The sequence below is a fragment of the Gallinula chloropus genome (genome assembly GCF_964237585.1).
Source record: "Gallinula chloropus genome assembly, chromosome: 1".
NCBI lineage: Eukaryota > Metazoa > Chordata > Aves > Gruiformes > Rallidae > Gallinula > Gallinula chloropus.
Genome location: NC_140085.1, coordinates 143,156,942 through 143,278,959, shown reverse-complemented (window position 1 = coordinate 143,278,959; position 122,018 = coordinate 143,156,942). Strand labels below are relative to the sequence as shown.

Here is a 122,018-nt window from a genome sequence, read left to right as displayed (position 1 = left end):
GCTGTAAATGTGCTAGTCCTTAGGATGAAAACCAATAAAGAACTGACAAGAATAACAAGCGGTGGTTTATTTTTTATGCATCTGTAGTAAATGAAAATAAACTTTTCCAGGTTCCTCAACTGGATCTGCTTCATCTGTTGGAGAATCTATTAAGCTAAATTGTGTACAGAGGTACTTTACACAGGTGAGTCAGGAAGTAGTTACTTGTTAGTAGTAGTTAAAGTGTTTGTCTCACACACTATACATTCAGCAGCAGCACTTAAACGAAGAAGCCATATGAGATTTGTTTTCTCTTAATTTTATATACTTTCTCCATCAATCAGAGCTATTAGAGCAATTGCCATTTGTTTGAGGGTGACGTAAAGTGGTGGGTTGACCCTGACTGGAGGCCAGACACCCACCAAAGCCACTCTATTACTCCCCTTTTCAGCTGGACAGGGGAGAAAATACCTATTGAGAGGCTTAGGAGTCGAGCTAAGGACAGGGAGAGATCATTCTGCAATCAGCGTCACGGGCAGAACAGACTCAGCACAGAATAAAGGAAAGAAACTCTAATTTATTGCACTGCCCTGCACACCCAGTGACACCAGAGTCGGGTAATGAGCAGTAGGACCAGATCTTAAAGCACCTCCCCCCACCTCTCCCTTCTTAGCAGACTTCAGTCATGATTTTGCTCCCTTCTTCCTCCCCATTGTGGCACAGAGAGGGGCAGGGAATGGGGGTTTTGGTCAGTTCCTCATAAGTTGTTTTCCTTCTTGTCCAGGCAGGGGAGCATTCATCACACCCTTCCCCTGCTGCACCGTGGGGTCCCACCCACGGCAGACAGTCCTCCATGAACACCTCCATGAGTCATTTCCCACGGGGCTTCAGCTCTTCACCAGCTGCCCTGGTGTGGGTCATTTCTATGGGGTGCAGTCATAAATCACAGAATGGCTCTCAGTCTCTTAGGCCCAAACTGTTCCAGCCTGGTCTCCCACGGAGTCACAAGCCTCCTCTCCCCCCAGCAAATCTGCTCTGGCGTGGGTCTCTGCTCTCTCTCTCTCTCTCCATGGGCTGCAAGTGCTGGTAGAAACTTGCTCCAACATGGGTCACAGTGTCTTCTGTATGTCTCCACCTGCTCCAGTGTGGGGCCTTTCCACAGGCTGCAGTTGGGGTCTCGGCCTTTTCCATGGGCTGTGGGGGGACACCCACTCCACCATGGGTTTGTCCATGGGCTGCAGGGGGATCTTTCTGGCACCTGGGGCGCCTCCTCCTCCTCCTCTTCCCTGACCTTGGTGTCTGCACAGTTCCTTACATCTTCACACTCCCTTCTCTGGTGACAAAAAGTGGCTGATTGTGGTTTTTTTTTCTCCTAAATGTGATTCCCAGAGGCGCTGTGACTGTCGCTGATGGGCTCAGCCTTGGTCAGCAACAACTCCGGCCTTGAACCGGCTGGTGTTTGCTCTGTGGGGCCTGCAGAGAGCTTCTGGCTGCCTCTTGCAGAAGCCACCCCTGCAGCTGCCCTTCACCACCAGAACCCCGCCACGCAAAGCTACAACATGTACTCATCTCCATAAAGATTGATCCAGTCAAAACCCAAGGCCCTGAATCCAGGTTGCCTGTGGAACAGTGGCAAAGGTATATGAGTGTCTGTGGATTATAGATGATGCTATGGGCAGCTGCTGAGAACAGCAGTGACAGCATGCTTTGAGGGGAAAATGGCTCCTCATCAGAAGGAATTGTAGGTAATTTTGGTGGCTGGTAAATTTTTAAAGTGTTTTTCAGTTTATGAGTTCCTAAACATCCACCCAGAAATTCCCTATAATCTATTTATTGTTACTGACTGCACGTGGGGTTTTTTTTGCAGTAGCTCTCCTTTCAGGCTATGACTGGGAAAGCTTAGCTCAACAGCAAACTCTTCTTCTCACATGGTTTTAAACGTCAGCAAATTTCCCACTCCTGATTCATTAATTATCTGCCCATTGCAACTGAGTTGCTTTGGTAGTATGACGGTGACATGTGGAGCTGCATCCTACTTTATTCAGTAGTGTCCAACCGGATTGTTTGATAACATGAAAATGCAGCTTAGAAGAAAGTAATTAAGTTGTATAGTTATTTGCCGGTCTGGTCCTATAATATCTGATAGTTTCTGTATTTCACACAGACTTCAGCATCAAGTACTTCTTGGGGTTTGTGGTGGCTAGTGTATTTGTGCACATGCTGTAAGTATTCTGAATGTAAAGTTCTGCAATCTGGATTTTACAAGTTTTTCAGCATAAGGAACATAGTCTACATCTAATATGTAATTTATTGTCAAGTTTGGTCCTTGCAGTCAAAATACCTGAGGCAATGCACTGTTTATTACTTATGTGCATCACTTTATGCCTAACCCCAAATCACTATGGTTGCTAACTGTTCCTAAGTTGGCGGAGAGCCTTTTCAGTGTCTCCAACAGTAACAGCAGCTGTAGCCCCTGACTAGATCACTCAGCCTGGAGTCAGTCACTGCTCATCAGGCTCTCTGAACGTTTAATTATTCATAAAGTTGAAAAATTGTAAGAGATTATGATGGCCAAGTGAAAGGTGTCACCTGGATCATGAGCGGATTATGCTGTGGCTGAAATTGGTCATGTGGGGTGGGAATGGTTTTGTTCTCTTAGTGCTCCCACTGGGGTCGTTAGAAACCTTTCCTCCAGAAACTACCCAGGGATTCCTGGCAAAAACCTCCATGAGGGAGTTTGGATGTACATCCCAATTGGATGGCTGGGGAAAAAGGGGAGAGTTTTAGAAAATACTCAGTCTCATTTAAACTTAAAGCTGTAATGGTAAGGGATATAGAGCTCCACAGGACCTCCAGATTAGCCCTGATTTGGGCAAGCACGATGTGTGCTTAATTGCTTCAGTCTGCTGCTTCACACAAGCTCATAAAGCTTTTCCAACACGCACATCAAAGCACCAGTAAAGGTCTTACTGCTGTTTAGGCTCTGCGTGAGCTGTCCTTGTGTACCAGCATGCTGCAGAGGAGCGTTCCCCAACCCGTTTGATTTCAGCCGAGCCGGGAGGGATGCAGTTTATCCACGTAGCCACCGATGCGTGCCTAACGACTAACAAGAGCAGGAGTGACTAACGGCAACAAAACCATTAACGGAGAGCAAAGGCGCGCAGGCCCGCACCTTGGCGGCCGGTGCGGCAGGCAGGCCTCTCCCTATCGCCCACTTCCCAAAGCCAGGAATGCCCCTGGCGCTGCTCGCCACAGGAAACCCTCGCGGGAGCAGGCACCCTCCGGAGCTTCGGGACCACCGCGGCGCCTGAGGCCCGGAGAGCCGTTGCCCGCCGCCTCCTGTTTCAGGTACGCCAAGCCCGCCTCGCGAGCAGCCGCGCGCTTCCCGCCCAACCGCCACCCGGCCAGTCGGAGCGGGGCTGGGCGGGAAGGGAGCACGGCCCTACCCCCGCCTCAGCGGCAGCGAGCCCCGCCGGCCGGCGGCCTCACGGGAACGCGCTCCCGACATCCCCGGGGCAGACCCCGGTGCCGGCCGCTCGTACGTCCCAGCCCCAGGAGGCTGAAGCCGGGCGGGTGAGGCAGTCCCCTCAGGTGGGGCTGGCGGCGGGGGCGACCCAGCGAGCCAGCCGGCGGGACGAACTGAGCGGTGGCCGTTGGTAGAGCCGGCGCAGGGGAGGGAGGCCGCTGTGAAAGGCCCGTTGATCCCTTCGGTGGGGTGTTGCACTGCACCCTCCTACACCTGTTACTCCAAATTATCGTTCTGTTATAAGTGAGGACTGCTTCTCTCCCCAGTCTGCAGCATCTCTTTTAGGGACATGCAAGTAATGTAGCGTTCTTAGATCCAACAGGGTTGAGGAGCCTGTTGCTGTATTTGTTAGATCCTGCGCTCAGATGAGACTTACTAAAAACTGTGGTCAGGTAACTGCCTGTCTTTTAGATTCCTGTTGACTTGGCATGTTGGTGACACTTGCAATTTCCACGTTGAAATAGAGGCAAGTTGATCTTTAGAGTTCAGAAGCTATTGTAGCAATAAAACACATTTATATGAAGGGGAAAAAAACCCACCTAAATAACTATTTGACTATAATTTGCTTAAATTGTAGCTATGTCTTGAAATATTGCTGTTTGCAAATGGCACAGATTTGAGAAGAACTTAAAAGCAAGATTGAATAATTTACCCTTGTAGGTAAAGTCCTTTATTAAATTGTCGTTGATTGATGTTGGCATTGAGCAGATGATGGGTCTCACATCCAACACTAAAATCCTGCAGACCACCTGCTATTATAGCACTGCCCTGTGAACAGGTCTGTAAAAATGCCCTTCATGTTCCAGGTTCGTAACAAACGTATAACAACCATGAGGCAATCTGGCCTAGATGTATGACAGACAGCTGTTAGGCATTTAGTAGCATTTGTAAGGTATGATAGGGTGCAGTCATTCTGATTTTTCTCTCTATAAATTCTTCCTGACCTCAGAATTTTCTAATTCAGGGTTACTCCTGCCCTTCTCTGTTCTAATCTTCAGATTTTGTTGCATGTTCTTCACATTGTGTTATGATTACATTTCCCATACACTTGGCAGGACTTTCAGTTACAGTGCATCAAGCTACATTTTCAATCAATTTTAGTTTAAATTGTAAGAGAGAGTGAGTAGGGCTGTGGCGGTATCCACAGCTTCACGGTCTGTAGTCGAACAGCTGAAGATGAGCATCCTTGACTGTTCTCTGTTCCTTGCCAGATTTATAGTACTTCCACAAAACTTGTATATCTTCCAAAAAAAGTGGACTACGTGGACTTCCAAAAATAAAAGTGGACTCCCTATGTGGGAGTAGTCCCTAGAAGTAGGTAACTCTGCAACACCACGGTGAGGCACGGCTCATGCCAGGAGCTAGAATAAAGCTTATTGAGAAGTACCAGCTTATTATTGAGTTGCAATATGGCAGTGCTGCTAAAAATTCATCATCTGCCTGGTTTTGCTCAGTCCCCTATGAGGGTTCATCAGCTCAGCAGTACTTGAGGAATCCTCCTTCACCTGCTGGGTCGGGCAGCGGGCACTGCGGCGCTGGCGGGAGAGGAGCGTGCCTGTGCTGCAGCGTAAGGCAGCACCGTGCAGCTGACTGCCAGACGCTCCTCAGGGCACCAGTTGAATTTCCCAAGTCGCAGTGGGAAGTGGCATTCCCCTAGTTGCCTTCTTCCTTGGCAGCAGCATCAGGGGCTACCTGCAGAGCTGATCACAACTTTTGCCTCCAGGAGCTGATGTAAATGGAACACATGAGGGATGTTTTTTCTCCCCGTGTCAGGATAGTGCGATTCAGCTCCAGGTGTTTGTGCCTCTGCACTTGAGAACACTTGTCTTAAGACACCTCTGAAAGTGAGAACTGTCAGGTGTTACAAAGGGGGAAGATACATCACAAGAGAATCACAGAAGGGAAGATTTGTTTGTCCTGCCACCTTCTCTCGTGAGCAGAAAAGGAAAATGGCCCATGTTTGTTTTTACTCTGGGTGTCTAAATGGGTTCTGTACTGTAAGGTGGGCTGACTCAGCACACAAAATCCACGCTTCATCCTCAGCTGTGTGCGCTGGTTCTGTGGTGTTCTACATATTGCAGATTCTGGCTCTGCTGCTGCCAGAAAGCTTTGCAAGAGCCGCTTTGACTAAAGCTACAAAGGACTCTTGCCACCCATAGCTTGCCTAGCTTGTAGGCATCTTTGCAGCCTACCGTGGTGTTAGCTGAGGCTTTCTACATTGGGAATTGCAAATGAAAACTTGGGCTTCCTTCTCCGACCCCTGTGCTGGGAGAAGAGACTGGGCACTGTGCCTCACTCACAGCCTTGCCCCAGCTGCACTTGGTACACGCTGTTAAGTGACGCTGTACCCTCTGCTCTCCATCACTTTGTAGCCCTGAGGAACCCAGTCACCAGGGTGTGCTGTTCTTCCCCTCCAGATCCTGTTGCAGCTCCACAGCACAAGCTGGTTTCACCGGCTGCTGAAAACTGAGCTCTTCCTTTTCTTCTCTGTGCCTCTCTCCCTGTCCCCCCAAGTCGTCTTCTTCAGAAGACAACTCCAAAATCACCAGACAGCTTTTTCAATGCATGAGTTGTTACCTAGAGTATCCCTTTCCAGTAAAAGTGCTGCTGGTTTAGGCTGTGGGAACTGGGTGGGGATTTTACAGAGTGGCAAGATGGGAAGTGATTGCTCATCTCGCAGGGAGGACTGTCACTAAGAGAGGCAGGCCGAGTGCCATGAGGCATTTCCAGGTGCAAACTGCTTCCTGGAGTGAACTTGACCCGGGTTAGCTACCCATCTTTCACAGTTTGAGGTGAATGCCAGAAGCAGCCTCTTGTTTGCAATTCCAAATGTTCCCCAGTATGGGGTGCTCCCAGTTAGGCTTGTGTTTCATGAGCAGTGTTCTGCTGGTGTTTTGTTTGCCCTGGGGATGCTCATACTGGTAGGACTCTCCAGGAACCAGAGAAATGCTTGTTTTCTGGGTCCTTCTTGGGCAGACATAGGAGTAGTTCTAGGGGTACTGAGAATTACTTAAACAGGCAAATAATAGGTAAGATTGGCCAACCAGCTGGATTTGAGGCTTGCCAAGCTGAATTGGGAACCTCAAAATACCTGTACTTTGTGATAGGAAAAGCCATCCCAGTGTCATGTCCTGTATTTGACAGTGGCTTCTATCTTTTAGCAGTGAAAGGACAGAACACAAACAGCATGGGATTTCCAAGTGTATTTGCACATTTTTTTTACAACTTGCATTTTCAGGAGTGTTTATGTCAGAAGTGTGAGCTCTGACTCAATGTGTATAGTGCCATTATGGTGCTTTCCATTGTGTCACATCATCTCTACTTCCCCTTCTTTGGGTATTCATTTCTTTATTTCTTTTTTGGGCTCTCATCCTGTGAGTCCTCAGAGAATGAGGTTTATGCAGGCTGTGCACAGAGTACCTGAATTAGTCTATGATATGAGCTTGCTTTCATGGTGGAGGTGGTTAACTAGAAATTTGATGATTTGTCAACAAATGGTTCCTGTTTTGGGGTGGGGTGGGTTTTTTTGCATTTTACTGATACATTCCTGCCTGCTGTCAGACTATGGATCTAGAAAGACAGTAATCACAGAATCATAGAATGGTTTGAGTTGGAAGGGGCCTCAAAGCCCATCTAGTTCCACCTCCCTGCCGTGGACACCCTCCACTAGCCCAGGTTGCCCAAAGCCCCATCCAACCTGGCCTTGAACACTGCCAGGGAGGGGGGCAGCCTGGGCCAGGGCCTCACCGGCCTCATAATAAAGAAATCTGATTGTTCTTGTTTCTGTGTTGTGAATCAAGATTGATGGTTACTTAAAGAATACAGAACTGTTGAACCATATTACTAAAAAAGCAGGCAGCTTTTCCAAGGAAGTGAAACATTTGAGCTCATAGTAGTTTCAAAAGACTGAGCAAAGAGGAACCAGCTGCTTTTCTGGTCCCACCACTGACTCCATTGACCTGATGGAAGATTCCGTGGCAGCCCAAAGTCTGTGCTTGCAAAAACAGAGAAGGACCCTGTGGGGTCATGCAGAGGTCACCCCTGCGTGTGCCCCAGTGGCAGTGCTTTGGTGTCTCACAGGTGCTGGGCACCCTGTTAGTGCTGTCGGGTGGTTGTTGGAGAGCTGGGAGTTGGGGATAAAACTGAGTGGAAAAGTGGTGCTTGGAGTTGTTGAAGGTGCTGCGAGTTTGGGAGGATTTTGCTTTAAAACATTTGCTTATTGATTAATGTTCATTGATGAATCATGATGTATAGGTGACCTGTGATCTTCATGGGCTAGGCACGAGGCTTTTTTGGGTCTCAGCACACTATGTGCACAACCACATGTGGTGTAATAACATTGCCATTTTTATAAAATGATCGAAAATCATAATATTTGGGTTTATTTCCCATTATCTTGCTCTGTTTTGATTGGGTAATAAATTAGATGCATTTTATTCCACGTTGAGTCTGTTTTGCCCCTGACTTTAATTGCAGAATGATCTTTTCCTGTGCTTATCTCGACCCATGGGCCTTCTCTCCCCATCCAGCTGAGGAGGAGGAGTGATAGAGCAACTTTGATGGGCATCTGGCCTCCAGCCAGGGCTAACCCACCACAGGTGAGCAGATACAGAAGGAAAGATACTAAAAGGGGGAAGTCATTCATTTGTTGATAGTTTGATGAAAGAAATATTAACATAAATAGAGGAAATAAATAGTTTAATTGCATTAGGGCTGTCTGGCATGTGATGCTAATGCATGAAGAGAAGTAAAAGCCTGATGTGACTAACAAGGTCCCCTGATTTCTGGACTTTCACTGTCAAACTGCAAGTATTTCCAGTCCCTCTGGGGTTAGGATTTTCAGCAAATTCCTGAGGGAGAATGACGGTTGTATAGGCTGGTGGTAAGGAATTCATTTTCCCAGTGTGCCACTCGTTAAAGTAAGGTGCTCCGACTCTAACTGACATTTCTTCAAGGTGTCAGGAAAACATAAAGGTAGTTTGAAGCTGGCTGTGACGGCCTGAATGCTGCTGGTTGCCACAGAGGGGTGCTGTTCATCAGGATTTAGCCTTCACTGTGCGCAGAGAGAGAGAGAGGGGAAATGGCATTACTCAAATTTATTGAGTTAGGGGAAGTGTTTTCCAGTTTGCTGATTTAATCAGAAATCCTGAAAGCCTACCAGGATTTTTTTTTCCTGTGAGTTAATATTGCTGTACAGGTCAGTTTGGGGACTTTTCACAAGGAGGCTCCACTTAAAAAACAAAGCCTGCAGTTAAATACTGTCCATCTTCTGAAGCTCTCTGGTGCCAACCTGCTGACTACAGCAATATTCATTTCTTATTGTCTCATCACTAGATCATATGGATTTCTGCATGCAATTGATCAATGCAAGGGCACTAACTCAGCACACAGGGGGTTCAGTCTCATTCCATGTGCCTGGAGCCATGGGTTCAACTCACAGCTGGTGCCCAGGTCCCACACTTGAACATCTGCATAGCAGTGAGACGTGCTGTGTGCTGCTTGTTGCAGCATGGATGTTGCTTTCTGTTTGAGCTGTGAGGAGTCACCCATTTGGAGCATTTCTTTAGACTGCTGAGTTCAGCTGCACCCCCTCTTTTGTCCCTCACACGTACATGAAATCTGAATTTACCACTAACTTTGCAAATGCAGCTGAACTGTTTTATCCCTGAACTGTTTCATTCCTTGTGCCTTTTTGGTTTTCTCCTGCAGTATTTCAAAGCATTAAGATATTCCAGTCTGCCATAGCCTTTGCATAGTTTGAGGCATTAAGGCATCATTATTGATGTTTTCTTTAGGGCTGTTGCTCTTTAGCCCCACCTCTTCCTTAAACCTGGAGGATGAGTCTTCAGCCACAGAACAGGATTTGACAGGCAGGCAGGAATAGCAGACAGACCTGCATGAGAAGGTCGTGGGAATAAACACATGGATTGCTGGAGATGTAAAGGAATATTCCTTAAAACTGCTGTTGTCTGAAAAAAAAAATTCTACAGCCCAACAGGACTTTCCCTGCAATCCATAAGCTGAGTCATGCCCACTTCATGTAGAATGCTGCATAGTTTTTAGGGGGTTTCTTCATTCCCTGTTGCCAAACTTGTCAGTGTTGACAGAATTTTGCTCATAATTAACTGATAAGGAGAGGCTACATCAGGAGGATGGGCAGGGTAAAGCTGAAGGGACTAACAGAAAGTTGGCTTCCAGAAAGCCAACAACAACCAGTGAAGGAGCATTTTATTCTCTTGGAGGATTCCAGCTTCTGTGTATTTCCCTCTGGACAGGCAGTGACCCATCCTCCCTGGTTCTCTTACCTTCTACATTGCCACAACCCAGGTTAACAGCCGCTCTCCAGCGAGTGTTGTCTGCCCTGAAATTAACTCCAGACTGGGCCAGGGAGTGATCCTGGGTGAGGCAGAAGCTGCTTCAGGTGCTCCTTTCCCAGTACACTCGCTTCCCAGCAAGTTCCATGTAACTAAGCCAAAACACTGCAAGTGACTTCATCCAGCTGTGGGCTTATACAAAAAAATGTTCAGGAAACTTTCCAGAATAGCTAATTAATTTTTTCCCCTTGGGAATATTTTGTTATCCACAGAATTATTAAATAGACAGCCTGATCCTCTTTTCCAGAGGTATGTCTCCAACCCCACCCCTCATTGCATTCCCCTCCTGCTTGCCCACACCCTCCCCAGCCAGTACCTTCTGTCTCTTGCAGGATGCTGGAATCCAGATCCCGTCTTGTTTAGTTTGCACTTGTTTTTCACAGTGCAATTGCAAGAGAGCCTGGATAGGACTCCAGGACAGTCTGTTTACTTCACCTCACCTCCTGTAAGTGCTCACTGGCACAAATCCCACGTGAATCCTGTTATCACAGTGACAGCCCCTCCCAGTCACTTCCCACTGCCACTCAAGGACTCCTTGAGTGGTTTCTTGTAAAACTTGAGACACTGAGTGTGCCACTTTAAGATCCTGTATTTTCTGGTGTTACAATGCTGACTCAAACATTTGCTTCACAAGGGGCAGATAGAGACTGATGTCAGGGCTCAGATACAGGAACTTTTCTGCAGGACTGCTAATTGGTGATCCTAGCTTGCCAAAACACCTCAAGGGGATTTCCTTAGGAGGTGGCCATAAAATCTTCCCTGATGCTTCCTTCTACTTTCTGCACTTCTCTTGGTACAAGGTAATCTGCTGTTTAAGGTCAACTGATGTTTTTGGATCCGAGCAGCTACCTTTATAAAGTCCTGCCATATAATTTTTTTGCTCAGAACAGTCCTCATGTCCCAGCAAGTAACCATGATATTAGGGTTTTCATTGCTTCTTAATACTCTTAAGATTTTTATTAGTTCCCCAGAGTTTAGGTTAGTGCTTCATAATATTTCTCTGGTTCCTGCAGATGCTGTGTGGCTTTGCTTTCTGGCTGGTTGATTTCTTCTTTAATATACGTGACCAAAAAAAGGGAAAAAAAACCCCCAACAAACCATGCTCTGTTTGCTGTTGGATTACACAGTATCTATGTAGCAAACTAGTAGTAGTGAGCATGGTTAGCAGTTGCACTGAGGGCTGATGAAGAGCTGCTGATCCTGATCCAGTCACCCTGATGAATGCTTTAGTGTTTATGTGACTAAAGCACCATTTGAACATGAAGCCCATCCTTGGCTGGTGTTAGGTGAAAACAGGCACCGAGCAAAACACTGAGATTTACAGCAGAACCTGTTTAAAATGAGATGACCGGAGGCTCTACCAGTTGCCGCCACCATACAGGAGCAGCTGGGCTGTTTCCAGTCCCCGCGTGCGGCTCTTCTGACAGACTGACTCACCGTGAGCTGAACCCGTCAGCGCTTCGCGAGGCTCGAACGCTGAAGCTGAGAACTTGCTCATAATTACAGGTTGGGGAAACAGAGAAGGCACAGTCAAAGCTATATTTAGCACAAAACATCACTCTAGGTGAAACAGTTCCAGTGAAAGAGAGCTTCCTACCCTACCAGGGCCAAAGACTTACCTCTCACTGGGTCATGGTCAGCTAGAGTGCAGTGGACACAGTTCAGTACTGCTTGACCACGATGCTTTCCCCAGGTTGGCATTTCTCTCACAGGGCAGTGGCCAAGCTGCATGACATATCACTGCTGGCAGAGCCGTAGCTGTGGCTGGGCTCAGACCTGTTCACTGATAGGTTGGTTCATCCCAAGTGTCTGGTGCTGTGACATAAACACTAACTGTCCTTTCACTGGAATTTTATAACCTGTTCTGATACTTTAACACCACCTCTGATGCCTTTCAAGAGCTTTTAGAAGTACAGCTCATGCCAATTAAACTGATTTCATGTGTTGGGGCCATACTTACCTACTTGAGGCTTTTTCATGTTCATAACAGGCCAGAAACTTTTCAGGCTTATTTTTAAAGCCTATTTGTTAGAGTTGGCAGAATAGAATTGCCCTTTAGGAGCACCAAAATAATGACAGAAATTAATACTAATTGTTTCTCTTCCTTGCTGGGAACTTTGTATTCCTAGTAGCTTCCAGGTCTGGAAGAGGAAAACTGACTCATGGTAGTCTGGCTCTGATGTTACTCTGAAGAAATGTTTTAAGTTATCAGAAGAACTGTGAGCTCCCTGATTTCCAGGAGAGCCCAGCTTCCAAGTGCTTTAAGCTGTTTTTTCCTCTGGTCTTTTTACTCAAAGGTGGAACTTCCCTCAAAGTCTGAGCTTGTCTCATTCATTCTGCCTTTGAAAACAGAGTCCACCTTTGCTTTTGTCCTTACTTCTCCCCAAGTTCCTTTATCATGAGAGGTCACTCCTGTTAATCTGTGATGAAGCTGGAGGGTAGACACAAAACCTGTGTTGTACCATACACAGAGCTTTCTTTAGAAATACCTGACATGTGCCCAGACTTTCTTTCACCTACATGCTGTCAATTACAGTTCAGGCTTCATTTGAAGGCAGCTCTTTTGCTTTCTTTAACTAGGCAGAGGACATTTTCATTATAAATATGGGGAGAAGGACATGTTTTTTCCTCTCTTAGGAAACTGAAAACTGTGTATCAAAGATATTACTAGGTTGTTTCACCCCTGGAACTTAAGTAATATTTAATTGGTGCTGAAAAGCAAGAACTGAGAGTATTGTACAGGCTGCAGAGGTTATTTGCATTCACACAAAGGAACGGCTCACATTTTGGGGGAAGAAAAGTCTAAATTACTTGGCTGTTGCCTTGTCTGGTTCAAAGGGAAATGTTTGAAAAGCAGAAATTTTTTCCTGTCCTCGCAGCTGCTTAGAGCATTGAGGACTATTAGTGTCTCAGAATGGTTTCTGCTTCTGTCCTCCATGGAATCAGCTCCAATATAAACACCTGCTGGAAAAACAAGGTTGCACATTACCTTAAGCAGCTCCTCTCACCTTGAAGTTACTGCTGGCTTTCTTCCCCAGTTCCATGTTCAGAGAGGCAGGCCCTGGCTTGTCAGGAGCTTAACTACTTATTCTTTATTTTGCATGCAGTAAGAGAGAGACTTGTTTGCCCAGTTACTCAGAGGGAAACTGCACACAAATCCAAGTTGAACATTTCCTGACCTTGCATGATTCGAGAAATACCCAAACATTAAGAACAAAGGAGTTCCACCAGGTTCCTCTTTCAGAGATCTGTATCTTCCAGCTTCTGATGGTGGCAGCAGGAAGAAGACAGCCATCTGACAGTGGTAAGGATTTTGGTTACTACATAATGTGAGCTGGAAAAGTGGTCACTCGGTCCCAGTTATTTATTTAACCCTCATAGTTCGCTGCATACAGATATTCCTGGTAGCATCAAGGTTGCAACTAAAATAGAGTTCCTACTCCCTTAAAGGATGGGTTCTAGTAAGAACCTGCTGCTGCAAGTTTGAGGTAGTGCCCCTGAGTCATAGGAAAATGCATGTTTCTAATGTCTGTTAATGCTTTCTTGCAATGGGCTTGTTTTCACCTGGCTTTAGCTCAGGTGAATACACACAGTCACTGGGGTTTGCCTTAATGTTAATGAAGGGAAAGGGGCACTTTAAAGGGAGAGAGAAATCATATCTAAAAATAGCCTTAAGCTCTTGTTCAGCCCTATGCAAGAAGGGTGTTACAGAGGTATGGGCGTAGCGTAACCATCAGTAGCTGCTGCTCTGCCTGAGACTTGGAAACTTACACAGTGTGGGCATTTTTCCCAGCATTTTGCTACACAGCAGATTTTTGAGCGGGTGGCACTGTGTAACCCTGAAAAACTCTCAACTGCTACAGAAACCCACGCTGCTGAGAAGCCAGGTTTCATCTGCAGGGAAGCTTCTGTTAGTACAGGCCCTGTGCTCAGCACCTACCTTTTGGCCTGAAGGCTCCCACTGCCAAGTGGGGTCGGAGGCACCGGGAGAACAGACTTAGAGCAGGCAGATCTTGAAAAAAGCAGTATTTATTTTAAAGTACAACCCAAAGTTGTATCTGTTAAGAAATGCACAGGATATCTTGTTTCTTCCACAAGTCTTGGCTGTGTGCATTTCAGTTCAACTTAAAAATGCATTCAGGTTTACAAATGTACAAACAGCACGGAAAGGTTATTTGTCTCCACAGAATGCTCTTACATTCAGCCGTTTTGCTCTTAAGGTTTTGTGTTGGTTTTGTGTTGTTTGTTTGGTTTTTACATTCTTAGAACCTGTGTTAACAAAGACAGCCTTATTTTAAAAAAATACTCTGCATTTTAGCACAAAGTGCCTCTTGATTTTAAATTAGAACTTGAAGGGTAATACTGGAAAAAATTTAAAAACCCAAACCAGTACTTTTCATAAAAGTATTGCATGCCAGGGCCATTTGATAGTTCAAATTGTTTCTTAAATAAAGATGGCAGATGGTAAAATATGAAACCAGTGGAATTGTTCAGATTTACAGGCTTCCGCTGCAGTTGGGATTGGTGACCACACCCAGACTTTTTCAAGCTTATCTGCAATCTCACACTACCACATTGCAGGACAGACCTCAGAAAGGAGCGAGTGATGAGAGCATGGGGAGGGGGGAGGGGGGGAGAGGGGGGCAAAGGAAAAAAGAAAGAGCAGGGCGGGGGAAGCAATGACCAGCAACAGCCTGAAAATGGTGTTTCAAAAATTTGCATTTAGAATTGTATCATGACCTGGATAAGAGTTTATTTTCTTTCACTTCAGTTTTCATGAGGATAGTGTGAATTAGACCAGGGATCTGAACTTCTTCTTCCAATTGTTGGGCTCCAAATTCTCCAAGGATTGTAGGTCTGTCCCATGTCTTCAGCAGGATTGGCAACGGCGGCGGCAGCGGGCGGAGGAGGAGCGGCGGCGGAGTTCTCACTACCCATGAGATCAATGCCCGACAGCGCGTTTGTTGGAGTGGTGAAGGGAAGGCCACTGTTGAGATTACTTGACCAAATGGAACTGCTGAATGGAGTGGTAGACCACAGGCCGCTTGAGTTGCCAAGGATCGACTGCAGTAAAGACAGAGCCAGGTAAGCAGCAGTTCAGCAACTTCTGTTTTCACCCTGCTTACAGCCCCCCTGCAAGGAAAGTGTCTAAGCAGCAGCAAGCCTGCTGTGGAACCTCCCCTGTCTTCACTGCAACAGGGAGTTTTGAACCCCCTTAACTAGAGCTTGCCCAGAGGAACCACACCATGAACAGGCACCAAACACATCTGGGAACTGAAGGGGCTGCAGAGTGCAACTACATTACACGCCTTTAAGCTGTTTTCATTTGAGCTTATACACTCCCCATACCATTACTAACTTAAGCACCACTAATAGTCAAGCTTTAACACACAAGGGCCAGAAAGCTCAAGCTTAATTAAACTAGTTAGAATGAGGTAGATAAACATGGCTTAAGTCTCAAAAAACCCAACAAAAGTCAAGTTGTAATGGGTGGTAACAGCAAAGTCTGCTCCTTGATCCTTTTTTTTTTAGGGGGGGGAGGGAGGGATGGGAGTAGGGGTGCAGCTTTTTGCCAACTTCTCTCCTTGTATTCAAACATCGCTGTTACAGAACTGTACATTTTGGATGAACCTACCTGTGTTCAGCCCCACTGTATCTCCCCATATTCCCTGTACATACTTTTTTCCCCCCCATCCAAAAGTTCTCCAAGATGAAGGGAGAGGAGATTAGAGAACTGGCCATTTGTCACTGAGTTCCAGTAAGTCTGTCCTGGCTCAAGACATCTGGAAGTCGCTGACAAATGGTCACGGTGCAGATGCAGGTGTGCTGCAAGACATGTCACAAATGCATTTGGGATGCACAGGACAGGTACAGCAAGCCTAGAGAACACATGCAGAAATGAACAAGGCCCAGGTTTTGCCAACTGCTTTATTAAAGCCCAAACAGTAGCAAGCCACAAGCAGAGGAATCTAACCCATGGTGTGGTGGAAAGTGATACCCGGAAGCAGCCCAAGATGGAGATGAGAGAGGTTAGCGTAACGTCCATGCTAATATTAGCACAGAACCTGCTACGTGTGGGCTTAGCGCCCTACATACCTCAGCGCCAAAAGACTTAATGTACATATGCTGTAAATTCAATTTGCAAATATACAGTAAACTTGATACATCCAAAAGGCAGTGGACTTGTTGAGTATGTGCTGTAAGGTACAAACATCCTTATGTTTGGATTTACTGGGTGGAGAGAGGACATCCCTTCCCAAGATCTCTGCCCTCAGATAATGCACACTAAAGGTTACCCAGTGTCAGTGTGCTCTGCATCTGAAGATTAAAATTAAAATCCCTTTATTAAAGTAAACAAGGTAGACTCTGAAAGTGGCTTTGTGCCAGGATTTTATTTCCTCCCCTGGAATGAAGATATGCTCAGTCTAATCACACCTGAAATTGGCTGGACGCCAGCACATCACCAAAGGAATCTGATACTGAGGGTTGGACAGGAGTTTTGAGCATACTCAGGGGTTAACCAGGCCAACATCGTTAGGACTCTCCAATGTCACTGAGAAGTTGAGCCAAACTACGGTCAGAGTTTATTACTCTTACATAACTAAATGTTTATATTTAAGCTATATGAGCATAAGACTACAATGCTCACTCTGCTGCTTAGACACCAACCCTAACACACTACACGTCCACCCTATTTCCTGCTGTGGGCAAAAGCCAGGAACTATTCCTGCGTGTCCCCAAAGTGTTTGGGACAGCTGGTAGAAAGGCAGTTGCTTATAAAGGAGAAGCAACCAGGAAAGGAGCGGCAGAGCAGAGTGCCTTCGGTGAGCCTGCTACTCCCTTTCCAGGCTGGTGGAAGGAGGTACAGTGGCTGGCACACAGAGCTACAAGCAGGGAAATGGTGAAAGAGGAATGGGGGGGCTGTGGTTAGAAAGAAACTTGGGAAGAAGTACCAGCAACGCAGCAAGACCTGAGGGGAGATGGGGCCCAGAAGTCAAACGCTGTTTAGCACAGAAGCAGAGTTATGTGTAAAATGGGAAAGCAAGAGGAGTAAGGAAGGAGGATGATCAAAATCAACTCCCCAGAAACCTTCCTAGAAAAGAGGTAACACAGGAGCCACTGTATGAGCACTGTGTGCAAGATGGGCTTTGGCTCTTGTGCCAGAATGAAGAAAGGGACAGGGCCCTGGCCTGGTCCCTGCTCTCTTACCCAGCACCTAGAGCCAGGAGGTTCAGTGACAGAACAGCCAAGCTTTCCTGTCCTTGCTCACCATGAGCACTTGAAAAAAAATCACTCTCATTAAAGAGCCTTTGAACATTTCCATCTCTCTGCTGCTTCTTGTTTATTAAATTATCTTCTCCTTGAGTAAGCTCCTAAAGTGCTTCCCCACTCATGCCCCAAATCAAACTACTTAAAGGGAGAGACTGACAATTCCTCTATACCATTTGTCTGGCTTCCATCTCAGTGCTTCCTGAAGCACACCTCCAACTATTTCTCAGCAGCAGCCAGGAAACATGTTGGAGTTAGGAGCTAGAGAGATTGTTCTGGTTGTCCTCAGTGCCTCCTTCTATCACATGCTGAGGAACCTGCCCTCCATGTGCCCAGAAGCAAAAATCTCTCCTCGTGTAGCTGTGGTGAGGTTGCAGCTGTGGCTGTAACCGCATGACAAGGGCAGGATCAGTGCGTGTGTGTCTATAAGAAGCTGCGTGACCTTCTTCAGCTTCCCCTGCCCCCCGCCTTCCCCCGCTCCATCTGAACCGCTACCAGGTGAAGTAAACACTGCCTCTTACTCACTACAAAAGCATTTTCAGAAGACAAGATGAAGAACGATTTCAGCTGGCACTGAAGACAGCTGTTGTGGCGTAAGTTTTATTCTGACAGATTGAGAAGCACCAGGATGAGAGACCAGTGCTGCCCGTGTAAAAGTTGTTTTATCTTCTTTGGCTATAGTCAAGATCTCCAAAGTTAGCAGCATAAGGCTTCACCTTATGCTCCACTGCTTTTCCTAAGCTGAAAACAACATAATTTTACATCTTACAGATAAAGGTTTTTTACAAGTCAGTGCAACGCTGGATTCAGGAAGCAGAATCAAGGTCTGAAAATTATCATATGGCTACTCTGCAATCGTCCATCAAACTGGAAGTGACAGAGGCAGCGTCCAGCCGTGGCACAGGAGCACAACGGCTCCATCTACAATCCTGAGGCACGTGGGAATGGAGCACACGTGTCAGGCAGCAAGATGCTCTCAGGAGAAGTATTTTTATGTGAAACAATTCACACAGATTCATCATCCATGTGTGAGGGGACTAATCACACTGTTCAACCGCCATGTCAGCTCTACAGAACGATGAGTACATAAACTCCCCTTTCCCTTTATTCTTCAGCTGATTCTTTTCCCCCCAATTTAAAAATCCTCGAAATAAAACTGGATGTGAGCTACAGAGCAAGTTGGTAACAGTAATAAAACGCTGCATTTGGACTGAATACTTACTGCCGTTGTGTGAGTGGGGGAACTCGAGCTCGTTGGCCAGGAGGGTACAGAATCTGTAGCTGAAGGATCCCAGATGGATGACGGAACATTATTGAATTCGCTCCAGTTTCTCTGCACATCCTGCCCGTACGCAGACCGAGCTAAACCAAGTTTGCTAAAAACTTCTAAAAATAAAATGAAACAACAAGGAGTTCATTACTCTTCCTCTTTGAAAAAGAGCTGCAGCAGACTAATACTTTTCACAGTTTTTTCCCCCACAGTTTCCTAACGTCCTGCTGCAGTGCAAGGACTGAGATTAGAAAGGTCACACAGAATGCAGAACTCACCTCACTGCCCTACGTCAGATGGTGACTACACAGGTCAAATCCTGATTGTATCAGGGAACAGAGTTACATGCTCACTGTGTATCACTCCCTATCAGGCGATGGGATTTGGCTGGTTCCTGGTATTATTTACCCGACAGCAGCCAGCCAGGGAGCCAGGCAGAAGCACAGCAATACCCAGAGTCCCAGCAGTTCCTCCTAAGGTAACTGCAAGAAGAGTACACAGCTGGGCTGAAGGAGCCTCTCTCCTAATTGCCGCAGTCCCAGCGTGCCCTCAGGAAGCCAGCCACTCCCAGGCGGGATGCGGCACCCGCTGTGCCTCGCCCAGCCCCCATCTCTGATAGAGAAGGAAAGGGCAGCACCAGTGCTTGTGGTTTGCCTGCTCCCCAGCACAGAACTGCTGTCCTGCAGAGCCACTGGTGCCCAGTGTTGCTGCTGCTGAAAGCACCCCACAGCAGCAGCTGCTATTGTTCAGTAGACACCATTTCTTCAGCAGACAGCATTTTCCCAGGTGACCCACTGCCCGTTTTGCAAACGCCACATACAAATTGCTTTGCTTATCATCGTCTGCAGACACCCCAGAAACCTGTCGTGCGTCCCCAAGCGCGGTGTACTCATCTAGAGTAAGTACACAGAGCATCCACGCCCTGCAACACAGCCCGCCTGCACCAAGGCCCGTCTCAACAGTCACCTAGGGAAAGTGTACCTAGATGTTTAAACACAGGGATCAACGGCTGGGTTTAGTGTGCATCAGTTCACCATGCAGCTCTGCAAACACTATGGGAGAAGAGAGGAAGCAACACAAGGGATGGACTAATGCCTGACTTCGAGCACGATCATTTTATGCAGGTGTTCAGTGCTCAGGAAGCCAGCCACAGGCCCAGGGGCTCCCTTTTGAGCCAGTAAAGCTTTGGGGGATGAACAGGAGGAAAACTAAGGGGAAAAAAAAAAAAAAAAAAAGAAATTTTTCTCTTTTTCTGAAACTGAGAAATTTCAAAACTAAGTATCTCCAGCCCAACAGACATTCTAAAGAGTTTCCATCAACTCTCTCTAGGCTAAGACACTGAATACACCAGCAAGGTTTTAATGCACTTTTGCCCGTAGCCATCCTTTCTGGGGGAAGGGACAGGAACACTCTCTGTACTTAGACCAGTGGGATGGAGACAGAGCCTTTCTTCACCTGTATTTGAATGCAGAAAATACTTGAAACCAAAAACTCACCTCCAGTTAGGTTAAAAGAATGTCCAAATGCCGAGAAGGAGTTGAGAGGTGTGAAGTCGGGACTGCTGGGATTGCTGATAGGACTCCACAAACCCGAACTAAACATTATGGAGAAATGGGAAAGCAACACACAGCTCATCAACACAGTGCTGCTGGCAACAGTAACTTACTGATCTATATACTAATGTATAGGTACAAATGCCTGTGTGTGTCATCCAACCCAAACCAGTGTAAGGGACCTCAAAGCTCACCTAGTCCGACCCCCTGCCATGGGCAGGGACACCCTCCACCAGACCAGGCTGCCCAGAGCCCCAACCAGGTCGGGGCAGGGTGGGGGCAGCCACAGCTTCTCTGGGCAGCCTGAGCCAGGGCCTCACTGCCCTCACAGGGAAGAATCTTCTCCTGATGTCTGCTCTAAATCTCCCCTCCTTCAGTTTAAAGCCATCACCCCTTGTCCTGTCACTGCAGTCCCTGGTGAACAGCCCCTCTCCAGCATTCCTGTATACTGGCAGGCTGCAATAAGGCCTCCCCAAAGCCTTCTCCAGGTTGAACAAGCCCAACTCTCTCAGTGTGTGTATATATATATATGTATATGTATATTTTCAATGGTTATGGAGAGTTTGGGAACCAATTTTCGTTTTAACCAAAGATTCCATGAAATACCACTTTCCTACCTGACAGCAACTCTTCTGATCAGTTTTTCAGAAAACTCATAGGGTCTAAACCATAAAACACTTTTTGACAAGCAGAAGGGATAAACACTCACACCCCAGCCTGTGGGTAAGCTTCTTGAAACTACGTATGAATTAACTGGAACCAGAGATAAACATTTATAAACCAAAGCGCCACCCACAACCCTTGCTCACAGAGGCGACTCCTCTGCGTACGGAACCCTGAGTTCAAGCCTGTTTCCTATTCCAGAAAGGTTACCAGACGCTCGCTGCTCTTCACAGCTGAGGCAGACTCACACTGCCAAAATATGTCAGAAGAGACACGTGCCTTGGGGAACGTGACTGAGCACAGCTCTACTCTGCCCCTACTCATTACACCAAGTCCAGTTTTAGTTCCAGTTGCAGTGTTAAAACAGGGAGTGAATGATATTGCTGTGCAGCAAGATATTCTGCCTGTAAACGGTTCCAGGTGACCTTGGTTTGTGCTCCCCAGTAGTGAAAGAGCCAGAGCCAAGCTGATTTCTCACTGTTTGGATGCTCAGGAAACATGAGATTGTTGAATTACTGAGAACGAGGCAGGGGATGTCCCCACTGCACCCACAACATCCTTCCCTCTACTTCTGAGTCACTAAATTTTAAGTACTAATTTTTTTTTGCACAGTGAGAGATGTCATGCTCAGACTTTGCAGAAGAGTTTTGGGGGGGGGGAGGGGCGGGGGGAGAATAAAAGAAAAAAGAACGGGAATGAATTCTGTCACTGCTGTCAAAATGCTATTAGCAGTTTACAATCCCCTTTCTAGGGGCCTGGGTATTTGCCTAGAGAACATAACAATTACCTGTCAGAACCATCACTGTCAACAACTGTGTGGGAAATGCTGATATTGCTGGAAACATCCGTCTTGCTTGGAGAAACCTTTGGTAAACCACTGCCACCTGAAGAATACATAATTGCAACATGAGTAAAAGAAGAAATTAAGAAAAAAAAACCCCAACAGAACATTCAGGAAATACTTAGGAATATTTACAACTATGAACTGCTTCTAGTACCTGGGCTCTTGTCGTAACCTGCAGCTACAGCAGCAAAAGTGGGGTTACCGTTCCGGCCTGGAAGGGAAGCTGCCTTTGCCAGCTTATGCTTGGTACCATTAGGCTGCTTGCTCTTCATTTCACTTCAGGGAAAGGAAAAAAGAAAGGGGGGGGGGAAGGGAGGAGAGCAAGATTTTAGACTTCAGCACTTTGATAAAGAAGCAGCAAATTAAGCTAGCAGTCATGCAAATGTTGTCAACAGCTCAACAGTTCATGTAACTGTGTATTTTTCCAACCTCCCAAGTTGTAAGAACCCCCGGAAAAGTATAAATAGTGGTTAAGATCTGCAGAGTGCGAGCTGCAGAAAGGCAGTTTCCATGGGAAGAGGAAATGGCTCTGAAAAGGGAGATGCAACGTACGAGGCGCACGGGCCCCACCAGCGCTCTGTGCTTGGGAAATCAGTAGGAGGTGCGGATTTGGACTCACTTGCTGCAGCTGCTGTTCACAATGCTGCTGTAAGTGCCTCCTCGTGGCCCAAAAGCTAATGCCGAGGGAGGAGGAGGAGGAGATGGAGAGGCAGGTGTTGGTGAGTGCTGTCGCTGTTTCAGGAAAGCATCTGCGTTCAGGGTTTGTAGAGAGAGTTTATAAAGGTTGTCCGTAGCTGTAAAGAGAAACACAAAACACTGTCCTGTAGCATTTACTTTAAAACAAAGGCTTTTCAAGCTTCTGCTGTCCTTTCTGTTCAAATTACTTGAAGTCTGAAAGAAGGCTCCGGTGAGACCTTACTGCAGCCTGCCAGTACCTGAAGGGGCCTACAGGGAAGCTGGAGAGGGGCTGCTTATCAGGGAGTGCAGTGACAGGACAAGGGGTGATGGCTCCAAGCTGAAGGAGGGGAGATTTAGAGCAGACATCAGGAAGAAATTCTTCCCTGTGAGGGTGGTGAGGCCCTGGCCCAGGCTGCCCAGAAAAGCTGTGGCTGCCACTCCCTGGCAGTGTTCAAGGCCGGGTTGGATGGGGCTCTGGGCAGCCTGGTCTGGTGGAGGGTGCCCCTGCCAGTGGCAGTGGGAGGAACTAGATGGGCTTTGAGGTCCCTTTCAACCCAAACCAGTCTGTGGTTCTGTGTTTATGACAAAGGCTGTTCCCAGTGATGGAAGAAACAGCTCCTGCTCTATACCGACCTGACGCTATTCAGGTTTTCTACCTATTTTCAGAGACTGTACTGCAATAAAAGCTCCAAGATAAACTGATTTGTACAGAAGAATGAACCTCCTAAGAGAGTGCTGTGGGGAGGGGGGTGGCTTTATGTTTGCATGCAGCCAAGAGGAAGGTGATTTGGTTCCCACACAAGGGACTTACGACACAACCAAAAATCTTTTAACGGTGCCCCACGCTAACCACCGCATTAAGGCGTTTTCAGTGTTCCCTCTCAAGGACAAATCATGTAATTAGTTTCAACTTTGACTGCAGCAGACTTGACCAAGCAAAAACCCCATCTGCTGCAGCAAATACATTTTGTTTTCACATGGCAATTCTCATTTCCTCAATTTCCTCAGCAGCTTCTGAATCCTGTTCCTCACTGAAGAGCCGCGGAATGGCCCACGTTCTGCCCACACCGTTTTCCAACCTGCCAGTTCTTACCAGATGCTATCAGTATGAGGCCTACAGCACAAACCACCAGCACAACTGAGCAGTGGAAAAAAGAAAGACAGGAAGATCTATAAACAGCCCGAGCCTACCCACGGGTATTCGCTGCAGAAGAGTAATTCTGTCATCCTCTAGCGAGTACTTACAGCTGCCGGCTTTGTGAAGAGGCACACAGTCCCACTCTGGTGGTGGAGAATCCTTTTCCCCTTCTGAGCTGCTGGTGTTTCCCAGCTCCTGTCCAGACCCACTGGGGAGAAACTTTGCTAAAACCAACGGCCTGCTCTCCAGTAACTTGCTGCCTGGACCTATTCAAAAGACAAGCAAGTTTGCTGATCAGCAACTGGACAGCTTTCTTCTCACACCAGACTGAGTGAAGCACTCAAGAGGGGTTACACACAACCAAATAAAACTCCCAAGGTGTTTACAGAAAATAGCCTCATGTTACCTCTCATTTTGGGGAGGTTTCTCGATTTCGGGCCATTTGTCAAAAGATGCTGTGTAGGTATCTTGGATGGAAAGGTTTTGCGCTGCTTGTTTTCCAGTGGGGGAGCATAAGACAATTCCAAGGAGCTAAATGAAAGAGAGATCCATTTATTTTTAAGCTCTCTGAAGTGCTGAAGATATACACACACACACACACACGCAAATGCACACTATGTATGGGCCATATGGTCTTACAAAAGACTCGTCTCCTGTGGCTTTCTCATGTCAAACTCATGTTCATCTTCAAAGCAACTCTGCCCCGGCAGCCCTGGCTCATTTGCTACCTGCACTGCCGCACTCATTTATTAGGCCTCACTCACCTTCCAGGAGCAGCTCTCATCCCAGAGCTCAAGGATTACAAACCCTTTGGTTATACAGAGGCAAACAAGACGTGGCAACTGCCATTCTGCTACTCTGCCCCCACACTTGTTAGATCACGTTCCAGATAAGCTGTTGCCTTGAATGTGCGTGATCATCTTTTGATCGATGACATAAAACGATTGAAACCCACCAAATTTCTTTGGCTAGGTACTGTTCTTTTTACTCCAGCTGATTATGTGTCTCAGTCTTTCTAAAGGGAGGAATTATTTTACCCATTTCTTGCAGAAGAATTCCAAAGCAGCTCTCATTGTGGCATCTGAATACTGCCACATGTCATGAACTTGTGATTTAGATGATAAAGGAAGCAGATACTGGCAAGAATAAATGCAACTGGGAGGAGGCTTTGCCAAGCAACGTTTTCAGAAATATTATGGAGAAACTTAATTTACACTGCCTACTAATCCCAGCTGGTCAAGTATTAATTACAGCAACAGGGAAGACACAGGCCAATACACCATGCCTCAATTTGGTAAATGACTTCTGTGCCACCTGGGTATCAATCTGGTTTCAGCATAACATTTGAGAACAAAACAGAGTCAGACTCAGGGGCTCTGTTTTTCCCTTTCTATCATCACTGAGAACCACCTGCAGTACGGGGAAGGGACTGGAAGCAGCAGCAGCCTCCTTTCGTAACACAACCGAGACTCCAGGCTTGCTCCAGGATACCAAAAAGAAAATTGCCTGGTTGGAATGTCACCAGGGGCAACTGAAGACACTTATGTTAAGGCTGGCTTGCTGTGCTGCCACCCAAAGCTCCTGTCATTGAACCATGAACCCTATTTTGTGTACGTGATGCCTGTTACAAAAAGCTTCACACTGTTTAGCCCCATTTTCTTCTCTGGATTTAGTTCTTTATTTCCACACTGTGTTCCCATTAGAAAATTTACTATTTGCAAGCTTCAGATACTCCCTGCAATGAGGAAGGAAAAGGAAGCTGCCTAAAGGTATCTGCTGCTGGCACTGAGCAGGCTGGCAGCCACAATCAGTCAAATACAGAGATTTTTATCAATCCACCCTCCCTTCAAGCCTGGTGCCCCCTCTTACTAAAAAGCCCACGTTATGCCTACCTGGTTTTGCCATCTACAGGGATTTCTTTCTTGATGCTTGTTAGGAGTTTCTTCGTTTTCTGTTTTGCTTGCACTGCTTCACTTTCAGGTTTTTCTGGTGTAACTTTTCCCTTTTGTTTTTCAGGTTCCTACAAAAGACATTGTCACAACACGGTAACAGACATGAAAAGCCAAGTCCCTCCTGCATCACAACATACAGAGTTATTATAAACAGGGCTGAGGAAAGGATGTTATTTGAAAACACACGTTTTTGCAGCACGTAAGATATCCTTCTACTACTTAGTGAGTACCTACTAAATATGGTATCTATTCTTTTCCTATTTGTAAAAGCAGAAATTGAAATATCTAACAAATTAAGGTGCCTCAGCCAGATCAGATGTTGGCAAGCACACGGCTCCTCAGGCCACGGCATCCGCGTCTACTGAAAAAGATGCCAGTTCTGTACTGAGACCTACACCGCATCTGTCGTACGCAGTCCAGGATGTCAACAGACTCTTCCACAAACCAAAGAGTGGGAGCAACTCCAGCATTTTAATTTTTTTTTTCAAATCCCACTTCTGAGATGTTCTGAATACAAGCCCACTGTCAAATAGCCACCCTGAAGAATCAAAAGGGACTTTTCAAATGGAAGCTTATTAAACTGTAACTGTTAAAAATATATTACATGGATTTCTTTTTTCCTCCAGCTAAAACATTCCAAAGCTCAAATTTAAGACACATCAAGATTGAGGCTTGGTTTCTTTCTCTTTGTGATTACCTCTGCTTTGCTGGGTTGCCCAGCACATGCTCTAGGACCAAATCTTTAAGACAACCTGCCCTCTACATAAATTGTTACAGCATGTAAACCAAATGAGTAAAATAAAGGTGCAAGTCACCACCAGTGACCTGACACCCCCTGTAAGTGAGGAAACACTTGTGGTCAGTGCACACCTTGTTTATCAATTAGTGCCCACGCTTTGGCATTCTATCTGCAGGCAGCCCAGGCCAGGAGCGTGTGGAGGGACAGTTGCCATGGTGCTGCTGAACACTGGTGGCTTATTCAAACCACAGTCACTTGGGCACCTTCAGTCCTGCGACTACATGATTCAAGCATGTTCTTACTCAGGGGAGCAGATTTTAGAGAGGAGAAGCAAAGGCAAGGATTGTGGAAAATGGCTTTTAAATAAGATTCTTCCTTTGTTAGGGATTAGAATATATAGAACTTATGGGCAGGGGGAAGAGACTGTATTCCTGCTCCCACAGGTGACCCGCCAGATACAGAAAAGCCTCCTTTTACGAGCAGCGCCCTACCTCTTTGAGAAGTGGTTCTGTGTCTGGGTTGGAGGTTTCGGTGGTGGTTGAAGAACTGTCATCATCTGCCAAGGAATCTTTTAGTTCATCTTCCTGTTGCTTTCCTTTCCCTCTTCTGTCCTTTTCTTCCCGCTTCTTCTGTGGCTTAGCCTTGCGCTGAAGTGTTTTCCCTTTCCCTAGGGAGATAAGGGCACTTCAGATTCTCAGCAGCAGGACTGGGAGATGGGCTAGTTCACCTCATTTTGGAGGCCAACCCCCACGATTAAACCTCTGAAATTTTTCATCTGTTAGGACACACCAACCATTTACAGCCACACTGCACACAAGTGACAGCACCAAACCTGAAGAACCCTGATCTCCATGTGCCACTGTCTCCACCTCCGAGCCCCACCACCACTGCCTCTCTGTAGACGTGGGCACCCGGCTACCTATAATTCTGCTTGCTCCGCTCCTGGCATTCCTTTTAAACACCTTAGAATCCAATTTGACAGTCTGACCATGTTTAAACTTGAACTTCAGTAATTGGTACAAGCTTTACCGTCCAAAAAATTGAAGAACAGACATGATCAGCATGGTTGCCAGTTGAAAAAGCCCCACACAACGCGCAGTAAGGCTACAGCAGATGAGAAAAATCACTTACAGTATTTGTCTAGCAAAGACGTAAAAACCCCCAACCCCCAAAACCTGAAATCTCACCCCCAACTACAATTTCTCCCCTTGACACATGTTACTCTTCCAGAGTGTGCTATTCTAGGAGGTATGACTAAGCTGACTGTAAAATAGTTTGGCTTGACACACAAAGTGTTACTGCATCTCAAAGTAGGGAAAACGACGCGTTGAACACTCCAGGAGATGCTTAATCCACTTTCTTGAAGGAACCCACAGATAAACAAGCAAACAAAAAACCCCCAAATACAGCAAGCTACTCCAACAGCTGTTTTTCCTGCAATGTCTGCAGGCAAACTGAGAGGCAGCGCACTAAGTTCAAAACACAGAGGTTTAAGAACCTTGAAAATTGAGCCAGAGGTCCTGGCTTCCAAAATGGGCAGGATTTGGCTCCTGGGGAGTAAAACAGTTACTGGAAAAAAGCATCAATACAGAGAAACTGGTGTGTGGGGTCGTCAGTACCTTACCTTTACCGCCTCTTATTCTCCTACGCTCACAATATCCTTACGCCTTTCATCAGATGCCACATGGGCCTTTCCCAGCGAGACCCTCCTTGGGAGCTGCCCTTCAGCCTACGAGTTCCCATGCATGAGCCACACAGCACCTGCCTACTGCTGCCAGGACGGACTTACTAGTTCCCTCAAGTAACGACTCAATTGACCTGTGCTGAGCAAGTGGATTCAGCATCTTCTGGGATTTGTATCAGCTCAAGTTGGAATTGAGTCTGGAAGTACAATGCCAGCTGTCCTATTTCAAGTGGCAGAATGTCCCACAGGAAAGTGCACCAAAACATATAGTTGCCTTCAGTATTTTGGTGAGTACCAGGTACATATCAAAGGACAGCGCCTTCAAACCTGGTTTTTTTCATGCTTAATATCCATGTTTTCTGTATCAGGAACTAAAATATTGGCAATAAAATATTCTTTTGGATGCAAATGCAAATAGAAGCATAAATAAAGTAGCTCTTGGAAATTTTCTAGTGGTCAGCTTCTCCCTTATCGGGTGCTTTTGCTCTTAAGATGTGTGCCAAATGCAGTCCACACTCAGATTTGCTAAACAATTTAATGTTCAGCATCAGCAAACCCATTTCAGATGTTATCGTGACATGAAAATATAACATGAACCAGCTGCTTAACAAAAATCTGATCTAGCCTCTGTGGCAGCCTGCTGGTGCCCCAGCGTTAGGAAACTGAAACAGAAGACTGTAAAGAGGGGAATCCTGCCCAGTTTTAGTTCAGAAGCTGCTGCTTCTGCAAATGTTTGTGATGGGCTTGAGCTCTTTATCTGAAGACAAATATCAGCATGTGTTCATAGATCCAGACAGACAGCGGAACTTCCCCTCTGGCTTTATGGTTCTAAAGAGGGCAAATGGAAACAGGCAAGTTCTGTCTGAGTTAATAAGTTGCACTGAGTTTTTGTGAGGCGAGTTACAGCTTACAGGTAAGTTTGGTGGGTTGTTTCTTTTTTTAAATAAGGCTTCTCCAAAAGAAGCCTTCCTGCATAAATCTGATTTGTTGATCTAAGATGACAAAGAGGTCAAGAGAACTGTCTGGATTGCGGAATGCAACATTCATAATACGCTCTGCAATACAGAGTGTGGTGGTTTACTGAGTATTTCAGCATGTCAGGGCGCAAATGATGCAGAGCCTCTGAAGCAGGGGAAAAACGTGAATTTATCTGAATGAATTTCTCATTGGGAGAAAGTCACCGAACATGAAAGTGATGCCAGAAAGTGGAAGCCTTTTAAGTGGTTAAGAACTAAGTATTTTATCACTGTTTAACCAGCTTTTGAAATTGATAGACAAATCGATGGGAACAGCCGTCTCGAGAAGACGCCTTTCTGTGCAGTTGAAAAGCTGCAATCAAAGGTCTGTCAACACTTGGAGCAGCTGTTGGGTAAGTGAAGCTCCCAGCACACAGCCTGCCAGAAGCTGCTGGAGGTACACAACTGTCACCATCGGCACACCACATTATTTGGATCAGAAACAAGCTTTTCAAACCTCTGCATGGCAGCTGAGTCGTGCAGCAGGACCAGAGTGCAGGAGCTGGTTTCCTGTTAGGTTGAACTACAGATGGAAGAGGGGCTCCAGAAGCGCTCCGTCCCTGGACTGGATCAGCCCGCCATGAAGCCTCTCAGGCAGACCTTACTGGGACGTTACACCCCCACCACCAGCCACTTTGCTTTCTAGTGCTCCAATACTGTGCTATTTGCTGGGGCAGATGCTGCCTATGAAACCTGCCTTGAGCCACGTCCTTTGCTGGAGTACCATTCAGCCTTTGTGAAACAATACCTGAAAAGCTGGTTGTAATTCTCTTGAGATGAATTACCTCAGTCTAAACCAAAATAGCCCAGAAATAAAGCAGCACATTCAGCAGGATCCCCAAACCTCTCATCACTTCAGAGTCTCCCCTTTGAAAGTCCAGATGCATCATCACATCCACTCTGAGCTAATTAAGAGCTGTCTGCTCGCTACTCCCCAACCTCTTCGGTGGTATGTGGTCATGCAGATGCTTCAGGGTTTGTGTGCCTTCCCACCATTCATTTTCTCAACTTTCTCTCTCAGGAGCGACACAGCAGTAGTGCTGTTTCTGTACAACAGCATTGCTTGAAAAAAGTGGAAACTCACTTAGGAACAAGCACCTTAAGGTTAAATTTATAACCACATAACTCTGGGACACAAGTGAAGTGGCTACCACAAAAGCATGGTAACGAGTTCTACTCCAACAAAGTGTTGATGAGAAAGGAAGATAGCTCATGTATAATTTTAGCTGTCTGAATCTATCTAATGTATGAAATCCAATAAATTATTTTAAGCATTAGGCAATCAAAAAGATGCATGAATGATTCAAACTCAACTCCAACCACACACAATGATGACTGCAACTTATAAACACAAGTGCTGTATTATTAGTTTGCTGACCACCTGACATCAAGGATTTTCTACAAGTGCAAGCCTGGGCATGAAGAATTCCACCCCCTAACAACACCACAGGGAGTTACAGATCTCTTCTTCCTCTTGCTCTCCTCCCTTTCTCCCCATCTCCGTTCCTGTAACGCACTCAACTTTCTTTTCCCTTTCCCTTTCCTCAACACCCAGCCCCAAGTAAAAATGATGGAGGTGGGAGGGATGGATGCCAACCCAAAGGCAGGGGAGTAGCAACCAAAAGCACCTTTCTTCTTCAGAGGGTCAGAAATCTATAAATAGTTACACTTGCTTTTATCACAATGTTCCAAAACATTTGCAGGCTGAATCTCAATCCAGCACTGCATGGAGAACTTCCCTGCCATGAAATGAAAGGAGGTGTTGGAGGCAGGGGCGCATACTGCAGGGCAGGGAACAGCTGAGAAGCTATCGCTTTCCACGCTATGTAAACACGACCTTTACAGTTGATTAAATCTTGTTCTCTGGCTTCTGCCTAATGAATCATCTGGTTAAAAAAAGCAGAATCGTATTACCTTTGTTTTTTGCTAGTGGAGATGGGGGCTGCTCTGTAAACACATCTGGGGAAGGGGATTCTGGGTGGTCAAAGTCTTTCTCCATAGTTTCTATGAGCCCAGTGAGATCTGAATCCTCTGAGCTGTGCCTTCTGCTGCCGGCACACTCGGCATGAGGCGGGCTGAGAAGTGGGAGCTGTGGCAAAGCACTTTCAGTCTGTTGCTCTTGCTGCTGGGGCCCGGGAGCTGGGGGTTGCTGGGGGGGCTGCTCTGCCAAAGCTGATGCTTGCTGCTGCGTGGGCTGCTGGTTCTGCCTCGTCCCCTTGGCTCTTTTGGTGCTGGCAGCATGAGTCTGAGCGGTGGCACCTGAATCCAAGGCAAAGGGGCCTGCTCTGTTCACCGACTGCAGGGAAGCCGCCTGTGCTGAAGTCCTATTAGTTATGCTGGAGCTGCTTTTGGATTTGATGTTTTCAACGTCAGGTGCGTTTCTGTTGCTGTGAAGGTGCGCGGCTGCGCTGCACTGCTTGTGACTCCCTGCAGCGGATCGCGAGGACGAACCGCCTCCTCCGTAGATCCCTCTGGATGAACTGTGATTAGAATCTGATCCAAGCGTGTTCAAGCTGGAAGAACAACGAGCCTTTAAATACACCCTACAAACACACTCTACTCCACATGAAAAAAAGAATCGCTATGCCCAAAAGAATCCTTGAACCACACTGTTCTTGGCACAGAACCAACAAAACTGCCCAAAACTTGTTTGGCCAGTCAGCAGCCTTTACCTTATCCTGTTCCCTTGCTTGCTGTATGGGTGAACAAAACCACCACAAAGTGACAGTCAATATATATGTTGGAGGGAACACTGAAAGGGGAAGAACTTGTTTGTAACTGAGGACACCACAGGTAGGAACTTGTGGTCTGCAGTTTTTCTGCAGTCCATACCTTTTGGGTTTTAGAACATTAACAGGAAACTTGACAGGATTTAGATGTGGTTGGGTTTCTTTCTTTCTTCCCCTCTCCCCACTCAACCCCAAAAAGATGGATGTTCCTCACAATCATCTGTTTATACAAGAAACTGTGAGGGTCTTTATTAATTTACCAGAAGAGCAGCACTACCTTCTTACTGCCTTTATATGTAAAGAAAAAAAATAGAAAAGGAAGAGGGAGAACATCCCACAGGAAACCCAAACACTTACTTCCCGTCAGATGAAATTCCAACTATTCTCCTGAGATCAAGTGGCCTTCCCATATCAAAGGGAGGGTTTGAGGCTTCAAAGGACAAGCGTCTCCTAAATGGCTCCCAAATTCCTTGAGCTTCTAGATAGGCTGTTCCAATTACCAAAAGAAAGAGCACACTGCAGAGAAGAGAGAGAGTGATCTAAGTATTTCTGAGTTTTGAGCGCTGTGAGGTTAATGAATCTCATCACACCAGGCAAGATGTTTGTATCTTGTACTAAAAAGCTGAAAAATGCATCCAAGGCACAACTTTGATAGGAAGAGAAAACACACCAGAGTCTAGCGTGACACACACGTCGCTAGCACTGAGAATGGAAGTTAGACGTAAGCCTGACACTCCGTTGCAGAGAGTATTAACCCAAAAGAAAAATGAGGAGATTTGACATCACAACAGCACCCAAGCAGCCAGCAGCTCTTGGGTACAGCTCTGTTCTACAGGTCAAGGCACATGCTGCCACTTAGGGAAGTGCCACTTCATCATTTCAAGGAGTTTTACAACCAACTGCATCTGCTGCGACACGGTGTTGAGGAGCTCTCTGCTTACATAACGCGCCGCAGTGAGCTGCACTGTTGAATGAAGCAATGAAACCACTGCAGAGACCTTCATCCTGCTATCGATGTCATCTGCTCATAGGTGGGAGTTTCGGGGGGAGGAGAAGCAGTGGTGATGACTAAAGCTTGCCTTGCCTACCACCCTGGAAAGTTTACAAGCAAAGAACTCTAATAGCAACTTCAGTTACTGTTCTGCCCTGTGCTGACTGGCAGTTTTCCTAAGCCCGATACAGGAAAACCAGCCTCAGTTCACACAGAAGGATGAGATAGTTCTTGCTTAATTTTAGCTAAAGGAACCTAAGCCTAGCTACCACCTTTTAAGTTTTAACTATCACCCAAAATAGAAGGAACTCTGAAGCCCATCTCAGCTGTTCAGAGCAGGTTATCAGTGGGGTTTTCCCTGCCACCAGGATTAAAAAGAATTCCAGATGCCAACCTGACAGCAGAAGGTAGGAAAGAATTGTTGTGCCATATACTGACAGGAAACAGAAAATTTAAAGACATTTTTAAAGGAATTTTTCAGATGAGCTCATACAAACTGTTACTCAAAAGAGCCTGTTTTGGGTGCCACACCATCAGAACTGGAATGACCCTTGGGATTAAAGAAAAAGGCGTAATCTCTTTCACTCACTAATGGCAATCCATGGTGCTATTTGAAAGTTTCACAGGCCTGATCCTGACAAGAGCATCCCATCTCTACCAACCACCGTGGTGCTACACAAGATTGGGTTGCAGCACACAGGGTTCTGGTGGGCTGAGTGGATGGGTAGACTTCCCCCTCAACCCCACAGTGCTGCCCTCATGGTCCCAGTGCTGGGGTCAGCAAAGGGTGTGCAGGGGAAGCTGCAGCAAAAGGCCACCTCGAGGGCTTCTCCTCTGCCGCTCTCTGGGTAAGGACTCGGCTCCCTTTACGTAAGCCAACTTTGGTGTTTTGATAAACAAACCCCAGCTCTGAACCAAAAAACAGAACATAAATTGCTTCATGGTCTTTTTAACTGCACTTGCTGGCTTTGGCATGGTGGTGGTGGGACCAGTAGGTTGCGTTTTTTGCTTTAAAAAAATAATGGTAAGAGAACAGAAAAGAAAAATATAGCTAGCACAGAGTGTTTGTGTCATTCAATTTACAAAAATTAGCGTGAGGAACACCACAGTGGGGACTAGCACAGTCTACACACCAAAGAATGATCTTGGCACATCCCTCTTGCCCCTCATGGGTTTCTCCTGCAGCACACATATGCTTCATTGGCAAGTCCACCATTAAAGGGACTGGCTCCTTTGTTCAAAACTTGGAGCCACAAGTATGGCAACAATCCAAACCAAAAGTAATTTAGGGAAGGCAACAAATAAACACCACCCTATCAAATTAAAAATATGATCTAGACAAACTCCTAGCTGTTGTCGTTCAAACTGTTCTTCATTCCTAGCAATTAAGGACAGCTTTACAACAACTTAATGGCAACTAGCAAACCCCTTTGTGATGGCATCTTTAAAGTCAGAGGCTGGCTGTGCACAGGATCCTTGGAATATTGTGACATGGTTACATTAGGACTCTTCTCTAGCTTGCTGTTGAGAAAGGTGTTTTGTGCTTGTAGGAAAAAGATGTAATGAGGGAAAGGATTATTACTCTGCATTATTTTGTAAAGGCTAGTTAACAATACAGCACATGCAAAATTAGCCAAGCAAACTGCACTTGGGAGCTGCCAAACATCGTTCACTCTGTCAATAAACTCAAGAGAAACTAATCTGATACATTTCTAGCAAATATTCATAAGAAAACCACTGAAGTATTTACTCCGCTCCTCCCTAAGCAATGCAGTGTTAGGAAACAAAGTTTCCTAAACAATAGAACTTTTCCTGTTACTTAGGAAAACGCAGTTTCCTAAGTGTTACTTAGGAATGTGTTGAAGAGCTGAAAAAGAAAATTCAGCGGGCTGTTAACTTTATCTTCTCTACTTCTTCCCCCAATCCCTGGCAGGAATGACAGCCTAACCCAACATTTATGTAACACAGTACAGCACCATGGAAGAGCCAGTATCTTCATATGAAAAAACCCACAGAAACATGATGTATCTGTGGCAACGCTTCGGATCTGCAGAGCACAGGAAGACCACTTTTTCCTGACAGGCACCTACCTACAGCAGCAACCCACCTCACACAAAGATGTATCAGCTTAATGCTAATGGCAAAGGAAAACAGCAGTTGCTGTTACTGGTAAGTAACAACTTAACGCTGAGGCGTTTCTGGGTTGGGGTGTTCCCTGGATAGAGGCAGTGGTGGCAAGTGTCCCACATCCAAGCTATGGCCAGGGACACACTGTTCGTAACCCCAGATTTCGAATTAAGGCAGGCAGAGGTTAGGCTAGGAAAACGCAATGGAATTTTCAACTTGTACTCCAACCAGCTGTAGCTAAACTCACCTCAGTTTGCTGAGAAAAAGGTGCATTAATATGCTACTACGTAACCCCCGAGTGCACAGCGCTGCAAACAGAGCCCTTCAGGTTCTCAGAAATCCCATTATTAGCATCACCAGCTGTCTGTCACATACAAGTGGCAGCAAAGTTAAATTCATCCGAAGCATCTGCTAAGCTTGTTACAGCCATTGTCCCCTGTGTCTCTGAAGCACAAATCTCCAGAAAGATACTTAAATTCTCTATGGGAAATCATGGTTAAGCAGTACTTTAACACCTAATTTGATTACAGTTTGTCTGTGTTTATCAAAACCCCACACATTTACCAGGGTTAACAGGAGTATGAATCGCAGTTAAGGAAACAGGGCCAGGCAAGAAGTCTTATGACTTCATCCCCAGCTTGAGCAGAAGGTCAGTGCTCCTCAGCCTTGAACTGTCTCTCAATACATAGGAGGGTTTCTTCATTTGTTATCCTTTTCCACCTGTCCCTATTTCATTTTACACCAGTTACAGCATGTGCTGGATCCATCCATCCCTCTCTAGCCTGTATTCCAGCAGCTCACACACATACACTGACCGGTAAGTACCAACACGTGCACACTACCTCATTATTCCTGAGATGATTATGTACAGCCCCAGTTCCCAGTTGGGCCTGGGCAGGGCTTCTGCACACGTTGCTAACATGTGATATGGAAGGGATGCATTCAAGATAAATATGAATTCAGAGCCTCCCGCTGTGATGAGCTTTAATTCACGTATGACTCTGGAAGCAGTGAAATCAGGTGTAAACCTGAAAACAAAGTAAAGCACGTTAGAACTTTTTGCATGAACTGCACGACAACTTTGAGGTAATTTATATTATTCATACATTAAAAAGTCAGTCAAACAAACCACAAACTCCAATTCCTGTCATGACTGGCACCCCAATCAAACATTTATAACAAGTAGCCCTAGTAATTTAACTAAAAAATACTTACAGGTATCTTTCAAATACCCCCAGATGTGTGTGATGAGTCCATAAACACCTATGCTTAACACATCTGATACACCATATGTAGATACAGTCTAATAAATGAAATTATGTTTTGATCAATCTGTTAAAGGAAAGTTATGAATGCAATAAAACCCCCTAACTGCCGCTCTAAGTGCTGGAACCGACCACTGGGGAGCCACAGTGGTTTTAAACACTTCACCTCCAAGTCACAACCACAATCCGTTTCATAAACCTTACACTGCTGTGTTCCCATCTTGTCCCAAACTAAAATTGTTGCAGAAATACTGTGGAAGCTTCACTGCCTGCAATATCCCATATGTCCTCTTGCAGAACAGAAGCATCTTCTGAACTTCTGCAATACCATATTCTGAACAGTAAAGTTTCAATCCAAGCAGTGGAAAAAAGATCTAGTTTTGGTGCAGGTATCTCTTACAACAGCCACAGACAAATTAAACAATCATCCTTACAGCAACAGACAAAATCTTCAAGACTGAAATGCTGTGCATTATGATGATAATCCATCGACTAAAGGCTCTTTTCTACACACTGCAATGCACCAAACCCTTATGTAAATCTAGATCTTGTGCAAAACCCAAGTGAAGGAAATGTATTAAAAAACACACACAGACTAACATCCTCCAACTCAGTAAGTTACTTTTGCTGGGTAGTAACAAAAGTAATACTAGAGTTAATCACAAAAACTTGAAGTTATTTAAAAATCAAACTGTGTTTGCAAAAAGAGAGTAAAAGTTCATTTTTTGTGCTGTATTAAAATAAACCCACGAACCCAAAACACTCAAAGCTTACATAAAATAACTCAAAATTTAACCAGATGTAACTGTTTTTCTCCAAAAAACAGTTAGGTATATGGAATTCTTAATGTAAGGCTCCCTTCAGCCATAAGAAAAACCACTTACAATATGACAATGTCTTTAGAGGCATTGGCACCTAGTGCAAACTCATGACAGTTAACTACTTTAAATCCATATCCTTCACATGTATAGCCACTGATTTCCATAGTTTTCACATTAATCTGCAGCTGTCCGGTATTTTCCACTTTAAATGTTCTTCTCAGCGTGAAATTCGGTTCTTTATATTTCATTTCTAGAAACAAACAACAGAAAGTAATCAGTGTTGTGCCAAACAGATATCCTTAGCTTTGTTCACGTTGCCCAGCAGAAAGGAGTTCTGTTGGTAATCCAGGAGGAAGGGGGACTAACTAGACCCATGGAAATCTTTAGGTAATCTGCAGGAACAGGTCTCTGCACCAGATTGTCACCACTGTCAAGGGAGGGCACCTGTACAACTCCAGAGCCCTCTTAACTCATAAGGGAAAAAACCCAACCAGACCCCAAACCTCCGACAGCATGCCTGCCTCTCAAAAAATAATCACTTATGCTGTAAAGGTCTTTGACATACTGCATAATACTGTGGTATTCTGTGAAAAGTCACAGCATAAAAAGAACTACAGCTTTTTCTTTTTGATGTCTTTAAAATAAAATCCTCGGCTCAGCTACACATCTTATTTGCAAAAATAAAAATCCCTAAAGCACAACATGTAAGAGGTAACCACTAAGCTTTCTTGAAGTATTCTTACTCATCCCTTGCTAATATCAGGAAATAATTAAGACAGCACCTTAAAATATTTCTGGAAATTTGCAAAGTAATAAAAGCAGATTTTAATACAAGATAAAACTAAGACCTCTTTTACCAGTTCCTTCAGTAATGCAGGGACTCTTAGCTCTGCTCTTAGAAGCGAGCCCGGGACACAGAGCAGAAAGCTTCTCACCCCAGAACAGAATCTGGCTGGGGTGTAATTTCCATTGAGGAACACACCCCACCTTCTTCCGTGTTGGCTATGTGCACGTTGGTTCTGAAGGTGTGAGGGGGAAAAACCAAACCAACCCCAAACAAACAGAACATCACACCTGTGATGCACTCAATTAAATTCAGGAATTTGAGATTGTCCTAGTACATTTACTAGGATCTTCACCTCCTCTGCCCTGAATTTTAATGGATGAAGAGCTTTTGTTTCATCCTTCCTAACACTCACATCAAAATGAAAAAGGTAAAATGTTTCATTTTCTGACTGAATGAAGAAGGAATTTTAATGTATATAAAGGGAACTAAATTTCTGGGGCACTAGAACAAGGGGAAAAAATATTTCCACAAGTTATACATGTAAAATGTTGATTTCTTTTCTGTCCATGATAGTAGCTTGCAAAGTACTCACTTTCTGAGCAGTCTTTTAATAATGCTTCTGTGATTTTAAAGCGTAAAGAACTTCCTGGCCCAGGAGATTTGCCGGCAACTTTCAAGCTCTCCGTCGTTCCTTGTCCTTGTACTATTATGCCGTCCATTACAGTCAAATTATTTCTGTGCACAAAAAAAAAGGGGAAACATTCATACCAGGATTATGCAGTCTATTGCTCCTGCAAACTTCTCTCCAGACCATGAAGTTACATCCTAAAGCAGGACAGAAATATAAGCAGTTCCACAAACAATTCCCCACAATAGGGTAGTAAACAGCGGGGTGGGGGGTGTCTCAAACACCGTGTTTGCAAGACAAAACCCTAAGAAATCACAAGGTAGCCTTCAAATCACAACCCCAGTGAGGTACTGGTAAAAGTTTGTGTTCTGTCCTCAGATGAACGTGTCACACCTGGTACAAAAGTGAAACACTTGCTCAAAAAGAGCTCCTCCTACTAAAGATTGAACTCCTGCTGCAGCTTGATATTGCAGATGGCATCTGTAACTAGAGTCCCCACTTGCAAGACAGAGTAGTGTGTATTTAGGAACTCGGGCCTCAAAGTATCACAGCAGATTCTACTGTATACAGAGTGCAGTTTAACTACTGCCAAACATATCACCATAACATTTAAATTAAATGTTTCTCCAGACACATAATGATTCTACAATTATTCTTGTAAAAGCAAGAGTTGCTTTTTGACAGCCCATCACAAGTATCACCTTACACAGGAAAGAAACAGTAATCAGAAAAACTCACACTCCTTTCAAAAACATTTGTCATACCTGATAACAACTAATGATGAAACAGTTTTGTTAAAAACTGGGGTGAACTTCACCTTGACAGACTTCCTCTCACCAGGCTTTAATATCAGGCTTAAAACTGAATGACGAGCCAGGCCCTTTGTAAGTCCTACAGTGCTCTGTAGCGGCTGGACCTTAAGAGAGTGGGGAGACAAAGCCATGCTTTCAAAGAGAGGAAACTTTTACAGATATTTGATAGAAATTACATTATTTTAGCTAGAAAATTGGTCTTGTCATAAAGAAGTGTGCTACCTGATGACATATACTGGATTTTTTAACCAGATTGTCCAAAAGCACAAGAATTTCCCAACTTACTAGCACACCACCTGCATTTATTAAAAAGCAGAACACCGCTGCAAGCCAGAACTGAGCTAAACTACCCATGTGGATTCATAAAGCTCCAGAAGAAAGAGTTCACAAGTTTTTTTAATGTATATTTTAAACACCACATCAGCATTAAGCCACTATGTAACATTTTTCTACCCTCAAAATGTTCCACTTCAAACATTTTCATAATCTTGTTTTTCCCAAGTAAAGGAAAAAAGGGGGAAAAGCAAACTTAAAAATAAAAGAACTACTGAAAAAAAGTATATTTTGCTAAGTTTGCCTTTCAGGGCTGTGCAAGCATCAGATGGAGGGGAAAAGGTGTATGTAGTGGACAAGAAAAGAAAGTGCTAAGGGTGTGGCATATTATATATCAAAAAAATCACACTCTTAAAGTTGTCCACAAAACTCAAATCCTTTCAAATAAAGAACAAAGCAATGGGAAACTCAATTCTTTATAAATTTAGAACTAACAACCACTACACCAAAGCAAACAATCCTGTATCAGTAACAGAATGAATAAATGCATTTTCCTGTAACTTCTGCAATCCTATTCTAATGTAAACATAGAGAAAAAGCGACATTTTAACTGTTACATTTGAAGAAATGCCACTTCTCCTACTTCCCTGAAAATATCCAACAGAAGTGTCACTTTCTTCACACACCCCAATACCTAAATCTGAAGACACGTACAACTGAACTCATAGTAAGATGTTAGAATACCTCAATACCTTAATGAACGTATTGAAATACTTACGCAATTTCTGAAGACCTGGAACTCTAGAGTCCTCAGGTTGAAATTTGTTGGCTTACTCAAATTAAACCTGAAACAGAGATGCTTTATTTGCTTTCTCCTCCACATCAGGGAAGACAATGACATGCCCGGATCTTAAGGATTAGTGCAAATCAAGACCTGGTGGTAGGACTTGAGCAGCACGCAGCTGAAAGGACCACGCAATTTTTCTGATTCCCCCACTCACACTTCACATTAAGGAAGACACACAAGCAAGAGTTTAGCTTAGCAAGACACACAGATGTGCACTCAATGGCAATCAGCCTGGATTCAGTTCCAGGCCGGGCTAGGGATTCAAATCCCACAAGCAGCCAAACCCGTAACTACCCACAGAGCTGCCAAAAGCTGCACGGGTTCTTTGCAGAACGGTGAGAAGGGCCCAACTGCTCTAGAACAACACTTACCGTTCCAACAGTTTGTCAACAAAGGTGGATGGGTTGGAATAAAGGGCTACAGGGATGAACTGAACGTACACAGGAACGTCAGCTGGATTTTCTAAGAAAATTTCTTCTTCCTATTCAGAAACACAGTATGAGTAACGTTCACGTTGGGGTTAATGTAATTAGAAGCAGCTATTAAAAAACACAGTCCCTGCACCATGATACTATCAGCAGAACAACTTACTGCTGAGCTGTTTGTGTTGGTGAGAGGGAAGCTTAGGTGGCGGGGTGAACTAAGTATGGAAGGCCAGGCCATTTCTGCTGAAATTTTCAACCGGACATCCTTCTGAAGATCTGTATCTACTTCGAATACAGCATTCAGCCTAGAAAAGAAAAGTCAGGGGCCTCACTTTACAGGATTAAAATCAGAAAGACCTGGAAAAATCAGAGTGCTTAAAAGCACAGTTTGAGAAACAGCATAATACATTGTATTTATATACAATTGAAGAAAAACATTGAGCTCTGCCCATATATACCACTATGAAAAAGCGCAATACAAACCCCCCAAACATGCCATATGAGACTCTAAAGATGTTCTTTATTTAAGTATCGTTGCCAACATCCATCCGTTCCAAGTTCTGTTATGGCTCAACTAAAGGTGAGCAGAAAGCATGGCAGGACTTCTGCTCTGCATCACAAATCTGTCAGTATTTGCATTTCTCTTAAATCACTGCCCCCTGGACAGAGGCACACAAATTTATCCTTCACTAGGAAGTGCCTAGCTCTTCTGATTGCAAATCATCAAATATATTTTGGTGTGGTTTTCCTACCAATCTAAATCTATTATATTCTTAAATTCTTTTTCTGCAAAGTTATAAACAGCAGAAAGGAAGAACGTTGGTCCTGCTACATTCTGTTTCCAATACAATGCCCAGACAGCCCCTATCCAGAAAACGTATTGTGCCCACACATGTGCAACGTGCAGTGTGTCTGTACGTGTGCTCTAGCTGCAGCGACACATGGAGCATGTGTCCGGGCATCACACTCCTGCCTCACAAATCTAAAGCAAATCTGAACAAGTCACACTGGGCGTCAGTGACTGTTTCCATCAGTGAATTACATTCTTTGCTATTGCCCAACTTCTGCAACAGATTTGCTTCCTCTTCTCTGACAAGCTCTCCACCAGGAGCTGAAACACGACTAACAGCACCACAGCAAAACAGACGAAACGCCTGACTTCAAACCTAGAGAAGTGTTTTGGAGGGACTCACAATGCCCAAGTCTGAACCCCTGTGGATTCAGAAGGAGCAGTTTCTCCTTTGCTGAATGCTACCTCAGATAGCTGGTTAATTTTAATGCTCTTTAAAAGCATCACATATTCTAGATTATGCTAGATTATGCATTATATTAAATAACATTATGGCACTGTATACTGTATCAACAACTGCTACTTTTTCAGAAGTAGTTTTTTTAAAGGATTTTCCTTTACTGTCCTCTTACTGTAGGTGGTAGGAAATGCTTCAAAGCTATCAGAGTGCCTAAACAGAGGATTCTGTTCAAATCAAATTTGTTTAGGAGTTATTACTGTGTCAGCATTAGAACAAAAAAGTCATAAAGGAGGTATGCTTTTGTTTCACTATTCAGCTGCACAGAGTCAGTGGATTCTCTGCAAACTTGCACCCCTTTTTTGACAGGGCCGTCTTGATGGCTGGCAGCACGAGAGACATGCTTGCTGTTAACGCTAACATATGTTTCTTGGGGATGAAGTCACTTGATGTATGAGAAGGCAGATGTTTAAAAGGTATATAGCAGCCTATAGAGTCTGACTCTTTCTAAAAATTAAATAGCAATCACAAATCACCTATTTAGCAAATCTCAAGGAGAAGCCCCCAAGCAGTTTAATAAATTCACTGAAATGCAATAATCTCAGAATAGCAGCAATAGAAAACCTTATGGAATATCAGAGGCACACTGAGGGCACTACTTCAAAACAGATTAAAGCAGGGATGCTGCACAAACAGTATAATCAGTTCCAGGAAATTTTTGCAGAGTAGAGGCTGCCTTGCTGCTGCCATCTTCTTGAGAACTGCAGCACACTCCAGTGAACAGTAGCTTACAGTGTCGTGTTTGACTTAAGGACATGATTGCTGGTTTTTAACTTTTACAAAAGTTCTTTTTAAAGGTTTTGAAGAAGGCCAAGTACCTCCTTGGCCCCCTCTCAAATAGCACTGCAATAGTAAGAAACCATGTATTTTATAAGAGCACACATAACAGAATTATCTAGTGACTTAAGGGCCTAGAAAGTAGCGGGAATAGAATACTTACCTATGGCTTGAGTTCTCTTTGATTTCTGTCCATTCTTTGAATAAATTCTCGTGCAAATCCCAGTCAGAATCCCATGCATCTTCCTGCATCGCTACGCTGTGCTGGACTTTAGATTCCGCTTTAAGAAATAATGCGGTTATCAAACTTTTATGTAAAATCACTGCTTAAGGAGAAAGTTTTTTGGGTTTTTTAAAAAGATTTTCATCAGAAAGTTGAACATTACTTACATTTGGATAGAAAAGGCAGTCCTACATAACAACGATCTCCACACTGCAAACCAGGATCAAAATAAATATTTGCAATCTGCAAGACAGAAGAGTAGATCAGTTGAGAAGCTGCACAATACGTATAACCAAAGGGAAAAGGAGGTTTCTGATGACCACAGAAACTTAACATATGGCATGTGTAAGAGAGAACTTATAAATGTATAGAAATAAGGCACAAACAAACCTTTGATTTTTTCCCTGGCTCTAAATCTTCTTTGTTACTTCTTAGCCTCTTGTAATAAAACCTTACATCTTCTGACAGGGAACGTATGTGTTGTATTTTCACTTTCTGAGAAAAGGAGTTCATAATGTTCAGGCTCTGGTGAACTACTTTCCCCTAAAGAAAGGAAAGGATGAAAGAAGTCTGCAGGATATGCATTTTCCCTAGCACATGTATTTATTTATGCAGGCTGGAAAAGACCACAACAGAGCTAACTTTGAGATTTTAAACTATGCTATCTTAAAACAAAGCAGCCACTTGTAAAACTTCAAGGTAAGTTTCTGTGAACTGACATTCTCCCCTCCATCTGCTCCCACAGTTCATCCCTCTTTCAAAAAATAAATACACTTTAAGTGTCTTGAAGAGCTAGGACAACAGCTCTGCTCAACCAAATCATGTTAAATGCACTAGAGGAGGAAAGGCAAGGGAAACAAGCTTCTTGTACGAGATGTAGTAGTTGCTACTAATTAGAAATAAACTGTAAGGTAAAGCAGAGTGAAGCTGCAGGTTACAAAAACTACCGGTGACAGAGAGCATTTAACAAAAAAAAATACAATCCTCCTTCCCATTTCCAATGAAATTAAGACAGTAGGCACTAAAATTACATTTACAAAGAAAAGAATGGAAGTTTTTTCCCCACACTTTCAGAGCTGGCCTCCTCTTCTGCACCAAACATTACGCTATCTTTTAAGCACGGAACTGTGTGTCATGATCAGAACCATTGCAGTGCTCAAGCTCTCTCCTGCCCTCACTCATAAATCAATGATTCCATAGGTGGTTTTCACCTTATCTACAAACCCAACCATGACAAGTAAGAATAAGAATATATAAAAAACAAAACAAAAAGCACAACTCAGGACCAATGTCAAGATTTCAGATTTATATAAAATATATGAAGCCAAGGGAATTTCACTACCTAAGACTAGAGCTTTTAACGTTCCCCTTCAATCAACACTTTCAGCTTTTTAAAAAGTTCTCAAGGTAAGGACTAAAACAGAGAGGTGGGAGAGCTGCACTTCTGCAGGCTCAAAATTTGACCGTGGCCTTAGGAAACAGTGACTGTGATGGTTTAACCCCAGGCAGCAAGTAAGCACCGCAGAGTCCCTCCCCTGCAACAGGATGGGGAAACAGAATTAGCAGGTTAGAAGTGAGAAATCTTGTGAGCTGAGGTAAGAACAGTTTTGTTACTGAAATACAACAACAATAATGATAATAATAATTATAAGGAAAAGAAAAAATTATAATTAAAAGGCAAATAACAAAGAGAGGCAAATAAAACCCAAGGAAGACAAGTAATGCAAATGAAAACACTTGCTCACCACTAACTGAACGTTGCCAAGTCAGTCCTCAAGCAGAAGCACACATCCCCCACCCCAGCAACCTTCGCCCAGCTTTATATGCTGAGCATGACGACATGGAATATCCCCTTGGCCAGTCTGGGCCAGCTGTCCCGGCTGTGTCCCCTCCCAACTCCTTGTGCACCCCCAGCCTACTCACTGGTGGGGTGAGGTGAGAAGCAGAGGCCTTGGCTCTGAGTAAGCGCTGCTCAGCAGAACAAAACCGTTCCTGTGCTATCAACACAAATGTGTTTGCAGCCCAAAAATCAAGACACAGCACTATAATAACTACTGTGAAAAAAAGTGAACTCTACCTGCCAAAACCTGCACAGCCTCAATAGTAGCAACTACAGAGGTGAAGAAACTACAAGAATAAATCTCTAAACAGTATAGTCCTGTTAAACTGAGTCTGTGGAATCCTGTGAGTAGCAAACTGCCACCAGTTGGGTATGATAAGAGATTCGTTAAACTCTGTAGAACAAATGAACAGTGCAAGACCCTTATGCAGCACTTAAACATGAAACAACAGACAGGGAAGAAGGCTCTACACAGCAGTAATAAGAAAAACAGAACAGTGCTATTCAGAACAGGTCCTCAAAGATGAGCTTTGATCAGGGAGGAGTCAAGACGTGGCACCGTGAGCTACAAAAGGACATTATGAAGCAGAAGTCAACCCAGCTAACATCTGTTTAAATCAAAACACTGGTCTTTACACAGCTTGTCTGCACTGTTAGGGTTCTGCTGACAAATTTAATCACAATATCAGAAATCTGACTTAGGTGTGAATACACTAAAATTATAAACAGCCAGCCAGCACTGGGAACCAGGCAGCTGCAGGAGAATTACATCCTAGATATGAACTGAAAAGCAAGTGTTACTAAAATTGTAGCACTTAGTTATTCCTGGATGTTATAGCTGTCAAATTTCTGTACCAAGCACTAAAACAAGAAGAACTGATGCTATTTTAGGCTTATTTTCTTAAGGAATGGAGGCATTACAGAACAACTAGATGAAAGAGTACCGTGAATGCAATGATGAACAGTTTAGCTTAAAATAAAACCAAGGAAAGCAAAAAGGAAAGCCAGCTGTTAATGTTCTCAAATAGCGAAAGAGCCAAGTGACCAACTAACAGAAATAGTAAGTGAAGCTGACTGCTCTGAAGGTCTTGGGGCTTGAACACAGAAACTAGCGTAGAATCTTGTCAAAAGGTGGTAATTGTATCTGAATCTATACTCCCAAACAAAATGCAGGGGCCCAAAGGTCACCTGAAAAACATAATTCTGTGAAAACTTTACTAGAAAAAAGCATGAAGCCAATAAAAATCACAGCAGTCTGGGAATGAGAAAGATAGATGACGGCAAGGAAGCTATGCCTTCGAGGCTGAGAAACACAGGTGCTACCAGAAGTAGTGCCTGTTAAAAAGTGCCAAGAAAGTGAATAAAATAAAAAATAAAATAAATAAAATAAAAATCAAGCTGACCAAGACCGTGGGCATATACTGATACATCACGCAGCTCTTTAGCCATTCCTATTAGAACAAAATAAAGGAAGATTTAAAAACAAACAAACAAACTTGTTTATGGCCCACAACAGAATAAAATATGTTAATATGGCATTCAAAAGAAAGAATGATCTTGGCAGGAATTGGGATATTCAAATTAGGATACAGAATATAGAACTGCTCTATCTTTGGTAATATAAAGGAAACGGACCATTAAGTTACTTCATGGTCCATATAACAATAAGGTCACACAGTCAAACAGGAAACACAGATCCTGAAGATAAAAACTAACAAGTGATCTGTGCAACCGTAAGTAGGACTGTTTGACCTCAAGAGTGGCAAGAGACTTCAGAACAACTGGTGAAGTAGATCACCAGTGAAGGGAGACAGAATGGGTAATGGGGCAAATGTAGCAATGATTCACTGAAGTCCTGCTGAGTGACTTACCCTTCCTCAGATGAGACCGATTGCATTATAACTTCAAAAAACGACCATTTATCTACTCAACATGTGGTAAACCATTTGATAAAGCGCCAGTGAAAAATTACTATTTAAAAATACACAAATTGTAATATAAGTAGGAGATACTAAGGAGATATTGGATGAGAAGTCCAATTGAGACTATGCAGGACAGGAAAGGAAACAAAACCTATTTCCACCAACACAGACGGAATCAGTTTTATCCTTCAAGAAAACCACCACCTCCTTCTCCTTTTGCTCCTTTCCTTTCCTTCTCTCTCCCCATCCCTCTTTTCAACCTCTCTCCCTACGGTTTTCCATCATGGTGCATTCCCCACTCATCTGAAAGTCACATGAAGTTCAGACTTCAATGAAATACCAGTTGCAAAGCCAGTATGCCCCGACTGCCCACACTTCTATGGTTATACTGAATGCCAAACAAGAATAAAGCATTATCTGGTCAACAGCTTGAGCAAAGAAGCTGTTTCCATCACTCACTGAATAAACGCTGCGGGAGCAAGGATGACAACAGCTCTCACATACTTTTGCAGGGAGCTGTAGGCCCACACAGCTTTCTTGCTTTCAGGTACTCCACCATATACACCCAAGAAAATCATGGAAACAATACAGTAAGGTTTCCACTGAGAGGAAGGACTTCTTATATCAAAATGTCAGTTTGTTACCTGACTTTATCATCTTTGGCATTTGAAAACTGCATTTATAGAATTTCATCTCGCTCATCTTCCTCTTGGTGCTAACACACATGAATTGGTAATAACCAACTGGCCACAGCTACATTAGAGTGAAGCTGCAAAGAATCAGGTTTGGGATCATATCAGGATCCCAAGATCCCATTCAAGTGGGCAGTAGAGGAGATGTAGGGATAACCCATGCTTGGGATGTATGGGGAAAATACTCCACCAAAACAGCAACAAACTGAATTGTACCAGTTCAGCAGCACAATCTCTCCAGCAATTTGACACACAACAGTTCAAGAGAATGGCTTCTCTTGAAAAGAACTGATAAATAAGAAAATACAGCAAAAAAATATTTAATGTTGTGACCCAACTCACTTACTGGAAAAGAAGGTGGAAGAAAAACATGTTTTGGGGAGCAGGTCAGCGAACCTACAGCAATCACTGCCTTCACTGGTATAGTTAAAATCTAGAAGGTAAAAAAAAAAGAAGAAAAGTTTATGAAAAAATACTGACATTTCAGCCTTTAAATGTCTCTTCCACTTCTAAACTTCACAGAATAACAAAACCATTAAATCCTAATATTAACATACTCTAGGTTTATATATACATTGAAAAGGTGAAGACATGAATTAAGATTTCCAAGCATCATCATATTCGGATCACACATTCCCTGTTGTCAGGAAGCACACATTTCCTCACTCATACTTAGCACCATTCCATGCAGAACACAATAGCAGAATTAAAATATAAGCAGAAAATAGGAATTTCCTAACATATTAAAAAAACCTCAGATAACCAGCAGAGATTAGGAATTTCCTATTTTCTGCTGTTTCATCACTACCACACAATAAGCTATAAAATCTCCTGATTTCATAAGCTCAGCACGCCACTTTTTCCCCATATTTTTAATATATCACATATTTAAACCAGATTCCATTATGTAATAGAATCTCTCTCTTCTGCAAAATAATTTATTAACAGGAAAGGCATATGAAGTTGAGAATTAACTGGTTGTTATTCTCTCCCTTACTAATTGCAGTGTCAGAACTCTGCTTCGTGTACTGTTGGCAAACTGCAGTTTTCCCAAAACTTTTACACTGAGTTTTGGCAGAAAAACCTCTGAAATTACAGTTCCATTTCAGTAACTGATAACGTACCAAAGAGCACGCTGTCAGCATGTACCATGCCAAAAGATCCATGCACTGACACTCTGAGGATGAGTCAAGTCATTGAAGAGCCCATACCTCAAAGCATTTGGTCAGATCTAAATAGGTATTTTTGAAAGCCAGATGAAAATCATAAATTATGTCATTCTCCATTCCTTCAGAGAAGACACAGCCTAAGTAGCACTGCTGTCATTGGATGTAGGGTTACCTTGCAGAGACAACCCAACCTCCAAAGGTCCCTTCCAGCCTCAGCTTCTCCCCAATATTACAATCTGTTAACTCTTAAAGCTTCATGCTTAAATACCATCTCATTTGTGCAACACCCAGGAACAGACAATAAATATACCTCGTAATCTGTTGTGATTTGTACAGCTCCATCATGAATTCCTTCAAGTTCTTTCGCTATGAGTTTTACTCTAAATACAGCATAATAGCCTGAGGCTAGTATCACCTGTGAATGGTAGAAAGAGCATCACCCACTGTATTCCGTTAAATGGAAAGCAACTTCACTGAAAAACATACCCAACATCCTCTTATTTCTTTAAACTGAATCAAAGGCCATTTGAAACAACTGTCAGTGGTAAGACAGTTAAGTTTCTAACACAGAAATTATCTGTTCCTTGAGGTGATAAATTCCACTCTTACCAGATGAATGATAAAGCATTATCTGAGGGCATGGAGGTCACTGAGCTTCCCCTTTCAAAGTCTAATCAATCTGTACATAACACTGCTGCTTAATACAGGCTGCAAGAATTCTACATGCTTTATCGTATTGCAATTCAGTCAAAAATTAAACTCTTATTTTCCCCCCCTCCCCAAAGGAAACTGCAAGAAGTCACATAGATTGGTCTCTTTTTCCCCCCTCCTAAATCTAGCTTTAAGCAATGAAGCCAAAGGATTACTTACTGAAGACTGATCGGATGCACTAGCATTCTGTAGCTCATGCTGGTTTGCAATTATGGTTGTTCTGTTTCCCTTTTCAGTTGTTAGAAGTTCTATGGCCAAACCATCCCCTATAATATGCCAACTTTTTACAGCCAGCTTCAAAAGAACAAAAGGTACTGTTTTCAGTAACAACAGTGACGTAAATTTTTTATAAGGCAAACTAAAAATAAATGCACCCTTACCTCTATTGGATTGCTGTTGATGACTGCAAATAAAATGCTGGTAGCTTCTGTTGCACTCAATATGCCAAAATCTATAAATCGTTCCTCAGTTTTTGGAGGCAGTACAAAGTACTGGAAGGATTGATAAAGGTATTGTAGTGTAAGTTAAATATAAAATGTGCTCAAACTCTAAGCTCATTAACAGATAGATTAACAAGTCTAACACAATCTCAAAATTCTATACATTTTCTACGTAAAACTGAAGAGAACAAAAAGAATTTTTCATAGGTAACTGAAGCTGTTTAAGGAAACAACTCATAAAATAGCTTTGAAATTACAAAAGCCATCATCTTGTAGGAATAGAAGAAAAAATGAAAAACAATCCTATGAAGTCTGCCTTTAATTAGACTAAAGTAACTTAAAAAAAAGAAAAATACTTACATCTAAAAATCCTGTGTATGCTCGTACAGGTAGATGAAATTTAGAAGCATTGGTGATAAGCAAAATATTATTATCTACATGAACAGATGATGTGGAAGGCATAAAACGAAGTGTAAAAATGTATCTGGATTCATTAGGTGGAATTAAGACTGGTTTACTGAAGTTCTGGACCTAGATCAGTGAACAATGAAGATCAGTGTTACAATTCAACAGCACTGAAACGTTTACTATGAGGTAAAATGTTCACTGAAATGGGACTTACTTTAAACATTGGTTTTGCTTCTTCTGGCAATACAACATCATGTATAAGGACTGCAAAATTGAATGTGTTTGTTAAATAGATCAGTCTTTCCACAGAATCAGCAGCACTGTCACGGATGTGAAAGAGTGTGGCAGCATGATCAAATCCTAAATACCTATTGAGGGAAAACACCACAAGAAAAATACAGACTTTACTCAAACATAAATTGTTTTTCTTACACAAAAGACTAGAATTCATGCAATGAAACAGTAAAAAGGTACATAACCTGCTGTATGCTGAAACTATATTACCAGCACTACAGGGTTATTAAGTAATTCTAATGAGATAAGAAAATAGGTGAATCGCCACATTAGGAGGAATAAAAGGAAGTGCTGAAGCATTTAAGGCAGTTTGAAAATCATGCATATTCTTTAATAACTAAATCAGGCATCTGCAGCACAAAAATGCTCATAGGTAAGGTTTAGTTTCTTTGTTTTCAATACACTCTATCAGTTCTTCTGATTAAGTAGCACCTCATTTCAACAATAATTCAAACTCAAATCAGCCATGCTTTGTGAATAAATTAAAAAAGGAACCACTGTCAGTTCTTCCAAATTTTTGATTAAAACCAAAACTATTTTCTCTACCCTTACTTCATATAGTGATAGAACAGCAAATGAAAAACCAGAAAAATTTCCAGTGCTATGTTTCTAAGATGTCTCATCTGCAGCCTTCTAGTGTTCTGAAACAGAACTCACAAAGCTCACTTTGAACCCAAGCCTTGAAACCCGCTTATGCATTATTAAGATGACCTCATCTACTCATGTAAAAACAGACAAAAATCAAACAAGTAATTGTAGTTCCAAATGATTCAGACTCCACATTCAGAAAACTTGGGTATCAGCTCTTTATATCCCCTCTTCCCATTAAAAGGCTGAAATCCCTGCTACATCAGCTAATTTACAGCATTTAGGTTTTGAACTATATTCAATTACTGTAAGCTTACCCATCCAACACTTCTGCTTGATAAGGTATTTCAAGTTTGGAGTAGCTCTTCTCTTTTGCTTTAACAGTTATTTTCCCAGTAGACTGTGATGGTTTTTTTGCTTTTGAGGCTGAACACACAATAATACAAGAAGTTTGTTAAAGCAGACAAAAAAAAAAGCAAACAAACAAAAAAAAATGAAAAAAATAATACAAAAATCCATCAGGTTAGACTAGCATGAGTAGAAAAATAAAAACACAGATCTAGCCCAAAAATGAAACATCATGGAAAAGGAAAACTCAATAAGCAACTGACATGGAATAAGTCTTGGAAGTAAACGATCTGAGTTCTGAATTCCTCCCTCTTAAGCCTGACAAATTAGTTGACCTGCCTGAGTTAGCAGACTTATCTATGACAAGAGAAAGCCTGGTTGTTTCTGCCAAATAAGTAACTTGGACGTATCCAGAGGACTGAATATTTCATAGGGGTATGGAATACACTTATCCATCCAGTAACAGAACAGAAACTTGAGATGGCTGGGCTTCTCACTCAGAACTACCAGTCCAGCAGGACTTTGGGCCAGGAATGCAGCAACATTTTAACAGTGAAGAAATCTAAGACATCAACTTTCCAGAAATAGAATGAGGAACCATGTAAGAACCCAGACTTCACAAGCACGGAGAATGGTGCTCACAGGTGTGCTCCAAGATGGCAGAACAAGCAATGGTAGCCTGCTAGCAATATCGGCAGTCGAAGGATTCCAATACTAGTTAGGAGAAATGAACAGCCCCTGAAGCCCCTACATGTATTAAGTCAGATGAAATAGGCAGTATCTAGAGCTGGCTGCTTCACTGAGAAGATTTCACCAAGTCAGTCCCTTAAGCCAAACTTGACTGGGCACTTCTCTGCAACTACCATTCCTTCCAAGATCCACCTACGATATGTTAGTCAGTAGGTACTCATATAACAATTCCCTTCATCTTCAAAATCTGAACATATTACCGCTTCAGATTGACAGAACTCAGCTATTTCGTAATTTATTTATAGGCTAAAACATACTTCACTCATCTTACAAATTCTAAGCTATTAAACATCTAAAGTGCTAATCAATAAATATGAAACTTCTCCTCACTATCCATTCAACTTCTAAAATTATGTCTCTGAAATGAAAGACATTCCTCCTATACATTTCTATTCTTATCAAATCCTGGCAGAAAAACTTACAGCACCAACTAGTACTTTAAAGCAGGAATACCTGAATAGGTCAACAGCATTCTAAACATTCATTAAAATATCCATTAAAAAAAAACGGTGCTGTCTTTCTTCAAAATGTCAGCATAGTATTTACAGTCACACTGTGTAGAGGAAAATAACCCAACACTTTTTCATAATGATATAAATGAAAGTCAGCATCAGCATACATAAAGCATCTTTGTAGGAAAGGTACCAATAAAAGGTTTTGTCCACTTTTACCTCCCTTCTTCTTTAATATGAATTCAAGGCAGCAAAATAAAATAAGCCAACTTTCACAGTGAGGTTCTCAAGAGCCAAACAGAGTTTTGATTCTTTTTTTAAGCTTTGGAAGGATCAATGAGCAAACCCAAATACTCTCCTCTAATACACATTACTGCGAGGAAACGTCCTGGTTTGTTAGGATTTCTCAAAACTAAGACAATCCCCCCAGAAATAACTGAAGTTAAAAGAAATGTAAGCCTTTTACAGGTAGGAAAATTCCATTTCCTTCTATAAAATTACCAGTAACATTTTGTTAAGAGAGGGCAACTGGTTCATGAAGTTTCCACGAGTTTCAAGCAGCACTTGACAAGTTCCAAGAAGAGAGGAGCAGTACTTACCATCAAAGCTAATACTTGCAACTTTGGTATATTTACTTTCAGAGGCTTTTAACGTAACTGGCTTGAAATGTACTGTTATAGCTTCGTTCTGTGGTGTGGGTCTCACACTCTGCAAACAATCAAAACATGAAGCACCTGTAAATTTATCATTATTAACACACTGTGTGGCATTCACGTACCCTTCACAGTGATATAACTGCAACTAGTTTTGGCTGAGGACTTAGAGGACTGTCTTTCCTGTAACAAAGCAGCATTGTAAGAGGCTTTAGAATTTTTTTCAGGTCCTGCAAGTGACTCAGGATGCAGGAAAGTTGGCAACAGAGCTCTCCTTGGGAATGTCAGATGAAGTGACAGTATGGCCAGGAACATGTCAATACAATAGAAAACAGACTGTATGTAAATTAATATTTAATTTTTATTCTTAATGCTGCAGGGTTACAATAGCCAGACTATTTGTTTCTAGTGCAGTCATTAACAAAGCTGTTAACTGATCTGTGCAATTACTGATGACGATACAGACATCCACCTTGTCTCTGATCCCATGCTAAGTCCCCAGAGCTGCCACAGGAAAAAAACTAACTGTACAGAGAAGGGTTTTGTAAATCTGAGATGACACTCATCCTATACCAACATTTTACAAGATCACATTTTACATCTTAGGATCACTGTTTTAAACTAAATGGAAAAAGTGAATTGAGCGTTAATGGAATAGCAAATGTGTCATCTATGAGCCAGAGCTGATTTGTAGAGATACTCATTGCTATGCCACAGGATTATGGATTCCATGTCAACATCTGAAGCCTTTGTAAAGATTGCTAGCAAACTCTTTATCGAGATTCTATGCAGAGAAACTGGGCATGGAGCATTTAAATATTCTTTTCCTTGTTTTGCTTAAAATTAGGATGGCTGCCATGATTCCTCCTCCCCAGCTGTCCTCTCCTGCTGTAAGAACAGCTCAGCTGCTCATGCAGCAGCTGTTAAGCTACTGCAAATTACAGGATGCTGTATTAAGGAAACTGAAATGAGTGCTGGTTTACCTTATGCTGAGCTGCAGAGGTTTAGCACCTGCCTCAGACGCAGCTGAGCCACTCTTGGTCAGAGAGGAGCAAGGCAGACAGTTAGCCATACAAACCAGTTACAGGTCTTCTGAGCTAAGCTGTCCTTCATTGTAAACTGAAGCCATAAAATCATGCATACATGACTAAGTTCTGCTGACCACGTGATCCTTAGAGGAAACAAACAGCACTGCTCCTGCAGCTAATGAATAAACTCTGTTAACACTCATCTAGAAGTTCTGTATGTTGGATTTATAGTACTGACCTTTGTCAACCATCTGCACACACATAGTGCAGGTATTTTCCATTTCTCTTCATGAGTCAATTCATAATTACATTTTTCTTCTAATTAAATCCACACTACAAAACCTGAGACCTTGAGGTGCCTTTTAAAAAAAAAACCATCCTGAAGCAGACAAAACCAGGCTGTGATCAAATTCACAGCTTTTGCATGTTAGGAAGGATAACCATTTCTAGTAGCTCTTTCACGCAAAAAGCTAGTTTTTAATTACTGAAGTTTGAAATTATGCTGATTTCGTTTGGTAAATGAAATTTGAAATACTCAAAAGGACAGGCTGTTGCCAGAAAAAATGGCAGGTTTCAGAGATGCATCTCTAAACCACAAGTGTAACAAACCTAGATGTATTTGCTCAATGTCTGTAACTAGTGAATTTAGTTAAGGAAAGAATTTGGCACTGTTTTGTTGAAAATTTCTTAACTATTTTAGGCACGTTTGTTTGTTGTTTGATTGCATGCTACAAAAGCAAATACAGAATTAATATAACTAAAGGAAAACAAACATCCTTAAGAATCCTTTGAACTTCACTTTTTTCAAATTGTAACCTCTTTCAAATAAAGCCCAAGCATAACTTGTCACAAAATGTGCCTTAAGCATCATCAGGTCACGTCAATACATGCAAAACAAGTTCCATCAAGAATCTAATACCACCAAATTTCCTCAGAAAACCTCCTAATGGCTACTTCTGTGGGGAAGAACAACTTGAGAGACATGCTTCAGTTACACATGGCTCTGCCACAGCACGCCCCAGCCAAGATTGTTGACCCTGCTGTATGAAGATGCATTCCATCTTTAGCATAAGAGAGAAAATGAGGACCTTAAATCTTCTAGAGGACACAGAGTTGGGGAGAAAGCTTTGTGCTGTTTTACCAGTTATTGGGAAAGACTTCCAAGGTTTAAGGACTCTCACACTACACCTATTCTAATAAACTAAAGAGGAGGCACACACAAGTATACGTTGAAACACTGGCACATGTTTATCCAGACTGCTTACCTGTCAGCAGGCTCCTGAACATAGTTTTACCTCGCCCGCCTGGCATATCGCTGTAAGGCTGAGCAAGCTTGAGACTTTTGCTTACAGACACAGACACCCCAATGCAAGAGGGAAGCCCGGTGGCTACAGGCCACAGACTAAGGCTGGTTCCACTAGTGTCAGAATCACCTTTTGTACTGTTTTACTACAGACACAATTATTTTGCCAGTAGCAACTTGGCCTTCAGTTTAAACAGGGACACACCTGACTTCACTTTCACCATAAAGCACCGTCCAGAGCAGCCATGGAATGAACTGCTAATTGATTTTAATCCTTTACTGTAACATTCATCCTTTACTGTAACATTCATTCAATGTAACAAGCATTGTAGGGCTGGAGCACCTGCCCTACAAAGAGAGGCTGAGGGAACTGGGCTTGTTCAGCCTGGAGAAGAGAAGGCTGCGGGGGGACCTCATTGCAGCCTGCCAGTACCTGAAGGGAGCTTATAGGCAGGAGGGGATTCGACTTTTTTAAAAGAGCAGATAATGGCAGGACAAGGGGGAATGGACTAAAGCTAAAGGAGGGAAGGTTTAGATTAGATATTAGGGGGAAGTTTTTTACAGAAAGAGTGGTGAGGTGCTGGAACAGGCTGCCCAGAGAGGTAGTGGATTCCCCGTCCCTGGAGGTGTTCAAGGCCAGGTTGGATGGGGCCCTGGGCAGCCTTGTGTAGATCCAGGCCTGGAGGTTGGTGGCCCTGCCTGTGGCAGGGGGGTTGGAGCTCTATGATCCTTGGGGTCCCTTCCAACCCAGACCATTCTATGATTCCCTTGATAACAGGTGTGTGTGCTCAAATGTGCAGACTGAAAACGTAGCACAGGTGTAAACTAGTTCTCACTGCTTGATTTAGAGTAGATTTTTTTTTTCTCTGAAGTATGTGAATTGTGACAGAAGTAAGTAAATACTTTCTAATACACAGACTCTTATTTTCAAAGCTCAGCTTCAATATATGGCTGTGCTGATGTTCCTGGTTCTTCATGCATCAAACGTGATCGGGTGCTCACATTTCAAAGTGTGCCTTTGCTTTTACCAGCCAAATGGGCTTCAACTGCATTAAGGACACACAGGATTTTCTTTCTAGAGAAGGGATAAGAGAAAGTGTCTAATGATCTACACTAAGTTGTTGACAGCGTGGCTTAATCATTGCTGCGTAACAGTTCAGCTAGTCAGGAAATAAACATGATTCTCCCTAATAATGGAGAAACCCCTACAAATTGTAACTAAGGATGTTTTTATAAAAAGTTTTAGAACTCAAAAGAGAAAGTCAAGTGACTTGCCCTTATTTTCCTCAACCAATTTGTTGGACAACAGCATGACTAAGTACTTAAAGGCAGAACAGCTACAACTCTGGCAGCAGTATTAGCGGTCTCTCATACACAGATGACCTGAAGATATTTAGCTCCTCCAGCGCCCAGCTTAAACGTATGCTAAATATAGCCTTGGCCTTTTCTTCTGACATTAAGATGAAATTTGTCGCAGAGCTCTGTCTCACTGCTTTTAAACCCTACCTCTAAATGGTCAGAAATCTGTTTCCCAAGCTTTCTTAGAAGTAAGCTATTCACCAGGTTCCTTCCAAAAAATTTTTACTCTCACCGCTTTGAAATGCCTTGATTGGCTCAGCAGCAGCAGTTCACACAGTGCTTCAAATGCTAGAAAGGTTACAGCTTCACAACAAAGCTGTGCCTTAATGAGAAGAACAGCTGGTTTGGCATGCCACATGTAACACTGAAAAATACATCACATCTAGGCCTATGTGGTAACTTTATCATGGCAAAAGTGAGTCCTAAAACCTCTAAGACCACCAAATTTACTGCTTTGATACACTGTAAAAGAATAATTCATCTGGAAAAGTTGTGTCATGACATGTATAATGGTCATCAGATGACAGCCTTCCAGTGTCAGTCCAAAGACCATAACTTTAAAAAAATGAGTGGTTTTTTTATATGGAGAATATGAATTAGGCACTACTTTGTCAGATATTAGGAGTGATACTGATGGTTTCAATATATGCTTTTTTGTAGTGTACTCAGGAAGGGTATTACACAAAAATCAACCATCTAAAAAAACTTCACAAAAACCTGCCTGATTTAAAGTTTTGTTAGACCTCTACTACTTTTGTTAGACCTCTACTACTAAAAATACTATTCCCTACAGTTACAGCTATGAGCTTTAAAAACACAGAAATGCTCTCCAAGAGCTCAGTAAGAAACCTTTGCCAATCCTTCTGTCATTCTTCTGGCTCCTCTGGTTTCTTTTCAACACTTCAACACTTTTTGAAGTGCAGTGGGACAAGGTATAGCTAGCTATACAACTAAATCTGGAAAACAAGGAAGACAGGAAGGGGAAAAGGACGAAGTGAGAAAAATAGTGGGCCACGAGAAAAGTTAACAGAGGAAAAAGGTATGAATGAATAAAGGCAGACTGCCAGACTAGAGCCAAAATTCTGCAATAAAAAATAGAATGTAGAAAACCCAAACCCTACAATCCTGAAGCTGGCTGCACTTTACATGCAGCTGTAGCGATCTCACTGGAAAAGGCTTTAGAGTGTTTGTGGAGCTTTTTTTTTCTTATTTCACGCTGCAAAGCGGATAACCTCAAGGAAACAAGAGTCATTTTACAGCCTGCTCTTGAAAGCTACTCTTTGCTCATCTTCTAAGATTATGGTGGGGAACCACTTTAGACACCCTCACAGACTGTCTGATGAGGACAAAGAACCCCACAGACTCTGCATTAATCTCTCATTCACTGAACAGGAGTTACTGTTCTCCAATATAAAAGCTTCCAGAGGCTCAGATATTGGAGGCACATCCTATAAATGCCAAAACAGCCGTTCAAAGAAGGCTATGAAGCAAATGAATTTTAGCACACATACAGATTATTTGTCTTCCTGTTAAGTCATCTTTTCAGTCACATATCACCCAGCTTCTAATTCTGAACACTACACAGGCATCCCGTGAACGATCGAGTTTTGTGAGAGAAAGAAAATCCAAGTAGAAAGTTTCAAATTGAAAGGAAATAAAACTTACTGTAATTGGCACATCTTTTGTTCCTGAATTTAACAAATGCAGATTTAAAATTTTTGGCAGATCTGTTAAAGAAGAAAAAACACATCTGGCTATTAGGCTATTTTAACATAAGAACCTTATACAAAGTCATCTACACTAGCTGATTTCTCAATATAAATCCACTGTTCAGCGTTAAAAAGCTAGACTAACAAGTCAGTACAGCGAGTCAATGTAGCTAGCCCCACGAACCTGGCACACTTATAAACTGCATTTTTGTGTATTAGTTGGGGTTAGGTGCTTTAGGTAATCAGATGTGTTTCTAACACATTAAGAAACGAACAGGCTAAAGCCACCACAATTAACGATTTTGCCAGGTGCAACAATATTCAGCAGAAACTAATCTTATTTTAAAATCTTTCCACATTAAGACAGTTGCAAGGAAATGTACTTCAGAAGCTGCCTGTTTTTAGTTGAGAGATATACTGGTTTTCCTCAAAAACAAGTCCCTTTTACAGTTTCAAAAGATACTTTCAGTTTTGCTAGTTTTCACTTTTTTTTCCCCCACTAAACAGTACTAATTTAAAATGTAAAATGTTAGCTCCAAAAGTATGACACTTCAAACACAAAGATCTCACGATAAGTAACAAATCTGATCATGTTTGCACACTTTCACTACTCCCTGTGAAAACTACTAAAACTTATACAGATGTAAAGCAATCTTTCAAAACAAGTTCACAAATTAAGGAAACTGACAACAGTTTTCAGACAAAGCCACACACAACTAGTAAGTGCATTAGTGTAAGACTGTGCCAACTATTGTTTGTTTGTACACCCCTCGAGTGTACTTGCAGGTGAATACAGCATGTACTGCTGTAACATGCTGTTATCCTGCTTTTGAAACTAGAGCTTTAAATAGCATCATTCCACAAGCAACCTGAAATAGTACAGAGATAACTGGGCTTTCCCCTCCCCACCCTACTCTTGATAATACTTTGCGACCCAAAGTATTGTTTACCTTGTGTTCGTAGTGTACCAAAATCTAGCATTTCTGTTGATGAATAGATTCCTGGTGCTTAAAGGGAAAAACAAAACAAAACACAAAAGTTACAGTTTTCTTCTTGCACTAGAGGTTAATCAAGCTGAATAATATTAGAATACCCCAGAACAACAAACCACTTTTCTACCAACCTGTTGTAACTTCTACTTCTACAGGGAGAATGATAAATTCTGTGTTGTCTGAGGCATTTGTTTTTATTCTAATGAAGGCTGTATGATTATCTGCTTCTCTTGAAGAAAAGCTGGCTCTCATCACTCCTTTTGTTTCATAGGGAGGTATTTCCTGATAAACAATCAAAGCACATCTTTGAGACTACAGTAATTACAAAAAAGCTGCCACACAAAAAAATTACAATAGAAGAATTGAGTATAATTGTAGTAAGATAAAAAGCTGCAATCACAGGCTGATTGTTACTAAAATGACTATTAAATTTAGTAAGGACAGTTGGAGTCATTTAAAATGACACTGATTAGAAACAGGTATATGCAAGAAGACTTTCATGTCCTATTCCATTAAGTTGTATGTATTTAAATTGTGGTAATAATACAGTAAACTGACAGTATCTACCAATAAACAAAATCCATTCATAAAAATGTTACTGAGTATAGTAACAGCAAACAGAATTTTTGCATATTCTAATTTTTTTTTTCTCCAAAGCAGACAGTTTCAGTGTGAAACACAAATGAAATAGTGCAGAACTGCAAGTAGCCAGAAGTTTGTGGAGCTGCAGATATATTAGTCACCAAGCAATTTACAGCAAAAAGTCAAAATGTGTATTAGTTTCCGTACCAAGCCTGTTCCACCAGTTCTCATCTGCATTAAGGGTTTGAAAGACAATTCTTTCTATATTTGCTGGACACAGCTGTAGCACAAGACTTCCTTCAGAACCATAGCTGAAATACTAATATTGCATATTCATTCTCATCGTGTTACAGAAGAGCTGTGGAACTGGACTACTATTTTTTTTTTTTAAATTGAAGCTTTAAAAAAAAGTGATTTGAAATTCGAAGTATCTTCCACTTTAAATGCAAAGAAATATGGCAGAAAGTAAGAATTTTTGATGAGTAGTCCTTGCATCAATTGATGTTGTTTCATTTGACAGCTTCTTTCTTTGCTATTTCAGCAAAGGAAACTGGACAGGATGCAATGCATACAGCAGTTGATTGTCTTATACATATCTTCTGTGCTTTCTGTAGTACAAACTCGTACCAATCCACTCTGGAGGTCAGTTTTCAACCCTAATATAATGCAGTCATTCATTACTATTTCAAAGGATGTGATTTGATTCTTCCATATATGTAACAGGGGATCCAAGGTTCATCAGATCTCTGAAGTAACTCTGAACAGTGACTACAAAAATCCTCCTGCGTATGCAGACTGCTTCATCCAATCAAACATTTGGCATCAAAACAATTTTAGAGAATGATGTACATCCATATGTCAAAGTGTCGTCATCGTATTTTAAATTATTTTTTTACCCTGCAGCCCACCTGGAACAGCATCCAAGAAAAACACTGAACTGTTGGGGAGAGTCTAGAGGAGGCCACAAAGATGATCTGAGGGCTGGAGCACCTCTCCTGTGAAGACAGGCTGAGAGACTTGCACTGGTTCAGCTTGGAGAAGAGAAGGCTCAGGGGAGACCTTATAGTGGCCTGCCAGTACCTGAAGGGGCCTACAGGGAAGCTAGAGAGGGGCTGTTTATCAGGCAGTGCAGTGACAGGACAAGGGGTGATGGCTTTAAACTGAAGGAGGGAAGATTTAGATTAGATATCAGGAAGAAATTCCTCCCTGTGAGGGTGGCGAGGCCCTGGCCCAGGATGCCCAGAGAAGCTGTGGCTGCCCCCTCCCTGGCAGTGTTCAAGGCCAGGTTGGATGGGGCTCTGGGCAGCCTGGTCTGGTGGAGGGTGTCCCTGCCCATAGCAGGGGGGTGGGACTAGATGGGCTTTGAGGTCGCTTCCAACTGAAACCCATCTCTGATTCTGTGATTCTATATTCTATGAGTTACTTTAAAACTACATGAGATAGTAAAAACTACATTAAAGAACACAACAAAACTGATTTAATGGGCCAGACAGTGAGTCCATCCAACCCACTACACCGTCCTTCCGCAGCAGATAGGAAGAGTAAAGAGTAAGTGCAGAGCACACTTGCAGGAATGCTTTCCAGAACAGTTTCCAGCCACTCTCGACTCATGATCTAGGGATTTATTGCAGCTAGACACACTGCTGTTTTATTTAGTAGCCCTTAATAGATTCTTCTTCCTGGAGTTCCTTCAGCTGCTTTTTCAACACGTGTGCATTTAAAGTGATCCACAGGACTTTCTCAATTAAAAAAAAAATAAAAATAATTATAAAAATTGCTGTATATTTTCCCTGTGGGTTAGATCAAACTACTGACCATCAGAATAACTACGTTGTCCTGAATGCTGAGATGGGTGTAATTTATTCTACTAGGAATCATCTTATTCCTCTCATTCAAAAAAAAAGCACTGCTCAATACAGATGGCTTCCTTTCATTAGCCCTTTCCACCAATTCCTATTTACCATACAATTAACAGACCCTGTAATTTCATTTTTATGAGATATTTTCAATGATCACATGACAAGAAATAGTTTGTATAAAACCACAAAACCTAAAATCATATCAAAACAAAACCTCCCCAGACAAATATAACAAATGCTGCAAGGATGACTACTCACCCATAGCTTCCTTGTACCTCCTTGCTGACCTGTTGGAAGCTCTAAATGCAGATCACCTCCACTGGAATACATTTCTACCACCTGAGGAGCACAACAGGAAAATGTTAGTACTTCAGAAGAACCCTGTTTAAGTTACCAGGTACTATAATGTAACAGCATGGGTTAAGCAACTATTTGACCACTGGAGTATCTTATAAATTCACTTTTAATGATGATGTAGCCATTTGATAATGCTACACTTTTTGTGGATCACTTACAGACTCAGATCATGTTTAATCAGTGGACTATTTGTTTAATTGTGCCGACATCAATCCTACCTTAACATAGGAATGCTTGCCAATATTACTTACTAGGGTACACTGTAAAGACACCTTAAGCTGTGCAAAACAAGCACAAGGAAAGAGGTGTGCCTGGATTAAAAGCACCAGATTTATTTTATTTTTTTTTTGCTTTGGTATTTTTCTTAATTACCAGTGAAGTTTAATTCTTTCTTTTGCAGCAAATATGAAAATTTTAAATAGAAACTTTACAGTAATGCCTCACTTTATCAAATTAAAAGATCTACAGGCCTAATGGTAACAACTAACTTGCATTTAAACAGAAAAACATTTGTATAATATGAAACATTCAGCCCCAAATAGCTATAAAGTTCAAACGGAATTTGAAGAAGTACCAAAATAAACAAAAATTCAGTTTATTATCATAAGCATAAATGAGCATTTAATGGCTTTCTCTTAAGCTCACCTGCAAAGGTTCACTGTGAGGGTTATGTATATTTATTATAGGAGAAAAACTGCTATTTACAGGAACTCGTGCCCCAATAAATGGGCGCAATCGATAGGGGTTCGGTACTCCAATGCCAAACACCTGGTTCAGAAAAAGAAAAACAGGCTTAAGTGGCTGTATGTAGTTGTTACAGAGCCTGACATACGTGTGCCAATCCTAGTGATCTACCAAGTACTCTTTTTGATTAGTTTTGAAGAATATTTCTAACCCAACATTTAAAAGCAGCATGATGCTAAAGCACTGAAATAATAGTTTGCAGCTAAAGGGCATTTCTCATAGTTACTACTTACTTACACACTGTCATATTTAGAACACAGGAAGTCCAAAGATGATCTTTTTTTCCTGATACTCTGAAACACTAGATACCAGCTAAAGGTTATAAAGGCATGAAATACCCTTTAACCATACCATTATGGAACAGACTATCCACATGGGAAGTAGTCTTGTTGTTCTTTTCAAACCATTACCATGGTAAATCATAGGTTGGAAGGGCCTTTAAAGGCCCTGCAGTAAGCAGGGACACCTTTAACTAGATGAGGTTGCTCAGAGCTTCATGAAGCCTGACTTTGTACGTCTCCAGGGATGGGGCCTCCATGACCTCTCTGGGAAATCTGTTCCAGTTCCTCACTGCCCTCAAAGCCAAGAACTTCTTCCTCATGTCTGATCTAAACCTACCCTGCTTGAGTTCGAAGCCACTACCTGTCGCTGTATGCCCTTACAAACAGCCCCTCCCCAGCTTCCCTGTAAGCCTCCTTCAGGCACTGGCAGGCTGCTGTTAGGTCTCCCCCGAGCCTTCTCTTCTCCAAGCTGAACAAGCCCAGCTCCCTCAGCCTGTCTTTGTAGGAGAGGTGTTCCAGCCCTCTGATCATCCTCATGGCCCTATTCATATGCTTTCAACCAGAGGATTTCTCTCACTTTTCAGACACTTATCTGTGTGGTCTATCATGCTGATTCTCAAGTGAGTAATTTTTTTGTCAACTTAATGACTAATATTGTCTTGCCACTGCATCAGATGAATACAGCACTGAAGGATCAGCTAGACCACTGCAATAAGCCACTACAATCACACACACACAGTTGTTGAGAGGCTTCTAAACCCTACATAATGTCACTGACTTGCCTTACAGACATTTATAGTGGTATACCTCAGTGTTACAGCAAGCAGCAGAGATGGAAACCTCTTCACCTTGGCTGATGACCCCCCCCACACACACACTACTGTGCAAATATCCTTGAATGGTTATGCATGCCATCACAAACACTGCTCTGGTTGATTCACACTTCACAAGTTTTTCCTGAAAGAGTGTCATTTTCTTACCTGATAAGTAAATACCCCATGATTAGAAGTGTTAATAAATAAAGTGTTCTCTACGTTTCCCACTACTCTTGCGAGGAAAACTACATCAAAGGACGTATTCCCTCCTGGAAGAATTTTCTGGAAAATATAAAAGCAAGCAAGCAGAGGAATAAGCAAAACTGTTTATTGAAAACATTCCATGCTGCAGATGAACAACAGTATTTGTGCAACAAAAGAACCCTGTGTGTTCTCTATGGAAAACTGAAGTTAGAAAGTCAACCACAGACTTGGAACAAAAAGAGTAGAAGTTTTAGACAACTAAAAATGTGTAACAAAATAATAATAAATATACCAGTATTTTACAACTATTGTATACTGCAGGAACTTATTTAACTAAATTTCTGTGTTGAATTCTGATCAAAAGAGTTCAGCTTATCACAGAAATATTCTGTACTGACAGTTAATGAAACATTAGAGAAGGCAATTACTAGACTTCCAGAAGCAAGACAAGTTGCTTATAGACAGGTTTTCTGATTTTTTTACTGTTTGCATGGTCCCCACAAAGCCACAGGCCCTGCAGACATAACTGAAACAAGGGGACTATACCTAAGAGTAAGGTGGTTAAGAGTTAACACTGCTGACACCACGCTTTTTAATTTGTAAGTTCCTGTGTCAGGACTGTAGTAGTTCTAAGTGCACTGGAATGGCTGCTTCATACTAACATCACTTCACTGGACTTCCAATTTTTAAAAAAAGCCACAACAAACCCAACAACCAAACAAGAAACAAGCAGCTTGTTGTGTATATGCTCTAAGGCACATACACTTAAGTTACTGCAGCAGCAGAGAAGATCTGCTGTTAAACTGTCAGTTACAGTACACACTTCCAATGTAGTCAGAACTCATATGCAGTATTTTATCCCTCTTCTTCTAGTAGGGTTTCTGCGTGTTTTGGTGCTCAGTTAAAATTTGCTTGGTAACCAATAGGAGATCAAGAACTGCAGCATCTTAATACTTTTAGGTATGTAATTATTGGAGCAACTAACTCCTTTAAAGAAAGAGGGAAATCAAGCTCCCATGGCAGGGGTAGGGGTGTGCAGAGGAGTAGCTCTTTTCCAGAAAGCAGAAAAATAACTTACCCTATTTTGAAAAAATGATGCATGAAAATGTGATGTTGTAGCAGATATTGATACTAATGTAATTGTTTCTTCTGAGCTAGGGTTATGTAGGTAAACTTTTTCCATTTTTGGCATTCCAACTGGCCTGTCAAAACAGAGAGAGAACATTTTTGAAGTGTTAAAATTCTAGAGAACACACCATTGGGTTTTGTCCTATTTAACCAGATAGGGTCATAACAGTGATGAACACTGACAACAGAGCTTAGCATTAAATGTTTTTTCAACTAACATATGTAAATCCTACCTTGAGGAATTATATAGTTAAAAATATCCTTCATTATTTTACTGATTATTTTTCCATAAGGCTTACCCAAGTTTGTACCATTCTCCAAAATGACACCTATCCAAAAGAAAACTCTATTTTTCAGCTTTTTACTTCAGAATAAGAAGGGGCAAAGTTTTCTATTCCTATGCTAGAACCTCTAAATGACTACCTTAAGGTTGCAAGCAGCAACTTAAAACAAACAGAACACACTCTAGACAAAAATCCAAGCACTTTTTTTTTTTTCCTGCTAGATTGTAAATAGTCTTACCTGGAACCCAGAGTTCTTCTGGTATTTTATAACATGCTATACAGAATTAAGTACACAGGCATGTGCAGCAATAACTAATTTATTTGCACGTGACATTTGAATTCATACCTTAAGGCAAAAAAATAAAGAATTCCTCTGATAAATTCTAGCATTTAAGAAGTTTAAAACACAGAAGACAAACAGTTAAACAGCAGCACACTCTTCCTCTAACAAGACGTGCTAACATTTTATTCCACACAAACATTAGGCTCGTTTACTACAGCTGGCGTGGCAGTAAATGTTTCAGTTTCACCCATTATTTTCCATACTTTGGTATCTCTTCAGACTTCTTTTCATGCCTTTTAACACACCTGTCGTGGTTTAGCCGCAGCCGAGCACCCCACACTGCCTGCTCCTTCTGCACCCCCCGTGGGACGGGAGGACAGGTGCCCCCATGGGTGGGGTCAGGGCAGTTTGCTGGGACAGCGCGGGGAGAGGGGAACGACAGCGACAGCACTCAAGACAGAACTCACACATGGTGATAACCATAGGAAGGGATGACCGACGATGCTCCACCCACACTCAGACCATCCCTAAGCCAGGCAGACCTGTCCCTCCTCACCAGCCCCCTTTTATGGTGGTGTGATGTCATGTCATATCAAAACACCCTTGGCCAGCTTGGCTTACCTGTGCTGGCTCCTTGGGAACATTAACTCTGTCCTAGCCGGTACGAGGAGAACATCAAAGCACAAATGAAGTGTGTAGATTACAATTAGCTCCACATTATCTTTTGGAATTCAAAATAGTTAACTTTCAACTTCCAGGCTACACATATTCCACATAGCACTCCCTTCCTGTCACCTGCTCCAGACATTGCAAGGACTGGAGAACTAGTGGTAAGAATTACTATCTGTAGTACCTGAAGGGATGATGACCAATACCAGGTAGTTGTTCTGCCATCCTCACTTAACTTTAAGAGGCCAAATCAATAAGCACTATTGTAACCGCACAGTCTTTCAACGTGGGAGGGAGGGTGTGTCTCAACAGATAGAGCAACATAAGCTTGCTGTAAATTAAAGGCTGCACTGAATGGAAGATTTAGTGACAGTAATCAAACCAAATGACCGCGGTAAAAGACAGAACCTCCTACTTATGAAACACAGCCTAAATAGGTACATGGTAAAGACCATGATATTAATTCAAAGACACAATTAATAACCTTCAATAAACTGTGTCACTAACAGCAGAACATATCAGCACTCTACTACTGTGAAGCTCTTTGCTTTGCTTGCTGAGTTCTAATTTCACGTCTCCACTAGCAGACACTTGCTCCTTTCACTGTCCAAAAAAAAAAAAATTGCATTTTGATTTCCCTAACTTAACTAGTAATGAAGACAATTGATCTCTTCACATTTTAAAATCCGTACAAAAGCTAAATTCCAAGTTAAGCCATAAAAATATTCGGACCTGTTGGAGGGATATTAGAAAGTGAAATGTTTTACCAGCTGTGATGTTTTGAGTTAACCGCTGTAACTGCTACATTGTTATCAACAGAAGTAAACAGTAAACCAGCTCTCCTGCCAGGGAAACCTTTATCAGACCAGAGAAATTTGAATGCCATCCAGCACTCCAAAGTTCCCCATCTCTAAACCTACCCCCAGGAAAGGAAAAAACCATAAAAACCAAACAAGCCAACGAGAAAACCACCCTCAAAAGCGCACCTGAGAAAAGCCCTGATACAGAGTTACCCAGCACTCCCTGAATTCTGAACCCACTGCTTCAAACACACCTTTCTTTACTGACATCACTGCAGAAGGGCTTGAGCATTTTATCTGCTTGGTGACTGTGAAAAGTATAATCAAGCTTTTATAAATGTCTGCAATTGCACAGTGAATTTGTTGTTTAGACCAAGTGGACATTAAAAAGAAAAAAAAAAAGAAAAAAAGAAAAAGAAAACAGTCCAACTCCTCCAACATTGAAGAAAGATTCTTCAGTCCTTCCTGAGGATCATCTGTCTGTTCCCTAGATCTCACTGCAAAGGGCAAACCATTCTCCTCCTCTACTACAAGGCACTCCAACCAGTCTTTATAAGACACAAGATCGGAAAACAAGAATCAAGCAGAGCAGCTACCCCTAACCACAACAGTAGGAAGTGAGAGATGAGATAGATTTTAAGCGCTGTACTACATGTGAGCCAAGAGCGTGAGTAGCATATCACCTGTGGTCTCCACAGAGAGCCAGCTGTGTACTGACAGCCCAAGATCAGAGCTAAGTGACACTTCTTATGACGCCTGATGTGTGAAACACCACAAAGCCAAGAAAACCGTGTTGAATGAACTAGTAACACTGAAGTGCAAGACTATTCCTGTCTGAAAGGCAGTTTGGAAGTAAAACTCAATGCTCCAAGTAAAATTGAAACACTAACAATCTTAAGGCCTTCATGCTTTCTCAGTTCTGAAAAAAGTGGGATACAAAACAGCACATTTGAGAGGCCAAAACCTCCTAGGGAAGCAGCCACAACAGACATCACAGTTCACTACCTTTGGCTTCCGGACTAAACCACCATAGCATTACTATAGCTGATAAAGGCAGAAGTCATTAAAAAGGAATTCTGTTTAATTAATACATTCTATGTTTAATTTCATCATTTTGTTGACCAAACAGTGAGTCTAATATTATGTTTTGCTCTGATGCAACTTTCCTTATATTCTTTAAGGAATCTACAGAAATAGGGCAAACCTCACTTGTTTTTTCTGCCATCTAAAACCCAGGTAAAGCATTCTACACCAGACATGTTTAATGAACCTACACCCCAAGCAATAACCACAGAAGGGATGTTTCCCAGTCTGTGGATTATCAAGCTGCAATGATCTGCACAAGTACAGTGTTACCTGGTGCCAAATTTTACAGCAGAATTTCCTGGAGTAGTCACAGCTAGCACTTCTCATTGCAAGAAGATGGTACAGACACACACCTTCAGGCAAATGTGACCTGTCAAAGCACGTAGGATTTTGCTCCTAATCTTTTGTCCCTGCATAATGCTAGGTCCACCTACACTGATAAAAAGCAGATACCACAACCTAGATGAGAAGATGGTAATTAATAAGGGTGAGGTGCCTGCTCAAATGGGTAGAGAATCTTGTGTGTACATTCTTTACCGCTGCAACTCAACTCTTCCCAAAGTCTGAGCTAGTACCTGCAGTGTATTGCAAGCATGTCCTTGTAATGGAATTCACTGCTGCACTAAAGATCAAGAAGCAGATTCTTTTAACTATGGAAGCCAGCTCCTGCAAAAAGTTAGGGAGATGAGTCCTTGAGTTATAGGCTCAAACTTAACTTGCAAAAATATCTAGGTACTCACTGCGAAGCAAATATGGATTGAGAAAATGCCCTTTAAAAAGAATAATGCCGTTTTTTCTTAATGCATAGAATTTAAATACTTCTGTGAAATGCTTGCTTGAAACGGATAAAAATCTATTACTGAAAAGCAAAGCATATAAATTCAGCAGATACATTATTCCTCTTCCATCTCCTATTCTTTCTGAGAGCGGAGAGAGAACTGAAGTCAATCATAAACTTCCCATTCAGATTTTGGAATGCTGTGAATATAGATAAATATCCTCAAGAGTCAATTCAGCTAAATTCCTCGTGAATTTGAGAGTTTATCAAATATGGTTCCCCCAAAATATGTTTTTTTCAGCACCTTTGGCAACTGCTGAAGCAATTGCAAGGCCAGCTGTTGGACAGCATATCAGAAGTTTCACATGGGTTAAATCACCATGCCCGACCAGAGCGAACAGCAGATGCCTAGAAGGCAAAAGGGTAATAACGTGGAAAGCATGCAAGGTCAGATGTCCAGAAAAACCCTGTTAAGCCTCTAAATACGTGCAACTTGGGAACTTCCTGAACCAGTGCAGATGGTTCTCCAGTCAAAAGATCAGAGACTGCAAGTTCCACCAGTAAGAAGTTGAGTGTTGACCTGTAATGTATCCAGATACTTCTAATGAAATGAAATGAGCTGGTCTGACAAGGTTCCCTCTGGAGACTAAAAGGGAATTCCTTTTGTACCCCATCATGAAGGAGCTGCTAGTAAGGAGCTAGCACGAAGGAACAAACACGAAAGATGCCTGCATGATGTACAAGACTAGAGAATGAACGAGTAGAGCATTCTTCCTCTTTCACTTGGAACTTTCAACTCATCACTGGTTGAGTGACACAGGCAAGTTGCCTGTGTGACACAGGGCAAGTTAGAGTAGCTGAAGCACATAAGTTTGAAAATGCAAAATGGTCTCTTAACTTGGAAAAGAAATGGAAGGGTTGTGGTTTTGTGTATTTACTACCCTATAGATCAGCTGTTTTTCAGCTCCCAGGTTTCACTGGCTTTAAACAAAAGTAAATAAATAAAACCAAGAAAGTTCTTTTATACTACACTTGACAAAAAGTCAGTGCCCATGTAATAAATTAAATGCAGCAAACACCCTATTTTATGTTACAAATCTAATTTAGAACAAAAATCACACCTTTTCAAAACAGTTTGCAAAGCCCCATATACAAAAAATGCCTTAACCAACCACATCAACAACTGATTTGAACAAATCTAAGATTTGCTTTGACAGCCTTTTGTAGCCTATCATGAGATGCGAATAAAAACGGAGGTAGGTCTGGACTAAATGTCAATTTACTGTCAACAGTTTCTTATATTTAACAAACCCCAAGGGAAATGAAAATTTCATTTCACAACACTTCAAATTTCCAGCAATCTCAAACCCACGCACATTAGAAGAGTATCAAAGGTAATGTGTAAACATTTTGCTGCACAACACAGGTACCTGATTGGTCCTTCCACCATTCTGTAAATATCCTTATCTAAGATGTAAGAAAACTAGCAATTTGGATAAACTCTCTGGTTGCTGAAGTTCTCCACTATTTACTGTTAAGAGACTAGGTATCTTGAAGAAATGAGACCAATCCACCCAACTTCACATTCTCTATTAATTCAAGCAAGATAAGGTCTCAAGACTTGCAAGAAGGTCTCAAATATTTTAACGTTACCAAGCAATTGCTTTCAAGATCTAAAAAGGTTCAAGTTCTGCCACAAAGCAGGTGCAGTAACTGAACACGAACTGCACCGCAACAGTATTCTTCAGTCTTCACCCAGACGGCCCAACGAGGAGAGCTGCAATATGAAGACCTGTCTCAAACACAGAAAGCCATGTACATAGTGACTGTTCTGCCAAAATAGCCTCTGAGCAACCAACTGTGGAAGATACCATAATGGTTAGTGATGTATGCTAGGACATGTCAATTATTCCATCCCCATTGAACAACAGGAGAAAGTAACAGACTACAGACATTACAAAAAACAGAACACAGCTATAAATAAAGGCAGCTGTTTGTGGAGTTGGTTTTGGGTGGGTTCTTTTGTTGTTTTGGGTTTTTTTAAATATTGTTTAGTTTTCTTTAAAGCCCCAAATTTAATATCCAACGTGTTGCAGAAGTTGTTCCAGAGGAAGACTGGCATTGCTTCAGAAACACAAGCAGGAGGCCTTCACGTTAAATAAACATGTGAGTATTCCACTTAGTTTAAGCAGTCCCCTGGAAAAGCTGTATAGAACCTGCCTCAGTGCCAGCCCATTCCCAAAGCTTAATTTATACAGAGAAGCATTGGGGTATCTTCAAGTCAGCTAAAGATCTGCATATCCTAATATACAGCATACACTTCTTCAATAAATATGAGATTACCTGGACAGCCTTCAAAGTAGTGCAATATGGTAGTGTTTATTTTACATTAAAACAGCATTTAAAAAAAACCAAACACTTCCAACTCTTATAAAACAGAAGCAAAAGGCCATTGTAATCTCATCTCCAGGTGGAACACAGGAAGTGTGTCTACAGCAACTATTTATCAATTTCATACTGATTTTGATGTTATGATATTCCCTAGGCAAAACAACTTTTAATAAATATTGTTCCTGCTCAAGTTGGTATGTTTTTGAAACATCTGATTAAACCCACACAATCTCAGCAGACCAAAAATGTCACAGGAGTGGGCTAGTTTACTCAAATTAAATATTGCAACTTCCTTCAGCCTAGGAATGATAAGTGTTGATAGCTCAGCACAAACAAGAACTTGAAACAACTTTGCTCTACTAAATGCTGTATGCTACCTATTAACACAACACCCTTTAAGTACAATACTGATTCAGAAACTAAACAGGCATCTGATGCCTTCAGAAAATCCGTTATTAACAGAGAGAGATAAGCCAGAATTTGAATGTGAAAATCTTGACTATTTTAATAAAGGAGACCCCCCAGAACCACAACAAAACAAACATCCCCCCCCCTTAAATCTGCATTATTTGACTTCAAAGGTGCTTAGCACCTACAGCTCGTTCTCACCATAATGCTGAGTTAACTTAGCGTATCTCAGAGTTGGTTCCCTTTTATCTAAATGGTCAAGTACAGGTTTTAAAATGAATGTTGGACTCCATATCTAAACATTTCTAAAACTGTTTTTGACATCTTACTGAAAATTTAATAAACAGAAGATCATTTCTGCCTTAGATTATGACCCAAACTACAACACATAAATCAATAACTGTACGTTTTTAGGAAAAAAAAAATAATTAACAGAACTCATAACAAGCCAGGATCTAACACACAGATTTCCTATTTTAACTGATAGAAGGCAACAATCTCCCAGTGCAGTTCTGCATTTATTGTATAGAGCCCTTCCTAAGTAGATTTGCACTACTTTAACAGTGTGCTAGATTTACACTTCTTCATTGCTTTCAGCTCTGACAAGAACAGCTTACATGAAGAGCCAAAATATAATGAAGAACAGTGTGAAGTATTTATGATACTGTCTGGGATCTATTTTTAGCAAGGAACAAAGGAAAAAAAAGCATCTTTAGAAATCTACAGAGCAGCACATGCAGCTTACTTCAGACAAGCAAGCAAACTCGAGATGACCTTTAAAAGCAAGATCTTTCAGAGGACGTCAACAAAAGAAGACTTTAGTCATATTAGGAAAAGGTGTATAAAATACACTTCAAATGTCAAATTCAGTTGTTACTATGAACTGAAAACTTTTATAATTTTAAGAGAAAAATCACTTCAAATTGATTCAATAGGTAAGTTTACAGTAACTTTAACAAAGAGCAAACCATTCTGCAAGTTTGAGTTTGCACTGCACTCACCAGTATAACTTGTTGACTACAACCTAATTTTGTTATAGAAGAGATGCAGTAGAGCAGGGCTTGCCACTAGGTATTTTACTATTCATGTTAGAAGCACATGTCCTCTTGCCTAGGACCAACTACTGACATTACAAAAGATGAAACAACAAAAACACACAACATCAAAAGCCAGAGATTCTGAAATTTTGAAGAAATAAGGAAGAGGCAACAGAGCGATTTATTATGTCTTTACTCAGAAGTCAAAATTATGATTTTTTTTTTTTGACTGATTCTATAAAATGAGGCATTTTCACATAGCTTTGTGATTCAGTGGCATTCCATTTGTTTATTTGTATAAACATCATTTCTGGAAAACTACTCTGTGCAAACCACAGCCTATGGCACACCTGGGATATTTTTCTTCTTCCAGGTTGAGCTGTTAACAAAATGATTGAAACATCCTCACTGTAGTTTACATTGTGCATGATTGATGCTTTGATAGGCTGCATTCATGTACACCAAGTTTTGACTGTTAACAAGAAGAATGTTGCTATCTACACACAGTAACCAGTTACTGGTAAGAAAAGTTAAGACCGAAGTAGTTCTCAGAGGAACTGATTACAAACAGGCATGCTACTGAAATTGTTAAACATACTTCCTTCTCCCTTTATCTTTCAGAAGTCACAGATAAGTTTGAGGTAAACCATTACATTCAGCCACTGAGAACTGAAACAGAAACCAGCTGCAAGTTGGACTATGGAGGCTCCTGGAGGCTGTTTGTTCTTCTTGAGGATGCATTTTCAAAGCTCTCTATTACTGTTCCAGTAACTGCAGATCCAGTCATAAAAGCTTTTTCCCACTAAAGCAATAGTAAAATGGACATACTAGTGTAAGTGATCTCTGATGCAGGTTATGTATAAGCAGAAAGGTAATATCACCTCAACACGTTAAGTCCTAGACTTAAAACTGTTCCCTCTCTGCAGAGCAGCTGTACAATTATCTAAAAAGTAAGTACAAGTACCTACACTACCAAACCCACTGCAGCTGGTAAGTTGCTATGTGATGTTTCAGACTGAGTACACCAGCTCTCTGTAACACATCTGGCCCTGTGTGGAGCCAGGAGCTGGACTCGATGACCAGTGGTGGTGGTGGTGGTGGGTTTTTTCCTCCTATTTGTCTAACCAAACATATCAAAAGACTTTTCAACTTACTGTTCATGGAAATCCAGCATCGGTGGCTCAAACCGGAGAGGTCGGCAATTTCCCCGATACAGGGATACACTGTAAGAGAAATTAAAATGTTGTAAAAAAAAAAATATTAAATTATATGTTTCTACTGCCTTCTCATCTCAAATTGCCCTTACTTAGCAAAAAGTTCATTAATATTAATAACAGAGCAACTCATTCAAAAGAAGAAACAGCCTGACAAACTCGTCCAGTTAGAACACCGTAACCTTGCCAGCCACTCACGGTTACGTGGTGCCTCCAAGAAAGATTACACAAGAGTACAAATCTTGGTAATGGACATAATTGAAATGTTTATTTTCATTTTTATATACTGATGGCTAAGTGAAATAGTAGGCTAAATAGGTTTGTATCTTTTGTATCAATATCCAAACATCCTCAATGTGTAAGTCATTTACACATGCACCGTCAGTCTACCTATCTACATCTATACTAGTGCAACCTTGAACTCGTTTGATGGTACCGAGGCCACGTGGGAGGAAACAGGCCATGTCTATACTAAAGCTCAATCTCCAGAAGACAGCAACTCTGCTCTAGAAACTTTCTTTAGTTTTATCTATACTAATCTCCCACTGGTAACTCAGTAGATGAACACTGAAACTTAAATACCACCCAGCCAATCCAGCAATGAAGACCACAAAGTATCAGGAAAAATTCTCGACTATTGCTTCTTTTACCAGTAGAGTTATATAAAGCACAATCAATAACCCACAGCATAAGTTACAAAAAAAAAAACAAAAACAAAAAACCCACACCAAACAAGTCAAAACACTTTAATTGATTGAAACATTTTCTTATTCAGAATGATGTGCTTGTAACTGCACTTAAGTATCTCTATAATTCAGTAACACTTTACTTTGGGCTGAGTAAAAACCAGATTCATACAATAAATCAGGGAGACAATAACATGAAAGAAATAAACAGGAAAGTCTAAAGAATGGCTCAAGACCAATAGCTTTCTTTTTCCTTCAAATGCTTTTCTTACTGATCTTAAAATAGCACTCTTCTTTTCTGACTTTGCATCAAGCAATCCTAAACGCCCAAAGACAGAGCTGCAGCCACATGTCCTGGGTAAGCTAAGCTGCTCCACAAACCCAACCAGTGCAGCAGAACTACCCAGTTTTGCTTCAACAGAAGGACAAGCCAGGAGATGGAAGATGCCCTCAGACAGGCAACATGCGGCTTGCCTTAGGAAAGTTGAGGTCCTGGACTCAATGTAATTCCATCCAGTCTATTTCCAGCAAAACTAATTACTGATCAAATTCAGATGTCTTTCTATAATCCAGAAGCACTTCAACAAGAAGTAACAGTAAAAATTTCAGAATAGGGTATCATCAATTATTTGTATTCTCTCATAGCACAGATCTGGGCAATGATAACAGTATAATGAATCAATACCTTTTTTAAAATAAAATTACAGTGTTTCAATGACTCTAGTACTCCACAACTGAATCTTCACACTTCAAGTATAATGCATGTGTAACAGGATCTATTCATGCTCATCAATTTACAGGCCTAGAAGTTTGGATGTAGAAGCACCTTCAATACCACTTAGAGCTTAGTCATTAAAAATAACTTTATCCACATAATAGAACAATACTGGGGCACGAGTAGGCACAGTAGAGTCAGCTGTAGTGTGTACTTACACATGTGTATGTCTGTGTGCATGCACACGTGTGCAGATACGCCTGTGCATATATAGCTCACAATACAACAGAAGTGAAGGTGTAAGACACACTAATAGGAACAGCCATACTGAGATCTATAGCAAATTGCAATTCTTACTACTATTAAGTGCTGTTGTGACTCAGTACAGTTGTCAAATGAGAGTGAGCTTAGGTATACCTTCTCAGGCTGAAATCAAACCTCGTGGAGCAAGGGCACAACAAAATGAAGTTTACAGAGGCGCTGTACATAAGGGAATGAAGTTGGAAAATTATGTTGGCAGTCATATTTTGAAAGGATGGAACAAGTTGATAATAAACCTTCAAAGACATCCTCTTGCTTTTCAAGATTCATGGTGCAATTTTAGAAAAGCATTTAGAGTGTATTTTTAAACTGAGAAGGACAAAAAGCTCATTAGCTTCCACTGTCGAGATAACACTAAACAGAAACCACTTCAATAATGATTTTTAAAATAGTTCCATCAATTTCTTCCAGTTTCAAAACTCTGAACAGTCATTCAGCACCTCTTTTTTCACTGGCAATTATAGGTAAAAAGAGCTATCAATTCCTCTTATGGAAAGGTTATCAGATACATTTACAGTACTTACAAAAAATGATAATGAAAATATTTATTTCAATTGTATTAAAAATACAGTCAGGAGTCACTTGCCATAACTTGAACAACCAGGACATACTCAATTCTCCACACAGATGATAAGCTTAAGCAATGTTCTCTAGACTGCATAGTGATTTAGACAGCACAGAATTTGTAAATGGCCAAGTCTGGTAAAGGCAGCTACAGCATTAGGAATGCCTACTAATACAATAAAAGTAGCAGCTGTAGTAAGATTCAAATGGGAACCAGCAATATTGGAATTCCCAGACTTTGCTTACTGAAAGGCCCAACATGAGTCAACTTGCAGCAGACATAAAATGATGATGATGTCTGCTCTGCTGGGCACTTCTTCACTGAAGGCTGGATACACCCATGGGTAGGGCAACTTTACAGCATAATGACATTTAAGTTAATTACTATTATATGCATGCAGAGCTGTGGCTGCTGGTTTTCTACCGGAATTTAAACATTTTCATTTCCCTGCCCCTCCAAGTTTTCTAACCTTCAAAGTCAAGGAGGACCTAAAAAGGATACGATGTATTTGAATGAGAGAGGATTACTGACATCTTCCAACAAGCTCGGGCAGACCAAAAATTGGCAAGGAATCATCTGAACCTTGGAAGTTTCAGTAATGACTAGCTCCTGGCAATGATTTAAGATGATCCCAATACTTTCTCCCTTCTGCAAGAAGTTTGATTTTATAAATGAGACTTGAGAATGAACTACACGCCATCCCTGACACAATCATTACCCTTGCTGTACGAGCTACTCTGTTACCCAAGTAAGAGTACATTTGCCTCAACTACTACTAAAATAACCACTTTACTGTTGGGTCTGCTGAATGTGGTTCAGGTCTTGTTTAGGGTTAAGCAACTATTTAAAATGACTACCCAGAGATCATCCCCTGTGACAGAGGCACTGCAGCTACTCAAGCCCTGGGAATAAGCGCTGCAGCTGAACTAGAGACCCAACTCGTACCAGTATCAGTCACCCTTACAGGCAGGAAGAAATGTTCATGAAAGTCAATTACTTAGTAAAGGATGATGAAACAGGGCCATTACAAGAACAGGAAGAAGAGGTAGAACCAGAGATAACCACTCCATCCCTCTTCAAGTTAGCTGCGAGATAACATGGAAGGATTTCAGTCCTTGATTAGGTGAGCAACTTTATCATCTGGCTGCTCCAATGCTGGGATAATGGGTTCAGTAGTCTGGCATTAGAGGGTAGGGAAGTCAACCAGCTGGGATCCCTGTCCAGGAAAGGAGGCATTGACAAAGCAACTGGAAAAGGGACACAAACCCTCAGCCTCTGGAGATAACTTCTGTCAGGTGTGAGGGAAAGATATCCCTTCAATGAAAGTGTTATATGTCACCCAAGCAAGCAGACCACCAGAGAGAGGTATCCAGTATCTGAGGGAAATAGCCACATGAGAGATGATTTATTGCAATTTGGACAATGCTCAGTTCCCCAAAGATCCAGATGAAGTCCAATGTACCTGACCCATGTGGAGGAAGTTAGGGCAGAATACACCGTATTAAATCATTGTCAGTGCTGTCCTGGAAAGATGAAGAGGCACCAACAGTGAATGAAGTTGCTGACCAATACCAAGAAAATCTCTCTTCCTCCATATGGGCCTGGAAAGACTGTGAAAAATCTGAAAACCTGTTTGAGAAACCATCTCATGAAGTCCAGCAATTCAAAGAGAAGGGTATGACAAAACTGTCTTGGGAGTTCCTGCAAGTAAGATGCTATGTCTAGTTACCTGCTTGTACCTCAGCTATTGGGAGAAAGTATTCCACTGCTCAAGAGAGAGGATACAGATGTTACACACCACTAGGCACCCTGCGGTTTCACCTGCGTGACCACAGAGGTGACATGAGGAAGTGGGATGGAAAACCTACCCTGACCCTACAGGCACAAATATGTGAGCTGCAAGGAAAAACAAACACAAATGGTGATTCTTCCAGGAAAAATGATGCTCCAGTCAGCAGTTTCCCAAAGGTGAACTGATCTTACTTCTAATCTTATGGAAGAAGCTTCTGATTTGTATTTACAAGAGGTTCCGTGAATCCTGGGCACAGACTACCTCCGGAGAGGGTATTCCAAGAACCCAAAAGGGTACCAGTGGGCTTTTGGTATAGCTGCCTTGGAGACTGAGGAAACTAATCAGCAGCCTACTTGCAGGGTCTCTTGGAAGACCCTTCTGTTGTGGGGCTGCTGAGGGTCAAAGAACAGCAGGTGCCAACTGCTACCACCTTTGTGCACCAGCAGCAGTATCTCAGCAACCGAGACTCCCTGATTCCCATCCCATAAGCTGATCTGTCAACTGCAGAGTCAGGGAGTGATCAGCTGAATCTGCTCACCCTTTAACAGTCCCATGTGGCCAGTGTGAAAGCCTTAGAGTGGAAGCTCACAGTAGACTCCTGTGGCCGCCACTGAGCACTGTCATGCTGGACACGCTGGAACTTCAGTATAAACTGGAATCAAAGGCAGCCAAGTCGTACACCACAGCTGATTCTGATAATGCATTTTTTTCCATTCTCTTAGGCAATAGAGTGCAGGCTACAGTTTGCCTTCATGTAAGAGGGGCATGCAGTACACTTAGAATCGAGTGCCCAGGAGTGGAAACACGACCTCACCATTTGCCATGGACTGATCCAGACTGGGCTGGAACAGGGTGAGGCTCTAGAACACCTGCAAGACACTGACAACATCATCGTATGCAGCAACACAGCAGAAGTCTCCGAGAAAGGGAAGAACATAATCCAAATCCTTTTGAAAGCCAGCTTTAGCCACAAAACAAACTGAAGTCAAGGGATCTGCACAGATCATCCAGTCTTTAGAAATCAAATGACAAGATGGATGCTGTCAGATCCTGATGATGTGATCAACAAAATAAGAACTATGTCTCTACCAACCAACAAAAAGGAAACACAAGTTTTCGTAGGTGGTGTGGCCTTTCAGAGGATGCACATTCCAAATTACAGCCTGACTGTAAGCCCTCTCTATCAAGTGGCCCAGAAGAACTATTTCAAATGGTGCCCTGAGCAGTGATAAACCTTTGAACAGATCAAAGAGGAAACAGTCCACGCAGTAGCCCTTGGGCCACTGTAAGCACGACCAAATGTAAGAAACACGTTTTACACCACAGCCAGGGAGCATGACACTACGCGGAGTCTCTGGCAGAAAGTACCAGGGGAGACTCAAGGTCAGCCCCTGGGGTTTTAGTGTCAGCGATAATGAGGATCCGAGGCCTGCTACTCTACAACTGCAAAGGAGATACTGGCAGCATATGAAGGAGTTCAAGCTGCTTCAGAGGCAGTTAGTACTGAAGCACAGCTCCTTCTGGCACCCTGACTGCCAGCGCGGGATGCGATGCACATCATGCAACTGATGCTACATGAAGTAAGTGGGTTGCACTGATCACACAGTGCACTCAAAGAGGAAGCCCCAGTCACCCAGGAATCTTTGAAGTGATCATGGACTGGCCAAAAGGCAGAGATTTCAGAATATTACCAGAAGAGGTGGTGACATATGTTGAAGAGGTCCCACTGTATAATACACTGCCAGAAAATGAGAAACCATATGCCCTGTTCAGCAATGGGTCCTGTCTCATTTGTGGGAAAACATCGGAGGTGGAAGGCTGCTGTATGGAGTCCTACATGATGAGTTGCAGAAGCTGCTGAAGCTGAATTGAGCCAGTTTGCAGAGGTGAAAGCCAACTACCTGGTTTTAGGCATTACTGAAAAAGAGAAGTGGCCAGTGCTCTGTCTCCATACTGACTCATGGATGGTGGCCAGTTCCCTGTAGGGGTGGTTACAGCAACAGGAGCAGAGCAACTGGCAGAGTAGAGGCAAACCCGTCTGGGCTGCCCCACTGTTGCAAGATATTGCTGCCTAGCTATAGAAGCTGGTTGTCAACGTATGTCATATAGATAGATAGATAGATAGATAGATAGATAGATAGATAGATAGATGCCCACATACTCAAGAGTTGGGGTGCATCAAAACAGCCAGCAGGTGGATCAGGCTGCTAAGACTGAAGTGGCTCAGGTAAATCTAGACTGGCAACGTAAGGGTGAATTATTTATAGCTCAGTGGGGCCACGACAACTCAGGCCATCAAAGAGATGCAACATTTAGCATGGCCAAGTCCATCCCTTGATCACAAGCCCATCTGTCTCAAGTTATCCATGAATGTAAAGCATGCACTGTAGTCAAGCAAGCCAAGCAGTTAAAGACTCGCTGGCATGGAGGATGATGGCTGAAATGGAAATATGGGGAGGCCTGGCAGATCGATTACATCACACTCCCATAGACCCACCAAAGCTAGCAATACATACCCACACTGGAGGAAGCAACAACTGAATGATTGAAAATGTATACTGTGCCCCATACCACCATCTGGAACACTATCCTGGACCTTGAAAAGCAAGTCCTAAGGTGACATGGCACCCCAGAAAGAACTGACTCAGACATTTCCACAACTCATTTCCAGAACACCCTCATAGACACCTGGGTCAAAGAGCATGGAATTGAGCATGGAATTGAGCACATGTATCACATCCCCCACCATACACTAGCCTCCAGGAAAACTGAACAAGATGATGGTCTGCTAAAGACTACTCAGAGCAATGGGTGGTGGGACCTTCAAACATTGGGAGACACATTTAATAACAGCCACCTCATTAGTTATCTCCAAGACATCTACCAATCAAGCTGGCCCTGCCCAATCAGAACTCCCATGTAGTGTAGAAGGAGAAAAAGTTCCTCTAGTGCACATAAAGGATAAGTTAGGGAAGACAGTCTGGGTTAGTCCTGCTCCAGGCAAAGGTCCACCCATCTGTGGGATCACTTTCGCTCAAGGACCTGGATGCAGTTGGTGGATGATGCAGAGAGATGGGGAAGTCCAACATGTACCTCAAGGGGATTGGATTTGGGGTAAGAATAGCCAATGATTTAAATTATATGGTGTAAATTGCTACATAATATTGCATACCATCACTACTATGATTTCTATATGCCATTACAACAGATTACAGTAAGAATCGCCCAGCCTAATGAAGAATGACCTTTGATGAAAACTAGCAAGGTGCAGAGGTGATGAAACCAGAAGCTTGTGGCTTCAGCAACAAGCGCACAGCAACTTCCTTGAGACTGACATCTCAAGGAAGGTATGGGCCACACCAGATACTCCAGCCACAACATCCGGATGCAGCTTGCAACAATCCAACATTACACACCATCTCCTGCACCCTGAGTGAAGCCCAAAGTCATGGATTAAACAAACTCAATGAACATTTTAGAGGGATGGCCCACAAACTAAGGGAATGATATCTGCATGCACATATCAAAAGTCAGGAAAAGTGATGGTGCCTACCTGGAATGTATTGGGAAGTATAGGACATGACATAGATGGTATGGAATAAGGGGGCAGATACTGTCCTGGTTGCGGCTGAGATAAGGTTAACTTTTGTTGTAGCAGCTGGTACACTGCTGTGTTTTGGAATTAGTATGAGAATAATGCTGGTAACACACTGACGGTTTTAGTTGTGGCTTGTGTCTACACACAGTTACAGTGTCTACATTAAGTCAAGGACTTTCCAGCTTCTCACGTCCTGCCAGGTGCACATGGAGCTGGGAGAGAACAGCCAGGACAGCTGGCCCAGGCTGGCCAGAGGGATGTTCCCTCCCGATATAAACTGTGGAAGCTAGACAGGCAGGAAATTCACTGCTCAGAAACAGATGGGACATGGTTGGGTTTCTTCCATGGGTGGTGGAGCAATTGCTTTTGTACATAACTTGGTTTATACATTCTGTTTATTCTCTTCATTCGTTATCCTGTGAAACTGTCTTTATCTCAAGCAATGAGGTTTCTTCTCCTCTCCAGGAGAGAAGAGGTGGGGAGGGGAGTGAGCAAGTGGCAGCATGGTACTTAGTTACCAGCTGGGGCTAAACCACAACACTGCTAGCACCCAGAAGCAACCTACTACCAGATGCAATCCAAGTGCAACTTCAAGTCTCAATAAGGTTAGTCACAGATGCAGTTATAAAGATGGTCAAAACATCTATGCCCAGAAAGACCACAGGGGATATGGATGTCCATCTGTGCTGAGACACCATTTTCTTCCATCTAAGGACATTCTGCACCACTTCTGTAATGTTTTGCAGTTTATCCCAGAGTACTAGGCACTCATTACTGTAAACAACCTGTGCACATCTCTGCATTTAGAGATGAAGAAAATGCTTGTCAAATACAGTATTTAAAGATTTCTGCAAAGTTGGGCAGTGTTCTTCTACATCCTCACTTTACCTCTCTAGCTGTTCTGGGATTTCTGGAGGAGGTCTCTGCACTGTGGAATCTTATCTTTAATTTTATCTTTATTTTAATTTTGTCTTATCTTTAATTGCTGTTGTGGAAAATTCCAGCCTAAGCGTTACTCTACATGTGTTTTTCCCACATTAGCAGTTGTTTAAAGGGTGCTATTTCCTTTTCTGTGCCATAAACTGTCAAGAAATAAAGGCAATAGAATGAAACCATCCAATAGCAAGAGGTCTCATTATCTTATTTAGGAACACAAACTCTTAGAAAGCCATGAAGTTAAATTAAATGAACATGCATCCAAAAGTAACCACGTGAATTTTTAAAATGACAAATAGGCAAGTACCTCATGGTAGGCACTTTCTGTGCCAAAATGCCCTTGAAAGAACCATTTCAAAGACGCAACATTTTTGGCTAAAAAACCCCAATCATATTTCCCTGAGTGCACCCCTGACTTGTGAATATTTAAAAATAATATCGAGCTACATATGTTAGAAAATGTATTTTTATATTTAAAATAATTTTAGAAATCTGGGCATTGCACACAGCCTCAGTGAAAAAGTGAACTCCTGTAAAAACATCTGACCACTTTGGTACCTTGGCAGTAGCCACTGCCAGAAGTGCAGATGAATAAAAAGACTAGCAACTAAAGTTTTTCATAAACTACTCCCAGCTAGTGGTTGGCTTACTTAGGCCAACATTCACCCTGCATCAGGAAAACATACTCATGGTATCAGACGTTAAACTTCAAAGCTAACACTTCCTGAGGGGGTTGTCTGGGGAAAGTGTATGGAAAGAATAGGGAGTAATTTGAATAGATGCACTGTAACCTGACCATGGGCAAGAACAAAACAAATTAAATGGCTATTTCATTTTCCTTCTTCCAATTAGCATTAAATAGCAGATCAAAGATTTGAATAAACTGTCTAGATAGGGAAGAAATATCTGCAAGCTACACCATGGAGGAGATAATATCATAAGGGCAACGAAAGACAAGTCATCTAAAGTAGTTAAGCATCTGTACCAGAAACCTTGAGTTTTGAAAACTACCACTGAAAAAATAATCGCTACAGAAAAGATCCCCATAGATCCAACAACAGAGAAAGCAAATTGGGTATTTACTTTGCAATATGACAATGCAGAGTCTGTGATGCAGATCATCATCATACTGTAACTGATCCCCAAATATACCAATGCTCTGAAGCAGAATGGACTGTTTCTCCTGGCAAACCTGGAGATTTTTCAAATCTGTAAATTGATGTTTTATTGGAATGGACTCTAGAACATTGACATTTCAAACACAGAAAGCAATCTTCTTAGATGAGAAATTAAAATTAAAAATCCTGGAAGCCTATCTAATCCATGGCTTCAGTCACATTCTCAAGCACCACCAAATCCAGTCGTTTCTTGGGAGAAAAAAAAAAAAAAGGGTACATAATCTGTAGGTCTCAATAAAGGTACCTTCTTCTAATGATTCAAACAAGATATGATTTCATTTATACTATGTCCATAAAATCTGACTCTATCCAAATCATAAAACATACTAATAATGGTTCTCAGCAGGTCAACTATGAATGTTAAATGCATGTTTTCATACATGCAATCTGACATACGGCTGCTCCTAGCTACAGCTGTTTAAGTTCCTGCCACAGCTGTGTCCCTGACCACTTTGCAATCCCCTAACAGCTCGTGGAAGAACGCAACAAATCCCCACAGCACGCCAGCTCCAGTTCACAAACTATGTACAAACCCATCGTTTCTGGCAGGGTAGAATAACTCACTGGACCATGAACCACAGCAGCTGAGCCACAGGCACCCATGCTCACTTTCTCTGCCACAGGAGAGAGAATCCTTGGCAGGAAGGACAGGTAAACAACAACTGGGGTGCCAGCATCTTAAACCATGCGTGTTGTTTATGGGTTATGAATGACCTCAAGTCCAGCTGATTTCCTATTACAAACCACAACACAAAGATCACTTAGCTTAAGCTACTTGGCTTACAGTTTGGAAGTTATTTTCCATTATATTGCTCTGTAAGCCATTTCCTTCATTTTCTTCTTCCGGAAGCATTAAGGATCAACTTATTTATCTTTCAATACACAAGGGAAGTTCGATAACATAATTTATGCAATTCTTTTACTGTTGTGCAAAGTCTGAGTCTGCCACAGGGTAACAAGCTTGGGCTTCATGCAAGCAATTTAACTGAGCAAAATAGGGGAAACCCCAAGTAAACAAATATTTAAAGTGCATCATTTTTACTGGATTTTTTAAAATACCTTTGTCTTGACCAAAACTTTATGATTTGTATGATCACAGAAAATTAAATTCAAGTAACATTAATTGCCTGGTAACTTACATGAGGTAATTTATCTCCAATCACAGTACAGTTACACAGGCAGGCATGTATATATAGAATGTCTAAGTGGTTAACAGAGAAACCAGTACTGAATACATCTTTGGTAGTGATTATTTATGGGAGCAGTTCAGTGACATGCAGATTTTGCTTGCTTAATCCAGTGTTAATTGGCAAGTACCAAACAAATACTTCAGTAAAAGCACCAGGTGGAAAGTTTGAATTGAGGGACTTCATAGATCAGAAATAAATGGACAGAAGTACTGGAGGACAGAAAGGAGCCTCCATTGCTGGGGAAAGGGAAAGAAGACAGATTCAGGGAAGACACAGCACCACAAAGTTTCAAATTCAATGGAGAATGACTAATTGAAAATTTTAATTGAAAAGCAAACGAGTTCATATAAGTTTGACAAAATTCATATTACCATAATATACAAATTGCCTCAAGCTTCAGATCAAACTATGAAGTAAATGCCTTATTTCCATACATAATCTTAACTCTTCTACATTATCACAAGAAAGATAATGTGAATTTATATTTTAATTTCACCTTAAGTAAGACCTGCCAAATCCTCATAAGATCCTTCAGTACCTTTATGTTCACTCTTTTCCTCTAAATTCCAAGTATACTTAGAACTATGTAAGCCCAGACTCCAGTGTTTGCAGGTCGTTCAGACAATATAGATTGCAGGATTTATGTCCCTATCTAATCAGAATGCAGCAGAGACTGGGTATTACGTGATACAAATAGGACCAAAGCTTTTAAGTGTAAAATGAAATTTTTTTTTCCTGAGATTTTCCAAAACTTGTGGCAAAGAGAATGATCCTAAGCCTGTGTTTAGGCAACTGTGTACGTAGTAAAATAAGAACTTTTCATATAGCCATCTGAAATGAAGAAAAGGAATAGTCTTTTCATTAAATTCCTTGGGAAACAAATGGAATCAGTCCGTGACAAAAATCTGGCTGCATTTACTGAAAATAAGCTACACTTTACATGGCAGTCTATTGAAAGCTACTGTATAAGAAACAAGGTTCATTATTACTGTTTAATGTACTCATGAAACATACAGGAATATCTGAGGAGTCTCCAGAGAAAAATTAGAGACCAGGGAAAACAAGAGGCCGCTTCTTTTCCTTCTCAGATATTATACATGCAAAGCTCTCCAATAACAGATCATGTTCTGGCTGGACAGGGGAGGACAACACCCAACACAACATGACACAGGATGACACAGGATGGGAAAGAATCTATCAAAAGTAACACCATAAAGTTTTTCATCAAAAGGACCCCAGGAACTTTTGAAGCAGCTTAAACAGACCCACTCCTTTTGCAACAATACTTCAGTAAAATGATTTAAAATTAAAAAAGAACAATCCAACAAAAACCAAAACCAAACCAGCCCTACAAGCAGAGCCTGTTTACCCCCTCTTTAGTTACACAGAACTTCTCTGTGCTGTATGTTACAAAGTGAAATAAAGAATTCTTCCTTTTTGTATTCCATATATGAATTGATTTTGCCCACCAATATTAAAGATTGTGTTACACTTTAGTTTAAATTACTCCATATGAGACAAATAACAGGGAAAAATGACACAGTTTCTATTTGGTCTTATTCACACTGTAACATTATTCTTATAAATACTATCACAAATCTTGCAATAGGATGGCTATATTTAAGAAAATCACGCTTACCTTTTCTGTTGATATGAACTGAGGCCTATAGTTCTCTCAGTCTGTAAAAGAAAAAGATAATTTTAAATTTAAGACACTGACAGCATTATAACTCCTGTGGGAAAAAAAATCCCAACATGCCAGCTACTGAAAGAAGTTAGTAGATCAGATCTTGGAAGACAAAAGGAAAAGTTCTGGTCTGGGGCAGAAAATGCAAATTGGCTTTTCCCAATAATTACTTAAAAGAAATTAAGCCTCTACTGAAAAACTGTTTGGCCCCAGCCAAGAACTGCCATCAGTTGCAGTGGCAGGAACTCCCACAAACTATAAGACAAGCAGCACCTTAACAACTTAAAAACTGAAAGGAGGAAAAAAAAATCTGGGAAATTACAACATTGTAGGGAGTGAAAGAAAAAAAAAAACCCCTAGGATAGATGTGAAAAACACTTCACAAAGGAAAGCATATAAAACAAATTAACAGTTGAGCAATTATCACACCAGTGTAATTTAATGAACTAGAAAACAAAGAACACTATAATCTCCCTTTGATTAGGAAACTTCATCTCTTTCCCTGCTAATGATCTTCTAGCCTCTATTATTCATACCTTTACTGCCACTCTGCCGGACATTACAGTTAATTACCTGAAAACAAGGAGGTTAGGTTGTCAAGGAAATTCCAGTAACTTACTCTTGTCTAAGAAATCCCAACTGGTTTAGAAGGGTGCATATGGAATATCCTCCTGATACAGCTAACACTGAAACACACCTGACTGAAAACTTCTGTCTTCCCATAGGATTTGGGGATATAATTGAGGATTTCAGTCCTTCTCTCACAGGCATGTCATGACCAAGATGAGTATTTATCTTCTGGGAGTGGGAATGAAGCTTAGAGTTCTGATAAACTTTATGGTGCACCTTGGCTCATCTGACACAGTTTCACCTCTAGCATAAGAATGTTTGTTTGCAAGGGGAATGCAAATTTTTTTGTATCTCATTTCAGGACTAAAATAAAATTCCTTGGCTGAGTTCCTCACTGATTTCTACTTCACCTACATACAGATTATACTTTCCTACCCTGCTTTTCCTAATTTTTTTTCATTAAAAATTCTTCAAATAAAAGAAACTGTATTTTGTTTTGCCTTCTGGAGACAATTCTTTGAAATTTCATAATTATTATTACTACTGAACCACTTAATCCACAAACAATAATGTTTTTAATTCATGCCAAGGATCAATTCTGGACAGTAAATCCATGTAGCATTTCAGATTTAAAACAAGATTGTTGGTATACTGACCCTGAAATTGTTATCAAGCTACAGCAAGCTGCGTTTCAAAAAAAAAAAAAAAAAGCAGCTGATCTGTTTGCAACTTCAGGATTAATTTCCAACCTTAAATGTCTAGATAGAGCATTAATTAGATGTTTTTTTGGTTTAACACCCCTGAAATAGAGGGCAGGCTGCCTTGCTGAAGGGATGTTGCGGGAGGAAGGGGTTCCCATGAAGTTACACTTTGCAGTACAGCATGAGCAGTGCAGTTTTTCCTCACTGAACAGAATGCCAAGAGACAAGGGAACTTGTTTGGTGTTGCCACTTTTATCACACCTTAAAAATCTGCAAGTTTTCATTTAAACTCAGTAAGCTTTCACTTAAACTTATATATTATGTTGGCACCATAATTAGAAAAACAGGGTGCTTGTTATTTTTCATTAAAATCTACTGGTTTGTAAATAATTTCATTAAGGTATAATATTCATATGATGAGAAGCTTTTAGTTCAGCTTCTTAAATTTCTGATGTCATCCTCCATTTTCTATTTCCAGTAAGATATAAATAGCTACTTAAAACGTAGTGAATTGTTTCAGGACAGTAAGAGAAATTAAAGAAAGCTGAAAATTAAAATAATCTTTAATTAATTGATGGACATTTAAGATACAAAATGTTTTGTATCTAAAACTTTCTAGGAAATACTGCCTAACAAGTTAATTGATTTGCTCTGAAATACAAAAAATTTAATCAGAAAAATCAGATCTCTGCATTCAGTACCTTATTTTTTTCCTCAGACTGGAAGGCTGAGAGCAAACCTGGTTTTAAACTGTCACTCATTAATTTCTCAATTTAAAAAGTACAGAGGAAACTCAATCGAAGTGAATCAGCTGAAAACGTTTTCTCTTCCATTCAAAAAGGGCTTGAGCTGTCAAAGCTGGCTTGAAACTTCATACAAGCACTCCTTCAAAACATTAAGCCAGTGATTTCCTCTAGTTCACAACAGCATGGTTTTATAAGCTCTGCAGAAAATATATATTGCGAGTATTTTTAAAATGGTTTTAATAAGCCTCAAACAGCTACTTACAATTACATATGCTTATTCTTATTATCTACTTTTGTATCATAAATCCAACAACCATGAATCACCGTCTGCCCTTCCAATTTTTTTTTTTCCTTTTAAATTATGTAACTATTGCCTACAGCTTGCAGATGTACCATTCTTTTTAAAAGCACAACTGTCTACACAGTAGCAACAGACTGCTGCTTGCTGGTAAGGGCTGAACAGGCTGAGATATCTGCTGGGAACTGAGCCCCACACCGGTCTTCACCCCCACCCCGCCGGCCACCCTGAGGGAGGCTCACAGGCAGACTGCTGGATACGTCTCAGCATTTATGAGCTCTCTCTGCACATCTCCGACACACGTAGGACGTGGTTTGGCTCCAGCTGTTGATGAGGAGGGAGGGTGGATCTGAAGATCTGTGGAATACAATCAGTAATCTAGACATACCCAAAACTGACCCAAATCCATTCATTTTTAGTGTTTTCTCTACTAATTGAAATCATCTGGCATTCCTCCCTATGGAACATCTACATGTACCTCTCTCTCCTTTACAGTCATTTTGAGCCATTCCTCTGATTCCACCAGCTCTGTTCTGCCATGCCATGCCATGCATTCACACCTACTGCCAGGAGACAGCCCAGAAGTGCTAGGATAGCATTCCTGTGAAATATGGTTACACAGCTGTACCGGTTTGGGCTGGGTAGAGTTCACCTTCTTAACAGCAGTTAGTGGGGGGCTGTGTTTTGGATTTGTGCTGGAAACAGTGTTGAAAGCACAGAGATGTTTTCATTACTTCTGAGCAGTGCTTACACAGAGCCAAGGGCTTTGCTGCTCCTTACCCCACCAGGGAACAGGCTTGGGGTGCACAAGGAATCAGGAGGGAACACAACCAGGACAGCTGGCCCAGACTGACCAAGGGGATACTCCATACCGTGTGGAGTCATGCTCAGCATATAGGGGGCTGGGGGAAGAAGGAAGAAGAGGGGAATGGGGAACACATTCAGAATGATGGTGTTTTTCTTTCCAAGTACCCACTACATGTGATGGAGCCCTACTCTCCTGGGGACGGCTGAACACCTGCCTGCCCATGGGAAGTGGTGAATCAATTCCTTGTTTTGCTTTACTCACTACAGCTGTCTTTATCTCAACCCATGGGTTTTCTCACTTTTACCCTTAAGAGTCTCTCTTCTATCCCACCAGGGAGGTGGGGGTGAGGTTGTGAACTGAGTGTCTGGGTAGAGCTGCCTGCTGGAGTTGAACCACAACAACCACCAAACATACTCTGTGAAGTTAACAGATGTACAAACACCTTGTATTCCTTACTAACGTCCTTGAAAGTTTAAGTTCATTATTCACTACAACTACATACAACCTTCCATTCAGTAATTGATTTTTCTTTAGAAACATAACTAAAGCGTGTAATTAAAATTGCCAGCAGTTACCTGACTATCAGATGGTGGAAGTAAAGTTCAGATCTTGTGACAGGGCAATGAAAATAGTCATGACCAACACTGTCCCATTTTTGACAACTAAGCCTTGGCTCTAATGAGAGAGAATGTTCTATTAAGTTTTAAATTATTTGGTAGAGAAAATGGTTTGTTATCTGTGCTCTTCAGCACCGTAACTGGCGGCCAATACCCCTAATACCTATCTTAGACTAAGACCCCACCCAGGGCAGCTTTTAGATTGAGGCCAGTGGATATCAAATTTAATTCCAGAAAAATACAGAAACAACTGGAAACAGACATCATTGACAATAGCTACATAGCCATGCCTGTAGTTAACTGCTGAGAATTAATTTATCTTGCTGACACAATACACTCAAGTTTTCCCTCCTATGTTCTGAAATTACAGATTTGGTATGAAAAATATCAGACTAATATCTGTACATAAAGTTTAACATCATCACAAGTAACTCTGGTAGGACATTATGCATCTGAAATACATTTAAGTGCAAAAATCTATTGGATTTACTCTTACAAAGAAAAACCTGGGTTTTGCTTTCAGGTTGCTGTTTGATACAAATTTGACAAATTTGTTTCAATGACACCTCTGTTTTGAGCAGGAGGTCACTTGCTTTTTAGTTAGTTTTGGAGGTTTTGTGGGTATTTTGCTGTGTGGGCTTTGCTTTGTGTTTTTAGGTGGATTTTTTGTTGGTTTTGGTTTGTGTTTTTTTAAAAATCAGGGTCAATCAAGAGCAAAGAAATACCATACCTACTTCAGCAGCTCATCAACCACCGCATCATGGAACTAAACCAAAAATAAAACTCATGTGGTAGTTTCTATAATTACCACTCATTTTTATTACATGTCAATCTTTAGAGACCGGCAGTAAACAAAAAAATATACAAATGTGTTGTTACATGTTCCAAATGCCTTTTTTTAAAAAAACCCTGATCTTCAAATAAAATCATGGCCTTACTGTGCTGCGGTCTGGCATGCTATTTTTCCTGTGTCACTGCACAAAATGAACACAAATGCTAAAGAACTAAAACCATGTACTAGATTAATCCACTATTTAAATTGTAGTTTTGTTAAATACTGCTGGTTTATCAGGTAAAGAGAAATAAAATTATGGTTTTTAAATAAATATAGTTTATTCTTGTCTCTGGTAAAGGATATATCTGTAATAGAGCAGCTGTAGCAAAATATTACTTAACGGAAAAATTTATTAAGTCGTATCTGTACTGGAGAAGTATTACAAATAACAAAATACTACCTTGCAATGTACAGCTCACGAGGAAGGCAGCATGTGCACACTATTTATATTTCAAGAACCATAATAAGGTAAGTTACAGGGGAAAAAAATAAAATTGGAACTACTTCCTGATCCAACTGACTGCCTAACAACAAAAGCTAAAGGTGAGCACAAAATGAAACAGTAAAGATATGCAGCTGAGCGGGAAAAAGAAGCAGGAGAGGGAAAAATCACCCCTTTAACCAGTACTGGGTGATGGTTATCTTTTCACCCAAAAAGCTGTGCTCAAGTATTGGAGATTAAAAAAAAAAATTAAAATTATTAAATTGAAGACAGTATATGAAGATAGTATATGCATTTAGGCTGTGGCTGCTAACAGTTGCATGCCTTAATTTATCTCTTATATAACCCTAGAAGGATAAAATTGAAAACCAAAGGGATTTAAGAATCAAGATCTTGAGACAACTTGCACAAAGTGAGTTAGAGAATTTGAAGGCAGTCAGCCTGCACCAGTTTCAAGATTTACAACAATTCCTCTCTGGAGGCTCATATACTTAAAGATTTCACTAAGAATCTGTACCTTACACACCTGCACACTTCACACACTAGGTACAGTTGTGGAACGATACCAGATGTGGAGAATCAAACTCCACACTTCACAGTCTGGGGGCTCTCTCCACAGACACAGCCAGGGTTGTTAACTTCAGCCAGGCAATAAAACCAAAAAAATCTCACATGCTCCACCCCACCGCACCCCCCCCCCCCCCCAAAAAAAAAAAAAAAGTCTCACTAGTTTGTTATAATAGCTATTCTTCACTTCTTGGTAAGAGGTCATATTACTACATTCAGTCATCTAAACATAGGCATCTGCTGCCACTAAAGATTAATGTCCTAGGGCAACCTGCCTGGTCTCAGGCTGACACGCTGAAGGGCAAAGAGTTTCTCCTCTGCCCTGTGCCATATCTGCCAGGTCCACGTAGATGTCTGGGATAGCCCAGGGCAACTCAGATAGCACTGTTTGCCTATGTTAAAGCAACTGAGGCAAAGCCCTAATGTCTTAAGGACAGTGGGGGAGCATGGAGTGACTTTTAATCAAGGCCTTCTGCTTCTGGACACCAAAATACTTTGCTGTTACCAAAATTCTCAACAACCAAAGCTTTCTGTATTCCTCCCTAAGAGTATCCACACTAATTTAAGAGACTCTTCCAGTTTTAATTCTGTATGGACACTTTACATATTGTTATTTTACAGCAAGGCTGGTTCCTTCATATAGAAAAGCTATGTGCTGCTCACAACTGTATCTTGAGAGACAGATGAAACCGATACATAGACGGTAGCATAAAATCTTCATTGCTGCATTCATGAGTTCTATGCTAATAAGTAAGACAATTAAAAGAACAGTGATTAATATCTTGCTTTAGGTAATGAAAAAGATGAATGCTGTAATCTGGGAGGTAGCTGAAAGTGGACTGAACTGAGTCATTCTTGCCGTGCTCTTACATGACCCAAATGCACATAAGAAAACAAAAACATCAGTTGACTTTAGCTGATGCAACACATGCTATTGACATTGGCTTTGCCACAGTGACTTACTCCTGGGCACCAATTAATTATTTTAAACTAAAGCCTGGGGGTTGCAATTCTTCTGTACAAGGAAAAAAACTGCCTTTTTTTTTGTTTGTTTTTCTTCCTTCCCTGAGCAGCAGCAGGGGTTCAGCTGCTCACAAGCAGTGGCGGTGAACAGGGGCAGCTTTTATTCTTTCATAAAAATCACACACACTGGAAGGAAGCTCCAGAGGCCATCTAGTCAACCCATGCTCAGGGGGAGGAATAGTTAGTGCAGGTTGCTCACAGCTTCATTGCCACTGAGTTCTGAATATGTCCAAATATAGAAGTTCGGCAACTTCTCTGAGTAACCTGGTCCAGTGTTTCATCACCCTCAAGTTTAAAAACTTTTCTCCTTACATGGGTTTGGAATGTCCCACACTGAAACTGGTGTCCAAAGCCTTCCAATCCTTTCTCTGTGCACAATGAAAAATCTGGTGCTTGTCAACTCTGCTCACAGCAATTAGTTTTGCCCTTGGTCTTCTCTTCTACAGGCTAGTCTGAGAAGCATTCCAGCCCCTGATCATCATGGTATCCCTCTGTCAGTGCCTTCTTTCTACTGGGTAGCCCAGATTGGACACAGTGGTCCACAGGTTCTGAAGCCTGGGGGTGGAAATCACAGACCTTATATTCTGGCTCCTGATTTGTTGACACAGTTCAGTAGGCTGGCAGCCTCTTTTGCTACAAGGGCACACAGTTAACTAATATTCAACTTCTTGCCTACCAGGACCCCCTCGGGTCTTTTCTGCAGTCAGTCTCCAACCTGTCCTGCTACAAAGGTTTATTCTCTGCCAGGTGCAGGACTTGCACTTGCCTTTGCTGGATCTCTGGAGGTTCCTGTCAGCCTGCCAAAGTTCCTCTGAGTAGCTGCTCTGCCTCCCAGTGTATCAACTACTTTGCCCAATTTGGTAGCGAGTACTCTCTGTAAGTTTGTGGATGCTATACCATCACTCAGGCTGTTAATTAAGACATTAAGCAATATTGTCCTCATAAGTTTTCATGATGGATAACTGACTATCAGCTGTACTTCATACTTCCCCTGCAGCCTCCCCATCTCCACCAGAACACCCCATGCAAAACCACCATATTGAGTAAAGCCATTGAGGTCAATGGTCCAGTCACTTCATTGCCCACTTGTAGACAAACTGTTGAGATACAGCCCCCATATGGACATCAGTGGAGATCATATCAAAAGTCTTTAAAAGTCAACATACAATATGAAAATTTGAGATAATAAAAAATACATTAAAGCTTTACACCCTGAAAATGCTGTCATTAATACACCAGAACTGAATGGCTGCCACTTCTGTTCTGATACTTCTTTACTGTGGCATACAGAATGAAGTACAGATCACACAGAATGTAGTGAAGTCCCTCCAGTAAGAGATACGCATTGCTGATTCCCACACTTGTACCTCAATCTCATAGCTTCCACCTTGCAAAATCGCTGCATATCCTGTTAAGATTCTGTTTATTTGACTTTTAGAATCCTTGTCACTCTCATTACTAGCTCTTGTGACTAGCAATGTACAGCAGTTTAAGAATAAAGACAGCAAATATATGTATGAAGTAAATGTAAATCACACGTTTTCCTTTTTCCCCATTTTAGCTATTCTGCCAGCCAATGAGTATCGGTAAAATAATTTCCAGAATTTCACCTGTAAAAAAGCATTTCTAAGATTATTGCTGCAAGGGTAAGTGTAGTGATTCATGTTAAGAGAATTTCCCTGAAGAGTCTTACCATTCTCCTTTTTCATTGTAAGAATATGGTAGTTTAAAAATATGACTACACAGGCAGCAGTACTTTCCAAACACTCAGTCTGAATAGAAGATCACTCACTCTGGAGAGCAGTGGCCCCAACTACACTGTGCAGGAAAGCATTAGATACGCAATGCGAGAGGTCTCACAATAAACAGAATGACCTGGGAAACCACCCTTTATGAACTAAAAGCAAATGAAAACTTGCCTCTGGAAAATAAATCTTCCTTTACACTCCTCAAAAAGTGAGTCAGTATGTTGGCTTAACATGAAAGGATAAATTATTAAAAGTAACAGTTGTAGTTTATTTCAGCACTCCTAATATTTGCAGATGACATCATCGTCAGGGGCTTGAAGCATCTGTCAGGTCTGGACAAGGGTTCAAATAATCAGGACACTGGGAGGAGAGACCTGACACTGACAAGGAGAAGTTCATCTGAAGGAAAGCTCTAATCTAAAACTGGGAATAATTGACTAAGAGGTAGTACGCCGAAGAAAAGAATCTGTCTGCAGAACATAGTGAAATACAAACTATACAAGCCAAGAAAATGCTGTCAAAAATTTACAACTCATTTTGGAATGGTTAAAAAAAGTGTTATCACACAGAGAAGCAACTCCCCTGTTCTGTCTGAAAGCCTCCCAGTACTAACATCCCAACGAAATGCTGTGCTTTAAGATTCACACAGACAAAAATCCAGCAAAGAAAGTTATAAGGTATTTTTTTAAATTTCCATGAAGCTGTTCTAAGTCTCTTTTAGTAAAAAATGATCATTATGAAGATAGAAAACCCCCAACAAACTAACAAAAATTATCTGAATGTGTATCAGAGGAAAAAGAAGCCATAAAATAACAGTTTTGGCATGAAACAAACGCGCAGGTAAGAAAACCTGTCAAAGTTACTTCTCTAGAGGTTTTGAGAATGGAATGGTCATGCATCTGACAAGCATGCTTGATCTACACACAAAACTACCTATAGGAAGTAGAAGGTCATCTCCTGAGATCTGTTCCAACCAAACAAATCTATGACCCTGAAGTGACAGCCAATTATATAGGCATCTGCAAATTGCCTGCTATTGAAGAAATCAAACCCTACATTGCATTGAGCAGTGGACAATATAACTCGCACCCTATGTTCAGGATCCACATAATCATTGGAAGAGCACAGAAAGTTTTTGAGTCCTTACAGAGACTGATTCATGTGAAGAACAGACAGAATTTGGAAAAAATCTCTCATCACTGTAATTGAATCTATGGGCAGAAATAGCATAAACTTATTCAGATACAAATCTTTAAGCATGTATGCTAAAGAATAAAATGCTTGGTTTTGTTCTGTTAAAATGGACAGCAAAGCTACACAGGGTAGCACTTTCATCTGTGGACTGGAAATCCACACCCAAAAGTCATCTCTACTTCATTACTATTATTCACTAGCATGAACCAATGACATTTCCATTGCCAGATTATTTTTACTAAATGCAAGGGTACTTAAATATTTCAAAAGACTTATGTTCTTTCAATAAATAACAAATTTAAGTCAGTTTGGTCAAACCCAGTTTTCCTGCACATTTCACTTTTTACAACAGAAGTCCATAAGGCAAATAAGGAGTGTTTCACCAACCTTGAGGGAGATGGCAGGAATCCCTAATGATTAAATTATGTAAGATGCAGCATTTGGTTCCCTTATTTGGAAAGCAACTCCTTCCAACAAGAAAAGGGCTTGCTTTCATCGTAAAGGTATCAAATTCTGAGGAGAGGAAAATAAACCAAGACTGGAGATGGCTTTGACACTTTAGTGATTACTGATCTCTTTCTGCACTGAAACGGTTATTTTTTTTATATTAAAGAAGCCCAACACCTGAAGGTGACATAACATCAGACAATACTGAGTTGCTACATCATCATCATATTTGTGCTGTAACATTGGATGTCCTACAATAAACAAACATACAGGAAGCCTGAAAGAGAAGTGTTCAATGACATTGCAGTAGGTTTAAAACTTTAGTAACTCCTGCTCCTAAGATGTAAAACTGGTTTTAGAACAACACATTTACTTTGGTTTTATTTTTTTAATTGCAGTAAATAGTCACAAGAGGTCTCCATATTAAAATCTACAGGAAAAAAAGTAATCCATAAATTGTAAGCTAGAGAATGCTGTATCATTCTGATTAACAGGAACTGGTTTCACTTATGTAAGTAGTTTTGGCTGTAGAGCCACAACCGTAATATAAGACATATAAACTATTTATTAGACATGTTGTCTCTTTTGCTTTGTTTTAAGTCACATACTCAGTGCTGGATAAACGGTGGCCGAATGCGATCGGAAGCACTGCAAAGTTTACAGTACGACATCTGGTATTCCTTGACTTTGTCCCACCAGAACATTTATCCTCATTTTCCTGTCTCTGCTGCTTCTTGCAATGAAGTTGGAACGATTAACAACCCACTTTACCATTCCGTCTCTTTATTAGTTCTGGAGGTGGTTCAGAGCAGCGTCACTACTTTCTCACCCTGAGAACTACTGTGATTAACAGTATGTTAAAAGGAAAAAAAATACTTTCTAATTTGTATATTCTCAAAGTGTGTAGAAGAAACTAAGCTTAGTGATATTATTTTCTCTTATATTCATACTGATGAATTGACTCAAAAATTGTAATAGTTGAGACTTTCCATGTGTTGGTTACAAATTCCACTGTTCTACCCTGTATGTCCAAAAATAAGCCTGTATAGGTATCTGTTATGAGAATGCATTTACCAAATGACATCTAAGCAAATCTTTAAGGGGAACCTGGGGCTTTTTTTTTGCTTGTTTTTTTATGGTCAGTTTTGGGGTGGGGTTGTGGGGGGTTTTTGGAGGGGAGGAGGAATAGGAGTGATGTTGTATGGGTTGGGTTGGTTTTTAACTGAAACCTTTTCTGACACCAGAGTAGATAATTTTGAAGGACCTTGTCCTTGTACATTATAATTTGAAAATCTACAACAAGATATTCTTGATTTACACTAAGGACCAAGGAGTGGAAGAAGGAAAAAAAAAAGCCAATCAAATAATAAACCTTAAAACTTAGGTAGGGGGAAGAAAAAACCCCACCTTTATAAATCTGAAAAATAATATTATCACAAGCCCTGAACTATACAGCTTGTACATTTGTTGTTTCTTGTAGATAAGAGGTAGAGAGGTAGGAACTGTAAATCAAATGCTGCACTGGTAATGAATGAAGCTGAACAGAATCACATGCCATGGGTACTTATCATTTGAACAAATAATTGCTTGCTTCTTTCTCCTCTCCTCCCTCTCAACTACCAGGACTAACATCATCAAGGAATTTAAACAAAAGATATTCTCAGCATAAGTACAATCCACAAAATGCACATCTATGAAATTCTAGTCAACAGAACTTCAGAACTAGGTAGCTCTGAAGTATCAAGCCACTCTGCCATGTATTTCATTACAACTACCATCATCTCAAAATACCAGCACAAATTCTTTAAAGTCAACTTTTTGTCTGTTTTGACTCACATCAAAAGAAAGCTGGCAAGAATGGCAACAATATACCCGAAAAAATCCGTATTTGCAACAGCAATTACCTCACGGCATTAACACGAACTTTCTTTAAGCCCAGTGGTGACACGGCCCCAGGGGCTTGCCTTTACATTTCAGCATCTTGCAACACTTCCCTGTTCCTCTAGTTACGCTATCCAATTCCATCTCAACTCCACATCAAGGTGAGTCTTAAAACACAAAGCATCCCCCAGTTTTTCTGAGGAAAAACCCAGACAAATAAGTCAGACAAAACCTTGAGTAAACTCCACCAGTTTCCCAACACAAAAGGTCAGGGAACCAGAACCTCAGGTTACACCAAATCATATTGTTGAAAATAAGTCTAGAAGGTCCAAAAGCTTTTTTGGACTTTAGTTTGAGGCTTATTTTCACAAACCTGCTCACCCACGAGCTTCAAAAAAGCAGCTGTCAAAAGGAAGGTGAAATATTACTAGCTCAGACTTACTCCAACTACATACCTGCAATAGGTCTCCTTCATCAAAGCGCAGCATTTCTATTATGCCATCCGACTGGATAAAAGCTGTGAAGAAAAACAAAAAAAATATGTAACTTAGCAGAAAAACATTTTGGTATTAAATTCAAAAGAGCAACTTAAACATCTAGAACCTGCTGTACCTCGTTTTGTAGATAAAGCTATGACAAAACAAAATTACAAATTTAAATTTGGTATTTAGAGTCTAACTAAATACCAAAGATAAATCTGCAATACTAATTTTCCTTGGAGAGCTCAAATTCCAATATGCTCATATTAATAAAAGTACCACACTTTGCAAATCAGTCTTTTGGCATAAGAATGTGAACGACTCAACTTCTAGGTTCCCTGAAAAGAGTGACTGAACCAAGCTCACTCAGTACTTCAACCAACACAACTGACTGGGTGCCTAAACAACTGAGTTTAACACACATAACCTATAAATAATTCCAGCCCTTACAAACAGAATTTCAGTTCCATTTGTACAGCTGAAATCGTAACTGTACATCTGGAAAGCCTTATTCACACTGTTCCCTAATCCTCAGTGTGGCAACAACTCCCTCCTCCTGTCTTGACCGGAACAGTAAAACGTAGTGTTTGAAATGGTTGAGAAGTGTTTGTACCACAAGACTAAACTCATGAAAAGTTCACGCCTCATTCACATATAGGATCCTCAAATTAAACATTACTCCTCCACTCATTTCCTCTAGATGTTTGGTCAGGAAGTTGTTCTTCAAAACGTAGGGAATGCTACTTTCTTTTAAGGACAAAGAAATAAGGGCATTGCCCTTCCTGTGAAATATAATAATCTGTACAAGAAGGAACATGAGTTAAAGAGGAACAAAAAGTTCAAAGAGGTCTAAATTTTACTGCCCAAGACTATTCACAAAAACGCAGGCAGGTCTTTAGAAGAAAACACCGTTAACAACCTCAAACCAGAAAATTGTATTAAAAAAACCAACAACCCTCCCTATAAATAACTTCTCCCTACCCTACGACCTTTTTCCATGACAGCCTGCACTGTTCAGCTAGATGCAGTTGAGAGAGTGATCACACACCCGCCTTTCCACCCAGAGGGACAACCTCAGCAGGAAGAAGTTCAAGATTTCCCAGCACACAGATGCACACCATGCACTTCCGCAAGATGGAATTTGAATCCCAGTCTGAAGGGGGAATTTTAAGGCTTTCACCTCCCACTTTGAAGGTCACCGGTTTAACAGTTACTGTAAGGTCACCAATATTGCCATTTGGACCTGTGATATTTTAAAAGGAAAAGTGACTCTGCTTTCAGAAAGCAACAACATAAGGAAAAAAGCACTCTTGGCAGATGGGAGTAAAGGCACGTACCACACAGAAACACTGGTTTTGACACTTATTTGTCCCAAGCACTTCCTCACTGGCTGCTTTAGTGACAGCTCACTAAGGACCCAAAATTCAATCTACTACTAAAAACAGACTGCCCCCACATTTTGATACCTTCTCCTAAATGGTACAAACTCCATAACCTTGGTTTTGTATGACTGAAAGTAAAAGATAACATAAAACAAAGATTGTTACTGTCATCTCCAAAAGTATCTTTCAGTATATTAAAAAAAAAAAAAAAAGCCACAAAAACCCCAACAAACAAACAAAAAAAAACAAACCCCTGGACAACAGAATTTCATACACTTCCTTCCCAAGCTACCATACCTCAGAATACTCACGCATAGTGACACAGGTTGAAAACCTAGCCCAGCTCATGTGGAAACATGAAAATCACCACAGAAGGGAAGAGAGGGCTCAGATTATAAACAATATGCAGGTCCTGCAATATCAGCAGTGGCATGAGTGGTACTACTCAGCCATGTCCTTGAAAATCTTTTGGGTATTTACTGTTATTACCTTAGTGATTTCCAAAACAAACAAAAATCATCCCTAATCCAAGAACCAGGGGTTTGATCAACCGTTTACACTGACGAACTACACAGAACAGAGCAAGAGATTAGAAGAAACAAAACTAAACTAAAACAGCATTTAAACAGCTGTGATGAGGTAGAATCATACATCTTAGGAAGATGTTGGTTTTTAAAACTTAAAACTAATGGAGCAGGTCTATCAGTTTAAAGTTTAATCCTAGAAACAAAGAACAAGTGGGTTCTTGCACATTTAACTGGCAATACATACGTAAAACATTCAAGTAACTGTTTAATTTTTTAGTGTTTAAAGCCACTCAAAAAAAATCTTTAAGTGAATTCCAGCACATGATCTAAGAAGATGAAACTTTGAAATGTTAGGTTAAAGAGAAAAGTATTACAGTTAATCACAATTTCACAAAGTGTCATGCCTATTATTCTCTGTTCAAAAAACCCCAAATTATATATTAGATGATACAAATGGGGAACTCTCATATTTTAATTTAGGGAGAAATCCAGAATGAAGCTACATTTCCTCATGCACCTAATGTATTGCACATTTAGCAATCTCAATTTAATAAAAGAATTTATCATTAGGAGCACACCTTCCTAACAGTCAAAAGGAATCACCTCTGCGAATGGGCTTTTTGGCATTCTTTTGGTTTCCAGCTTTCTTCTTTGGAAACAAAGAATACACAGTATTTGACTGTGACATCAAGCACAAACAACAAATTAATTACAAAACTACTGTATCTATTTATCAACAACCAGTAAAACTTATAAGGGCATTTCATCACATAACAAATTCTTAGTATTTTCCCCGAGGCATTTTAACCTGTTTTAAGTAGGGTACACAATTCTTCCACGAGGATAACACACAGAGAAGCTCAGGGAAACTAGCCAGAGCTTACTCCCTGAGCAGCTGGAACTCAGGCAGCCCTTCTGCAAACCCCACACGTTCTCTCAGCCACTCTGCAGATATTTCATCTTTGTTGCAACTTTATGAACAAAGCAACAGATGTTACAGAGCATTTCGAGCGGGTGACACTGTTAAATAGAAGTGCCATTCATCATTGTATCATTTAAGAAGTGTTTTCCACGAGCAGATGACAGTGCCAGGTGAAGTCAGATGCGCTGCAAAGCTTGGCTGCTGGCCATTTGCAGCACTGGTATCTCGACTGAGACCACGATGAAGTTTCTGTGGTTCTACCTTTTACTTTGTTTTAGACTGACTTTCAAGCTTTTCTTTCTACTTTATCAGTTATTCCATCAACACAAGGAAGTGACAATACCTACACCTTCACAAGACGAAAGCTGGTGTTTGCAACTGACTTCTCAGACTCTCAATTCATGATGAAGCAACGAGTCACCTCACTCCAATGAGGCAAAGCCAATTACATTTTAAAATTTACATTTTAAAAAAGCTCCACTGACGAGTCATAAAGAATCACCCAAAGCTCTGTGAGGAGCAGCTCTCACACTGTCCTGTAAGGGCTGGAGAGAGGACAAACGCAGAGAGCAGAAGGTTCCTTCTGGGTATTTGCCCATTCCAGAATTAGCAGCAGTTGCTCACCGTTTGCGCTTGTACTACCTGAGATAAGAAAGCCCACAAACTTCTGCTGCCAGTCTAAAAATAGTCTTTTCTGTCCTTTCACACAAAAAATATGTATGTCACCAGCAAAGCATAGGTTATTACCAATGCCCAAAGACTCTGTAAGCAATTACGAATGAGATCACTTGGGCATGCTTTCCTAGCTGAACCATTCCCCACGCTACAGAGGAAGATGACTGTTCCTGCAAAGCCCCTAACAATTCCTCTTGGGAAAACTTCCTAAAGTCTGGGCTGATACCATTGTGCTCCATTATCAGTCTCATACTGCAGCCAATACTTTAATGCTCTGGAATAGTGAACTGCAGCTAATTAAGCACTGCTGATTGTGCCATTTCAGTCACCCTTGCCACATGACTGGCAACTGCTACGAGAGGGGCACAACTTAACATTTGGGGTAGAGAAGCATTTCAGCTGTCACAGCGGGATCTGCCACTGTGCAAATCAGCAGCCAAGACGCCAAATTACATATCAAGAAAATAATTTCTTCCTGACCTAAGCACATGAAGGCCTGAATGCTGATTCTAATACTTAATAGACAAACTTTAAATGCTATTAGCATGTTGAGGGCCCAAAGAGGAATAAGGCAGAGACTCATATCCGCAGATATCAAGGCCAGGAGAATTAACGTCCCCTCTCCTCCTCACCTCTGTTTAACAGAATATTTTCTTCTAAGAGGTGCACACAGAAAACCTTTATCCTTTCAGGCAAGCTTAAGAAGCTAATTTATCAGATTCCCAAGAATCACTGACAATTTCAGTCACTCTCACCACTGGGACATTAAGTGATTTCAGGGTCAGATTTTCCCAGTTTCTAGCTTGCGTACCCTGGTTTTCTCTGTTCAGACAGCAGGTCACTACTAACAGAAGCGATTCACGCAACAGCAAACACTAAAAATACCATAAGTTTCATTTTCTGTTTCTTTGTAGCATACAGACTTTAAAGTACAACGTCTTTCCTTCAGTCAGCCTCCTAATGATAAGGTCATATCAGAAAAAGAGCTGCAAATGTAGGTCTTTCCACTTGCTCCAAAACAACATTTTCTACTGAGAACGTTTTCTAAGCTCTTCCAGACCCTTAAAAAAAAAGGCAAAACAAAAACCAGCACCAGAGCCATAATCCCTGCCCCCCAAACCACAGCTTTCTGGAACTGTAAGAACACTATGCAGCCATTACTGCCAGTAGATTTCTACATGCCTTCTCCTGTCCTTTCAAACACTATCAGAGTGCCTGAAGTAATAAAAATGGAAACTAGAGTGGCCTAAAGGGATACTGAACAGAAATTCCTCAAAGTTTAAGCAGCATCTTCACAAGTGTATACCAGCTAGCAGCCAAGTTTTGCCCAAACACATTTCTATTTTAATTGTCTCTGGAAAGTACAGACCTATAAAGCATCAAGTAACAAGAGGAAAATTTTAAAATCCTACACGTCTCTAAAGTAAACTGGAACTTCATATCAAAATCACTTTAACCAACATCAATATTTAAAAGTGCCTGAATTACACACAAGAGAATAAATACATATGTAACGTGAGACCAATGAATATGCCAAGAGTCTTGGTACACTAGGATAAGAAAAATTCTCCATGGTTCACAGGTTATGAAGCCTACTCCTGACTGGGATCTGTTTTTTAAGGTGGCTTTGCAAAATTTTTTCTTTTCTTTAGCCACTGTCGATATCTTAATTTCAGTAGGAACATATATTCTCACATATACGCTTACAAAACCACTATTCTAGAATACTTAGTTCTCCTACAGTGCCTTCATTTATTTTTACATTAATCATCATTATACATGCTCTTACATGCTTGGAAGAGCTATTTTCTCCCTTAACATGTCTAAGCCAATTTTCTTAGAAGCTGTAGTTCTACACCCTGGTATGATCTAGTCTATGAATTTTCCCCAACCTCTGGGAATAGTGTCCCAACTTAATAAAACTAGGCCATATTGATTATTTAAATCTCTCCTCATTCAAGCCAAGTTTTTAGAAGTTCAGTTTCTAACCCTTTGTCTTAATGACTAAGCTCACTTCAAGGCAACTATAACCACATGAGTCAATTACAACGTGCTAGATGTCATTCACTTCTGTCTATGTAACTGTAATTACAGCATTTGTATCACTACTGGTTAAACAGCACAACTAAAACTGGATGAGTTGGTTTTAAAGCTTTGACTACAAATTAACTGGTTATGCACAATCGCACAATTTCAATCACCCTGAACAGTGGAAAATTGAGCACCATGTGAACTACAGGCAGGTGGATACATGATATGATATAACAATAAAACAACATTATTAGGAAAAGCAAATTACATTGCAAAACATTAAATACTAAACAGATCAAGAAAAACTGTATTATGCTGTATTACAGCCCACCATATTTATAGGCTTCAAGAATGCAAAAGTCTGGTGAGCCTCAAGAAACACATCCTAGTTCAGTGTTCAAAACAATGAAAGCTGTTTAAAGAAAAGCTTATTCTCCAGGACAGGAGAGTCAGTGTAGCTACCGGGCTGAATCTCTGCCTGCATCCCAACAGGTGGCTGGCTACTGGGAATCTAAGAGATCATTCTCTTACAGTGAACCTCAGGCAGGGGGCTCAGAGAGGAGCACCAGCCAGCACGCTTCCTTTCCAGCTAAATCCTCTTCAGCTTACACAGTCACTTCGTTTGTTTCTTTTCCAGTAGTCCATAACGAAGGGAAATGGGTAATTTTTCCAAGGGACCACAGGAAGAGCCATCACAGCCAAGACAGTAAATACGCACAAACTAATAAAGATCGTATGTGAAAGTAACTCACTTTGAAGTCTTTTTACACAGAAATATACAAATTCTTTTTTCTTTCTAAAAACCCCTCACTGCCATTCCTCAAAGAGCCATCTTGCTAATTTTTTTACTTTCTGTTTACATATTAAGACAGCTGAAGTAGAAACATTCCTAGACAGTAATTTAATTATATCAAACTAAAAACCCATACACTAAGTTAAATAAAAAAAAAGATAGAATTTTCATTTAAAACCTCATTTTATACTACTGATTACAAAAAATTCTCAAGTAAGTTCACATGCATCAACTTATGCCCAAGTTAATACAAACGAAACAGAGACAGTACATCACTTGCACCGTAATACCCGAGTGCATGACTCACTATTCCACAGTGGGGGGGAGGGGGGAGAAAAAGGTCAAATAACTGGCATTTTACTGCACACAACACTAAAAATTTGATGGCATATGCTGTTTACCCAACTAAGTCTGCATACAATCTTTCACTACCTTACTTGTGTCATTTCTGACTTAAGATGCAAGACAGACTTCTTCACACAGCAAGGTCCTTTCCTAGTAAGGACAGCTGCTGCGCTGCGTTCATCCACTCATCCTTTTTCCCCTGAGTTAAGGCTGATGCAGATTTTTAGGAATCTGGTGATCAATTCAGTTTTTAAAGCCAGCCCCAAAACAGAAAGTGACAGTGCAGCTGATTCTGAACAGGCAGTGAAATTTAATCCAGGAAAGGAAGAAAGCGTGTCTCCACCCTGAAGATGCAGTGCACACACCTCACTCACCACGTTTGTTTCACACTTCAGAAGATGCTGTAACTGTCTGAAGGTTTCTTTTATGGAGTTTGCATGGATGGGTGTGTTGTGTAATAGATATACCCTTGCAATAAAACCAGAGAAAAATACCTAGAAGCAAAAAAAGCCCACTGAAAGTATCATTTACTACACCTAGCAGCCCTCTTTCAGCTGTTACTTTCTCAAGAAAATTATCTCAGATTATTTTAGATGGGCAGAAAAAGGAATTGCACATTATGCAAATTCCTCTATTCTCAAATGCCTATTCTGTGCTCAGTCTCTATTTCCACCTTACAGAACTTTGCATTTCATCCACTTCAGCTACAGCAACTTTTTTTTTTATCTGAATCTTCTGTAGTAAGGGGGTTAAAAGTTATCTGCCACTGATCAAAATGGTCTCTTTCAGGTGGTAACAATAAATATCATAAAACTTCTCCTAAGATAAAAAAATCAAATGCTACTTTAAAATTTACTACATGCTTTAAAATACCTATTAAAAATATTTGCTTCAAGATGGTGCTTTACTTTTAAACATTTCAATAATTTCATTTGTTCCTCCAAATGCATTTAATTGCTGGCTCCAAAAAACTTCTCAGGAAAAAATATCCAATTCTGTTTTTTTCATTAAGATTTGAGTGTGTCTGCATGTATGAAGGAAAACAACTATTTCAATAACAAAAAAAAAAAGAAAAGGAGAAATAATTCTTTCATCTGGAGAAGGCTTTAGCACACATTATTTTTAAGGCAGAGAGAACAATACTTCTAACACTCACGGAAACTTCTCATAAATCATTTAAAGAGAGGAGAAAATTTAAAAGGATGTTAAAGGAAAACCCAACATCTGCAAATAGCATCCCTTTTTCTGGCTTTGGGCCACAAAAATTATAATTTTCGTTCTAATTATGGCAATTTTAAATATTTTTAAATTTCAATACGCTAAATTAGGTTACACCTTTATACATTTTTAGGTATTGACCTTACAGATATAAAATTACTTGGAACTAGCCTCAAAAACAAGATAACCTGTCCTGCAATGAGAGAGGGAGAAGCAGCAGCACCTCCATACAACTCTTAAATCCTCACCACACTTCAATTTTCAAATCTTAGATCAGAAACTTCTAATTCGAGCAGTAAGTTTTACTCATACAGCACTGCAAATTCATGTGTCCACTACTAACATGAACCTTCTGGAACACTAACTTTTTCAGCATCTAGAAACATTTAAAATTTCATTTACAAGAAATGGCAGTAAGTTCATAGCTTCTGCAGCCTCGGGAGAACAATGCATTAGCTGACAATAATTGTGACTATTCCCATTAACATCAGCCTTCCAAACTTGCACTCCTATGAAATCAGCCACTGAACTGACCCGTGAAACCCACCTACTCAAAAAAAGAGAAGAAAAAAAAGAAAAAAGAAAAAAAAGGAAAGTTTATGCTGACACAGTGTAAACACCTACTTAAAACAGTACATCCAGGCTGATAAATGACAGTAATAAACCCATAGAGAGCAAGAATTGTTGTGTACATTGTAGAAAGGAGGAAGGGAAATGAGATTTTTTCAGTTTCAAAAAAAACCCCACAGAAGAGCAAGACAGCAGCGCCAGACAGGTACCTCCCAACACCTAAATGTCTTGCTGGCAACAAGAATGCAATCAGGTAAGAGCTACAGCTGTGCTCTGTGGACACTGCTTAGTTTTTCAATCCCTGCTCCTAGCTTGCTACCTGCTACAGATGATGCTCTGCATCACACCCCTTTACAAATGTTATGGCACAGCAACAGCTGCCTGCCCCTCTCCTATTTTTATTTTTTTTTACTCACTTTTTTAATAGAAGAGCAAGGGAACTTGGACAACACACCAATTTAGATTTTGCTGCATAACACTTGCAACTTGGTTATGGCTAAGTTACAACTGGACAGAAGCAGCGCTAGGAGCAAGGAGCACAGTAGCTCTGCCCTCTCCCTCCTCAGGTGGACACTGGAAGAAGCTCTTCAGGCTGGAGGACAAGTAAAAGAGCAGCACGACAAGGCTTAATCAGCTACCGTAGAAGGTCTATAAACACAATGAGCAAAGGTCAAGAAAAAGTACGAAAAGTCTAACATTAAAGCCGCAGTGTTAATGATGTGGCAGCAATGCTACTTATTGATCACTGAGCAAAGCAGCCTGTTGACTTGCCATGCAGGAGCACAGGCCAGCACTGACCACAATGGCTGATAAAAACAGAAGATAAAAGGGTGGAGAAGAGCAATTGCAGCAATTTTTGAAAGAAGATAAAATACAGGGTGAGAAGAATGAAACATCACAGGGAAATTCAGGTTGTGGGGGGGATATTTAACTTCCATAAGCTACATACAATGTTTTCATTGAGAAATTAAAGGTGGATGTTGTTGTATGGAAATTAAATATTTATGTATGCTTAACTGCAGAAATTCAATCCACCCAAAACACCTTGGAAGTACCTTTTACTTACTACCCTTCAAGAGTAAGCAACCTCTTCTGCGCAGAGTCTTTCAGAAACTGCTATCATGACCTAGGTTGACACCCACACAACACATCACGGTATCACCCAGTAATTCCAAACCCTTGGGCTTAGTTACAGAATACGTTTCAAAGAGACATCTAACTCTAGTTTAAAGATTGCAAGTACCTCACATTGCTAAGTTCCCCCTCAACTAAGACAACAGTTAATTATCTTCACTCAAAAATACCTCTCACTTCCACTTTGAGAGGCCTAGGACCAACTCTCAACCCAAACGTGCACCTTTGCTAGATTAAATGACCGTTCAGCACTAGGGTTTTTTTTTCCCTATACAAATATTTTTAAAGCACGATTAAATCACAGTAAATAAATATTTTTTAAATTTAATTTGTGTTCCTTACTCTAATGTCTTTTTCTCTAGAGAAATTCAATTTATTCAGGGGAAGAATTTATGGGACATCAAGTCCTGGAACTCTGATGAAATTTTCGCTGATGAACTGGAAGTTTGTTTCAGTCTTTTCTCCATCAGATAATGATATTCAGTAGTACTAACTGGCAAAGTAACTTCATCTGCAAAAATTCAGGCCCTGTCGATGACAGCAGTCTTTCCTTCAGCAGCAGACATAACCAGGTTTCCCCCAAAATCAAGGAATTTAATCACCTTTTCATTATTTTGAAAGATACAGTTACATTCAAGTTATTTGGGGAGATCACAACCTAGTTAAGCTACATGAAAGGCAACTGGTAAGCTACATGATGATACAAAATTAGCTATATCATAATCTAAAAGTTCCTTGCATACCTTTCTTATCTTATATTGAGGAGCAACAATTTAAAGTGCAAGTGTGTCAGTGCTTTCTATCACCAAATTAAGTGGCAGAACAGCTGGTTGCAAGGGTCTTGCTAGATAACGATCACTGATGCCCACTGATGGCTCCACAGACTGAAGTTACACACAGGTCCAGAACACCAAAGCAAACATACTAAAAGGAAATGGTTTCCAGTAAAGACCAAGTATTCAGTGTCCCCTGCTGCAAGAGGGCACCAGCCAAACCTGGCAACATTCAACATCCAGATCTCTCAGTATTTCCTCAGACATATGAGTTGCACACATTCTTAAGTATTACTTTAATACATCTTGTATATTAACGTGTCAACCACAATCCAATTTATTGTCATATTACCAGCAGCTAGCAAAGATGGAAACTAATGGTTGTATTACCCTTTGCATGAAAGAGGGGATACAAATATTCCTGTGGAAACAAGATTTTCTAGAGAATGAAAACTAGGGGACAAATAAAGCCTATGTGATGCACGACTATAGAAACAAGGAACGGCCAAAAGGGCCTTTTTTCATTCTATGATCATATTTCTCCAGCGATTCAGTGACACATGAAACTTCCTGGATCCAATTACAATCCACTTCTATCTAAATTATATCTAAATTATTACTACCATAGAACTGATTTCACCATGGAGGTACGTGAAAACCCAGAATTCTCCTGTCTTACAGGGAGAGATTCCCATCAGTTGTGTCAAAGTTATTCCAACTTCCAACCTAGTTTTTAAGATCACAAGTGAGACACAAAACACAGAGACAGAGCAATTCAGGGTAGATTGGACCCTAAATGCCATCTACCTCAACCTTCTGCTGAAGCACGAACACTGCATTTGGGCCATGTTGCATAGGCTTTTGTTTAGCTGGGCTTTGAAAGCCTCCAGGTCAGAGATTCCACCACCTCTCTAGGGAATCTGTTTCAATGCCTGGCTGGTCTCATAGTGAAATGCAGTCTCATGATATCAAGACAGAACATCATAGTGATCCTCACAAACGAGGAGTTTGTGATCCAGGCAGGAACTAACCCGAGTAGGCACATGCCAGTGCTGTGCTGCATGTATGGGCTGGCCTTCAGGCGGATGCTCTACTGCACATACCCCTCCCCAGCTGCAGGATGAGCCTGCAGGCAGCTCCCACTTGCTACATGGGTGGCCTTGCCTTTATCCAAAAGTGCAGCTACAAGTTCTCATGTGAGCATCTGTTCTGCTTGATAGTACAAATTATTGATAGAGTTGTTTTCTACTAAAGAAATCAAACAACAGCTTGAAACACCATTGGAGGGTAACCTTTTCTATGGGTGGGGTCTGCACAGTATATTGCACAACTCAGGGTTCCCATCATCAAAACAGATGTAAGATTATCTACACCGTTCTCTCTTTACAGTGTTAGCTCCAATAAAAAGCATTTTCAATTATATAACACAGTGTCTGAGTGCCTTTCTTACTTAGATCATCACAGACCAGCACCTCTTGGTGCAAAACAAACTTTCCCTGTTTCACTTTATGACCACTGCCTCTCAGGCTCCTGCCATGCATCTCCATAAGAAGTCTGGCTCCATCTTTGTGGCCTTCCAGTGGGATAGAAGAGAACACAACTGGATGCAGTGGTTTAGGTGTGGTCTATTAAATACTGAGTAAACAGGAATAATCACTTTGTTCAGTCTAGTGGCTACACTCCTGTATGCTGCCAGGGTACATTGCTGACTCACACTTAGCATTTCCAAGCCTGTATGGCCTGCAAGTGATTATTCTGTCCCAGGCAAAGGACTTTCCATTTGTCCTTCTGGGATTTCATGAAGGTGCTATCAGCTCACTGCTCTGCCCTGGGAGATCCCTCAGAAACACAGCCCTGCCCTTGAGCATACTGACTGCTCCCAGATTTGGTACACTCCAACTCCAGAGCAGTGACAGATGTTAAACAGGACAGGTCCCAGAATAGAGCCAGGAGGAGCTCCTTGTAGCCAGGCTCCAAAGTAGTGCATGAACCACTGCTGGGAATAAATCAAAGCCAAATACCCTGAAGTTCATCTAGTTGCCTAGATACTTTTATCATTACCTACAAATTCCACCTGCAAATATCTGTACAGTATTTTGGTGTAAACCACTGATTTAGTAAGCCTTTTTCTGTATTGCTATATGATTTCATACTTATTACAATCTTCAGATAACCAATTTTTAAGTTCACTTAGCATACTCCATCAACATCTCAAATGAGGGACTCAAAAATCCTCTCCAGGAAGCAGATGTCACAAAAAGTACTCTATTTCTTTACTTTATCTCCGTATCAGTAACTTGAACCATCCTCAATCTGAGCCATTTTCAGTCTGCACATTACCTATTACAAAAATTTTAAAATTTCATAAGCCAGTTGCATCCAACTATGCTGAAGCCATCCAATTTCACACTGAGGAAACTATCTTGAGATGTCTCCAACAGAGTACGCCTATCAGGAGAAAGCATTCTGTTTTCATAAACTAAAGTTTCCTCACTAAAACTCTCCTCCTTGAGAGCTTCACTATCACCTCCCCCTCTACTAGGGCCCCATTCTACTTCAGATCTATGGATCTAAAGTCAAGCTGATGAACAATGGACATATAAGAAGTTTGGGGGGGGGGGGGGGTGAGGGGAAGTGTTGCAAATTATTTAAATCAATACCATGCTTGCATATAACTATTTCCTATTCTATCATCACCCCCTTTTATGGTCATTTAAGTAACACCACTGTTAGCTGTACTTCCTGACTTAAATAACAAAAAACACCACACCCTATAACGAAGTGCTGTTTGGGTTTTTTTAAGTCACTGTGTGCATTTATTGTACCAAATATGTACAGTAGATCTAGATGTTCAATGGAAAAAAAACTTCAGACAGGCATCAACGTTACGACAGATTTCTTTATGAACTATAGTTAATTGATACATTAGTCAAATTAGTACATGTTTACGTTCTGAAGTTAATTCAGCTAAACAGTTCTATTAAATAACCTTTTGTAACTTCCTACAGTACACAGACACAAGGAGCTCTTGAGTACACAGTTTCATTTCCAGTATGCCTCCTTCCATTAAATTTCATTCAGACATCCCTAAAACCATTCACTAACTACAGTAAAACTGGAGCTGTTCTTGAATGGTGCTATACTGCTATGCATGGCAGACAGTGTACGGAGAGGTATTAAAATAGCTCTATGATAGTCTTACTAAGAAGATAGAACTGAGATTTTTCTGCTACTCTTACCAAACTAGTATAAAACTCCTCAATTTTTATTTCTCCTTTTCTGAGAGTGGAATAACATTGCAACCCTTCAGCTCTTTGCTGTTTCTCCATTAGAAAGAAACAGAGAGCATGACTGCACACAACCCTAATTTAATCCCTTTAACGTTCCAGAGCACAACTTAGCCAAGTCTGCTTATCAGAAAGTATTAAAACCAGAGCTTAAAAGTGTTAAATGCAGATCAGCATCACATCCTTGCTACAGTCAGTAGACCACTAATTATTCTATGTGGACAGTTCAGAAAACAGAACTAACCAACATTCCTGCATCGCGTTACAGTTTCACCAGATGCTTCTAAGGAACCCATGTCTGAAAGGATTGTTCTTTGCCTGTATTTACAACTAGAAAGACAAATATCTCCCCTTTAACTCTCAAGGTATTGGTTCTTTCTGGTTTCCTAAATTAGACATCTACATTTTTTCTCCACAAGCTTTACAAAATGGGAAAAGGTCAGTTGGTGGTAAGAATTACTGCTTCCATACCTGGACTGCTAACAATTCTTCCATGTAAAAAGCAAACTACGTTCCTATTTCCCAATTAAACTGGATTACTAATGCCAAGGAAACCAATCGCAAAACAAAGGCCATTTCAGCAACACATTGATATAGTCCCTATGCAAGAAGAAATTTTGCATCCTCTACCTCAGCATTAAAAATGCTGGCATACTTACAAAATTTTTAGAACAAACTGAAAGGCTTTTCGAAGGAACTGTAGTTTAAAACTCAAATTTGGTGACTGCCACAGATGAATGGATGGATTGAATCGGTGGCTTCTGTAATAAGCACCCAAAGCGCTCACCTTTTGGAACCAGAGGGTAACACTGGCTGGAAGTGACCCTGGAGTCCTCCAGCCCAGCCATTCGCTCAGAGCAGGTCTGGTTAGAGCAGGCAGCTCAAGGTATTACCCAGTCCAATTCTGCATGCACCCACTCATCACCATGAAGAGTACGCATTTACTTCAAACACTCTTTGGAAGGAAAAAGACACCTTCTCGCAGCTCCTGTTGCACCCAGGTACAATTATGCTGTAGGCTGAGAGAGTGAGAGGCACCACACTGGTTAGCAGTTACTGGCAAGAGACACAAAACCAGATCTTTATTGATTTTTATTCTCGCTGAACCCACAAACACAGGAACAAACCAAACTGGTTCTAGCCTGAGCTTCAGTCACACAACTTTTACTGCTGGTTATGCATGAACCACAACTTCCACCATTGACTGTCAAGCTCCCAGCTAATTTACCCAGTTCACTGTTTGAAACACTCTTTACACTTCCAGACTTAGTAAAATACACCACAGAATTACAGTATATATTGCTTTGAGTGGAACAAAAATCCGACAGAAAGCAAATGTCCAAGCTTTACTGCAAACAGCTGGAATTTAAAAGTAACCCATACTGCAACAGTGGCAAATCAATCACAAAAATAACGCCTGAAAGCTTTAAATAAAGTAATGCCTACAGCCTTGGGCAAACTTCAGAGGGGCTTCATCATCTCAGGAGCAACAGCTATGTTAGCAGCATGTCAACTTCACGTTAACAAGTTCCTTCAAGAGCCTGCAGTCCCAAAGCCCTTACCTGCAGCCCGCTGTCCTTCAACCAACTCTAGAGGTGAGGCCACCCCAGCCTGACCCACACATGCAGTTTTACTAGAGGCCGGTGAGGGAGAAAGAGGTTGCAGAAGGGGGAACAGCAACCATTTCCGAGCTTTACACAGGCTGTCATGGAGAACATGGGCTCTCAACTTCCTGTGAGTTGCATTACAATTATTCCTTACATTTAATTTAGCCCAAAGATTCTGCAGACAAGTATGAGACCTTTCAACCCAAGCGCATGGTTAATATTTATCTTTCACAAGAGCACAGACATAGTGCAAACCTAACCAGCTTTCCCACACTTTAGTTTCAAAACCACAGTGAGACAACATGGCCAATTTTTACTCACTGTTTTCCTCACACTGTTCATACTGATGTGCTACTTCAGTTTCTAGAGTATTTTCAATTTGACTGAGGTCCTTCTTTCTTGAACACTTCTTGATTTAAGTCAGTATTTAAACAATAGCATTAAAATAAATGGTAGCATGCTTTATGTTGGTGGTAACTGTAGGCTAGGACAACCAAGCAGTATACATGAAAAGTTTTTCCTAACGTTACTTTAAACATATAAGCTTTTTCCCACATCATCATCCAGCATTAATCCACTTTTGATACTCATATGAAATACCCCAATTTGACATTTTTTATATAAGCAAAAAGGAAAAGCTACTAGACCAGGATTAGACTGAATGACAAAACCATACTCAGCAACCCAGCACACTGTTCTACTGGCAACATCTCCCCTTCACCTCTTCTGTGATTATTTCAGCCACTGTTTATGCTCAGCAACTACCTTAGTTCCAAGGATGTTAGTGGAGAATACGTGAAGCTTTAATTCTAAAGAACATTCTGCATTTTCACTGACCTATCCAGTACCAAATATTAGATATTTAAATAGATTTTTTTTCCCCAGATCCAGCACTAAGATGTAACCTCAAAAGTTACAGTTTGGGATTGAACCAAGCTTAAATATCAGCCTTGCTCTAACTGCATCAATCTTGTGAACAGGTGGGTAGGTAAGAGAATAATCCAAATGGTCTCAACAAGCTTTCAGTCAGCTGGCCAGGTAAAATGCAGCACTGATTTTTTTTTTTTTTTTAAAATGCTGCTGTATAAAATGAAGATTTTTTTTTTTAAAGGAAATTGCACATTGAAAATAAATAAAGGAAAAAACACAAAACAGTTTTCAGGTAAAAAAATTAATCATGCTGACATTGGATATTTGCTATTCAAAACATTTTACTGACCACAGGGGTTGTGGTATTACTATGGCTTCCTTCAACCTGAAGCCCAGAAGACTGTTGTGTGCTCCCCTAGAAAAACAACTAAAAAAATTAACACCACCACCCTCCCCCCCAAAGAAAAAACCCTAAACAAAATCAAAAAACTCACACATGGTCAAATATAAACTGAGAGTTGTCCTCAATCCATGTGGTGATATAGAACGTGATAATTACACTAGGAAAGGATGAGCTTATGAAAAGCCTGAAAATCACGTGCATTTGCAAAAGAAACTTTTAAATTATATTTTAGTCCCTCCTAGGGGGGCAGAGGCTCTCCAAGACCAGAAGGATCACCTTATTCCTGCCATATCATTCTTTTACTATGGGTTCACAGATTCCCCAAGTGAAATAAATATTTACAGTTTTCTTCTCCCTCTCACTGGGAAACACATGGGCACCCAGAACCCAGCTAGACAACAACAAGGACAAAAAAAAAAAAAAAAAAAAAAAAAAGAAAAAAAAAAAGTCACACATCAGTGTTTAGTCTAAAATTGATGTTTAAGTTTTCTTGGCTGCTCTTGTATTTGTTCAGGTACCATACACTTTCTGCAAGTTCTATTTCTGTAGCACAGAGTGTACAGCAACATCACTGTTTCCTCGCTGAGTTTGATCTATAGCTTGCACACACAAAGGATTTCAGTTTTGTTTTTGCTGTTAGACAAATAGTAAAGCTGTTTATGTTACATTTTTACCCTCAAACTCTTTAGCTAAGATTGACATTACTGTTTTTGGTCCCCTATCTGGAACACTCCAGCATGAATCTTCTTCCTAGCAGTGAAAGCTCCAAAACCTGCTTGCTGCTCCTTCTCCACAGGAGCATGAAGCCAGCATTACTCTCTGTGCATCAGCTGTTTCTCCTCATGGACATGGAAGGTAAGAAGAAAAGAGTATCCTCCACTTTAATTTTTCACTTTATTTTATGATATTCTGATCTATTCTCTCACTTCTGTCATTCATCTGAGCACGTGCATCTGTTGATTTTTTTCCTGTTAGCAGCTTCTCTGGAATACACACTGCACTATGTCTCAGCACGGTCACCTTCACCTCCAACAGCGTAGAAATACAGCAGGAACAAGAACGTACCACCTCAGTTTCAATTCCTCTCCACAGCTTCCTTCCTGCAGCTGTAGTAAAACATGTATGCCTACTTTTGAGGGGTGGAAAGGATATTCCTGCCTACTTGCAGATTTATTTTTTTTTAAACTGTGTATTCCTATGTTTAACTTGACACAACCTGGTAGAAACTAAGGCACTGAAGGATACAGCCTGGAACACTCTCCCCCTCCTCCTGGTGAAGTAGTGTTTCGTTCTGAGCTCCTACCCTGGTCTGAACGCCCACTGGCCAAGCTGGTCCATCTCCTCCTATGCTTAGCTACTGCCCTTGCAGACTGGCACTTGGATTGTAGTTCCAGTGGGACCGGATCTCACAAGTCTCTATCTGACTTTGTCTTGCTTTAAGACTGTTCTTCTATCCAGGGCTAGAAAAGGGCATTGCACTCAGCAAAATGAAGAACTCCAAGAAAACAGTTTTCAATGTGTGATCCACATATGCAGATCATCAACAAATTCTTCTAAGGGACCCATGAGAGATTAATTTTAAAAAAACCAAAACAAACCAAAAAAACCCCCACACTAAAAAAAAACTCAAAACAACAAGACTGATTAGTAAGCTTAAATGCACTACTCATAGACTGCACTCAAGCAGCAGAAATCTTGGGAAGAAAAATGAGTATCATAAATCAGAAAAGACTGAACAAATCTTTGCTCTCTAGGAGAGCCAAATTCACTTTTTCAAAATTACAGAATCATTGTTGGGGTAAGTTTTAAGTAATAGATTGTATCAATAGGAGGAAATGGTATCAGTACAAACTATTCCATTTTCTTGAGGGATTTCAATCACATCCGTTCAAAACACTGTGAATCTAAACCTGCCTTTGTTTATCTAGGAATGCCAAGGAAGTCCATAGAGAAAAAAACCAGAATCTCTTCTACAAATGAACAAAGCCAGACTATGGCCCCAGCTGTCACAACTTCTAGGCCATGAATCAATTCCATCATACTCGTGTATGACATCACTGATAAGTTTATAATCACATGCAAGCTATTACGTGTTCAAGAACACAATCCAAATCAGAGATTTTTTTTTTAATAAAAAAGGTATTTCCAAAGAATTTGAACTTTTCTAGTACCTTGAAACGCTACAGACTGAACAGACAGACAAATTCTCATCAATGTAAGGATACTATAACTTCTTCACAGTTTTTTTAAAGGTAAAAAGCTCTGAAGACAAAGCCAAGTGAACAAGAGTGGCTGTGACTCAAAACTGTTTTTTATTATCACTATAATATCAACATCACTGTATTTGTAAAAACAAGTTACCAGGAAATTACCCGAATTGAGCCCTTCATTTAAAAGTGAGAAGCAGATCTACATTTATTCTGATACATGCATTATTAGGATGCATTTCGTCCCTCAAGTCTGGTCTGGAGACATGACCACAGCCTGCTCGGTAAGCTCTTATTCCATATTATTCTTTTTTTATTCTTACTCTGTTTCATACTCTTGAGCCTCATCTGGCCTGACACGTTTCAGTCTCCTTTCAATACAGCTTCCTCCAGCGCAGCAACTTGCTTGAACAGTAAATTCTCCGCTTAACTCTGTACTACATGGCACTTCCCTGCTGCTTTTTCACACCGCCACACCACGACTCCGCACCCTGGAAACGCTTGAAAGCCGTTCTCAGCAATGCTGCAGAATAGGCTGAGGTGTTTCGCTCGGGGCTCCTCCCCCCCGCCTTGTTAAGCCACAATGAAAAGACAACGTGCCAAAAATCCAAGGCGCTACAAGTTAAAAAGTCCCAGCCTGACTCCCACTGAAGTTTGGAGACGCCGCCACCGACCTCTCAAAGGCGTCAGGCACCTGTCAGAAGTCCGGGGAGGCGAAAGGGGCTCTCGCCGCCGCTCCCGAGCCCGCATTTCTGCCCTTTCCCAGGGCAGGTTTGCCCGCCTGTTTGGCTTGGCTGGGTCTCCAGCTGGAAGCCTGACGCAGGGAAACCAGCCCAACACCAGACAGCCCTAGGCTTTGGGGAGGGTTTTATTCCCCTTTCTTTCTTTCTCCTTTCCCCTCTCGCCTTTCTGTCTGTCAGAGGGCAGCCGCAGCTCCAGCCCCGCCGCTGTCAGGGAGGAGAAACCCCACCAAGCTCGCCCCCAGTGTCAACTGCTCCCCCGCGCCACCACACACACACACACACACACACACACCCCAGACCCGCCAGTGCGCCCCGGTAGCGGCGGGGAAGGAGGAGGGGGTGAACGGACGGACGGACGGACAGGGACGGGACACGACGACAGCGCCAGCGACTCCCCGCGCGGCAGCCGCACGGCGAGACCCGGCGGCCCCGCCGAGGGGGAAGGGGAAGGGGCGGCGAGGCCGGGAGCCTCGTCAGCCGCCTTCCCCTCAGTAAAGCGCCCGCGCCCGCTCAACCGCCGCCCCGCAATCGCCTGCGGGGAGCGCGCGGGCCGCGGCTCCGCGGCCGCCGCCGGAGGAAGCGGGGAAGGGCGAGGAAGGGAAAGGAAATCTGGGTCTTTACCTTCCTTCTCGGCCCGGGCCGTGTGGATGAGCACCGCCAGGACGAAACGCAGCGCCGCGCCCCGCCAGGCAACCGCCCACCTGCCGGCGCGAAGGAAGGCGAAGCCGTGGCAGCCGGGGCAGCCGGCGGCGGCCACCGCCGCCTCCCGCCGCGCCGTCATCGCGCTGCCGCAGCCGGTTCCAGTCCGCCGTCTCTCCGGCCGGGCCGCGGCGCGCGCGCGGAGGAACTCGGGGCGGGGCGGAGCCGGGGCGGAGCCGGGGCGGGGCGGGCTCCCCGCAGCGCGCTGCGTCTCCTGACGCGTGTGTCGCGGGCGGGCGGGGAGAGAGGGATTGGCCGGTGCCGGGCGCGCGCGTGCCCGCGAGAAGGCGCCACCAGGCGCGCACCTACTGCCGCCCCGCCCCCGGGCTGAGGGAGGCGGAGTCACCAGGCGAGGGCGGAAGCGGGTGCCATTTTAAGTGCGGGCAAGCCAGCCTTTGCTCTGTCCGGGGCAAGAGAGTTCGGGAGCGGGTGGGTTGTTTTGGTTTGTTTCGTCGCTTAAGCGTGACTTTAGGTCTTCTGCAGGTGCTTGCTGTTCCCGGTGGGGTTATCCCGTCTCTTTAGTGCTCCTTTCTCCCGGCTCTTGGGAGGGCTGGGGCATCACTGTCATTGTTTCTGTGAGGAGGGTGTCGGGCCTTCTCCTGCCCGCATTCAAGATGGTGGCGGGAGGGCGATTGCGTGCAGGGCTGCGACGCGCTGGCCGGCCGCGGCGGTGGGAGGTCCGTGTGCGAGGGGCGGGCGGCGCGGGGGCTACGGCCCCGCGGTGGGGACGTTTCTCCCCGGTGGTTCTGTGCGGCGCCGCGCTGCTGCAGGCACGGCGGGTTGCGGGGTAGGGGTAGGCGTGTAGCCCTCCCGGTGGCAGAATCCTCCTGCCCCTGCGGCCGGGCCGCGCCGCGCCCTGGCCGGAATAGAGGTGGCGGCCGGGGGGTGTTACGCGCCTGGGCTGCAGCGTGGGGCCTGCGCCAGACGAAGGGCGCGATGCCAGGCGCCTGCTTCCCCTGAGGCAACACCTCTGCCAGGTCGTCCTCCGCCTCAGCCACGCAGGTGGCCCCTGGGCCTTCGTGACAGGCGCGCTGGGGCCGAGCGCGCCTGGTTACGAGGTGGGCTGTGTGGACTGCGGGCCCGAGGTGGGTGCGTGTCACCCGTGCCGAAGGGAGCCCGTGGTCCCGGGAGCGCGGCGTGGCGGGGCTGCAGGCAGGAGATGCGAGCCGCAGCAGCACCGGCTGCCCGGCGTCAGGGCTGACGCTGCCAGGGTCGCGTTGGATAGCGCGGCAAGGGGCAGTCTGTAGTGCGGGTTGCCTGTTCGCTGGTGACCTGGCCTAGCTCTTGGGAGTAGAAGGCTGTATGCACCCCGGCTGCCCTGGTTCCCTCCACCATCTACATCTTTGCGCTGGGTTTGAAGCGCTTGAACGCGGGGTTGAATTTCAGCTGTCACAACAGTGTAATGGATTTGGGTAGTGTAATAAATCCAGAGTCCCTAAGGGACTGGGGAGCACACGGCCTAACTAAAAATGGTAAGATTTATTATGGCTCTTACACGGTCATAATGTACGCTGTTCTTTATTGTCAGAACACCTCGGAATTCTGGGAACTGCTGTCTTGTTGCACTATGGCTGCAGCAACAACTGGGTTTTTTTTCAAGGGAGAAATGGAAAGTCAGAAACATTGGGTTGAAACCTTCCCCAGCAACAGTGATCACTTCCAGATGTGTGAGCCATCAAGTTAAAGGCTTCTGTGCAGTTACTAACCTTTCAAACTTGCGTAATCTTTTGACCACTGCATTGAAAAAGTACATACGTGAATCAGTGACTTAGGAGCTTGAGTTCATGCTTCTCAGAACCACCCAAACCATGGTAAATACAAAGCCTGATCACTGCTGCGAGCAAAAGCCCTCATGTTGACTTCTGTGGGGGATAGGTATGTACATCAAAGAGCACAAGCAAATCTAAGTAAAGAACTCAGGAAAGACAAACAGCGGTTAGTGCTGCTGCTTTATTACCCTGGCCACTGTGTGGTCTTGAATTTATACATCTTACCTAGGCTTCTGCTGTGCCTGCATTACTTTTCTGGAATAAGAAGTCAGCTATTTTCTATTTCTCATAGTTCAAACGCAGTGTTGCACAACTGAGCAGACAGACTCTTGCTCTAATTGATGCTGTGGAGCATCCTACCCGCTCAAATGAATGGGAACTCTAATGAAACTAAGATGTAAGGATGGCAAAATCTGCCTCAGAGTAAAAATGGAAATGCCAACTGCGCTATTAAAAAAGTCCACAATATAAATGAGAGAACAACTGTGAGTCCTAGCATTATGGTATATATGAATCTTAAAAGCTTGAAGCACTGAAATATTGGCAGCTTTTAATTGTTCTATATACAGAATCTTTTTCAAAAGATATTATTAGATGTGTAGAAACAAATAGCTCGCAGTACATATTCTCCCTCTCATCTTTGTCCAGAACTCCCACTGTTTTCTGTGCAGGAAAAAAACAATACAATATGGTTCAATGTCTGTGAATGATAAAGCAAAAAGCATTCTGTTAATTTATTTCTGAATTAATCTGGGTTATATTAC

The 122,018-nt window shown here is 41.8% G+C and overlaps 1 protein-coding gene across 1 annotated transcript; it reads right to left on the bottom strand.

Annotated features, from left to right (window-relative positions):
- Nucleotides 1-13,890: 13,890 nt before the first annotated feature.
- On the bottom strand, nt 13,891-119,581 carry TMEM131 (transmembrane protein 131). The gene is made up of 41 exons (XM_084279098.1): nt 119,408-119,581; nt 99,276-99,337; nt 86,896-86,936; nt 74,216-74,284; nt 65,276-65,399; nt 64,159-64,275; nt 62,799-62,921; nt 62,055-62,135; nt 59,487-59,637; nt 59,314-59,370; nt 58,320-58,381; nt 52,911-53,019; nt 51,079-51,187; nt 50,094-50,247; nt 49,832-50,002; nt 49,412-49,522; nt 49,191-49,325; nt 48,631-48,735; nt 47,498-47,584; nt 43,088-43,240; nt 42,865-42,940; nt 42,638-42,755; nt 40,557-40,695; nt 40,337-40,446; nt 39,897-39,963; nt 38,798-38,949; nt 37,998-38,140; nt 36,682-36,868; nt 35,375-35,560; nt 31,772-31,930; nt 30,600-31,198; nt 26,477-26,652; nt 25,187-25,314; nt 23,701-23,825; nt 23,402-23,560; nt 22,098-22,272; nt 21,633-21,754; nt 21,422-21,518; nt 19,915-20,012; nt 18,371-18,534; nt 13,891-14,943 (listed from the first exon to the last, which is right to left on the bottom strand). Exons 1-41 carry the CDS (start codon nt 119,565-119,567, stop codon nt 14,647-14,649), a joined length of 5,658 nt encoding a protein of 1,885 aa, XP_084135224.1. The 5' UTR covers nt 119,568-119,581; the 3' UTR covers nt 13,891-14,646.
- Between the last annotated feature and the right edge of the window lie 2,437 nt (nt 119,582-122,018).

Bases quoted from the DNA above. Each gene is read 5' to 3' on its own strand.
- TMEM131 (XM_084279098.1), bottom strand. From the start codon at position 119,567: ATGACGGCGCGGCGGGAGGCGGCGGTGGCCGCCGCCGGCTGCCCCGGC. The intron at 38,950-39,896 runs GTAAGTATTTCA...CACTCTCTTAAG, and splicing joins TCCAGGTCTTCAGAAATTGC to GTCCAGCCGCTACAGAGCAC. The intron at 31,199-31,771 runs GTAAGTGTTTGG...TTGTTCTTCCAG, and splicing joins GGAATTTCATCTGACGGGAA to CTTGAACACGCTTGGATCAG.